Source organism: Xiphias gladius, chromosome 18 (genome assembly GCF_016859285.1).
Source record: "Xiphias gladius isolate SHS-SW01 ecotype Sanya breed wild chromosome 18, ASM1685928v1, whole genome shotgun sequence".
In the NCBI taxonomy this organism is placed as follows: domain Eukaryota; kingdom Metazoa; phylum Chordata; class Actinopteri; order Istiophoriformes; family Xiphiidae; genus Xiphias; species Xiphias gladius.
In genome coordinates, this window is record NC_053417.1 from 22,377,634 (window position 1) to 22,508,381 (window position 130,748).

The window sequence follows — 130,748 nt, forward strand, 5'->3', positions numbered from 1 at the left end:
TGCAAATAAAGATGTAACAGTGTGTTGACAGATACTGTAAAATAAATTCAACAGCGGGAGGAAAAATGTGAAAGTTAGGAAACCCTCTGGCTCTCTATGCAGCATCTCACAGAGAGAGAGAAGCTGATTTGTTCAAGTTTACCACACGGAAATTTGTTAGAGCACTTAACTGTATTACTTTTATCTACACAAATAACAACACCTGGCATCAGCTGCTGGGTGGAGAGTGAGTGCCGTTGAGTCGACGGTCTCCGGCACAATGAGTCATGCTGAAAGCCAACAACACTGCGTTGAAATCCGATGAGTTATGGACAGCAAGCCTGGATGAAGGCAAACGCTGTCAAATCATGCGTGACATGAACGTGTAGTGCCAGTTCTGAATTTCTGTGGATCTGCGGTTCTGCCTGCCTAATGAATGTGAGCCGAGTTCATGTGGGACCAGTAAATGGTTCTTCAAACGTGATGAAACAGCCATTGCATGGAGGGAAATGGTCAGTCTATCTCAATAGAAATGTCACTACGCAATAAGTATGCAATGACTCGCTGTCTACTGTAATGAGCCCAGACTCTGTGGTTGTCTCTGGAGACGCTGATAGCAAGTATAATGTCTGAAGGGCAACACTTCTCAGCCATCTGTTCCAGACGTTCAACACTGTGTGTGCATGGAAAAATGCTACATGTGCAATTTATAAAGGGTTTCTAAACACCATCTATCACTGGGGTAAAACCTAATAATATTTAATGAATACAGCATATTACTAAAAAGGATAGCACTGAGCGTAGTCACTGTTACCCTCCATATACAAACCAAACTGAAAGCCTAAGGGACTCCATCTTGCAGGTAACCCGTTTCCCTTCTGGTGGCGGCCGGCGGCATTATGTGTAGGCCCTGTACTGAATGTGCACACTTACACGCACATTTAAGTGCCATGTGACGACACATCGTGGTGACTGTACGACATCTGAATAACTTCCTATGGTCCATGTCACACGCAGGTCCCTGCAAACACAGAGTCTGTAACTGTGGTTAATTACTTTGTTGTTTAAAAGTAATTTACAAGAGACAGCAGGTGTTGATCTCCAAACCGCAGCAGTCCGTGTTTTAGAGCAGCATGCCTGTCACCTTTTAATGAGAAATGCATCCAAGGTGACCCATAATAAGCTCGACTTTCTCCCCGTGCATGCTCGCTGCAGACTTCCAACCCAGCAGGCTACAGCAATTCTGTCACTGACAGGACGCGCCAGATTAGAGAGTGTCAAATTAATGCAGACGGAAGGCAGTGCGGGGCACAAAACCAACACGTTCTCACTCTCAACTCGTCACATACGGACACTTGGTCAGGACTGAGAACGTGTTGACAAAACAAGTGACTGCATGGTGTCAAATTGAGTGACAATTTTTTTCCCTGCCTACCGTGAAAACATCTGAAGCCCCTGTAGTACTGTTGTTATTCTAGACATAAATGCTGAGGTGAAAGTGAGTGATATAACGCTCGATAAACTCGATACACATATTTGTGTCGAGGCCGGAGAAAATGCAGAGGACTGTGTGTGTTGGTGTAACCGATTAAAAACCGCTTGAGTAAACTTGAGAGTTTGAAATGTTTGGAGAATTTCCAGGGGAAAACAACAGGTTTTATATGTGTCAACACATGAGGATATTTTTTCTTATCAACCCAGATTTCTTTTTTAAGGCATGTGAGGGTTCCATGTTTACACTTGTGTGTGTTAAGAGAAAGTGCAGACGCTTGCCAGAGAGAGGAATCAAAACAATTTACAAGCAAAGAAAACTAGCAATTTCTACTCTGAAAAAAGCACTGTCCATGACACAGAAAATACATGAAATATGGCTGGCGGTTTTGACAGCGTGTCACACAAGGAGGCCGGAAGATTGGTCCTGTGCAGCGGGCCAAAGATGGTTGATACTTTATTGAAATGCAAAAAGACCACTCACAGAGCAGAGCTGGTGTTGTTTTAAGATGCATGAAAACTGCATGGAACAGAGGAAGCAGCGAGTGGTAGCGAATGGGTTTTTTCATTTGCATGTGAGCCTCGAAGCCTGTCCTGTCTGCAGTCACACACCACATAGGCCTAGGACACTGCCAGCCTGGTCCTGATCAATGGCATTAAATGGTATTCTGACTCTCAAGGACCTGCGCGTGAAAAACGCCTGTGGTTGTTTGGTTTTTATGGTGGAGGTGTGTGGCTCGTTCAGCAAGACAGCTATGTGCTGTACAACAGCAATCGCGCGGCAGCTTTCGTGTCCATTAAACACACAAAACAAAGGCTCTCCATTATCCTCTCCCAGCACACATTCACTTCAGAGTTTGTGAAAATGGTCAAACAGAAAAAATACAAATGTAATAGTATGTCTTCTCTTCAGTGCAAAGTCTTTCATTTTTAAATGTCAAGCTGATCCTGTCCTATCTGGCCCTTTTCCCAGACCGGTAAATGTCCAGTAGTGGTATTTCATATTTTTAGATCGCCCGTTCTGATGAAAGCGCTACATTCAGCGAGAAGAAAGGGAAACAGAGATAGAGCAGCGTCAGAGAGCCTTTACAGAACAGCTGCTCGCCTCTGATTTGACTGCTGACCCTCTCACTGCCGGCCAGACAATGTGCCTGCATCATGTAAACTGTGTAATAATGCATAATACAAAGGCTAAATGACCTTTCATGCTGCGTGACATGTACTTTGAAAGGTCGGCAGCGCTGCAAGACCTGCAAGCTGATAAGGGGAGAAATTCCAAGGGATGTTTCTTATTCAGTTTTCTTACTCAGCTTCTTATTCAGTATGACAGTACAATGCAGAATGTGTCACATGATCATTTTAATCACATCTTTCCGCAATTAAGGAAGGCATAGAACATATGTTGGTGTCTAGTGAAATGTTTCCAGCACCTATACAACATGTTTTAAATCAGACATTGTAGATATGTTGATTTTAATGACTGCCTCATTCAATTTTGTCAAATGAGAAGATACAGTATCAGGTCATAATAGAAACCTATACAAAGCAAATGACACGTTCTGTAATTTTATTGTCTATTTAATTTCTTCTTGTCATTTCATCTTGTCATTTCTTCTTTCATCGTGTTGTTCATATTTGATAAATGTATTTCCCCACTTTTGTCCCCCAATTTCACACGCGCACACTCCATTCTCTCCTGGAAAGGTACTTGGATCTGTAATGTAAATATGCCAGAAGACTTATGGCACACCAAGGAAATATTACAACATGAAATTAAAAAAAACCTGAAATCTGTAATAGAGCCTGATAAACCCAATATTAATGACTTTGCTTATTTCTCATACTACCCTCCCCCTTGGAACCAATTAGTAAGTTGATATGCTTCTTTTCAGTTTAATGAGGTCTAAGTAATGATAATGAGTTTCATATTCTTGCCAAGCATTTAAAACAGTCTACCACAAAGACAATGCCATATGAAATGATCTCTCAAGCATAACTCCCATTCTGCAGGAAGCATTTCTTTCCTTGAGAAAATCAAAAATGAGGAATCGATGTCCCACTGTCACCGAGAGGATGAATTAATGGAGGTAGTTTCTCTTGATGCTGATGCCGTATGGGGACGATGGAGTGTCAGTCACATGAAATAACTCTCCAGACTCAGTTGGAGCTAGATTTTAATAAACAATGTGTCTAACAAGTGGGTCACAAAATCTTGAAAATCAAATCTAAAATTCCACCACAAATGGCCAACAGTGAGGTGACAAAAACCCCGTTCATCGTCTAAAGAGCAGGGAGAGCCTGAGGACTCCAACACCTTGAAAATCCTCCACAAAAAAACAAAAAAAACAGAACAAAAAAAAAACAAAACAAAGAAAAAAAGACTGTGCAAACAGCTTGTGACAAACTAGTTACATCAATACACTTCCATATGATGTGGGTTAGTAGGAAAACTTGGCAGCAGACTAGTGATTTGGCAGGAAGCACATTTGCTGGAACAATTCACGATACACTCAAGACAAGAAGGTCTGAACTCCCTTATATAATATTTACACACGGCGGGGACACAAGCTATAATTAATTCCCCAGTAGTTTTTGTTTAATTGGGAAAATGTTCAATTAAACGTGAGCAGTGCTCACACATGTAACCACACGGGCCAGCGCAACCACTGACACCAGCAATTACTGTGAAGTGTGACAGTGGTGTGACCCTTTCCATTGTGAGGGCCTGCCTCTTGCAAGCCCTCCCTGGACACATCTGTGTCCAGGCCATTAATTTATCACACTTTATAAACACTGTAACTATTTTCAACGGCACAGTTTACGATTGCCAAGATCTAGGTCCTTAGATGGGAATCTTAAAACAGTTTTACTCAATTTACTGCCCCAAGTCTGGACCCCATTCAAATGTTTCTACACCCGCCCCTGGTCTAATGTAGATGCACAATTCACAGTAATGAAAGTTTAATACTAATTACACCTAACACCATCATCATATATTAATTAATATGAAAAATGAATGTTATCTGTAAACTCTGCTAAAGAAGCCCCACTAATTTATTTTTAGCTCCAGATAAATGTTCAGCAGGCTCAACAACTTCCCAGAACATTGTTTGATATGAGGAAAAGCACTTATTTGCTGTGCTGTTTGCAGACAACAAAAAGAACAGTATCTCTAATAGCCGAGCTTTGTTTTGGACTATTTCTGGATCAAAGTGAACTGAACCCTTTCACCAGGACTCCGGGTCTCAGAGTCAGAATATATTCAGAGAACTGCAGCTAACTACTGAACAAAACTAAGGATTAAAAAGCTTGCTAATCACCCCTAGAGGATGCATTGCTTTTTAAACCCAACCGGGGAAAAGTGTTTAGAGCGATCAACTAATAATGTTGTTCTGAGGCAAAATTTATTCCACTATTCTCGGCGGTTATTAAACAACAAATGCCACTTAATACAAGCCAAGGCCGCGTTTTATGGCGGCAATGCTCTAACATTAATGCACTTTGTGTGTGGTAACAGTGCATACTATATAATCCTCATGAACCTGTACAAGATGTTCGGTTCGGTGCACAAATTGTTTTAACTCACCACCCCATGTTCCAAATAATTACAGTCCCATTAGTAATAGACAGCCAACATACGGTTTACATCTGAGAAATAATAGCTCCACCAATAAACATTTAGCATTCTGGTGTGTCAGTTATCAACTGTTAGATGACTCATGTTTGACTGGTTAACTCTGCTCATCTAATACTGTTCGGTGTTGATGCTGTCTAACCCATAAAACACATACCGCGGGTCTTTAAGAGACCAGGGAGCACATTGCTTCGTCACTAATTCATTCATTTTGTTCACCTAAGTCCTGAAGTCCCTTCCATTTCTCCAGTATCTGTTTTTAACAATTTTCTGGTGTCAGAGTGTCAAAATTACAGATTAGTGGCATGGCTCTGTGGATGTCGGCCAGTCCACCAGTTTGATCCAGACTTGAATATCTCAACAACTACTGGATGGATTGCCATGGGATTTTTTTAGAGACGTTCAGTGTCTCCAGTGGAGTAGTCCTGATGAATGTGGTGATTCTCTGACTAGGTGATTTTCCTCTAGTGCCACCATGAAGTAGATGTTTGTTGTTTTTAGTTCAATATCTCTACAACGTTTGGATCGATTGCCATTAAATTTGATTTATGCATTCAAGTTCCCCTGATGATGAATTGTAATCGCTTTGTTGATCCCGAAACTTTTTGTCTAGCGCCACCAACAAGTCGAGATTTCAATTTGTCGAATAATCTGGTTTATGACCTGCAAAACTAACAACATTCCCATCAGCCTCAGCTGTACTTTGTGCTTAGTGCTACTTTGCAAATGTTAGCACGCAAACTAGCTAAACCAAGGTAAACATGGTAAACATTATACCTGCTAAACATCACCCTCTAACTCATAGCACTGGTGTGCATAAATACACAGAGTAGTACACTCAAGAGCTGCTCGGGCGGATGTAGTTGTTTTTCTGTAAAACGTTTTCAGGATCTTTAGAGGCTAAAGGTACTCAGTTCAATTAAATTAAATCCAATTCAATTCAATTAATTTAATTTAATTTATAAAGTGCCAAATCATAACCTGCATTATCTCAAGGCACTTCACAGAGTAAGTAAGTATTCAAGACAGTAGTTTTTATTGGGTTTTCTTGTTTTGCCTCATTTTTAGTCACTCATACTATGAATTAATGCAGGCACAAAGATGAAGTTTCTTTTTGTGAGCTTTTCATGTTACCTTGACAGTGCATCGGGGATGTGTGCATCGGAGACGTGAATTCAGCGCCTTTTTTTTTAAATTGTAGGGGTTTGATGACAGTAAATCTAAAAATGAAGATATCCCTGAAGCAACTCATGATGAGGAATATATTTTTGTGCCAGATGATCAGTCAGGTATTTCAGAAACAGAATTGGAGCAGGAGTTTGACAATTCACGCTCAGAGGTCATGAACTTGACAGCAGAACAGCGGACTGCTGCCAGCAGGGAGCACAACAGTGTTGTAATGACCACAAGAAAGAGACTGATTTTTGATTATCGTACTGACTAATTTGTGTTGAATATGTACTGTACATAAACATAGAATATAATAGACCATATTAATACCAAGATATCATTAAGTTCTAACAAGGAACAGATCTCTACAGATCGAATGTAGAGTATGTAGGGTTAAAATAAATGACAACCATGACACCACCGCTACGATATGCACGACACCATTAACTTTGTGTGTCTTCAACACCCCTTTTATTAATGCTTGGGGATTTTGGCTAAGACAAGAAACAGCTGGTGTAGTCACGGGAGAGAGAAGTCAGGCTAATTAATTAAGCTGTGGGCCACAGAAATTCATTTGGCATTTAAGCGTTGTGACCACAAACCATAGCCCCTGTACAGAATTGGCTGAAAGACTTCAATTAAACATGCTGTTTAAACAAATATCCACAAGCTTAGAGGAGCTCTCTCTTATGAATAATTCATTTAGTGAAAGAGGGAAATAAACGGGAAATACTGAAATATGTAAAACCTATTTGTAGCTGTGAGCATATAGTAATAATTAGGACACTGATTGTCTCGAGATTCATTTACTTGAGAATATATTTTTCTTTCAGTGCTAACTAAGGAAATGACACAAATAAGTGTATTCCTGGTAAAATATATGATACCACACCAGCTGAGCAAGCTTTGCCTCTTCTTACAACAGAGCCATTAAAGCAAAAGAAATCCACTTTTAAGGATATAGAAGAAGTTTATGGTGTCTTACAGAGTGGTCAGTGGTCCTTTGCTGTCACCGCAGCATGTGTAACAACAACAGGACAGAGTGGGTTTGCTGAGCTCCAGATGTGGAGAGGCCTCAGGCTGAGGCTGCACGCCACTTCCCATTGGCACTGCGGCGGAGCAGCAATGACACTAGTGAGAGCATGGTTGAGAGGAGGTCTAGGGGAGGGGTGGAGGAAGATGTATGTCAAAATAATGTGCCTCCAGGATACATTATATAAGGCTATTAAATTGTCAGTGTCTAAAACAGTGCATAGAGGATACAGCCTTTGTTTGTGACAGCTGAAAATCCATTTTTCATGTTTGTTTCACTGTGAGCTTTACCAGCAAGTGGTTTCTTTTGTTGGAGCACATGGGGGAAAAAAAAGTCCTGATCCTCTTCTCCTCACTAAAGCTACTGAAAGGCAGACATGAGGGATTTAAATGGTAGTTTATCTCTGGAAACAAATGGAACTACAGGCATACTCCATATATTAGAAGAAAACTGATATTAAAGTTGCTTGACATTCAAATTACATCCGTGTTGAAAAGGCCAGTCTTTAAGATGCACTGACAGGGCTTAGGAGGGAGGGTAATTATAGCTGCTATAAGGGACTATCATAGTAGGTAACAGCGTAAGGGGAGAGGAAGACAGTGAAATGGATACCACACAGAGTAAAGTATTTATTGCTTAAGTCTGAATAAATCATAATATACAGTGGATGCTTACGAGTGAATTACTTCTGCTTGTATTTCCATTTTTGCTTCTCTGCATATCTCGACTCATTATGAAATGCACTCGCAGCTTCACATTCTGCAGCGACCACAAGGCAAGACGTTATCTGCACAGCACTGAGAATCGATGACCTTTCAGTTATGAACAGTTTGACCCTGCAAAGCCGACTGTTGGTGGGAGTGAGTTCATGAGGGAGCAAGGCCACCTCAGGCGGCCGCTATGTACTCTTTGTCATACACTCCGCTAACACCTCCACATGATGCACTGCATCACCAATGGCACTGTTTCTTCCACTGGAAATAGACTGCTGTGCTACACATTCAACACACCTTTGTTCTTTCTGCTCTGAAGCACATATTTCAGTCTTTACCAGATTTGATACAAGAGCTGAATTGTCACTCCTGAAAAAGTGTCATTTGTCACACTTGAAAAAGGATATGTTCATATTTTCCGTTGCTGGATTAGTTTTTAAAATTGATAGCAGTAGGAGTTTATTTTTTCTTTAGCAAGTCAATATTTTTGATGAGGAAAATTTTCTCCCTCTGTGGTTTTCCTGTAAACATGTGCAGGGGTCGGGGAAAGCACAACCCCGTAAGCAACATCACTGCCCGGAACTTTACAGATGCACGACAAAAACAATCTGTTCCCTTTTGTGCACCGTTCACGCTCTTTGCACCAAATAAATACAGCACCTTATGAATCATACCGCAGAGAACAACACCGCCTGCACTGGGGAAGCAGAGAGCAGCCCTAAGAATATCTGAGACTGTGGCAGGCAGCAATCTGTAAGTAGAGCTGTAGGGTGGAAAGCATGTCCGAATCACTGAGCACACACAACCGTCTACTCAAGGGTCATCCAGCTAATGGACTTCTGGACACACAGTCTTTGCAATAAGGCTGCCAATATGTCTGTTCATGAGTGAAGCAGTTGCTTATACAAATTATTACTGAGAACATGTTTGGAGTCAGCAACACAATGCTGCTGATAAATCTGTAATCTTCCTTTCTTGTATGGCTTTTCACACTACAGGTGTTTTTATTTGCAACTAATAATTTATCTAGAGTGTGTGTGTGTGTGTGTGTGTGTGTGTGTCTGTGTTGAAAGGCTATGAAGATGGGGTCGCAATTTAGCTGTTCCAAAAGGCACTACTTGTGATCGACTTTGGCTTTCCTTAACAACATATCCCCATAGATCTAAATTTCTATTGGCAAGGACACAACTGATCTCTCACCCTCTGTAATCTCGATTTCCTCTGGTAATACCAGTCACCGTGAACTTGTGGCATTTCGCTGCCTTTAATGATTGGCCCAGTGGTCTGCAACCAATGGCCTTCTTGCCACCAATTCATGACCCGTCAACCCCAATCCTCCCACCAATCCAACAGGCACGCAACACACAGCACAGAACAAATGTCCCGGTGTCAGGATCAATCCAGACAGGCATCCCATCCTCCTCTCATAAAACTGGCATCTCATTTATCTAGGAGTGAGGACCAGCCATACTATGGTAAATGCAATGACAGGGCATTTACACTTTTAGTAGCAGAGGGTCCTGAAGGATTCAGATATTTCACTTTTAACTTGTTTTCCCCAAGGAGTTACCTGAATTCACATTTGAAATATTAATTCCATTTCCCTTTTGTTGACATGAGAACAGTCTCTAGAAGATATCCTATTTGTGAGTGTCCTTTTCCTTCTCTCTTTTTTCCCTCCGATACACATTTGCAGACGTCAGTAATGAAATGAATGTTTTGGAACAGGAAGTTCTCTGACTCACAATATTGAGAGTATTGAAAAGACCCCTTGCTGATATGCTTGAGGTGCACTGGCGCATAGAGGAAATAACAGACACCAAGGACCTGCACGCTCATGCAGCTACTTCTCCCTTTGAAGTTCTGACTACATTCGGCTTCCTCTCCTCCGCTGAATCCCGAGATCATAATTATTTACCATAAACCATGGCTCACATCCGCCTGATGAAAACAAAGGTTCGACCGTAATGTTTCGGTCATATTCTATTCAGTGCAATTTCACAGGGAGCACAATCGCACAGATCAAATTGAGGGGGAGCAGTGTAGCATGAATACCAACTGTAATAGCTCAAGAAGGAAAGTGCAAAAGCATTCCTTGTCTATCTATGTGATCTCCAAAACAGAAATTCACCTGCTATCAAGGCCAAATCATAATGAAAAACTGCCACAGCCTACAACGTGCTTGCTAAATAATTGGTTGTTAGTCTAAGCTGAAATGCTAATATATTAATGAATGTAATGACTAATGAAACATAAACCTAGAGAAAAATACTGTTTGCGACAGTCTAATTAAACACATGAGCAACTAAAACCCAGAATGCTACAGTACAAGCAATGGCAGCAATTGAGAAGACAACATTTCTTAGCTCAATTTGATGCTTTTCAGAAATCTGCAGTACCCGGAGCAGGAGAGAACGCACCAAAGGACTCACCGATCATGTGAATGGTGGTTCGTCCAGGCCTTGTCCCATGATGCTGTTGGATGGTGTCGTAGAAAGTGGCCTGACACAGCTGAATGGCAGCCACACTGACCCAGAGGCACAAGCAGAACAGCCAGGACATGACAGGACACATCGGCTAAAGAGCGGCAAAGGTGGAGTAAGGGCAAAATACATCATGTTCTCAAACTCTGACCTCAACCTCTCCAACACAAACACACGCACACACACACAGACACACAATTACAGAGTCATGTCCAAAATAAGTAGATAAATGCAAATGCATGAATTTCAACAATCTTGTAGAAGCACATCAGTTTATAATTGGCCTTAACGCTCTCAGTGGAGTCTTTTAGTCATCGGAATTTATCATAAGCATGATTATATAAGTATGACTTCTTCAGTGTTTCGTCTTCCTAGTTTGCCTTGTCTTGTCCCTGAGCCACAACGCTGCAAATGTGGAGTGATCCCTGGGGAGTTTTTCCCATGCAGCAGAGATTTCCCCTGACAGGCTGACTCCCCTCAACTCTGAGCTGTGCTCCTGCCTCAAAACCAAAATCAAACTTAAAAAAAGATAAGATTTCGCGAGCAGCTGGCTGCCGAGGCTTTTCTGTATCTGACAGAATAATGTGATGGTGACACAGCAGCGATAGGAATCAAAAGCCTTGTAATGTTTCACCATGGTGTTTAGATAAGAAAAAATGGAGAAAAAATAGAACAACAACAAGGAATGCTAATGGTCATAGGAGAAGGGTGGCTGTGAGGGAAATCTAAGAAGGAGAAAATACAAAATGTTTCAACGCTGAAATTGTTTCACAACTGTTTTTTTTTCACAGCAGCAAACTGCCAACAAGCATTGGATTACTAATCATCTTCTTTAAATGTATTAATCCGAAACATAGCCTATTTATAACATTTATGAGATGTATTTGGATTTGATTTTTTAAAAGATATGATTTCAACATTATATTGGTTCATTTAAACTGCATAAAAACTTTTTTCAAATCTTAGGAAGGAAAAAAAAGGTGCATTCCACATAGATTGGTGTCATTAAGGTCCATGCACAGATATAAATGAAGTACAATCTCCAGATTCTACTCATGCAAAATACTTTAAAGTTCTTTCACATGGCCACTGTGTCAGTGGCAATAAAATGATTCAGAAAATTGCCAAATAGCTAAATAAACATCTTAAATTAAACTAAAATTCTTAGTAGAATCAATACAAAATCATACCGTGGAATGAGATAAAATACAAATGGTTATCTCACCAATATGCCGCAGAGTGCAGTTATTCTTTTACGTGTGCAGATTTCACATTTTACATTTAAAACCAAAAGGTTTTTTTTTTTTCTGGTAAATTTATGATTTGCCAGTTTCATGCAAAAGGCTCATTCTCCTGACAATTGATCATTATTTTGCCCAGAGTAGAAAGAGTAAAATCTTACCTGAGCAACCCAACAAAGAGTATGTAAATATCTCAACAGAATGACATAAATCCATCCATAATGCTGCTCATGTTGATCCCATCCAATAACTCTGTATTTGGCTCGAGGAAGGAACTCCACTGACTCTGCCTCCCTGCTCCACACTTTGATAGCAACAGTCCAGTGATTCAGAAATGACTGCCAAGCCAGAGTCAGGAAATAGATTTACTGCTCTTTCAATTCCACCTTTGAAATATCACTGCTCCCACTGACACTGAATTCATTTGCCCCTTCGCATTTATAGGCTCGTGCAGAGTGCTCCTTAATTAACTGTAGTGGAATCTCTTCTTTCACCGTCGGCATCCTTCCAGTGAGAGGCAGCCTCTGAGCAGTGGCTCTCGCTGAGTCCCCCCTTAGCGAGCACTAAGACACAAATGTTCCCGTACAGCCTGGCAGAGTGTAAAGACTGTATCACATGTCTTAAAGCCAGACTGCCGCTGGATTAGATGGCATGGTGGCACTCCACCTGATAATATGCTTCTGAAAAATGCAAATCAGGGAAACTGGCACCACTCACGTTGCTATGACCACATGATACAATTGAACATTTATTTACATTTAGAATGGATTCCTTTTTCTCCTGAAGCAACACTTCCTTTAATTCCTTTCCTCTTTTTTTGTTGTCAGCTTGTACTCTGCCTTCCATTTAGAGAGCAAAGAACATGTCTAATGTTTTTAAGTGATTGAAAGTCAATCCAAGAAACGTTATATTATATTATATTATATTACCAGATACAAGCACATGAGAATGGAAAGAACTAAACCCTCAGCCCTTAGCTTACCATGCTGTGGTTACAGGAAGGTGTGTTGAAGAAGATTAGGAGAGAACATGTTTTCACATGCTGAGAAAAAAGTAAAATTGAAAACAGATTGTGTTGACAAATGATAATGTCCATTCAGCCAAAGGTAATCTTCACTTACAGTGGTGGAGTTCTTCAGTCTATGGTGAAGATGTAATAGTGATCGTGGCAAAGAAGGGCAGGTGAGTGCTGTTATTTGGAGTAAATCAGCACCGATCTGTACGTGTGGGAAATAGCTCGATCCTGCCCATACCCCGACACCTTCACTACATGGTGAGCTCTACCTTTGCATTGTGTCGGAATTTTTTTATTTTTATCACTGGCATGCAGAACAGACCCAAAGCCTGCAGCTCACGCCGCCATCTCTACGACATGAAGACATCACATTTTATTTTGATGCTTGATCAGGAAGACAGGGTGCATTCCCAGTTCAGGAAGCAGTGAAGAATACCCAGAGTGAGGAGAACAGAAAGAAACTGCTTGAGATGTAGGCACAGCACAACGCGGCATTAATGTCTGAGGCTTTTGGCTGAGTCAACTCTGAGCAGAAGGGATCTGGGACAAAATCCAGTAGCAAAAACTGCTATTGAGTCGTTCTGAGCAGAACATTCAATTTTCCAAGATGGGGCAGTTATAAATGGTTCATAGAGATTTTTCCCCTTTTGACGCTGCGCTTTGACACATAAGGACTGAGATTTATTCAAGCCATATGTTTCTTAGGGGCTTTGTTTAGAAATTTTCTGGAATCCTTGGAGCGCACAGTAGGCCTGGTATCTCAAACACATAATCCCGGAAATCAGTAATATCTTGCATCTTTATTCCTGCGACACCCACAGACCGTTATCCACAACACCTGGAGAGAAATATTCGTACAGTCAAATCTTAAAGAGTAACTGAACACAAGGCTGAAAAGTAGGGTTTCTCTGCCCTCTCTGGTTGAAAGTTTCGCCTCTGTCGGAAATGAGCTCTGCCTGTAACCACACCCACAACAGTGATGTCACAGGGTCCTGGAGTACACTGCGGCAAGGTGAGAAGTTAAACCACCGGAGGTCAGCAGACACAAGATTTATAGAACATATTAAGTTACGCTTTAAAGAAGTGAAATAGGGCCAGTTTTTATAGTTTTTTTTTAGTTTTTATCCAATACCACCTAACACCAGGGCCAGAATCACCAATATCTAGTGTGTGCCATTGCTTTTTGTAATTAAAAGCAGTATAATGTCTATCATGTAGGGGAGAGCCTTGTGTCATGATCTCTGAGGTGAATCCATCATTAATAATCTATTAGCCCACCACTGCACGATTTGCCAAATATAAAGCATTTCTTTTTTTGTTTTTCCCAGTCACTTAATCAGATGCATTGTAAAACATAAGAGAGCTCTTTACCATGAAAAGCGAATGTTTTTTGTGTGTTAATTCTCTGAACTAACAACCTACTATGCTTTCAGCAGCAGCACAGAAGCAGAGTGCATGCGCTAAAAAGAGTCTTCGTATATCAACAACATGATCTAACATCAGACTGACCTTTTTTTTGTTTTTTCTGTTTGGCATTGACGCTATTGAACCTAGCACTGACTCAGTGCAACAGTTTGGCAGACTGAAGTGATTTTAATAGTTTTTGGACACCAACAGAGGTCTATGGCACAGAGGAATAAGAAGTCAGGCATTTGATGCACAGGCATCATGTGTTAGGCAGGATCAACTGATTGTTGGTTTTGATCTTTATGTGGGATTTGTTCATAATAAGAACGGTGTTTTTTGTTAAGTGTTTTTGGCTCTTTACATAATTAGCATTTTCGTAAATTTCACGTTACAAAATCGACTCTGCCCTTTGCAAATATCAAAGTGCCTCGAACAACGTCAAGGTCAAGTGTGCTTTCCTGCGACAGCCCCTTACCTTCATGTCTAAAAATGTGTTTTTTTTCGAAAACGTAACTTTCAATGGCTCATGTTCACTCAGCTCACAAAAAGCAAACTTTATTGTGAAATTATATTCTCTTATTGTTATTTATTATTGTGTCTATTATATTTGGAGTACAACAAACCAATCAAAAAGATTTTTTTTCCGTCCTGCAGACCACCAGTTTCTGTCTGAAGAAGGTTCATGCACTGCTGATTCAATGGACTCCTCCCTGAATGTTTCTGACGGCTGCTTTTGGAAAAGTTGCCCTGAAAAAAGTACAATTTTTGTAAGAATGTTCACAAGAGTTGTCTCCTATATCTAAAATAGTCTGTACAGATATGGTCAGGAAGCAGACAGCCCATAAGCTCCCACAGGGCTTTGGCCTGAATGTTACATACCTTAGGGACATACCCAAGACAACATAAAATCATGTATTTTACAAATAATGGCAGAAACATGGGTCTACTGTTATTGCCTGTCCGACTCCATGTCAAATTTCTTTTCCAAATGGCATGCCTACAAGATAATGTGTTGGTTGCTACTTGTGCCGAGGGTAGTTAAGCAGAGTAAAAATGTCAATAAATCGTTGCGTTTTGCTCCGGGTGGGATGGCTGGAGATGTCTCAGGAAGAACTATAAAGCAGTTTTCTATTTAGCTTTGCCCTCAGCTGTGCCTAGTTTTGTCATAACAGGAATCACTAAAGGTTTAGCTGTGACATTTTAAGATGATATTACTGCTGATTACAATGACACCATGCCCAGGAGGCCGATTTCTATCAGACAGAGAACATGTCATACTGTATATCATGTCATGCATCACCACGCAAGTCCTTTTGAACAATAAGGAAGGAGGTTTTTTTAGTTGATAAAAGTCATATATTTCTACAGGCGTTCCTGTTATAATCTCACTAAAATCCTCACATGCACCTTCCATTCACGCAAACTGTTTGGTTGCAGTGCTGTGACAGAAGAGATACAAGTGGTGTGAAAGCAGTTTCAAAGATTCAATAAGAGAAGAAGATATTATCTTGCTGTTGGTTTAACAACTCAAATCTCTCTTCTCTGAGATCAATAAATCACTGCAAGCAAATTACTTACAGTGAAGTAGTGAAGGATGCCTTTCAAGTGATTCATTTGCATTTTCATTGAGTGTTTTTGTTTTCTGAAGCATTCTCTGCTCCTCTCTGGAAAGGTCAATGGGAAACGGTTGGGGTCTACTTTATCTGCATGAGCCAACTCTCAAGTTCAGCCAAGTAAGAAATAAGATTATCTTTATAGAAGCCAATGTGAGAATCTAGCCTTTGAATCTTATTCAGTGCAGTATTAATGTCTTAGTGGGTAGACTCAGCCCAAACTACTATTAAAATAACCAAAGTCTCGAGCGGGATGTTTTTCAATTCACTGAGCTCCTCATGTTTAATGGAAATTGAGTGTCTCACCTTTTACATCAGTTGATCTTAACATTTAATAGATTCTTTTAAGGATATTAATCTTTTCCATTATATCTTCGTCGTGGATAAGAGTGAGGCATATTTCTCTCAGGCGAAACAACTCATTAACTTCCAAGACACACCTGAGTGTGATATGAGAAAACTCAGGTGAGAAGCAGAATAAAAAGCTAACACTTTGCCAACAATATATGCCTTGCTCTGTTTTTTTTTTTAAAAGCTTACATTCATAACTTGAAATTCAAATGCATTTTTTCTCCATTTTTTCCCGAGTCTGACCGACATTTACTGAGAGCTACACTATTTGATCCCAACATTAAGTCAAATGTCATTGCATGAACATTATGAAATTTTGAAATTAGCAAAGAGAACCACAGAATTGCAGTGTCAGGCAGGAAAAATAGAGCTAGCACATAGATATTTCAACGTAAGAAGCCATTCTTTTGGCCCAAAATGCTGATGGCAGTCTCCAGAGAGAGCAGATGCTGTTGCCTTCTGGCTCTGGGTTTCGCCGTTCCAGTCCAGTGACTTCCTCTGTGCCTCCTGAGATTTGCTACTGTAAAAACTGCTCTCTCTCAAGGCATCCAGGTGAAGGAAAACCGTAATACAATAGGTGGCTTTTATTCCTGCCTTTAAAAATATTATCAACAGTCAGCAGTTATCTGGGTTAAGCACATGGGGCTGTGTTAATAATTGAGATTAAATGTATAGTGTATGCCAAGTGTGATTTGCGTTTCTTGCTTTTGCTGTCTTCAAGATTGTAGGATCAGATATGAAAACATTAAACAGGGAGATTATAGTTTCTTTGAAAGGACTTTGAAAAGGGAAGAAATCTGTCAAGAAGACAGTTTCTCCCCTGAGTCATAAAATCAATCATTTTCGTTGCCTTTACTGTGTTCCCGTCAGTTCATACAGTTGACAAGGCGCATTGAAGTCACGTTGGCTCCATCACAACACATGACAACGCAAAAACTGTGGTTGGTCATGTAATTGAACTTGCCATACCTCTTCTGATAGCTGAATTCATCTCCTGAGATGAAACCACATTTGCCCTTCAAATGTTTATATTAGCAGCTGTATGACATGAACACAATCATTTGTTCATGTTCCCATGACAGCCATATGTTATATGTCAGGGATGCGAACACCAGCTCGTAGTTGTAAAGGAGTTGTGTCTGTGCCTTTGCTTTGGTTGATGCTGGAATGTATAAATGTATCTTCTTTTCTTTTTCTGCTACTAGCAAATACCAAAAACCCGTCAGAAAACTGTTGTAATACAGAGCAGTTCCATCCTTCAAAAACTGACAGACATACATGGACAGAAAGTGTTTTTTTTGGTATTTTTGTCATGTCAGGTGGCTGTTGAAGATGCGTGATTCGGGAAGAAAAAACTGTGAGAATTATGTGAAATTTCTGCTGGTACTCTCTTCCAGCTGAAAGGGATTCAACAAAAATCTCAGTCTAGACTCTCTGACAAGGTCAGAGTGTCTCATGCAACCTTTTGTGGAAAGCACTCAGCACAACAAATGGAGCCTAAACTGTTTGATACCCGCTGTTTGCACTCTAAAGGCAGCTCACTAGAGTTGATTATAGAGACCCAACCCGGCACCATCCCCGAGTATTTGTTCTGGGACACTGCTGACCGAATATGACTTGAACACTTAGAGGTACCTGCCGAGGTCAGCTAAAAACCTTTCTGTATGTGATAATGCAATTCCGGTTACCTGATGGTTGGATAGTCGAATACTCTGCTATAGATGAGAACATCCCTTCTTGTGAAGACTGTAAGAATATGTTGTTTTCCTGACCATGAAAAACAAACAACAACCTGTATCTAATGTCAAAAATTAAATTAAAATGTATTTTTTGCTAGAAAAGTCGATATTTACTCTCAATGTTCATTGTGTACCTATTTGGTCAAAATTGTATATGAAATTACCTAGAAGAAATTTAAGTTTTATGCATTTTCCTGCAGTAATTGTACCCCTTATATTAGTGTTCTCAAGGAGGAGAGAAATTTTGATATGACTGACACTGTCTGTACTTTAATTTGATTGGTATAATATTTGTTAACCTCACATCTGATAACGTCAAACCAAAGATAACCTTATCAAATGTCACCCTGACATTTGTAATAATACAAATCACTAAAAACCAGCCTTGAAACATAACTGGACTCAATATGTCGTGTGGTTCAATCCATAGGCTATGTCTAGATAAGAATGGTATTTTTTTTAATGTTCTAATATCGTGTGTCTTCAACCCCATTTCCCAACATCACTCGTTCGACAGAAGCATGTCCATGGGCTAATTCAGACATGTCTGGAATGACAACAGGACAGAGAGGACCAAATAGCTAAAAAGGTGGAAAATTGATATTAGGAGCCCATGTTACAATGATGCAAGTACTTGTGTTGCTGCACTGGTAAATTTTCATAGGAGCTGTAGTTTTTCTGTGGGCCAACAAAATGAATTGTTTTTGAACTGTGTTAAAGTAATGAAGGTTTTAACTTACAAGTGCCGAAGTGGATGCCAATCGATCTTCGAATATGGATTGTAAGTTTTTTGCAGGAAGACCGATGAAGGAAATGCTTAATACATGAGAGAATGCACTGAGTTACATCAGCTTGTGGTAATTTTGCTGTCACCACGACTGGACCCATATTAGAGAGACAGCTAACACTGGCTAGACGCTCTGCATTTTTTTTCACAGCTGCCAGTAGGTGTGTCTCCATTCATGTGACAGTGCAATGGAAACGGACGCAGCAAATACATCTTTATGTACATTAAGCATGTGACTTAAAAATCAATTTGCTAATGCTCCCCTGAAAAGACAAAAAAAAAAAAAAATCGAGGCGGACAAAAACATGTTATCTGTGTGCAGCGATGAAGCTGTAATGTTTCTCAAATTCATGCATGTAACAAACATGTATTTCATATTTCCATCATATTTCTGTTCTACGTTGTTTTTCAATGTTGGAGATTTGTGTGGGGCTCTTTTCAGTTACGTAATCTCATTGCACCCTTTTCTGCAATGGGAGAATTAGCCACACAAGCTGTTTAGCTCGGCGCACCATCTCCTTATAGTCGCATAAAGGTACTGTATGGAAACACGCATTAATTTGTATTTTCTTTTGCAGATTATCTCAGAATTTGGTTAAAATTTGTGCTATATTGAGATGGAAACCTAGCTAGCGAGTCAACAGATGTTTAATTAACAGTACTGAATGAAAGGTAATGTCTAGGAATCAATGCTAATGTTAACAAAAGCTAGGCTAACTACTGTGTTAATGCCAACCTAGCTTGTTAGCTTCCAATACAAACTTAACAGCATGATGAGTCATCTCAAATGCTGAGTGTTGTGAGGGGACGTTTGTCTTAAAGGAATAGTTCAACATTTTGGGAAATACACTTATTTCCTTTTGTCCAGTCTTAGATGAAAAGATCCATACCTCATGTCTGCACAGTAACTGCTAGGGCCAGCAGCTGGTTAGCTTAGCTTAGCACAAAGAATGGTGACTGGGGGAAGCAGATAGAATGGCTCTCTCCAAAGATAGCACAATCCTTCCACCAGCACCCCAGACATTGTTCGTTTAATCCATACAAAAAACCTTGCTGTTGCACCCGGCCAAGAATTCGTCCAGCACATAACCTCCCATAAAACCACAACTTTTTGTTTTTAAACTAGAGTTTTCAGACAGATTAAACAAATATGACACTGTATAACATTTTATTACATATTGTTATTATTATTATTATTATTATTATTATTATATCTACTGAACTTTAGGGGTGCTGGTATAGGTGAGATTTGTTACCTTTGGACAGAGCCCGGCTAGCTGTTTTTCCCTGCCCCCAGTCTTTTCGATAAGCTATCCTAATTATCTATTGGCTATAGCGTGATATTTTAAAGAGAGATACGAGAGTGGTATCTTCTCATTAAACTCTTGGCAAGAAAGTGAATTAATGACATTTCCAAAAATATCGATTTATTCTTTTAGGATGACTTTGCTAAAGATGAGAGTGACACCCTGATCTTATGTTAGAGATACTGCAAAGACAATTACGCGTTTTCTCGCCCGAGAACAATAAAGAATAACGTGTACTTAAAGGAATTTAAAAAACAACATGTTGAAATCGAAAACTTCACTACCCAGCAGGTCTACACAATGGGCTGCGCAACAGGATTAGAAGATGGTCAAAGTAAAAGAATTACTTGAAATCTTTTTTTAAAAAATATTTTCTTGAGCTGTTCAAGTGAACTTCATTTCACCATTATCGTGCTCCCAATTTCCCCCCACCTCCACAGGCATAATAGGAAAATAGCTAATGCAAAAACTGAAATTGTATTCTTTCCTCTGTAAAGAGAGATGATTGCATATCAAGTTGGCTGGTTGAAGTACCTCCTGTGTATGACTCCTGTGTGGTGGGAGAGGAAGCATTTTTCTTCCAACCAATGGAAGACTGAGTCAGGTTTATGACTATGGGGAGCAGAGGGTGGCCTTTATTTCCCTGAGAAGAGTCATTATTATTGCCCTGCAAATTTATGGCGTGCTTCTGGAGAGAACCTACCAGCAGAGTGCCTGTCATTTCTCTTACTATCTTATGCATTATTGATAAGTCTATGGTCCTATCATCCATTGTGTGCTATTGCCATAACTCAACAGCAGAAAGCAACATATACAGTGCACTGTATATGTGTAGAGCGAGTCTCTCTTTTGTTCTCTCTACTGTATTTTACACCACTATTTTACAAGGACTTTCACCTGTTAAAGAGAAGTTATAACAATACCAAACATTGCACTTTGACCCCTCTTTAAGAAAATAAATGTGTTGTCTTAATACAAATAATGTCTAGAATTCATGGCTGGAAGCATCCAACAGAGAAAAGATATATTAAACACTCTTTAAATTCACCTACAGAAGTGTCATTTTCCAAAAATAATAATGATAATGATAACATTAATTGGCTAATGAAAATTAAACTCAGTGTTGTGAACCAGTTTACATGGGTTTGATGCTTAATTTCACCAAATGATGGCGTATGACAGATTAGATGTGGGCTGTAATGACCAAGAAGCTCTGGATCAGGCACAAGGGACAATAGTGATGTCTCTTTTAATGCAGGTGCACGCAGCTGGGAGAATGAAAAAAGAAAAGTTATATTCATTAAAATCCCCCATTCAAACTGAACGAATAGAAACTCTCTATTTAATTTTAATAACCACTGACTATCACGTGGCTACAGCTGCTTTATTGGGCTTTGTAAGAGTAATGCATCACATGACAAAAAGCCATGACAACTGATTAGCTGTGGGATTCTGCATTAGTTAATATGTCCTGATGAATGGCTGCTATTAGCTATATACTTAGCAGTCACATGTGGAGATAATTATTTCATCATGTTGTTAAAGGATAATAAGGAACAGCCTCTTGCAACAATGGACGCCCTCCTTTGACTCTGTCCTTCAGCTGGCCATGAACGTTGTTGCTGTTCAAAGAGAAGGCATCCAAGCCCAGACCTATTTCACTTTGCTTTAATAGAAATGCTAGTAAATCTGCCATCTTTAGACACGTGGATGCACACTAAATGTAGCCGTATGTACGGTGTACTGTAGGTTACAAGTGGAACCACACACACACACACACACACACACACACACACACACACGCACACACACACCAGAATCACTGCAAAGTACTAAACAAGTTAATCAGTGATGTTTTATTTGGCACCTCCCACATGTGCTGCCTCGTCTCTTTCCTCCAAAGCTCCTCTCACTGAAGGACCCTTCAGACCGGCAGCAATCATCCTATTTAGACAGCCGAGAGGGCTGCTTTTTGAAACATGGTATTGTGTAGTTCAGCCTGCGCCTGCAATCATGCTCTTCACTCTGCCATGATGAGGTTAATTTTGGTCTTTTGTGTATATTTTGCTTATGTGGTTGTTTATATGAACTGTTTAATTCAACTGCAAAACAAGCTGATTTTAATTTTGAACTGTATACTTTCAACACATTTTTTGAAAATAATGAATTGTTTGCATTGGCCTTGTTTTCTAATTAGGTTTTACGCCATTTTTTTTGTACAAGCTTGCTGTAAGAATCAACCGTTAAAGCATTTTTACGAGCCATAACACATTTTATTTGTTTTCTTCTTGATTAAAGATGTACAAGAGGTGATGCAACCACGAGGGTGCAAAAGTAAAGGAGGATAAAGACTCAACAAATTTGTTTATTAGCGCTGCACTTTCTGAGGCTCAGCCAATCCATCACCACTGAACAATCTTATGAATACATTACAATAAATCAAAGCTGACTGGCTGAACAGGAGTCACTTTGTGAGTATGTTGTTTTTCATTCTGTTGCACCAGCACCCTCAGTGACGATGCATGCTCTTCCTCTTTTAGAGAATAGATGCTAATGCAACTGCTGATTAAAATCTCTGAAATCGGTGTACAAATAATTTTCATAACGACAGTTTTCTACATGAGAGAAATGAAGGAAATTATTTCTAATTCTTACTTTAGGCTTCAGTGGAGCCCACACACATATTGCAGAACCAACAAATGCTTGATAACCAAACGCGCTTGCCAGCATTTTAAGGTTTATCATTGATTTGTTTCACCTGGCAGGAATAGGAATGCCTGAACTGGTTTTAAAGGGGACACCAAACAAAAGCAGCTGCAGCTGTATCTGGGTCTGGTCTGAAGACAGAAAATTACTAATATACTATCTTATGCTATACTATACTATCCTGCTCACATTGTGCAGTGTTATAAATCACATGCATAAATCGAGGAAGAAAGAGACTAAAGCAGCAATAATCACTAATCCTTACAGTTAGAAATGATTAGAAAACAATTGGTGGCTGCAGTTGAGCTGCCACTGGTTGCAGATTGTTACAGCAGAAGTCCAGGAACCAGCTGGTAAAGAAGACTCAGTGTCAAGAAAACACTCTGACACTTAACCCTTAGATGCAGCCAAACAAAATGTAGTATTTTGAAATTTTGACATCAGTTGCAGGGTCCAACAGACCCACCAAAATAACATAACGACTAAACTGCAATCATGAGGAGTGACTTCAGTTAAATGAGTATGTAGTGATGTAATTAAGTTTTCATAAAAATAAAAAGTGAATGTTTGCAAAAAGTACATGGAGATGTATCAGTTTGCAAAAGCAAACCAGTTCTGTTTTTTAGTGGGTTTTCTCAGGCAGTATGTTAAATCTGGCAGAGCTATTTGTAAGGAGTGCATTTTTGCAACAAAAAAACCCCACAAAAAATGTTAATTACAAACTACAGTGAAAGCCTTTAATAACATGTTTTTAGTTTCGATTAAAAATTAACTCCTCTTTTGCTTCTTTTTAAAAATGATTTCACTGAAGTATTGCTTGGCAGATATATTCAACTTTATGAATTCCACCAGGGTTGCGTGCTAAGTGCAGTCCTATACGCCCTCTCCACCACCGACTGCACGGCAACACACAGCTCCAACACCATCATAAAACTCACAGACGAAACCATCATCGTCGGCCTGACGGCCTGAATATCAACTCATATTGAGTCAGTGGCGAGGACAAATTAACCAGCGCCTTTTCTTCCTCAGGAGACGGAGGAGGTTTGGCATGGACAGGAGAATACTCTGCAACTTATACAGACGCACCATTGAAACTGTCCCCTCTGGCTGCATCCCAGCCGCGTATGTGAGCTGCTATAAGCTGGACTGTAGAGCCCTCCAGAGAGTGATCAAAGCTGCGCGACGCATCACTGGAACTGAACTGCCATCCATGCAGGAACTCTACATTATCCAGAAGATCACGAGGAAAGCTGGAAAAATCAACAAGGACCCCAAACATCCTAGCAACAGACTCCTTTCACTACTATCATCAGGTAAACGGTACAGAAGCAGCAGGGCCAGATGCGGCAGGCTCAGAGAAAAGCTTCTGTTGGCAAGCCATCAGACTGTTAGGACCTTGTGAACATATATAACACACATTCAAACATACACACTCTCTCTCCTTATTTCTTATCGTATAGGAAATATTTTTTTAACAGAATTATTTATTATTTATTGTCTAGTAACTTATGTGCAGAACTGCACTTGTATACCCAATGTGCGATAAATGTACTCTATGTTGGTATATGGTTTCATCATTCTGGACTTGTTTTTCTCTCTCTATCTTCCTCCTTTAACAGTTGTAAATAAATTGTATTTCAATTGGACTACAGCTGGAAAAACCTTCAGCGATGTGCTGTGCTTCTCATACTGCTAAACCAAAGTCTTCCTGCAGCTTTACACTTACTGTAAAATACAAAAAACAACAAAAAACATGTTGTTAAATGGGCACTTTTCAGGTGATGAAAGTGTGTTTGTTTTGAAAAAAGAACATATGAAGAAGATGTAACAAGTCTTTTTTTATTTTTAAATTGACCCCTGCATTTCAAGCTGAAGTATTCACCCTTATCCACTAAATAATTTCCAGTTTGATGTTTTCGCTTCTGTGAACAAGGCAGATTTTTTTTCAATTTATGTGTTCAATGTATGTGTTTTTCAATTTGTTCAATAAGCAACATTTACATGCAGTAGAAGATATTGTAACCTCATTTATTCAAACAAAATCTAAAGTTGAGGGTCGAGTAGCTTACCTGATTGGTAGAATGGAGAAGCCAAACCATCCTAGTATTGCTTATTGAAACAAATTGCTTGAAATGACCAAAACCAGCAATGGCTTAGTCCATTTCTCAAGACTCAGCAAAATCCCTATCCTCCCCTGTGGCACCTAGCTCCAGGCCCATTGGTTTGGGTCCAATGCTCAGTGCTCAGTAATTTCCCTAAACAGCTGCGCACTGTAGCGCTTAGCACAAGTTACCCAAATAGGAGTAAATAGTGTGTTTATTGGGCACTATTGTCAGCCGTTGATCAATAAACATTTGGTGCTCTAGTGAGTATTTACAACAGCAGGACTGAGTATTTGGAATGGGGTAAATAAAAACTACAGTGCCCATGTTCATTGTATTGAAGAAACATTTCACCCAGTGCGACGCCATGACTCACTACTGTGTTTTTAATAGTTTTACAACGACAATGCAAGTCAATGGCAAAGAGGAAAAATCTATATTATATCAGACCCATAAGCGATACTTGTTAGTAGGATCAGTTATTGGTTGGTATTAGTGTTTCCATTAGGTTCGCTGACATTAGTAAAAATATAGAATATCACCAGTTTTATTCTTTACGAGGTGTTTCATTTTAATGATTTCATGTTGTTCGTTGTATAAAATTGTTTTTCAAAATGATGTTATAGTACTTCTGAACCTTACTATGGGATACTGTGGCTCAGATGGTAGAGCAGGTTGGCTGCTGATCCCCTGGGTTGGTGGTTCGATCCCCGACTCCCTCAAACCCAGGATGGATCAGGAAGGGCATCCAGCGGAAAAACCTATGCCAAATCAAATATGCAGATGGTGGGCCGCTGTGGCGACCCCTGACGGGAGCAGCCAAAAGACAAAAACAGCAACTTCTGAAACGTACAACCCAGAAAAAATTACATTTTGAATTACTTTCTTTCCACCTGTGTAGCTGCTGACAACTCATCTAAAACTGTTGCTCAACTACATGAAATCTAAAAGAAAAAAAAAAACCCTTCCTGTTCATACATACTGTGTGCTGCACACAAAGGGACCCAGCTTCTACTGTCATTTCCTTCTGAGTAAACCTATAGGGTCTACTTTAAAGACAATCCATTGACTGGTCCATATGGTTTATAGGTTTCTGAATGGCTCCACTTGTCTTTAGGAAAGGAATGGGAATTTAATCACACACTTTTGGTGGGATTAGGAAGGCAGCTGTGACAGTCTACAACCTCATCATTTCAGCCTGAGACTCAGGAGAGATTGCCCTTGAAAGACAAAGAACCTCTGAGGACATTGATTCACTTAAGCCACTGTATCGCTTATTCGCGATTACAAAAGGCCAGTGTAATCAAAACCTTTTCAGCACAGACAGGCATCTTTAGAACGACATAGTGCACCCCGGGTATCAAAATATGTAAGTCATTAATGTTTTAATGCAGAGAGAGCCACCATCATCACTGCTCCCTGATCATCGACAATTTCGGTTCAGATTAATGATACACCTAATTATTCTGGGTCCTGGCCAGGAATGTGAGGATGACATAATTTGATAACAGAATCCCAATATTACAAGGCTCAGGTACTGTATATGGACTTACAGTTGATTTGTGCCATCATGTCTCATCCTGCTTTTCATTTTGGGCCAAGGACAAGCTGATACGCCTCAGTTGATCTAATAATTATTTCCTTTTTCCCCCTTTTCCATGCCCAGTTTCTCTGTCATGCTCTCAGCCTCAGCCTCGGCCTGGGTGTTGATCCCTGAGGACATGACGCTAGAGTGCCCATCTCAGGTGTCTGCAGATGGGGATTGGGAACTATCTTAGATTGAATACAATTTTCCAAATCAAGACTGAGGACTTAAATGAAATCTTACAATGTTATCTCTTGGGTCGAACTGGTCACTCAAGTGTGCTGCCCTGATAGACAGATAATACAGCCCACTTATTTTTTTTTATCATCCACATACCACAGATTAAATCTGACTGCATGTGTGCACGATGTGTCGATGCTACAGTGCTTGTGGGTAGTTTATGTCATCTGTCCAGTCTTCAGCTCTTCAATCATATTTGTTTATATAGGAGTGTAATTCAGTGTGGTATTCGGAGGATCGATTATTATCCACAGGACAATCCTTGTATTCTTCTTGTAATATGCACACAACAGTAGCACCGTCCCCAGACATGCAAGCTTTAGTGGTTGTCTGCGTTCACCAGATAAAGAGGAACAATGGTTCTAATAAGCAGCAGAGAGTCTCAACAACCAGTGTTTCAGTGCCGCACATTTACTCTCACAAAGGCTAAATGTATTTTGAGTGGCAGATTAAGGATATTGGTATGGGGCTCTGCATTGTCAACGCTGAAAAGTGGGGTAAATGTGTCTTTGGATGATAAATCACACATTCTTAGGCTCGACAGCGGACAAAAAAACCGTACTGTTCCTGGTTTTGGGAAATGTGTTTCACAGATTGTTAATTATGGGTAACATAATCTCATTAAGTCCTTTTGCTTTGCGACTCAATTTCTTTTACAAGCATTAGTCATGATTGAATAGTTTAGGGGTTTTAGTTCCTCTTTTGTCTGAGTTCAAAAAAATGGCCGTCTTCACAAGGGCTCTCTTTTGTCCCATTTGTATTCCACAAGGAAACCAGACGTCCCGCGGCAGCAACAGCACAGTTTGTCTGGTCAAGTGTTTGTAATACCAAACTGTCTCGGCAACAGACTGTCTTGGAAACACATAAACATCCAAAAATGGAATTCATCCAAAGATCGTTGAGATTCACTTTTCCTTGCTTTTCACTAACAAGCTGTTGTACAATATCAGTACAATACACCAAATGCTGGCAGAAGTATCCAGATCCTTTATTAAGCAGCTGTGATCAGTATTTTTTACAATAGCAGTGTATTAAATGACTATGTTTAAACATTGTGACAATGTAAAAAGGGGTTGCATGTAGTGATGAACCTACAGAGAATTATCACACAAATCTGAACTCTTCTCAGCTTTACAGAGCTTGATAGCAAGTTTGAGCTCATGGTTTAGCCGTCCGACCCGCAGCTTTATTGTTTTAGTTAACTCTCACCGCTCTCTGGTTGAGATGGATATAAAAATATAATATACTGTTAGGTTTTTTTCAAATCAATACAATTCAATCTTATTTATATAGCACCAAATAATAACAGAGGTTATCTCAGGGCAATTTTCATATAGAGCAGGTCTAGACCGTTCTCTTTATAGTTATATTTACAGAGACCCAACATTCCCCCATGAGCAAGCACTTGGCGGAGGAAAAACTCAGGTAGAAACCATCAACAGACCCTGGCTCATGGTTGGCGGCCGTCTACCTCGACGGGCTGGATGGGGGGGGGGGCATAGCACAGTACAGGTATAACATAAAGATGTATAACAATAATGAGACTAATAATAAAACTAACTATTGCAACTAATTATAATAATAAGGTGAATAATAATACCAATAACACTAAATATAATAATAGTAATGATAATCATAATAATTGAAGCAGTGGGTGTTGAGCAGGTTCATGGGGGCAGTAGGCGGTTTGCAATCACAGACCCAGAGTCTCTAGCACCAGGGGCAGAAATACCTGTTAATTTTGGGCAAATGAACTAGTTGATAAATCAACTGATTCACTGATTGAGAGGTAAACAACAATTTTATCAAAAACGTGAAGTTTTTTATTCCCCGGTTTCAGCTTCTACAATATCTTTAGGTTTTGGACTATCGGTCAGTCAAAATAAGATGTCTGAATATGACACCTTGGACTCTGGGGAACTGGGTGGACATTTTTCACTGTTTTCTCACATTTTCTTGACTAAACAGTCGATCAAAATAATAGTTGTAAAATAAATATTCACTAGTTTCAGCCCTAGTTTAATCTTTATCGATGGATTGAATCCTATAAATTTATTTTTTTCATTAAAAATCTTAATCTGCAAAGCAACTGGTAATTACAGCTGCAGTGAGGTGAAAAGTACAATATTATCCAATGAAATGTAGATTTTATAGAAGCAGCAAACAGAAATACGTAAGTAAAGCAAAAAATACCTCAAAACTGTAAAACCTCCTCTTAGTGCAGTATTTAAGTAAATATCCTCAGTACCACTGCAATTCACATCTTACTGTAGAAATATCTGTTGACAAATGTCCCCTTCGAGCTGAACATCAAGAATCCGCTATGTGAGTGGTTGGTCTTTCATCTGATTCAGGCTGCCCTCTAGGGATTTTGGAGGGTGAAGCAAAATCTCCACCTAATGTGCATCCCATATGCATATTCAGATGTTGACTGCTTATGTGAGCGAAAATCTAATTTCAAAAATATCTCAGAAACACAGATGATTATGCTCTACATAAACACCAAGGTGACCGTGATCGATGTTATGGTAGCTGTTTGCAAGTATTATTAATCTTGAGATCAGGGTGCTCTGTGCCTTGTTTTCACCGGATGATCTCAGTAAAATGTGGTGTTTCATCCGGGGCGACAGTCAGTGCAGGACAACAACACAATGCAGGACACGGTGTCTCTAGTCTGTGGAAGGTGTCACTGATTGCTTGAGAGCTTCTTGGATAGACTGACATGGCAAATGCTCCTCGGTCTGCTAGAACATGTCAGCCTGCCCTATGTGTCCATGTTAGCTGCACTGGCTAAAGACGTTTATTTTTAGGCTTGTGATGTGTCATTAATAGCTCCGTCCGTAGGACTGACTAATAAACTCTTAAGTCTCTGGTATTCACATGAGATTGCCCTCTCTCCGAGTGTAAACATTATGAAGACAGATTAGTTCTGCCTCTGTGGATAAAGAAGATTAGCAGAGATTGCTAACAACCATGTTGGGTTTAATAGACAGTATCACTTCCTTCTTTTGTAGACATTCCAACCGTGTGGTAAAAACAGAATTCGGGAGGCAACTGCTCAGACCGGCAGCGTTGTTAAAACATCATGCCTCGCCACAGTAGCAGTCTACACAGGGATTGGACGCAGAGCTGCCGGGATTAAATCTTCCTGGTCCCAGTTAAAGTCAGATTTACTGAAAACAGTCACAGTTCATCACAGCGATTATGCTCAAGCTGTTCAGTGAGGAAATGATACAGAGCTTATAGGAGCTGCCACTAATTGGAAGTCCTCGCTCTCTCACTTCGTGTCCACTCATTTACCTACGTATTACATCGCAATATCTGTCACATATCTACATAATCAAAACCACTGGGCCGGAACTGATCTAATTTGGGTAACTGCGTTATTAACCCACACCAACATAAGGTTTGGTTGCAAACTGCATTTACTTTAGCTAACTTACATTATTTGCTTCTGATTGTTAATAATGTTTACAGTTTTGAATGTCATATGCAAATTGGTGGAAATTAATTATGTACATTTACTTTACCATTCTATTCCCATATTATTCCCATATTATGATACTTTATATAAAGTTTTATATTTATATACTCCACGATGTTTCAAAGGGAAATAGTGTAATTTTTACTCCACTTCATTTATCTGCCTGCTACAGATTAAATGATAATTTATATAACATTATAAAATTAAGTTTTAACAAACAAAAATACATGAAGAACTTTTACAATATTATCCATTGTAAAAAAATATTTAAACAACCCAACAGTATATAAAATGAGCTAAAACAATTAGTCGGTTATTAATCGTTGAGTTGATTAGTCAATTATCAAAAAGTTACGAGCAACTGTTTTGAATACTGATTAAACATTTAAGTAATTTTTCATGCAAAAATGTGAATCATTTTATGGTATCAGTCTCACCAGCATGACAGTTTTCTGCTTTTCCTTGAATTAAATTAGAGTAAACTGAATAATTTAGAAATTTGAACTGATGGTTGGACAAAACAAAACATTTGAAGGACGCCACTTTGAGCTCGGGGCACTGGTCATTATTGTCTTACCGTTTAAAAACCACACAATAAATGAATTGATCAACAAAATAACCAGCAGACTAATGCATAATGACATTAATCATTAGTTGCATCCTAATGTAAAATACTTAAAGAATAAGTTTCATCACAACCAAGAGTAAAATTCACACATTACACATTGATGCACAAGTAATATTAATCAAATGATATACTGTATAATAGTATGTATACAGTATATCACTAGATATATACACTAGCCATGTCTCTATAATGAGTACTTTTAATGAGCAGGACCTTTGCTTGTAATTGAGTATTTTTACAATGTGTTACTGGTACTTTTACTTAAGTAAAGGATCAACATTGTTCTGTACAATTAAAAATACATTTGTGACAGTTTGAAGGTAAAACTTGAGCTTGTTGTGTCTAACACTGGGTCAGAAAAAACACACTTTAGTTTGGGCAAATAATGCAGCAGTAATATAAAAAATAACATTAAGTTTGGGTTAAAACAACCCAATGGCTCAAGTTAACCCAGTATTGCCTGGGTTACATTGACTCAAACTGGGCTGGTGGTTTTTAGCTGATTTAAATTAAAACCGGATTCAAAGAGAAGAAAAACCACCCCTGACTATGGACTTACACTGTTTATCTGATTTTCAGATAATGTTATCTAAGGTTTGAAAATAAACATATTGATTCACTCACACAAGCAATTTTCGCCCATTTTGAAAAGGGAGTCAATATGCACCTTGCAGGGACATGATAAGGAAGGATCATTTAAACATACATGTGTAATAATGGCATTGTTCTTTTCCTGAATGGCTCGCCCATGTATCTTGTATTGAACGTGCTCGAGACCTGGCACTAAGGGGCTGTAATCATGCAGTATGTTGGAAAATGCCCTTTGGTGGGACAACGTGACCTGGTATGAGAACACAAATTTAATCTGCTGTCAGGAATTTGGTCTGAGGTGTGTTAGATGAGTCATAATCTTTGATCGTGTATTATGATGTTAACATAATAGAAATATGTATTAGCTAAGAAAGTGTCAATTAAAAATGCAAAAACAAATAACTTTGCAACAGATATTTAATATTGTAATTTTTTTAATTGCTGCGCCTTTGGTGACCCTTTCAAAATTTCTGGTGGCCCATGGGAGGGTCATGACCCAAACTTTGGAAGGCAATGCTGTAAAGAACTAAACCCTAAATGAAAATGGCTTTAATTTGATTGCCGTTTCATAGGACAGATGTGTTGCACCTTGACCACTACTCACACAACAGTGTCCAATGCCATCTAGTGGTACAAAGATGACAATAAACGGTAGTGGTACGGCTCTGTGCTCTGGGATTTGACTCATTATTTTGTATCAGTCCCTCAGGAAAATTATTTTTTATTCAGCCACTGAATAAACAAACAAAGAGGTACCGTATTAGTTTATAGAGCCATTAGGATAACTGTACTGGAAAGAACAGGGGTAGTTTTGGATGATTGATAAACAAAAGGTCATGAGAGTAACAGCTGTCACATAATTTAATAATAATAATAATAATAATAATATATATATATATAATAACCATTAAAAAGAGTCCAATAACCTCATCCGAGGTAGAAAACAATTTTTATCAGTAATAGCCCGTATACTTTATGTCCTGCAGTAGAACCTATGCAGTACCATCTTTCTACACCCACTAAAATAAAAATCATAGTCAACAAGTTTAACCATCTGCATCATGTAACTGTTTTATCGTCCTGACTCATTTTAATTGCTACTGCCTCTTCAGAAGTCGTCATCTGCACAGCCACTCTCTGCCTCCGCTCCTTGTCCAATATCTTGTAGTTGTAGTGATTCATGATGAAGAAAAAGATGCCAGGCAGCAGCGTAAACACACCACACGCATAGTACATGTATTTGTATTCCCCGAAAATATCAACCAAGGCTCCTGAAAGAGAAGAAACACACTCCATTGGTCACTATTTAACCAGATCCTCATTTTTTTTTAATAGTGTATGTCAATGTCTCCATGTGGCTGCTAATTTACAAACCTGAAATTGGAGGTCCAAGAAGCACTGGTCCACACTCGATAATGGTGACAAGTCCAACTGCACTGGAGAAGCGATGAGCTCCAACAAGGTCCATCAGAACTTCAAAGAGCAACGCAGAAACCATCCCAAAAGCCAAACCAAAGAACACAGCATAAACAACCAGACCCACATATCCAGGTGCCAGTGGGCACAAAAGGTGACATACACCACTATATGAAACAGCAAAACTGAAGAAATACTGGATCCTTGGCCTTATCCACTTGGTGTTGCCAATGAGGCCAGTTGCTGGTCTGACAAACATGTCCGCCAAAGCAAAAATAGACAGCAAGAAAGCTGCTGAATATTCATCAATCCCTTGATGTTTGGCATATGGCGCGAGAAAAACCACAGGTGCGAAAAAGCCAAAAAACATGACCACATTACCAGTGAGATAAATGAGGAATCCCCGGTGTCTGAAAAGAGAGAGATCTATGAATTTGTGTACGCAGCCCTGGCTCCTGCTCTCACTTTGGGTTTCGTCAGTTAGGAGATTCGCCGACTGTGCACTGGCGTCCGCAGTAGCAGCTTCCTCAGCGGCTGCCCCATTACGCCGGGGTGGTTCAGTCTTTGGTTTCGGTTGGACATTTTTGTTGACTGGCCTCATCAGAGCACCAGCTACACAGCAGTTCAAAACAATGGATCCTAGGACGAGGAAGCTCCCTCTCCAGCCAAAAGAATCGAACAGAAACTGATTAAGAGGAGCCAGAGTGGACAGAAAAACTGGACTTCCTGTCATAGCGAGCCCGTTCGCCAGCGGCCTTTTGACCTGGAAGTAGGTACCTATGATTGTCAGAGCTGGCTGCAGGTTGAAGGCAAGGCCAAAACCTGGTGAAATAATAAAATGGTTTATTGCACACCATAAATAATTGATTTGGCTTGGATGAATGTACAGTAAAGTGAGGACACAAAACATGTCATGTTGTCGTCTTGTCAAGATGAATATGAATTAAGAAATAATATAAACAAAATTTAATTCCTGTGAGGAACACATACGGACACCTGATTTAACGTCTTCATCAGCAGCGGATTTAGTAAAATTATTTCTCAACTTTCAGTGTCACACATTGTCTCAAGAGGAATTCAGATTTTGGTTTTAATCACAAACTACATTGTGAAACTACACCATAACAAAACAGTATTCTTTTTTCTTCTTCCATAAAACCATCATAACCACATTGCTTTAAAAATTAAATTTGAATATTCAGTTTTATTTGCAATATGTTGTTTGTTGTTGTCAAATTCTGACAGAGATGCACTGTAGAGAGATAATATGAATAGCAAGATTATGAATTATTCCAAGACTGGTGCAAAACTACAAATTTGGCTACCAGTAAATTCAAACTATTATTAGAGTTGACAAAATTTGTCAATTTAGAAAAAATCCAGGGTTTAGGTCATTTTTGAAGAAATACTTTCTGTTAACAGCTTCTCAGATATAGGGAGTTGCCTTTCTTTGCTTTGTCATTTGTGATAATAAACTGAATATCTTTTGGTTTTGGACTGTCGGTCAGACGACATAAGCAATTTGAAGATGTCGTCTCGGCTTTTAGGAAATTGACATTTTATAAAGCAAATGGTTGATTAATTGAGGAAATAATCTACAGATTAATCAGTAATGAAAATAACTGTTAGTTTCACCCCTAATTATCATTCCTAACATCATATTTTATTTTATGTCTATGGTGGTCCAATACTTTTTATTTCAAGAGAAAGGTCCCGCAACTATGTCCATGTACAGGTAATTTCTGTGCCAGAGTGGGTGCTGCATCCCTACTAGATTAAAGATTAAGTTTAAAGTCTAAGACGTTTGTTTGCTCACTGTTAGTAACGCAATCACGTGGTCTGGCACACATGCATGCATGTTAGGATTTTCTAAATACATCTGATCAAGCAAGGAAATTTCAAAAACTACAGGGTCTGACCCAAGTCTACGAATTGCTTTAAAAGCACCCTTTTGACTGGACATGGGCATCTCATTGTAAATTAAAAATACATATGACATAACAATTACAAATATTTACACATTGCACTGAATGGCCAACATTAACCCCACACAGGGACACAAACAATCCTAGTGGACTGGCCCTGATTGAAAAAAAAACAACAACCCATGAATGCAACCCCACAACCATTGCGTTCTCCTGTGTCAACCAGTCACAACCAGGCAACATAAAATAAACAGTACAAAGAACAGCAGCAAACTCGGTAAAATTATTCAAAATTATGAGAGCGAATACATTCAGGGATATTTTACTGAATAATTAACAAGGAAAAGCATATATGAATATTAATGAAAAAAATAATTTACCTCCAATTATTCCAACACAAAGATACAGATGCATGATTGTAGTGCCAAAAGAAGCGAGCACCATGGCAGCACTAACCATCAGCCCACCGGCCATAACCACAGGTCTGCTGCCATAGCGGTTGACAAGTATGCTGCTCACCGGTCCTGCACAGAGGAGACAAATATCTCACTTTTTGGGTACTTTACAGCACTGAAGCTATATCTATTTTGGTTAAATAAAGGATAAAAAAATGGTTTTAGAATTATTTTGCTTAGTCAAACAGTTCATGACATATGTTGTGGGAATGTGCAAGTGTTTTTTTATAACGCCTTTGTCAAATTTTTTGAAAATATTTGATGTCACTGACCTCCTGCATACATTGAAGCAAGCATGACTGAGGACAACCAGGCAATCTCACTGTAGGAAACTGAAAAATATTCCTGAATCTCTTTAAAGTAGATGGTGAGGGACTTGGGAAAGGCATAGGAGAATCCTATGGAGATGAAAGCGCTGAAGACGACAGCCCAGCCCCAGCCTCCATCTGGTGGGGTGTAGCCTAGATCGGTTGCTGCTGCAGAGGGCATGATTGATTCACCGACTGGGTAGTGGGAACAGGGAAAAGAGGTGAACAGAGTACAAACAACTGCTCACTTTCAATGCAATGGTAATGATCACATAATGCAGGTCCTAATACATACAGTCTGCACAGCACAAGAGCTCACCTCTGCACAATCCTTGAAAACGTATTGCCCAGACTAGGAACTCTGCCGCTTTGGCAGGCTGTGGTTGTCCCACTCAGAAAGACCCCGCTGTAAGGCCTTTGATCTCATCACGTGTGCTTGCTTGATAAATACAAGTGACCATACACACAAAAAAGCAACAGCAATGCTGGAGGCAATGATCTCGGTGAATGTTTCTATGAGTAGAAGAGCGAAAGTCAGCACCAGACAAGGGTAAGTACTGAAATCTGTCTGGTAAAAATGCTATCTGTATCTTTTTGTGTGTGTGTGTGTGTGTGTGTGTGTGTGTGTGTGTGTGTGTGTGTGTGTGTGTGTGTGTGTGTGTGTGTGCGTGTGTGCGGTTAGTGTCTGTTTGTATGCGCAAGTACTGGGGGTGGGGTTGGGCAAAATCTTGTATTACAGCAATAACATACATGTCAATTCAGTTCAATTCAATTCAATTCAATTTTATTTACATAGGCCATATAATAACAGAGGTTATCTCAGGGCACTTTACTTCATGACGAATTCAACTGAGAAACTGTCCTTACATAAAACATCATCATTGCTAAAACAATTCTACAAATCCAGTACTGCCATAAAGTGCCCCCGCTGATCAATTTGCATCATCAGTCAACCAGGCCAAAGGAATAGCTACCAGGTTACAGTCTCTGACAGTTGACAATTCCAGTAGGGATGCACCAGTTCAATACAGCAGATTGGTGTTGACACCAGTAGTGACCTTATAAGGTGGACAGTTCATCTGCCATGATGTGACCGCTCTGCGATTATAAATACAGTTTCTTCATCAATGCCATTATGAAATTTTCAGCCTCCACTATATAGTTAGATTCATTCCGTCAGGACCGACAACCACAATTTTGATAACTTTTTAAGCAAAAATGCCAAAACTTCACCGGTACCAGCCTCTCAAAAGTGAGTTTTTGCTAGTTTCATAGTTTTCAACCACTGTAATCTCAACATTTTGGGGTTTATGATTGTTGGTCAGACAAAAAAAGAAATTTCAACATCGTTAATTTGGGCTTACAGGAATATTAATGTAAACTATTTTCTCTTTTCTGACATTTTATTGACTATGAATAAATTATTAAAGAAAATAGTTGTCAGATGCAGTGATAATGAAAATAATAATATACTGGGGTTTTCTGTCCATATTCTAAAATATCTAAGTACCTACAACTGACCCGTTCTGGTACCACTTCATCATTTTAAGATGAAAATAATTTTGTTGGTATTCTATTCAACAGCATATCCCTTAAGTTTTAGCCACAGATGTGCCGCCAGGGCGTCGTGGGAGCTGGGGTTATTGAAGGCAAGCAAAATAAGCCGTCTTTTATCTTAATTTAATCTTCATTAAAAATGATGAGGTTTTCAAATTTAATTAGCCATTAAAGTAGATGCCATTTATCTTAGAATATGAACAGACAACCAGTCGTGTAGAGTATATAAGCACATTTACTCAAGTAATGTACCTAAGTACAGTTTTGAGTTACTTGTATTTTACTTGATTATTTGCATTTTAGGCTACTTTACTTGTACTCCACTAGACTTCAGAGGGAAATTTTTACTCCATTGCATTTATCTGACAGCTGTAGGTACTGGTTATTTTTCAAATTAAAGTTTTACATTAAAAAAACATTTAATAAGATATATTATAAGCTACAATAAAAAAAAACCCCTCTTCGCCTCTACACTTCTCAGATGGTTTCAGTAACTCCATATTTCACAAAAAGCAAATATTAGACACAGACCCATTGTAGAGCTTTTTTCTTCCCACGCGAACCCTGTTACTCATCTCAGGACCCCTCAGCTTTACCTGGTGACCCCTTTGGAGGGGACCAACCCTTTGAATGGGGACCACCGGATTAAACCGGAGTATTTTTTTTTACATTGTTTACATTGTTGTGCTTACTTGAGTAAAAAGGATCCGACTACCTTCTCCACCACTGCAGAGAATCCCAGAATCATGTATTAGCTATTCAGAGAAAAAAAAAAAAAAAAAACATGTTTCAAAGCCTCTATGAGAAATAACAAAAAAACCCCCCAACTTTATCTTTGGTTATAAGGTAAAACATTTATAGAAACTCAATTATCTTAGAATATGGACCGAAAACCCCAGTATCATGTTCCAGTTTTGTTTGTTTGTTTGTTTTTAAAGACTTGTATAAAATACCAGCCATGGAAACAGGATGCCCTTTATAAAATGGGGTGGGACAGCTTTGTTCGGCTAAAATGCGACTGCTTTGGAAAAAGCAGCAGAGTGGCACCTCTCGCACCAGCCTCCGCTCTGTCGTTACACAAGTCCTCCGGCCGGCCGCTGTTACCAACCGGTAGATTTACAGCTTGAATTAAATTAACTTTCTCTCATTACAGCGCCGAATGTGAGGATGGTATCTGCTGCCGGAACTTTAGGGGTTTCTGTCGACCGTCTGTGGTGAGCGGCGCCTGCGGGCGACCCCTGTTTGTGTTACTCAACCGCTTGTGTAACGCTCGGACGCCGGCTGGTAACGTTAGCTAACGCTAACGTTTGCCAACCCAAGGTCGGGTACCACGAGAGCTCGGCGGGCGCACAGCGTCTATAGCTGGTCGGCGGCCTCGTTGTCTTTCCGGATGTTTTCCAAAGTCCGAACATGCCTGGCCTCGCGTTTGGCCAGAGCACCCGCTGCCGCGAGTTCGAGGGCAGCGTTGAGGGCGACGCCCGCCCTCTGCAGACACCGTCGGGGCTTCAGCTCCGGGTCCGCCGCCGTCAGGGTAAGCGCCCGCTGCGTTTCTGCTAGCCTACGACCAGCTTTCGGTACGCACGCCAACCGTGTCAGGGCTTTAAAACTGCAGCTGCGGTGGGAGAAGTGTTGAGATCGCGCACTGAAGTAAAAGTAGCAGTGCCACCGTGTAGAAATACTCCATCGGCAGCGAAAGTCCATAAGTATTAGCAACAAAAACTACCAAAGTATCAGAAGTACGGAAGAGGGAGAGGCACATTTAAGAGCGTTATAGAGCATTTTTCATACATATATTATTGGATGTTTGCTTGTGATGCATTAACATGTAAGCAGCATTTAAATTTTACTAAGTTGGTGCTAAATTTTAACAATTTTACATTCTCGCTGTATATAATTTATACATAAGTTGACAATGTATCATATTTTATAACAGATCTCATGTTTTGCATGTAAATTCTTGATTTCAAAAGTGCTATAACTGATGTCAGATAATTGTAGTGGAGTAAAACGTACAACACGCAGGTTAACATTACTGGAATATTTAATACATTAAATAGTGTTCAACCCAAAAAGCGTTCCGGCAGCTGGAAATCCGTCCTCTCCACTAGAAGTCATTTTGTGCACATGAATGAGTGAAACGTCTCGGGGGTGGAAGCAGAAAACTGAATAGTCAAGTGCTGTTATTATCTCTTCCCTGCTCTGTTTCAGGTGCTGTATGATGGGCATTGTCCCATATGTGTGACGGAGATCCGGTTCCTCCAGTTTCTGCAGAGAAACCGGCCTGGGGAAGTGGATTTTATTGATATCTCCCTGCCAGGCTATGATGGGGGGAAATATAAGGACGTCAGCTATGAGATGGCCATGGACGAAATGCATGTGATTGATGAGAAAGATGAGGTAAACTCACATTCCACTGACCGTACTAATACTGTAATATTCTGTATATCAGATTGCCATTTTGGAAGACTTTTGCAGATTAGTCTAAATGTAATATTATGGCAGGTGGCTAAATGTCTGTGTATTGACAGGTTCACCGTGGGATCCCAGCATTTGCAGTCATGTACGGTGCCGTGGGCCTCGGCTGGTTGGGTCGCTTCATGATGTGGCCACTTGTGAGGCCATTTATGGACAAATCCTATGCCATCTTCGCCAGGAATCGCCTGAAGTGGACTGGACGTGGGGGGGAGTGTACCACAGGACGCTGTGAAAAGAAAACACATTGACTCTTGACCACAGGAAAAAATTAAGTATGTTAATAAGTTTATTGATTGTGAAGAACAACTGGATAAATACCACATGGTTAGTCTTGTTTAACCATTGGTTTATAATGAATGTAACTGGAGTTTCAAAGGTGTTTTTTTTGGCTGATGGATTAAATGTGTATGGTGTGAAGCCGTTATTTAGAGCAGAATGGGTTTGCTTGGAAGACTTTTATTCTGATTTGATAATTTTCAGTTTGTTCAGTTAAAACGACGTAAACCTCTACTAAACAAAAGTTAAAATGATGACAATAAATGGTTGCAAGAAGAAAGTAAAAACACTCACTGTAAAAACAAGATTCTGCAATATGCTGAAAATGTCCTGGATATTAAAAATTGGTACATAATGTTAAGCTTGATATCAAACAGTCGAAGTAATGTAACTTAAAAGAGAGCTTTTTATCATAAGACAGAACAACAGAAAATAGAAAAAGAAAAATCTACCCATAAAAAACATGACAAAGAAGAGAGAGAGCCTTTCTGCAAAAGATCAAGAGTAATGGTGTACTTCATATGACATGGTCATACTATGGCAAATATACAGAGGTTAGACTGAAAATCACTGAAGTGAAATAAAGTCAGTTTCCTATCTTATGAAGTATCTCAAATTGAGGTTCATTCAAAAGCAGATAGATAAACCAAACTGTCAGAAATCTGCCACTAGATGTCATCGTAAGTCTAAAATAATATCACCTATGAAAGTGAGTGAAGGTTCAGATGATTCTCATAGAACTGAGTGGAATCAATATCCGTCGTTCCGACAATAAAGGAAACTCACTAACCCAAACTGACTGAATTGGCATGATATTTTAAATGTGAATTACTCTTTGTAAGTAATTACTGTGAGCTGACAAATTCAGACACTCGAGCGTCCACAATACATCGGAGCGCAGAGCAGTGTGTGCTTGTTAAAGGTTATGAGTCGTAGCCATGGGACAGTAATGTTTACCAAACACACAATGTAAAGCAGACACTTTTCGGTTTGAGCTACATACATTTTTAGATTACAGATTACAGCCTGCAGATTACCAGATAATTATTTAAATACAGGCATCAGTAATGTGCTTAATTGGGAATGTGTGTGTAAGTACAAGGGAAGAAGACAGACCGTTAGGGAATAAAGGGGTAAAAACTAAGTGTTTAAGATGGAGCTAAAAATAAATTATGCACAAGTGAGTACCTATTTAATAATTACAGAGTACGTTAAGTTTTTACTGGGTAACAAGGCAGGGACAACAAGGTGTTTATTTTAGAATTGTTATATATTAACGAAATATGAGACAGTCATAACTATAAAATACTTTATATTTTCTTAGGTTATGTTTATATTTTTTAGCTAAATATGCTGGTGCCCTGTTTGTACCTTGTAATTGTGCAATATGAACCTGGTAATTAAAAACGTACTTAATATGTAATTTAGTTCCTGTCCCCCCTAAAGGCAAGTTTGATACCCTCTTGTTTCCTGCACTTCTTCACTTGTACCAGCTGGTACTCAGTAAATATTTCCTTGGTACTCCTTATCTACAAAATATTTACACTGTAGTTTACAGGCTGTAATGTTAATCATTACTGCATTTTATTATATCTGTTGATCACCACAGTCTTGTAATTTGTTTTGTATCACATTTACCATGAGGTCAGTGCACAGTTTCTAAGAATTGAAGTACGTTTGTTTCGGAGGGAGGTGTGTGCCTGTGTGTGTGAATGTGACGTGCTGTCACGTTCTGTCACATAGAAGCAGCTGATATCAGCTCACTGAGACCCTCGAGTTATCACCCCCTCCCTAATTTTAGACCTGATCTTCCAGTCCTGAACCTTGGTCAATCACACACACACACACACACACACACACACACACACACACACACACGCATACACATACACCCGACCCCACCTCCTCCTGCTTAGCTCAACCAATAAGATTAAAGCTCTGCATGACAGAGGGATTGATTTAAGCAGCAAAACATATTAGAAGTCAGAGGTGGTTTACTAGTTTTCAAAGGACAGAAAAATTGTTTGAAGAGGAATTGTAAAGAAAGAAGAACTGGCTGTTGTGTTTCAGGTAAATCTTCGGTGTATTCTTTATCGGATATTTTCTGTCAAGGTTAGAGGAGCTATAAGCTACTTTGGTTCATGACCTTCCTCTGCTAATGTGCAAAACAACCATAGTAGATCTTTGACTATTGAACACCTAAGCACTTTGCCTTTCATCTGTTACGGCATTAAAGGAACAGTGTGTGCATCGATCAGTGTTTATAAATGCAGCTTATTTTAAAGAGGAATACAGTATATTCATATTTGTTTAGAGGATATGAGAGCAACCAAGGGCAGCACTTTCTATGTTCTCAAATTTCTATTTCATATTGCAGACATAGATCTATTGACAGAAGATAGAGAGTTATTTACAGGCCATTTAGAGTAATGTATTTGCCCTGAGGTTTCATGTTACATTACACAGTACAGGGGACAAAGTACTAGGAATCACTGTAAGTGGAGGGCTATTGTGGAACATGATGTTTGTACACAGTCTGATCAGCTCACCCTGAAAGCATGCACTTTGCTATAAGAGGGATCTGTTTATGGAAGTGACAATGTGCCTCTGCTCTGAACTGACATGCAGGGGACGTATTGATGCGCCAAACTTGCCTCATGCTTCGATGCTTTTTTATTTTTAACTGAACTTTGTCCTTACTGTTTTGCAAGGTAATTAATTTTTTTGATCCTTGTTTTGAATAAATTGATATATTTAAGATAATAAAACTGGCATGTGGTTTTGTAAACAGCAGACATTATTAATAGACATTTTTGGCCCAGCTAGCAGCATGGCTCTAGGGGACGGCATCGCACTCTGTTTATCAGTCCTCGCAACAACTGTTGGATGGATTGCCATGGAATTCTGTACAGACATTCATGGTCCCTAGAGGATGAATGCTATTGATTTTGGTGATCCCTTTACTTTTCCTCTAGCGCCACCATGCGGTTGACATTTGCTGTTTAGAGTGAAATAGCTCGACAACTATTGGATGGATTGTCATAAAACTTCGCTCCATATATTTAAGAGGATAAATTTTAATGAATTCGGTGATCCTGTGACTTTTTCTCTACCGCCACCAACCAACGTTTTCTTTCAGCTTTTTAACTTAATCGGTGAAATATGTCAACATCTATTTGGTGGATAGATTTTGTACAGACATTCATGTTCCCTAGAGAAGGAACTGTAATAACTTTTATCCCCTGACCTTCCATCTGGCGCCATCATCAGGTCAAAGTTTCCAATTGCCAAATAACATTCCCATAAACCTCAGCTTAGCACTAATTAGCAAATGTTAGCATGCTAACACACTAAGATGAAATACATTCTACCTGCTAGCGACAACAATCTACATGCTAGCATTGTCATTGTGAGCATGTTTGAATACTGACGTTTGCATTTAGCTCAAAGTACAGCCTACCAGAGCTGTTATCATGGCTGTACACGCATTTGCTTTTTTTGTTGTTTGTTTTTTCCTAGATCCTTGTTGAAAATGCTACGACGGCCTAAATCAGTGCAAGCTCAGGAGTGACATACGGACTTTGATTGATTGCCACTCACCGCATCAAGTCTAACATGGGTCGCTACCTCAAGTTCTGTTCTAGTTCTGTGAACAGGACTTTGAGATTACACTGCAAAATTAGGTACCTTGTGAGCCTTCTCAGAAGGCACCCTCGTCTGGCCAAAGCTCCGCTCTATTTGGACATCCACAGATATTCACTACTGTCACCCCCTCACCTTTCCAGATTTACAAGAAAAGCCACTTTTAAAAATTTAAACCACAGTGATCCAGTCTGTACCTCTTACCACTTCCTCAGAGATTTTACCCAAGAAGTGAAACACCTCCAGGTTGTGCGTTTTTACACATCCTCTAATAGGGATGTATTCAAAGCTGAAGCTCCCATTGGGATCTTTGAGGAGGCTCAGAACAGTTTTCATTGGACTTCACTGAGAAGACGTCTTGGTCAATCATTTACTCAACTGTCCAGACATATTAATATTTATTTCAAGAGAAAGGATGTCGTTCCTCTAGCTGAAAATGCCAGTCTCCTTGTCGCAACTCCAGAATATCTTGGCAGGTCACAGAGGCGTAGTCAAGCTCAGCAAGCAGCCAGAGAGCGAAATGTATCTGAGGGCAAAGACACACCCCTGGTCTCTAAATGCAAAGACAAACGGGAGAGCCCAGGAACAAGTCCTTCAACCCAGGAAATTTCTGGACTGCAATTATTTCACATCAGCTCTTTGGCGACAAGATTTGGTGAGAGCTACAGTTACGTTGCTAATCACATTAACTCAGTCTTTTCCCGCAGTTTTGCAAAAACTGAATTGCAGGAGAATCTGAAAACCATGTCTTCCACGAGAGAGACACACAGAAGGCAGAAGAGGAGAAAAATGCAAAACACTTGTATCATAAACTCTAAAGAAGCCGAAATGTCCCAAGTAAAATCGAGTGCTGAACAGAAAACAGAGGAATCTAACAATGTCTCCAGCAGCTGGGACGAGGGCTACAATCACTTTGCGAGACACATCAATAAATACTTTGGTGCCAGGGTTACTGATGAGGTTCCGAATAGAAGAGAGCAACTTGCTGTGGAAAAGAAAAGCACTTCCAAAAACTACTTTTCAACGCAACCTACCTCACAAACTCAAGGTGCCACGTCAAAACTGAAGCAAGAAGAACCTATCATCCCTCAACCTGGTTGCCTTTTCCACAACAGTCATATTACAACTAACTTTGGGGAGAACTATTTCCAAATGGCCAGTCACATCAATCAGTATTTCAAGGGTCAAAGTGGACTGGATGAGGACACTGATAGAAATCTTCTAATAACAATGGACCCTGGATCTGCTACCTCTGAGAGACTGAAGACTGTAACCTTTATGGACTGCCTTCGCCACCCCACAAGCGCCATCCCTGACCTGCTGGGAGCTTACCTAAAACTGGGGCTCTTGACCCAGACTAGTAAACCCAAATCTGCCATCACTTCCCCAGAGGCAATATTAAATAAAAAGGTGAGTTGAGGATACATGTAAAGTGATTTAACATTGATCAAGAATACAAGAAATTGAATATATAAAATGAAATGGTCTTTTAGTTGAGAAAGCTGTATAGTATGTGACTGTCATGTCTCATTTGCCTAATCTCATTCTGCAAATTGGTGCAGCAAAGCTTTGTAAAATTTAGATTTTAACTACTTTTCATGACACCTACAGGATGTAAAAAACTTGCTAGTCTTGTAAGAGAAGCTAAAAACATAAAACCAACACAAATTTTTATGCAAATGTTAAAAGTAATTTCTGTTTGTATGTTGTCAGCTTGTCTTGAGTCAGAGGCAGGCAGAGGAAATCACACATGGTTTGGTTGCCAGTCTGGGACTGGCTTCGTCTCCGGGAGCACTGATTGCCTGTGTGGAGGCACTCAATGATCACCTTATCCGTTACCCCTCATGCAAAGCTTTAATGTGGCAGGTATGTTGGAGGTGAAACAATCATATTTCTGAAAGTTTTACAAACAGATTTTACCCCAGTCAGTTCTTAAAGATGTTTCTGTTTCCAGGAGAAAACTGCAGTCACATTGTTGAGAAAGCGGCGAACCTACAGAGAAGACCAGGTGCTTCAGAGCGCCCTAAGAGAAACCTTGGCTCTAATTGGCTATGTGGAATCAGTCAAAGGATGCGGCATTAGAGTGCTCTCAATTGATGGCGGTGGCACAAGGTAACTGTAAGAAAATCAGTTATAAATGAATGCTGTTCCTTCCAGATTCATTACCAGTGAATCCGTCAATTATTTTCTCAATTAATCAATTAGTTCTTTTGTCTGTGAAACATCAGAAAATAGTGAAAACTGTTCACAAAACCCATGGTATCCGTTTCAAGTTGCTTGTTTAATTCGACCAGTAGTCCAAAACCCAAAGACATATAGTTTACTAACATATAAGACAAAGAGAAGTAGCAAACGCTCACATTTGAAAAGCTGAATAGAGTGCATCTTTGACATTTTTGCATGAAAAATTATTCAAATGCAGTGGCGGAAGAAGAACTCAGATCTTGTACTTAAGTAAAAGTACCAATACCACAGTGTAGAAATACTCTGTAAGTCATGCCTTCACAGTTTTTCTTAAGTACGAAAGTGTTGTCAACAAAATATACTTAGAGTACCAAAAGTAAAAGCACTCATCATGTAGAATGACCCATTAGAGTATAATGTATATTATATTATTGGGTTATAATTATTGATCTATTAATGTGTACATCACTTTAATGCTGATGCTGTTAAAAGTGGGGCTAATTTGAAATACTATATAAACTGCTGGAGCTTGTGAATTTCCTCCAGGAATAAATACAGTCTTTTCTTAACCTATAGGATTGCTTTGTTGATTTATAGATTGTATTATCAATCAAAAACTGCAAAAAAAAAAAAGGTAATAAGTTTACGATTAATTGATTATCAGAATAGCTGCCAATTAGTTTTCTGTTCAATTTATCAACTAATTGTGTCAGCTCATCCCAGAACCTTTTTTAAAATGTTCTCTGTCCTGTCTGCTGTTTACATTTAAATACATTTATAATCATGACCAAAACGCAATTTAACACAAAGATACAAGTAAATGTACCAACACATCATGATGTGTGTATTCTTCTTCATATTATCAATATTCTGTCTTTGCCTTTTCCAGAGGTGTTGTGCCTCTGCAGGTGCTAAAGCTACTGGAAGATGAGACAGGCCGAAAGATCCACCAGCTGTTTGACTACATCTGTGGCGTGAGCACAGGTGACAAAAAAAAACTAAAAATAACAATATAATGTATTCTCAGCAACATCTCAATGCTTCCCAGTCTGAATCTATAATTTTCTGCACATGTTTATTAAAGGTGCCGTTCTAGCGTTCATGCTGGGTCTAGCCCGTTTTTCTATAGAGGAGTGTGCTGACATGTATCGTCGATTTGGCTCTGAAGTGTTTCGTCAAAACCCGCTGGTTGGTACCGTGAAGATGGGCTGGAGTCACTCCTACTATAACACTGAGACATGGGAGACAATATTAAGGTATAGATTCTAACAACACTATGCATGTGCTCCAGTCAAAATAGTGAATTCTCTACATGTCAATCAGACCACAATACAGTCTGCTCTGGCTGAATTTTGTGCTTTTATCCTATTTAGAGAAAAGCTGGGAGATAGAGTGCTTATTAAAACAGCCAGAGATGAGTTGAGTCCTAAGGTAAGAGAAATGCAATCACCGTAGCAGTTGATTTTATGATCAAAATCACCATCAGACTCACAGCACTGATGAAAAACACAGCAGCTGTAATAGAGTGCCCCACTGTGGTCAAGCTACAATTAGCAGCAATTGTGGTTTTAACCATTAAAATCCGAGTTAGCACAGGTTTAATAGAGGGTATTGCTGGTATCTGCCCAGGTTTCAGCAGTGAGTACAGTGGTAAACTGGGGTACCAGTCCTAAGGCCTTCGTCTTCCGCAACTACAACCACAAACCAGGCTCTCTCAGCCGCTACGCAGGAGGCTCAGGCTACCAGATGTGGCAGGCAGTGAGAGCATCATCAGCTGCCCCAGGATACTTCCAGGAGTTCCCCTTACAAAACGATATTCACCAGGTAAGAAACTACACTTGTTTCTGAATCAGTTTCGTTTCGTTTCATTTCGTTTCATTTCTTTTCATTTCTTTTCTTTTCGTTTCTTTTCATATCGTTTCGTTTCATTTCATTTCGTTTTGTGATGAATATAAGGACCTTGCATAAAAATGCAAAGTCCTCGTCAGCGTTAATCCTTTTTTCTTTGGCCCTTCCACTTAGATAGGAGAAAAACTTCAAAACCCGCTCTTCCCATAACAGTAGTGAATTTGATATAACTGATAACTTAAATTAGCTGTACTCATTATTTTAATAATAACAATGTATCAAATGACAATGTGAAAACAATGTGACAGCGCAAAAGGGATCAATCGTAGTGATGAACCTGCAGACAATTTTCACCTGAATCTGCATCTCCCCTCGGCTTTATGAAGCTTTACAGTGAGTTTCAGCTCATTATTTAGCTGTCCAACCTGCAGCTTTAATGTTTTAGTTCACTCTCACTGCTCTCATAGCATCAAAATAATGTCCTGTGCTGCACACAAAAGCTATGTTTTTGATGTTACTTTAAAAAAAAACAACAATAAATTCTACAAGGAAAGAATTCAGTTCAAAGACCCCCCCCCCCCCAGACTACCCTCCTTTCAGCAAAAAGAAAAAATACATAAAAAAACATTCTGTTAACCCACCTAATAATTTTCGTACAGTCCCTCAAAGAAATTAAGACATAGGTGATTTTATATTACACTTATTAATAAAGGTGCTAAATTTTATTGTGTATATTAAAGCTTTAATGCCTGAAATCAAGAGGAAGAGCAAATTATCAGAAAATCTGAATCAGTTGAAAGGGCTCTTTGTTTTCTCAAATATACAATTCAGAGTAGATTATTACTGAATAAAATACTTGTCCTGTTCACTTGTAGATTTATTTCTGTGTCTCTTTGTAGGATGGAGGAATTATCCTGAACAATCCCTGTGCCTTGGCTGTCCATGAGAGCCGTCTGTTGTGGCCCAACCAGCCCTTCCAGTGCGTGTTGTCCCTTGGCACCGGTCGCTATGACAACGCAAAGAGGGGCCCAGCCACCTCCACCAGCCTGAGGGCCAAAATCAGCAACCTGATCAGCAGTGCCACTGACACTGAAGGCGTCCACACCCTTTTGGACGACCTGCTGGCCCCAGACGTTTACTTTCGCTTCAACCCCACGCTGAGTGCTGTGGTGTCTCTGGACGAGAGCCGACCAGGGGCCCTGGACCAGCTGCAGAGAGACACCCAGACCTACCTGGAGAGAAACCGGCCCAAACTGGCCAGGCTCTGTTTGGTGCTCGGGGCAGAGCGCTCAGCTTTGAGCAGAACTAAAGACTGGATGAGTGAGAGGGCCTGGGAGATGAAGCAGAGATGGATGTGAGTGGGTATAAGGCAAGTGTTCAAAGAGATGCATATCCCATGCACAGATGCACACTTACTGTATACAGGCTGTGGACAAAACAACAGAAACACCTTAAAGTACAACGACCCTAATGTAAAAACCAGTTTGGTGATATGTGGAATTTCTTTGTTGTTGAGAACTTAAATTGTTGCTTCAACTCAGTAGTCATTTTTAGCCATACTAGCAGCGTTGCTCTACAGATGACAATGTCAGTCTGTTGGTTGGTCCACCACTTCGGACCAGACTGATTATCAACCATAAATAACAACAAATGGATGGACCACCATGATACAGACATTCACGTTCCCCAAATGATGAATCCTTTCGTGATCCCCTTATTTTTCCATTGCGGTCTGGCTAAAATGGCTCAACAGCTAATGGATGGGTTGCCATGAACCTTGGTACAGACATTCATGTTCCACTTAGCATCAATTGTTACAAGCCTTGGGTTCCCTTAACTTTTCATCTAGCACCGTCATCAGGTCAAAATTAATTTGGCCAATACTACCTTCAAAACTGAGGCCTTTCCCTTCGGCCTCAGCTGTATTTTGTGGTGGCACAATCACCATCACCTATAACTGATTTTTTAAATTAAATATAAGACAACTTTGGGAGGGAAAAAGAAGCCAGACAGTTGCTCAATCTTCTAAACTTCACCAGATTGGTCAAGGCTATTATAAGATTGTATTGTAAGAGGTTTCTGTTATTTTTTTCAACTCCCTGCTGTCCTTGTACTGTATGCCAGATCAATACAATGTTGTCAGCAGGTCTCAATATATAGCATTTTGTTTGACCTCTTGACATAGATGCACAGAACAAATACGCACATTCATAAAGTAAGCAATCTCGTGCACTTTGTTTAAAAAGTTTTGCGCAACATGCATATGTGACGTAATTCACTTGATACAATTATTACTGTCTTTGAAAATGCACTTGTATTGTTCACTGTACTATAAGCTATAAATCATGCCATAGTATGTTTTCTTATAATATTGTATAATTTGGGCTTTTTATGATTATACTGTATGTCTAAAATAAATCAATAGTTACGAAGACTCGTTTCCTTGTCATATTGAAAAACCAGTTTCGCTTACTGAACATATATGTCTCCACTTTTCTTAACCCAATAAATGAATCACCCTAGTTTTGGCAAAGGATTTATCAATGACGGAGAAGCCATCCAGTCACTTGAATCTGATGGGTTAAACCCCCCCCCATGTGTCTGGAAGCTGTGCATTCCGTGTCCACAATAGATTGACTTTGTTCCAGACAGAAACAGCTTTGTGAGAAAGAGTGTGCGTTCGTGCCAGCCAGAGTGAAGATACAAGGTCAGTAACCCACCCCCCATCTAACACACTGAAAATCAAACAGCACACATGAAAAAATACAAAAAATATTTAATCTCTTAAACAAGCTGTAGTTGATTGTCGCTAGATAGTTGCCTGATGACACCTAAACGTAATCCACCAACTTGTGCATGACATTTCATCGCTCTTTCGCTTTACTCTCCCGTCACAGTGGAGATGACGTTATATTTATGTGTGGATTTCACAATGGATTTATTATAATAGGCTCTCGGGCCCTGTTTGCCAGGCGTGTGACCCAGGCTTCGGACAGCCATCCTTATGGGCCACATGAGATTCTGTTAACTCTTCTGTCACCTGCTTTAAGATGATGGAGTGACAAATGTCACTGAAAACAGATGCTGCTGGAAAGGTGAAGTTCAGTTTGAAGATGCTGCTGTGAATCCACCCTGACGTTGGATGAGACGAAAGTTTGGCTTTCACTGCAACAAGCGGGAAAAGCAACCAAGGAGCAGAGAAAACACTCAAAGGTAGGAATCCTAACATTCACCAATTGTACCTTGCTTAGCCAATTTTGAGTACTAGTTTTTGGATTAAAAGTACACATTAAAGCATGTTAAGACACTTTTGCAAAGTAGTAGAGTTGCAAAGGAGTGCTGTAGTCCTTGCAACTGTTGTTCAAGACGAGCATCGGTGGGAGTCAAGGTCTTAATGATGTCATAGTCTGAGTTGAGAAGTGGGATGGGTCTACAACTGCATCGTCAGATTTCTTTGAGAGTTAACACAATATTGTTCAGCTCTCACAACTGCCATTGAGATGACTGGCATGGTTTTGAGTAATTTTTATGTGGCGATGTTGTAGTGACAAATGTGATGTGCATGTAACGTTATATGAACTACTTACCTTACTATTTATAATATTAAGAAATTGAAAGTTTGCCATAATATTGCACATTTATAGCACTGAATACCCATGGGTCTTTGTATTTTTAGTCACACCAGAAGTACAACTGTAGGGGTGGCAATGTGAGTCTGTCAGTCGATCCACCACTTTGATTGAGACTGAAATACCTCAACAGGTTTTTTGATGTCTTGCCATGAAATTTTGCACAGATATGCATTTCCCCAGATGATAAATCCCAAAGACTTTGGTGATCCCCTCACTTTTCCTCTCAGTGCCAACATGAGATTGACATTTGTGTTTTGAGTGGAATGTTTTGACAACTATTAGACAGATGCCATGAAATTTGGTTCAGATGTTGATGTTCCCCTCAGGGTCAATTGCAATAAATTTGATGATCCCTTAACATTTCATCTAGCGTTACCAATAGGTCAGAATTTAAGTTTGTGCAATACTTTAGTTTATGATCAATGACATTCAAAAGTAATGGCATTCCCATCAGCCTCAGCTGTATTTTGAGCTTAGTGCTACTTAGCAAATGTTAGCATACTGACATGCTAAATGTTGAACATAGTAAACATTATAGCTACTAAACATCAGTATGCTAGCGTTATTATTGGAATTATGTTATGCTCAGTGGTGGAAAGTAACCAAGTACATTTACTCAAGTAGTATTTAAATTCAGTTTTGAGCTACTAGTACCTGAGTATTTCCATATTCTGCTGCTTTAGTCCTATACTTCAACTCCACTACAATTCGGAGGCAAATATTGTACTTTTTACTGAACTACTTTTATTTGATAAGTAACTTTGCCAATTCAGAGTAATAATACAAAATATAATCAACCAATAAATTAAGAGGTGTTATTATAGGTTAAGGTAAGATTTTGTTGATCCCCAGAGGGAATTCAAAAGCTCCACCTTTACCAGCTGCAACATCAAATTGATTTACACATTACTGCATCAGTTTGCAAAATGGGCCATCCTGCATAATTAGTAGTTTTATTTTTAGTTCTTTAAGTATATTTTTTCGCTAATACTTATTCACAAAGCAGCTTTGGCTTTAGACTATTAGTCTTATTACCTGATGTGTTTGAGAAAATGTTGTAGTTTACTGTCACCTCACCATAAAGTCAGAATCACAGTGCTTAAGCTTGTTAACAGTAATGTTTTGATTATACAGCGATGACTTTTTGTAGCACAGCGTCTTGCTCAACAGGAGTTTCTCTCCAGCCTCTCCTTGTAGTCTCCCTGATGCAGTGACGTCAAAGTGCAGATGATAGGTGCTCTGAGTCTGAACGGGCAGTTTGTGTGGTTGGACACTCCCTCCCACGCACCATCTGCTCTTACCCGGGCCCTGGGCACACGTGCCAGAGGAGACCCGCGAGCATAGAGACCTTCTTGTCGTCATTGAGCTGGCTCTATCCGCGCCTCTGCCTCTTCACTGTGCAATCTGGTGCATGGCACTGATCACTTCACACTGCCAGGCCTGCTTCGGACCAGTGTATGGGGAGAAAAGCCCATTCTGAGAGCCAAGAAGCTCAACATACCCCTTCTGCTTTTGTTCTCTGTGTGAGGCAAGTCAAGTTGTGTTTAAGACGTTCAGAGGGGATCAGGGCCAGAGGATACAGAGCATCAGCTACAGAGCTATGAGAGTCTTAATGGTTTATATCACAAGTGCGCTGATACTACTTGAAAATGTGACTAAAAAGATATCAGTAATGCATTTATACAAACTTTCCACCTTTAAGTAAGCTTTATTATTATACTTGTAAATACAAACCTAAATTACAAGTCTAATTTCATCTGTAGGTAGCGATGCCACCTCATTTTAAACATACCCACCCCCCCACCAAGCTATTGTTTAGCCAAGTCAGTGCTGGCCTGTATATGCAGCCCTCGGTAGATGCCTGAAAGCCTACACAGATCAGGACTCTGTCAACAGCAGTGAGATGGCTTTTTGTCTAACATAAATACAGCTTCTCGTGCCTCTTTGGCACTGTTTTTAGAAAGATAACTGTTCCTTCCCCTAGGAATTTCTCAGCTGAATGGCAATGACCTTTTCCTACTTTGAGGATATGCATGTGAATGGCTGAGTTCAAGCAAAAAATCTGTTTCATTAAAAAAGTTTTAATTGGTATTTTGGAAAAATGGAGGAAATTAAAAATACAGGGTGTGTGTGGAGGGAGTTTAAAATGTATTGCTTACATTTGAATGTAGGATATTTCCATCCTTTATCTGGACTCATGTGATTTGAGATCTGCCACATGTAAAATTCATATGAGAGAAACAAACACTGCTTTCATACTCTCTTCCCCGGTTCTCTCCAGTCAACAATAAAGCCCACATTTTGATGTCATCAAAACCAACAGGAATGCAAATTGTACAGAATATGGGTTGTTTTGTCCTTTCATGTGGCCCAACCCACCGAACTAAACTGATTTCTCAGCTCACACTGGACCAGGTCAAAGCAAACATTATTCAGCTATGAGAAAGAAAAATCAGGCACAAGAAAAATATGCCCTGTGTTTCTCAGTAAAAATCACATGAAATGCCCTGTGATTCTTGGAAGTTCAGTTTGTTTATTGTGTGGACGAACTTTGTCACCGTGTTTGATGGAGATGGATTGTTCAGAATCACGAGAGCCTGGTCAGAACAGTGAAGTGTGGTGGGTGAGGTGTAGGTGGTGTGTGGTGCTCATTCACTATTCATGAGATGGGTGGGGAGAGAGAAACTGGCAGTGCCAGAAAGAAACTCTTACTGAAGTGTATCAACTCCTCTAGGGTTCTTGACCTGATATTTGAAGGTCTGAAGCATTAATTAATATACAACACAAACAAGAATTATTTCCTGGAGAGAAGTCATTGGAACTATCGATGCACAGCGGAAACCACAGAGATGGGGAGGAGACAGCCCTGATTTGACTTTACATGACAGAGGTAATTACTTTTTGTTTTGATCACACTAATATGACTCATGGTTCATTGCATATGAACCGTGAGATAGCAGTGGCTTGATGAAAAGATTTTGAAGAGAGACATAGATCGAAATACTTTTCAGACTCTTTCTGTACATACACTTCGTGACAATTTGTGGTGAAAGGTAGCTGAGTACAACTATTCAAATGCTGTACTTAAGTACAATTTTGAGATTCTTCTACTTCAGCATACTCACTTTATAATTGTACTACAATACATTTCAGAGGGAAATATATTACATTTCAATTCCACTACATTTACTTGAGAGCTATAGTTACTTTTGAGATTACAGTTTTTCATTAAAAAAAAAAGACATTATAAAATGCAATGCATTGTTATATATTAAATAAGTGATTCCCAACCTTCTTGGGGCTTCTTATCAGATGTTCCAAATATTAGAGCTGTTAGCAGTTCCAACAAAGACTGAGTTCCACTCAACTTCTCACATGGTTTCATTTAAACATCTGACGGACACTCAAAGAGATCAAACTATCCAATATTTTGCCTTTAATTAAGCTTAAGCTATACCTAAGTTTTACGTAAGTAGAAGATCTGCATACTTTTGTCACCACGGTGAAATCTTTACTGCTGGAATACGGATGACTTGTGAACCCTCAGTAAAATCTAAGGTTTCTCAGTCAGTAATTTGTCCTAGATCTTAACTGCATGAAGTGAATGCCTTTTAGATGTCTTCTTTTTCTCTTCATTTATTTTAAGAGCAGGAGAACAGGTGACCAAAAGCATTACTGGATTAAATGAACTATAAAAATGGGGACACTGGTTAAACCAGCGCTGCTGCTACTCTTATGGCAGAGTGTTTGGGCTTTGGACATCCCTCTGGAAAGTGAGTCAGTAACTTCACTCTATGTTGCAAGTTGCGATATGTGTTGTTTAATCAAATATGTTTCTAATATGCTAACCCGATTTATTTCTCTGTCTGCAGTCAGACAACCCCCAACCATTATAAAGCAGTCAATGAAAGAGCATATTGTTGACCCTAAAGACACCATGGTCATAGAGTGTGAAGCCAAAGGAAACCCCCATCCCATGTAAGACCTGATGCAGTCCACCGAACAGTTTTGTTAAAGCTGACATCATTATCTGCAAACTACTTCACTGATTTTTCTGTCTTGCTTCACACTGTTTGCTCAATCATGAAGCTTCTCGTGGAGGCGTAATGGGAAGTATTTCAATGTGGCGCGTGACCCTCAGGCATCGATGCGCAGGCGCTCAGGGACGCTGGACATCTATGCCAGGAACAATCCAGAACAGTATGAGGCAGAGTATCAGTGCATTGCCTCCAATGAATATGGGTCTGCATATTCCAACAAGATCATACTACGACTCTACAGTAAGTTCAGTACAGGGACTATTCCAGAATCACCCATTTTTTTTATACACAACTGACAGCAGATTTACAGTGACCTCAGTGTGGCCAGTGACTGAGTCCATATGTGCATTACACTATGAAATGTTACTAACAAAATGTTTCTATCAGTATTTCCAACATTTAAGATCTCATTGAACAAAGCAGCAATAATTATATTCAAAATATTTTCTATATAATTGACTCGCAATGATCTGCAATGCATAGATATCAACATATGTGATTAATGATCATTTTTTGCTTCTTTCTTACAGTACTTTCATTTGACTTTCTATGGGAATCCAGCTTCATTAGTCTTTACTGTAAAGTGAATATTATCTTAAGATGCAAGTGTAACCATACCAATAACCCTGAAAGATGGGGACAGTAGATGATAGGTTATTCTGTAATTTTAGTACTGTCAACAATTCCCATGTAAAGACGAAAACTAACAATGTGTTAGTCCCAAACCCAAATCTGACCTGACGAAGATCTGACTGGCATCGAAATGTGCCTAATTAAATAAACAATTTTGTGGTTTTGAGTCAGGATGTAGGCATTACTCTTTTCATCAGTAGTGATTTCCAGTATAGCCTTGCAACTACATACATGTGATTTTTGTACAACTCAGTCCTACTGAAGAAAAAAATTATACTCATTGACTGCAATGTGGCTGATGGCCTTGCCGGGTGCAATGCCAATTACCTTAAAGTGGATCACCTGTGTGCTTGTTATTTAAGAGCCTTCTATACTTCCTGCTTGTGACACTGATGAAGGCTGGGTGGCTGAAAATAATTGTCTTCTGTAAATAAAGTGACTTCTGGTCTCTGTTACCATCTACTCCCATCTTTAATCTTTAAAAACAGGTCATAACTATAGACTTTCATTCAAAATAAAAAAGCTAAATAATTCCATAAAACAGCTAAGAACTGCAGTTTTTGGTAACATTACTCCAGTGAGTATTTACAGCAGCAGCACAATTCCGTGTTAATCGCTGTTTCAGTAATGTGGGGATCCTGAAATGCTTTGCACAGACAGAATCAGGAGACTTAGAGCTTTCAAACAATGTATTATATGTAAGTCCGGTGCAGACCAAAACACACTTAACAAAACTACCAAGGCCAAAGCCTCCCATGGCTGGGATGGTATATTTTAAAAGGTTAAGGTAATACACTTAGTTGATTAGCCTTTTTGCAACCAAAATAGTAAACAGAATGGGGATCTACATTAATCAGTTTTAGCTATACACAAAATTAACTAGCACTGTCATCAAACAGCAAACCTCAACATGGCTGCTCAGTGGAGACCTGTATTCCTCTGTGTTTGTGCAGGAGCTCCTGTGTGGCCGAGGGAGATCCTGGAGCCTGTGGTGGTCAGTGCTGGCTTGCCTCTGGTCTTGTCCTGTGACCCTCCGCCTGGCCCGCCTAAACCTGAAACCTACTGGATGTCCAGCTGTAAGTGTCTCTTCAGAGTTAAAGTTTCTGGTACACAAAGGTTAACTGGATCATTGAAGTCTAGGGTCAAAACACAGATAAGCTTCAACAGGAAGCCTTTTGTTGATCTACTAACCAAACAAGCTTTCAAGAATTCTAGCTGTTGAAATGTATCTCCTATGTACTGACTTTACTTTTAAAACCTTGTTTCACCTCAGGCTCATATGCGAGACCTTTCAACTGGCCCATTCAGACAGCTTTCCCCACCATGCAGCCTGTGCGGCAGGACCGTAGGGTTTCCATGGGAGTCGATGGAGATCTGTACTTCTCTAACGTCCTGTTTAACGACTCTTCTGCTGATTACTGCTGTAATGCCCGTTTCCCGTACAAGAACGTCATACAGCAGAAGATGCCCGTGGTTGTTAAAGTGCTTACAAGTGAGTATGATTGCGTATTCACAGTTCCTATAGTCTAGTTTTTTTTCCCATTATCTCATCTTTTTGGTTATGTTCTCTAGACACGTTTTCGAGTGTTTACACATATAACCTTAATGCTGTGTGGGTAAATTTCAGACATGGGTTTAACCTACAGGAACAGCACACTGCCAGATGCCCTCAGTGTAAAGGAACAACATAATTCAAGCCGGAGATTCAGATGAGGTTGGGACCATATAGTGAGGGTCTATGTTCAGAGAGTCAACCTCAGTTATAGAAGGGGTCTTTGGCCTGTGGTGGGTCAGGTGAAATTGCTTCTCTTCTTACTCTGTAGTAGTGAATGCCACATTAGAAGATATTCCATTCTTTTTAAAAATCCATACAGGAGTTTCATATGTAAATGTTGCCAAAAACAGACTGAAACTATTTAGTTCAATGTTTTTTCGCTGTTTACATTTTCATAATGCATATCTGATTTCTGCCAATAAAAATGTGATTGAAAACTCAATTGGAACTGTGTAAATGTAGCGTTGGATACATGCTATTGCATCACAAAAGCTTAATTTGGACTAACCATTATATAGATAGCAGGTTAGATAGCAGGTTACACAATGTATTGTCAATATGTACTTTTGCACATTTAAACTTTTAAACTAACATTAACAGTAACACATTTTTCTTGTCTTTCTTCCTACAACTACCTGAGGTTTTTGTGATGACTATACTAACAGACTGGACTTTTTGTTTTATTTCAGACCACAACCTAAATAACCAGACTTACCAATTGCGTCGAGTGTGTGCTCTGGGTCAGCTGCCCTCTGTTTTTCTGGGTTAAGTGGCACTGTTGTCAGCCAGGTTTTGTGAATGTTTGAGGTATGTGTGACTGGTGTGTGGTTGATTTCCTCCCCAGCTCGAACAGTGGCCGAGGCTGCCCCCACCTGGCTGTCTCCAAAAGGCTCATCCAGCTCCATACTGGTCCTGCAAGGGGAGGAACTGCTCCTGGAGTGTATCGCTGCAGGAATGTGAGTGTAAACATTGTAGACCTTTTTTATTATATATTTTACTGTATATTCAATGCTATTTTTAATATTCTCTCACAAAGAGTTTTGCATCTGTGTGTTTTTTGTTCAGTACAATTTTCACTTTGATTTCATTTAAGTCATCCTGTGTAAAGCCTTGTTTTTCATCATCAAGGCCAACTCCTCATATTACCTGGACCAAGGATGGTGAGGACCTGGCGGTGACGCCACGCATGAAAGTAAAAAACTTCAACAAGATGATTCAAATCCCTAAGGTGTCTTTTGATGATGCCGGTGAATACGTGTGCACTGCTACCAATAAGATCGGCTACACTGAGCACACAATAACCGTCAAGGTCAAAGGTGAGACACACCTTCAAAAGCATTCAGTACTTTATTTTCTCACTGCACAATAACGTTCAGACAACTAACATACTTGTATTTAAAAGCGGCTCCATTCTGGTTGGAGAAGCCCAAGGATTTGGTCTTGGCTCCTGAAGAAAATGGTCGTTTGGTATGTCGTTCTGATGGGGCTCCTCGTCCCACAGTGAGCTGGTTCATCAACGGGGAACCAATTGAAAGTAAGTTTTCGGATATTATGTCCACAAGCCGTAGAAATAATTCTGAATGGTATTAAAACTGCTGTATTTTCACTTCCTTGTGTGTTTTTCCAGGTGCTACACCACAGGCTAACAGGCAGGTGTCAGGAGAAACGCTGAGCTTCCGCAGTGTGACCGCTGCAAACAATGCCGTCTACCAGTGCAATGCTTCAAATCAGTATGGATACCTATTGGCCAATGCTTTTGTCAACGTGCTACGTAAGTTACCACTCTGTCATTCGTGACATTTACACTGTGTGCCATTTTTTTCAAGAACATGACCCAGCCAGAGTTGTAGAAGATTTTCAGTGGTTTGCCAAGAGGATCACCAATTTAAAGAAAGAAAAAAAAAAAAGCACTATGTATTATTTGGGTCTATTTTAAGCATTCTGCAAGTTTTATTCTACACTGAGATAAATTTTCAGTGTCATGGCATGTATCAAAGTTGCTTCACTGTTGTACAGTAATAACTAGAATTACTGCCTCGCGGTTGTAGGCCTCCACCAACCAGTTCAAGTTGCTTTTGTTCCTGAGTTATGGTGTTGAATCATTTTCGGAAAAGTGTTTTTGCAGAACATTATGATGTCACAGTGGAGTTCACCTTTTGGATATAAAATATCATCATTTAATCATTTTATCCTATTAGACATCTGTTTGAAATTTTGTCATAATTAGCGCATGAATTCTTTAGTTTTGGCCAAAAACATGTTTTGTGAGGTCACACCAACCTTGACCTTTCACCCTTGACCACCAAAATCTAGTATATATATATATGATATTAAATCATCTATAGAAACAGATTTTCTCCATGATGGAAAACAAGTGGAGACAATAAGAGTTATTAAAGTTATTTAGTATATCACATTTCCAGCAGTATATTACAATTATTAATGATATAATTCATTTTTAGAGTTCCAGGGATTAGTCAATTAATTGATTAGTCCAATGAAAGAAAATGTATTGGCAATTATTTTGACCGTTGATTAATCATTTCAGTCAATTTTTAAGCAAATATGCCAAACACGTGCTGGTTTTAGCTACAAAGTGTAAAGACTTTCGTCATTTACAGTACAAAAGTAAATCTTTAAGTTCTGGATGTATGGACAGCAAAACAAAACAAAACAAAAAAACAACAGATGAGAAAATAGTTAAGACTTTGAGAAATTAAATATGACTTTTTAATACATTCTTCTTTTTTGTAGTTAAAAAGTATAAAAACCACTTGTGTGAAAAATTAGATTACATATAAAATACATTAAACTATAGCTAATCCCCTGTTTAAAGCAGGTATTACCAATATTTTTATATCAACAATCAATCTAATGACTACGTGTAATGTGAAGGTGTAACTCGGCAGTAACAAACCCACAGATATTTATCCCCTGACTCTGCAGTTCCCCTCAGCTCAAGTGAGCTTTTTAGCATCTTTTAGCTAAGTTATTGAGGGTTCAAGGAAATTAAGAAAAAAAAAATCATTCCTCAATGATTTTTTCTCTCATACAAAACACAGAGGGAGAGGCTTTATAAATAAATTTCTGAATTAAAAGTACAGTAGTAAAGATAGGTTAATGGGAAGAGGGTATACCAAGAACTTCAATTTAAGGGTTCATAATAAAATTAATTATTCGTTGATGATGTTGCAGTTGTTATCTTTTCCTGTAGATGCAACACCACGTATTCTCGGGCCGAAGAATGAACTCATCAAGGTGATAGAGGGCAGTCGTACCTTCTTGGACTGCCGCTATTTTGGTTCTCCAGTGCCCGAATTGCGATGGTAAGAACAAGCTGTTTGACCCCTCAAACTATAGTGTGAGTTCAGACATCAGCTCACAGTATGTGTCTGTCTATGATTATGCGTCGGCTCACACAGGTCCAAATATGGACAGGGAAATCTGGAAGGAAATCGTTTTAAGACCCACAGTAATGGAACTCTGGAGATCAAACATATACGAATAGAGGACCAGGGAACTTACTCGTGTGTAGTCAGCAACATCGCAGGAAGAGATGAGAGTCAAGTACGAATAGAGGTCAAAGGTGAGGGTCTCACTGTTTCATACTGAAACTCTTTTTGAGTTTGCCGTGAAATTTCACACAAATGCGTTTCCATTCTTCTCAGAGCCCACGCTAATTGTCACAAGACCACAGAGTATAAAAGTCATCCGTGGAAGCGATGTGCGATTCGATTGTGGTGTAAAAGCAGATGCCACTACTTCTGTCACAACCACCTGGATGAAAGAAAAAAAGCTGGTCACTTTTGGCTGGAGGTAGGTAAATATGTATACATATATGTACATATATATATATATATATACATATTTGTTTCAGTGTAACCAAATCTCACCTGTGCTACCCACTTGTATGTGATACTTAGAATCTCTCTGGATGAATCAAATCTGGTCATCACCAATGTAAACAGAGGTGATGAGGGCAATTATACCTGTGTCATCAAGAGCGAACTGGACCAGAAATCTGCCTCAGCACGCCTAATGGTGATGGGTATGACACATTTTAAATAAATGATATTTCATCCACAATACTGTGTGTTAGGCTTTTCAATTGTTCATGTATTTTTGTGCGTAGACCGTCCGGATCCTCCCGCTAACTTGGAATTGTCGGATCCATATGAACGTAGTGTTAGACTCAGTTGGGTTCCAGGAGACAGCAACCACAACCCCATTACAGGTAAGAGAAATGTAAGTAAGTAAACTCACAGAAATAAAAACATTTTACGAGTAATATTGTTTTGGGTATTCAACAAGCCCCCATTTTGGGCTGTATCTTTTGAGAATCTATTTATTACTCTGTTACAGAGTACTTAGTGCAGTATGATGATGATGACTGGTTGCCAGGGAAGTGGAGAAACCTATCAACATACCCAGGGAACCTCAACTCTGTCATTCTGCATCTTTCACCTTTCACCTACTACGAGTTCAGGGTCATCGCTATAAATGAAATCGGACCAAGTCGCCCCAGTCGTCCATCGATGCGCTTCCAGACCAGCGGTGCACGTGAGTTTGATGCTCCTGAAATACACATCTGTTGTCAGAGACAACAAATTATAAGCTAGCAAATATAAATGAAGGAACAACTCAACATTTTGGGAAGTACGTTAAAGTTGTTTTCCTACCGTGAGTTAGATGAGAACATTGATACCACTCTCATCACTGGGTGTTACGAATCTACAGCCAGGAGATGGTTAGCTTAGCTTAGCACAAAGACTGGAAGCAGGGGGAAAACAGCTAACTTGGCTCTGTCCACAGGTAACAAAAATCCCCCTTACTGCACTTCTAAAGCTCACTAATTAAAACTTAAAACACTGTATCTCATTTGTTTAACCCATACTTAAAAAAAAAAAGTAAAAACAACATGTTGTGGTTGTACAAGAAAAAATAATCCCCTGTAAAAACCCTAACCCGTTTTTACATTTCCGCTTTTGTACGCAGTAAACGAACGATGATGTTGCGGTTGTTATCTTTCAACTGAAGGCGGCTGCAGTAAAGCCGTGATTCCTAAATGGTTTGTCATGAAATGATAAGGGAACAGGTCACCCCTGGCCATGAAACTGATTGTCAGTCAACTGTCCAACTGTTACTTTTAAGCCTCTGAAAATGAGGGACTGTGTATAAAAATGGCTGCAATTCCTAAACGGTTTATGCAATATTTTTGTTAAACCCCTGGAATTAAAGCTAAAAGTCTACACTACAATCACATCTTGATGGCTTTGTTTCAAATCCATCTTGGTGGTTTACAGAGGCAAAATTAGGAGCGCTGATGACACTCCCTGACCGTAAGACATAAGGGGCCACGCTCCTACACTGTCCGCTTCACGTCAGAACGTTTGTTTTGGAACTCTGTCAGTGGTATTGTGCAGGGAAATGACTCTGGTGTGCAGTCCAGAACAATGAGACATGTTTAGTGCAATGTTTGACAGAAGAAGCATTTTTGCACATGAAGGGTTTTTAGGATTATAACAGGCTTAGGCATATTTGCAGACCAGCCTCCCTCCTGCCAAAAGCAAAGTTTGCCATACCACACGAGACATGTGTGTGGTTTAACTGATGTCTCCACGTGCCAGTTACTCATTCTGAAATTTTAGCTGGTAGAGAGTAAACCTAATTTTAACCACATATTTAATGAGATTTTGAATGAAATATGGGTGATATGAAATCAACAATAGCTTCCAAATTGCTGCAGCCAAATGGGAATTAAATGTTTGAAATTATATAAAAAGCATGACTTGATGCTGTAGCCGTCTGATAACATAAATCATCTGCGTCTGCAAGGTGCTGGCAATGATATCATATAGTTTGCAGACACTGTAATTTACTGCTGCATGCTCGAGTGCAGGCTTGGAGAGAGCCTAAAACCATCTTTGTATCTCTAGTAGCCCTTTGCAGCCCCGCGTTGCCTATCAAATTCACCATCTTGCAGCCGGCCACTGGCGACGCCCCGCGGATGCTGTGGGCAAGCTGTTTAGAGGAGCACCACCCCCCCACCCCCCAACCCCATTACTTGCTCAATGCGTGTCACAGTCTCCGCAGCAGGTGGAGTGGTGAGAGCTCAGCAAGGAGCCATGCATAGAGCTCTTTCCACTCAAAAAATAAAATAATGGATTTGTTGGTCACACACTTTTGGCAGGGCAGGCGCAAACCGCAGGGAGATGGGGGAGTTAGGCACCATAATTAATTTTATCATTTCAAGCAATTATATATATGATCTTTTATTGCCTATAATGGTATAATGGTGCCTATTGTGCTTGTCCTTAAATTTAAATAATTCATCTTTATGATTATTAGGATTGATGATCATCAGGCTGATTTGGTGCCCCCTACGGCACTTGGTGCCCTACACACAGCACGTGATGCACGTGTACGTAGCGGCGGCACTGGTGATATATATATAATGTTGATTAGTGAGCTTTACAGGTGATGGTAGGTTCATTTGTTTACCTTATGACAGACAGGCTAGCTGTTTCTCCCCGTTTCTAGTCTTTATGCTATGTTACGCTAAGCGAAGGTCTCCTGGCCGAGTGTCATATTTATGATACAGACATGAGAGTGGTATTGATCTGTTCATCTAACTATTGGCAAGAATAAGCACATTTACCAAAATCACAAACTACTCCTCTCAGTCCATTGATCTTACCATTGCATTGTTTTTTGCTGCACAGCCCCAGATGTCATCCCAAAGAACATAAAGGGTGTGGGTACCTGGAGGAATAACATGGAGATCAGCTGGGAGGTAATAAGCGACTGAATCCATCAAAAAGCTTAATACTTTCATATTTATCTTGAATATTTTTTCTGTTGAATGTCTTGATTTCTACCACAGTAAAAGCAAACAGAGCTGGTTGCTGTGAACCATTCTTTCAGCCTCTGACCTACAGAGAGTGGAACGGGCCTCACCTGAAGTATCTGGTGTGGTGGAGGAGGAGAGATTCCCGAGAGGAGTGGAAGAATGCTACCACCAAATGGCTGAAGTACTACATCTATGACGCGGATACCTTCACTCCTTATGAGATCAAAGTCCAGGCTGTCAATGACTTTGGGCTGGGCCCGGAGTCTCCTGTTGTCATTGGTTACTCTGGGGAAAGCCGTAAGTACCTAAAGCCATTGCATTATAATATAAAATAGAAATGAGACACAAACATGAAGTGCATTAGTAAGGTCCACTTCCGCTTGCCTGCTCAAATCTTCAGGTGAGGTGTGCTCTACTGCTCACGACATTTTGATAAACTTAAGGTAGAAAACAAGTCTAATAAAGCAGGAGCACTAGAATCACAGGTACAGGAATGCCGGGTGGACTTCATTCCTTAAGTTGACATTTCAGCGACAATTTCTCCGGAGCTTGAAGGTAGAGCTTTTTCTGCACACCTAACTGCATATCCAGAGAGGGTTGTGTGACAGAGTTCCCTCTGGAGCCACAAAAGCCTTTAAACTACTTTGTTTCACATATGCAGTGGTACTCCCGAACACCTGAAAACAGAATTTGATGTGTAAAATTGGTGGCGTTCCCCTTTAATATCTAATTCAACTACTTTTCAGATTTTTACATTGTATTCTCAAACAGATTTCTGCTTCATTTTCCTATAATGTAGCTCAGGTGAACCCTGTTAATGTTTATCTCTTCATGTTTAGGTTAAAATTATCCCTCCCTCCTGTGATGGGTTTTTTTCCTATCATCGTGTGGCTTTTTCTGCATATCTAATTGCATATCCAAAAGGGGGGGTTGTTTACCTTAGAGAATTTTGAATGTATACTGTTGCAGAATTGAATGATTTTAAGAGGGGTTACTAAATATTTTGGTTGGATCGTTTTTATTGATTGAACTATAGTATATATTTTATACAGAAAATTTCAAACATACAGTTAACCTGGAGGATGTGTTTTCACGCTCTGGGTAAGGCACACTGTTGCCAAAACATCAGCTCATGGAATGAGGTATGAGCTGCATATTTTGCTTCCTGCCTTGCATAGAAGTATCTTATGTTATGTTTCTCCATCAATTTTTTGGGGTCTTTTTTCTGCAATTTGTCACCCATCTCTGTGTTATTCTCTAATTTTAAATAAGAGGCTGTTCTGTCACCTTGAGTAGGTTATTGCTTCTTCAGTTGGTTCTTTGTTATAAGTCAGTCAGTTGGTCAGCAGCAAACGCGTGTCGACACTGTACTGTTTACAGTTCTGATGTAATCTGAATCTTAATCCACAGGGAATCACGAATGGTTTCAGTTGACTAAACCAGTCAGTGTGTTCTGAACACACGTCCTCTTGTTTTTGGTGTATTTTTCTGCAGCTTGAGGACGAGTTTTCCTTGTCATCACCTCTCCTTGTGTTCACTGATAGCAAACTCCTGTGTGATCTCTGTTTTCCTGCAGGTCCCTTAACTGCACCCCTGAACCTGAGAGTGTCCGACATCGAGAGCACTCAGGTGACTTTGCACTGGGATCCGGTGACACGCAGCTCTATTATGGGAGCACTGAAGGAATACAAGGTGTGTCTGTTGTGAATTCAATATGGGATCATGCTCTAAAGTTATAGCTTACATGTATGTTGATAGACAACAATAGAAACAGGACATACTGTACTTCATGGGGAGATTCCACTCCTGATCCCGAACTGACAATCAAAGGAATTTAGCGAGCGAGAGTTTTGCTTCCTGCAATAGTGTAGAAAGTAGTAATAAGTGTTCAGTGTCTTGGTGTATGGTGGCAGTATGGTTCGGGTAAGTTCACATTTTTTGAAAATGTTACCAGACTAAGTGTTAATGTACACCTGGTAGACGGGTGCATTGGAAACCATTATAGATACATTTCAATCATGGGCCTTCATCAGGCATCAAGTTCACAATGAGAAACACATTCATACTAAAGCTACAGGCTGCAACGACCAATTAAAAGTCTAGCAAAATCTCAAACACCCGAGACAATTATCACACCAGCAACCGATAAAAACATCCTTAAAAAGAGACCCACAACAAACACATTAATAAACTGTGTGACAAATCTGTTGTAACGAATGAAAATATAAAAATGGCCTTATACAGTATATTGTTTTTTTAGGCTTTTTACTTGATATTTTCTTTAACACTTGTTTCTACTATTTTACATTTGTCTTCATTACTAGTGCATTAAATTACTGGCCAGATGTGTAGCATTTGACTATTACGACTTATATACAGTATTCCCTTGTACTATCAGACTGTTTATTTCATATTTCCTTAATGGCAATTGATTCTACTGTCCTTGTCTATATTCTTAGACTTCTTAATATGATTGTTTTTCTTTAGGGTTAGGGAGATATTCACAGTTTGAATGTGAATCTTGCAGTAGTTGCCCTCCACTAATCCCTATTTAAACTTTTCTTGTTTATACAAACACTTATTTTGCCCTTTTTATTTCTTTCTCGTTTGAATTGTGTGGAGTTTTACATATGTCATTTGTCTAATTTTAGGGCTATTTTATCAGTTATTGATAAAATTATTTGATATTTGGCTCAGGGGTTTGAGATTTAGCTGCCCTTTTGACTGGTTGTTACAGACAGTGGTTTTAGTATAAAGATAGCATTGGGAATTTGATGCCTGACAAAGGTCCAACGATCCAAATACTTGTTGGGACTGCAGCAGAATTAAAAATACTGGATGTGATGCTTCTCATCTCTCAGGTGTACTACTGGAGGGACAGCAGCCAGCTGAGGTGGTTGAGAGTCAACAGAGCAATGCAGTCTAAAGCATTTACAGACAATGTTCCAGAGCCATCTGGGGTCCTCACTGGGCTCTTCCCTTACAGCAACTACAAGATGTATTTAGTGGTGGCAAACAATCGATACGAAGGGCCGCCCAGTAATAATGTACAGTTCTCAACAACTGAAGGAGGTAAGAAAAGTTGGTATTTTACCACCTAAGGAACAAGAACTTCAGAGAATATCAGTTTCCTCTTCCAAGCACAAGCAAATCATAAATAATGTTTTTTTCCTAAGCTTATGTTTATCATCTTTTGCTGTGTTTTTTATGTAGTACCATCTTCTCCCAGATCCTTCAGGATCCAACAGCGCCATCTGGACAGTATTTATGTCGACTGGGACCTGCCAGCAGAACCCAACGGTATCATCACTGGGTATTCCCTCAAGTACCAGACAGGTGAACCAACCCAAAACCTGAAACACTCTCAAATACCCCCGAGATTTTTGTCTTGATATACTTCAGTTTCAAAAGTCTAATACAGCCTTCTGCAGTTGTCCTCAGAGACGCAGCAAAGCATTAATAACCGAGAAGGAAATCGTTTATTTTCGCTGAAGCTGGCAAAGATTTTAACATGACACTGAAGTCCACATCCCCCTAGTGCATAATATCTTACTTCAATATGCACTCAAAGACCAGAGTACCAAAGAACTATGTTCTCCAGAGGGTAATGAACACTTGTGTAGGCACTTTCTGAGCAGGCGAGGTACTTAATAGCTCAGCTGTGTGCACTCTAGCGGCATTAAGAGTTCTCCTAACTCACTTAAATTTCTACTCCTGACACAGTGAATGCCACCAGGGGAGAGGAGTTGCGAGTCGAGGATTTTCCTCCAAATGTAACCAGCTTCTCCGTCCGCCGATTCGACCGCTACACTCGATACAGATTCTCCGTGGCGGCGCGAACTCAGGCCGGGATAGGAGAATGGCATACGGAGGAGTCACCCCACTACACCACTGAAAGTAATTTACAAAACGTTCAATGCATCAACACATTTTGTGGTCTACCTAATAAATACTTTGAAGTGTTGAATGATTTTGACTCTGATGATGTGTGTATTTATATGTGTGCGCACATGCTTGTGTGTACCTCAGCGTATGCTCAGGACCAGGTGGACATCTCCACTCAGGGCTGGTTCATTGGGATAATGTGTGCTGTGGCTCTCATCGTGGTCATTCTTCTTATAGTCTGCTTCATCAAGAGGAGCCGAGGGGGTAAATACCCAGGTACAGTGGTGATTCCTGGCTAGAGCTGCATTAGATTAGTCGACCAATAGATTAGTCAATTGACAGAAAATTAATCTGCAACTATTTTTATAATAGATTAATTGTTTAAGTCCATTTTTTTAATGGTTCCAGCTTCTGAAATGTGAAAATGCACTGCTTTTCCATGTCTTACTTTATAGTAGGACTTTGGGTTTTTCGACTGTTGGTCAGACAAAACAAGGTTTGAATCTTGGGTTCTACACCAAGCGATTAATTGAGAAAATAGGAGGAATATTAATCAGCAATGAAACTAATCACCAATATCACCACATTGTTTCTCTTATAACAAGGTAGCTTTTTTAAATTTCAGTACGGGAAAAGAAGGACATTTCATTGGAGCCGGTGGATGACAAAGACCAAGAGGGATCATTTGATTATCGGTAAGCAGTAGAGCAGGCACCTCGTGGAAAATAAACAAAAGAAAGAACACACAAAACACACACAACAAATATTACTGATTCTATCTGAAACAATTATTTACATCTTCGTATCATCAGTTTTTACTTTGTCTACCTATCGAACTGCTTCACAAAATCCTATTTGACGTTTCCAAAGTCTGTTAAATGATGTACTCGTGATGATATAATGGTATGGTAATAATACTCAACACTGAGTAAGACATTACAGTTCCCTTAACACCAGACAGTAGCCATGTGTTTACATCCATTTTATTTTGAAGCTGTGCATTAGAATTCTTTTTTGGTGAATTAAAGCTGCTCTGTGGAGTTAAAAAAAACAAACAGTATGTTTATATTTATTGTTGCTCATCAAAACATTTTGAGTTATTCTTGAGGCCTTACAAACATGTCCTCATAAAACATTGCAAACATTTTTAGTTTTTGTTTTTTTGGAATATTTTAAATTGTGCATTGTTAATATTCATGTTTGGCTTTGCCTTTATCACGTCACACGCCCGCATGTGCACAATACAAACAAAATGGGGATCCACTTGGTCCATAGCGCTACTAATGGTCAAAAGTTCCACAGGGTACCTTTAATGTTGATAGAAATTTAGCACGATGCTGAACAGGTACAAATAAATCCAATTGAGTATTTATGGCCTTATTCATGATAACTCAATGATCATACTTACATTAATTTCTGATTTTTTTTTGTGTGTGTATTTACTCTACCTTTTCTATTTAAACTCCCACTCCAAATCCCAACCCTGTTCTTTTCGCACTGAACCACTCAAGGTCTCTTGAAAGGTATGAAAAGACTAAATGTTGAAACATTGACACTACTGACATTTCAACTGTAGAATTCTGAACAGATGCTACAGATTGTTGGAGCTGTAAACAGCATATTTAGCAGATTAATGGTACTGCTAGAAGTATATTGTGAATGTATGATGAATGAAATGTGATCCATCCTCTCATGCAATGATCTCAAACAAAATGCTTTTGTATTTTAGGATAGCACGTATCTCCACTCTGCCCTACCCCCGGAGGTATGTACATGTATATTGTGAATGTATCGCTGCCAACTAACACTGATTGATAAGAAGGAATTAAATCATCATTGTACTTTTACACTTCTCTTCATAGTTCAACGGCTGAGTTTTAAACATCTTTTCTGTTTTATAGCGCTGACAAAATGTTTTTTGCATTATTTTGCAGGGAGGAGGAAAGAGGGCTTCAAAGAGGTCAGCCGTCTATGGAGGCAATGATGAAGCCGTCAGACAGTGACGACAGTCTGGTGGACTATGGAGAAGGAGGAGAGATACCATTCAACGAGGACGGGTCCTTCATTGGCCAGTACACAGGAACCAGGATAGATGTCAGGGAGTTGGACTTTGGTGGAAGTGTTGAGCTTCACTCTCCAATGAACACCATCTACTCCATGGCATAAAAGTCAAAATTGAAACGTCTTTTCTCACTTCAACTCAACTACTTGTCACGTAACTTTGCAGTGCTTGTACCCTGCACCTGGAGGAGCTTGTGGTGCTGGTGGTTGGTCTGCAGGAGGGGGACAGTTGGAGCTGTTATACCCTCTGTGTCCTTGCAGCCAACACAGCTTTCATGCATTTGAAGAAGAAAATGTTGGATAGTTGGGACACTGTTTGGAGGGATGATTCTTAATCATCTGATGAAAAGGAAGCGTTACATTTGGTTTTGTAAATAAAATTACTGTGTACACATTATGTACATGCCTACGCATTGGTTCAGTTATGGAGAGACACTGGCTGCACATCAGAAGAGACAGAAGTGGATCAGTTTATCATGTTGATAAAAGCAGTTGCAAGGACCCACTTAACTACTGTTATTACAGCTTTGAATTTACTCTGCTAATTTAAATAATGAGATTTATGTAACTTTTGTACGTTGATTGATTGAAATAAGAGTCATACTTTCAGCCTTGGGTGAGCCACAGTGTAATCTCAGAAGTTTGATTGTCTCCCTTTGGCAACATGTACCTTTTGATGTGTAAAAGTGTTTTCGGTGACAGATGAAGGACAATAAAATATTTTCAGGGACTGATGATTTATCGGCATGGATAGTTTGCAAAATATGTCCTGATGAGAGGCAATAGGTAAACAATTAGGGGAGTTATTGGCATAGACCAGTTGTAAAATCTGAAGTTGCTCATATTTCTCTTTGAACAAGTCTCCCCATTTCAGTTACAATGGAGATAGATTATTAATCTTTATGTAACAGTTTTTGTTTATTTGACTCCTAACATCAAATATCTATTACAGTCAAAGTAAATACAGTAAATAAAGAAGAAATATTTATTTCTACCATATTTGATATGATTGTGGATGTTGAATTTTTCTGCTCTGTTTCCTTATTTTAAGGGGGTAACCAGAAATGGTTTATTATTCTTTGAATATAAATCTTAGTTTGTTTTGAAACATTTACAAGTGTCTGGATTTAAGCCACCAGGGCAATTTAAACAACAGAAACAGGGGAAAGCAGCTGGCCGGGCTCTGTCCAAAGTGACAATTTGCCATTTTGTTTGTTCCTTTAACTGTTCCATGTTTGCATCAGTTGGTCTCTCCTATCTGCTGCCATACAAGATATCTCATAGTTACATCATCAGGGATCATACAGCTTAATGGAAAAGGATATCTTACCTAATAACCTTTCTGGTTTATCAGGCCTCTGTTATGGCAAATGCTAATTCTGCGGGAAGTCAAGACAAAACATGCAAGAAAATGGTGTTTGTCCAAATATATATTTGTTATATATCAAAATTCATGAGATTTGCAATCCATTTTTCAACATTCATTCAGGTATCCAGAAAATAATCCGTAACACTGCAACGCATGTCAGTGTTTCATCACTTAACCTAAATATTCCTTTCATAATCTACATTTAATATATTTGCATCTTGCTAGATTTTTCCACCACACATCCACCAGTGATCACTATGAGCCGGCCCGGCCCAGCCTGCACTACCACAACCACCGTTTCTGGAAGTGATTTCTGTGTTGGGAAGACCGACGCCCTCTACGTAAATGACAAAGACGGCAACTCCCTCTAACAGTGCGTCCACTGACACACATACCTCCAGAGATGTCAAGCTTATCTTGTTTTCAGTGAAAAATGCAAGTGCTGTGACTGGCCTTAAATAAACTTCTTCTTTATCAAACAAACTGTTATATTTTTTAAAATGTTTCATATAATGTAAATGATTACATATGAGGGATCCTTTTTTTGAAAGGAATGCTCCCAGTCTCGTAAAAAATAATTTGTTGACAAGGTTTTGTTATCATATTAGTCTACTTCCTACTAAACTGCGCTTTACGTATTCAGACACACCTTAGGCTTTTATGTGCCTGTCAGGCTGGTCTGTCTGAAGAAGTTCAGTCATCTGACCTCAATGCCACTGAACATCTCTGGGAACATTAGAAAATGGAAAAGGGAAAAAAATGCCATGGTATCAAAAGGCAATGTACAGAGCACTGTACATGTGATATCACACATTCACAAACTGTGAAGCGCTTGTATCATCGCTGTCAGACAGAAGCAAGCCATGATTAGAGCAAATACTGATTATAGGCCGACCAGTACTGTTTTTCTGAGGCAAATACTATTATTAAAATTTGAGAGTTTAAAATATCCATTAAGTACATATCAGCCAATAGTATATTTTTTTCTTTAACATAAATGTGTGACATAAACAGCCTTGATATGGATCCCATAAATGCCTGGTTTTCAAAGAATTGCGACCAAGATTCATACGATGCTGGACATTTTACAGTGGAAAAATCAACCTGTCAGAGCTCTGTGGTGGACAAACTACATCACGGTGATACTGTTTCTAAATGACCTCATATCTTGACTGGCATTTCTGGAGTGCAAGTTCTTATGGACATGTAAACCGACACAAACATATCTGCAATAAACTGATATTGGATGATATATCAGCTGATTTATCATTCTAGTTCTAATATTGATACATTTTGACATTTAATACATTTTAAACTGTTGCTGGTGAAAACCGATTATGACTACACAGTGTTTGCTCTTGATAACTGACACTAAAGTGTTATTGTTGAAGGACTGAATATATTTTAGAGCAGGATGATTGCCACACTGCATCCTACGGTTTCTGCACCTGTTTAGGAAAATGAATACATCTTGATTAAGCCATAAATAATTTGTGCCACCCAACATTTTAAGTTGCTAGGTTTTTTTTTGTAAGGGCAAAGGTCTACCGGCTTCTGTTATTTGACCTACGTAGATGAAGCAACACCTTTGTTTCTTAAACCTTGCTTGCTTTGTGTAATACAGCTTGTTCCTGGTTAATGATTATTATGGTGTGTGTTTTAACCATCAGCAAAAGAAAGCTATTCCGCACTGTATTTTGGACATTGCAAGAGCTCATCCAGGCAAAGTCACCATGAGCAAACTAATTCTAATTGCAGGTAAGGCACAATGAAAAGCTACAGAATTTTATCTTGAATCGTTGTCTTCTCTTTTTACCTAATATTTACTGTTTAATCTGCAACTTTTAAAAAGGTCTCTGCGTTTCCCTCTGCAGTTTGGGTGAGTTCATAAATTATACATTGTCGACCACTGACACTGAACAGTCTTAGTATCGACTAGTTTGAGTATCTAGTCATTAATTATTCTTTAGAAGAAGAATGATGATGAAATCAATTTCTATCTTAAATTTTTAGTCTCATCCTCCAGACTGGTGTGTTATTACACAAACTGGTCCCAATACAGACCTGGCCGAGGAAAGTTTATGCCTTCAAATATTGATCCATACCTCTGCACCCACCTGATCTATGCCTTTTCTGGTATCAACGAGGCAAATGAGTTGGTCACAACAGAGTGGAATGATGTGGAACTCTATAGATCATTCAATGGACTGAAACAGAGGTCAGTCCAAAATCTTCTGACAATATCTTCTGTATTATGTTGAAAAATAATCCTTGCTGCTAACTAAATGTGTGTATTCCCACAGGAATCCAATTCTTAAAACACTATTAGCAGTTGGAGGCTGGAAATTTGGAACGCAGAAGTGAGATATTTACCATAAAACAGTCAATAACGATCAATGTACTGCATATATGTCTTCTTGAGAGCACCTTTCTTTCCCCAAAATTCTAGCCAGATTTAAAACAATGGCGTCAACACAAGCCAACAGAAATACATTTATCCAGTCTTCTATCAGACTACTCAGAAATCACAGTTTTGATGGATTAGACCTGGACTGGGAGTACCCTACTGCAGAGGACAGGCAGAGGTTCACGGCGTTATGCAAGGTCAAGTCCAGAATTATTGTTGTGATGCTAAGCTGATGTTTAACATGAACCATTAAGTGACTTTGATTCTGTGGTGTACAGGAACTCCTAAGGGCCTACGAGGCTGAGGCATATGCAACTGGCAAGCCCAGATTAATTATCTCTGCTGCTGTTCCCGCAGGGAAAGTAACCATTGATGCTGGTTATGAAATTGCTGAGATTGCAAGGTACACCGAAATGTTACCCCCTGCATTACCCCCATGATTAGCTGTCATCCTGTTTTGGTGAACTTGATCTCACGTGCATTTTATCAGGTACCTGGATTTTATAAATGTGATGACATATGACTTTCATGGCGCCTGGAAAAGTGTGACAGGACATCATAGTCCCTTATACAAGGGATCCAATGACATTGGTAACAATGTTTACCTAAATACTGTGAGTACTAGGATGAATTTTTTAGCTGCATCATGAATGTAGACACATACTTTTCTCTCCTCTAATCCCTTCTCTTTCTGTTTGTGCATTTCAATTTGTTCATTAAGAAAACCCTAGGGGAAACACTGGAAAATTAAAAAAAAAAAAAAAAAAAATTAAATATTGCAAAAAGTTTTTACACTTGACTTAGATGGAAAAGTCGGTGTATCGATAAATGCAAAATGGAAACAGACTTAGCGATGCACATTAATTTGCGCTTTCAGTTGCAGATTGTCTAGAAATACGGTTTAAATTCGTACTAAATTTTGATGGAAACTTGACTTTGGTCTATGTCACTTAATTTACCTTTCAGGACTTTGCCATGAAGTACTGGCAGGACAGGGGAACACCTTTAGAAAAGCTAAATATGGGCTTTGCTACATACGGACGAACATTTCAACTGTCTCCTCAGTCCAGTCAGGCTGGAGCACCAGCCAGTGGGCCCGGAGCTGCTGGTGTTTTTACAAGGGAGGCTGGCTTCCGGTCCTATTTTGAGGTGAAACCAGCAGCTATTTAGTGAATTTAACTCTCAGTCTATGTTTTATTAGTAATAGTAAGTATTTTGAATTTAAAACTCTTTTTAGATTTGCACTTTTCTTCAAGGGGCCAGTGTCCATGAGATTGAGGGCCAGAAAGTTCCCTATGCCATTAAACAAAATGAGTGGGTCGGATATGACAACGAAAAAAGTTTTGAGGTTAAGGTATTCAGTCGTTTCTATAAAAATGTTGCTCACGGTCAAGTTAAAAATACAAACTTTGTCATTGACCTGTTTCTATCGTTATTCAATCAGGTTCATTACCTGAAAGACAACAACTTTGGAGGAGCCTTTGTCTGGGCCTTGGATCTGGATGACTTCAATGGAGAGTTCTGTGGACAAGGAAACTATGTCCTCATCAGAAAAATTCACGGTATTTTGGCTTCAGGTAAATAGAAAAGAAAATTGCTAGCCAAAAGATTTTCTTTCAGAGGCACCAAGCATTAATTCATTGACCTTTGTTCATTTTGATTGGACTGACTACTAATAACTTACTGTTATTTCTCCAGATCTTCCTCCCCTTCCCACTGCAGCCCCCCCTCATTCTAAAGTGACTCCATCTACACCCGAAGACATTTCTACCACCACATTTTCTCCAATCCCAGACAACTTCTGTGCTGACAAGCTTGATGGTCTTTATGCCAAATCTGATGACCCAAAGTCTTTTTACAATTGTTCCAACCATGTGACCTGGGTCCAACACTGCCCATCTATTTTAGTCTTTTCTGATAGCTGCAAATGCTGTGACTGGCCCTAAAAGCTCGCACATCATTATACATTCCACAAGCCGTGGTTGTTAACAGTAAGGAAAAATCCAATCATGATTTACAATTTCATACAGGGGCGCAAACTCATCGGGGCTGAAAAGGGTGACAAAGTTTTAAATGGGAGGGAGGAATTAGCTACTAAAAATTAATGTGGTGTTTGCTCTTTACAGCTATTACAACTGCTATTTGATCAAATAAGAGACAGGGCTTAGATATCACATTTATAAATTGATTTCACAACCAGTACAACTGATAGAAAAACTGTCACACGGTAATTTCAATTCATCTTCTGTCGTTTCCAGTAAGCTTCGCACTTGCTCTTCTCAACCGACATAATTAGGCTACTGCAGCAAGCATTCCGTTTAACTACATCGAAAGTAATAGAGGTCCATTTTGGCTAAATGTCTACACCATTGTCTCATGAATAAGTCTCTTGTTCCGAAAAACATCCAAAAGCAAATTGTTTAATTACATCGCGGTTATGACAATGGAACCATCAAGGGGATGACGTTAATGTTAAGTTGGCACTGCGGAGATCAACCTATGTTGTATTCATCAGCAAAATGGTAATGTTAATAACGTTAAATGAGTAGGCCCAGGGCCCTAACGTTAGTAATGTTATACAAGTGGAATTTGGAATAACAGGTATGCTAGCTAACATTAGACTCCATGGAAATAACGTTAAAACGTAACGTTACATATCCAGATTGTGATGGCTAGCATTTGCTAAATCAAGACAACTCAACCTTATCAGGCTAATTAACAGTTCCAAGTTTGACATATTGTCATATACAATTAAGATTATCGTAATGCTACTGTAAGAGATTCTCACTTTAAGCCATGCAGGCAGTCAAAAACTGACCTCCCAGAGACGGCCCTCTTCACTCTTTGCCCCCCGAACAGACTACACGAATCACAGAAAAAGGCCAGTTTTGGATTCAAAACGGCGATTTTAGCCTCAATGTGATGAATTTGCACCCTGTTCGTCAGTGTATGTGGTGTTGATTTAAAAATGTGTACACACTACTCATAAGAAGGCAGATTTTTGCTTTTCCTAAAACGAGCTGATTAAACGTTCTCTTCCTTGCATTAAACAGGGAATGGTAATCCTTACAAAAGCACTGGCTTCTGGGCTTCTTTCCATTGTCCTGCAACATTAAATATATACTACAATATACAGTATACTATAATAATAATTTTCTATATGCATACATGTCTAAACACAGACAAGGGTGACACTATGAACTTCTTCAGAAGCCTGAACTGTCACGTCTCACATCTTCTGAGATGATCTCCCACGTTGAAATAACACTGTGCCCAAAACACCATAAACAACCTTTAGTTTCATTGTAAAGATTTAGTTTTACGTTTTGATGCAAAGCACCGCATGAACCTGCCTAAAAGTAGTCGCGCTGACCTCCAGTGGATAGTAAAAATCAAAACAGAAATACAAATGAGCCTGTGTCTGTAAAAACACCAAATGTTCACATCTGAAGATTTTGTAAATGATATATCATCTATTCTCCTCAACACCCATGACCCTATTGAACATTTAGCTTTGTCAGGCAATTGACAAATAGTTGACAAATGGTTCAATGCAATGTACTTATTGGTTTACAGTAGTAATTAAAAACCAATTAATAGGGGGACACTGGACATCTGACTTAATGGATGATTTAAAACTCCAAACCACTAGCAATCCTCTCTAACTAAACTGATGTATGTAATGTAACTCCCCGACCTTAATAACAACTTAAGTAATTGTATCTCTACAGCACCTCAACACCATTAATTTGAGGGGATGGGTTAATTTGAGAGCATAATTTTAATAACGAAATGGTACAAATTATTAATGTGGGAAACGACTTTGTGCACACAACCTACTAATTCATCAGTATCTATTACTAATTTCTGCACACAAATTCTGCCATTATTCAATCTAGGCAGGGCCATGTCTGGGTATTTTCGTCCCATAGGTGAGACATCCACTGGTGCGCCTTGAGAGGATGGATTTTTATAAATTATATTAATTCAATTTTTTTATTTATTTAACTTTTTTAACTTCATTCAACTTCTGTCCTGTGTCACGACTCAATTAGTGTCTTTAAATGCATCCTGGTCCCTGTTATGGGTTATCTTAGTTTTAATTGTCTTCAGGGTATGATATGGAACATAAACTAGTTATGAATATCCCTGTATCTCTTTAACATTATCCAGATTTTTGATGGCCTGTGCAGGAGTGTCTTTGATTCCTCCACATCAAAGACAACTGCCTACACTGGGGAACAGGTATTACCAGTATCTGACATGACCGTGAGGACATTTTATGATCCAATATTTATTTTAATTCGACTTTTGACTATTTGTTTCTTTATTATACAGTTAAAAGTGCACATTTAAGGCCTGAATTAAACAGGATTTAGACAGACTCTCTTTATCGCATCGTGAACAAAATACATTTGTTTTCAGAAAAACAGTAGCACTTTAGAGGTTCAAAATATCACAGAAATAGGTGAAGAACAACTGCTCTGTTCAAATCTTTCACTGCAGTTCAATGTTGAGCAATTTTATTTCTGTGAAAGGTACCAAATAATTTTATTATTATTGAGCAATTAACTAAAATTCTGACCTATGTTTTTATATATTTTGTGGCTCAGCCACTTGTTTGAAATAGTTGCTGCCACTGGTTTGATATATGAGAGTATACACTTCAATTAATACCTATTAATTCAGTCATCTTGTCATCTTCACATAAATTCACATACAAGACAGGCACAACAGCTTCTGTGTCATGCACTTTGCTCTGAAATCCTCGGTACTACAATTTAATGACAAGGCAGGGTGTTGAGAGCTTACACAAATAGCATCATAATTAGAAAAAAGAATGACATAAATTATACCTCAGCAAAGGTATGTCCTAAATCACACCCAGTAAGCAAAATTACCTGTATTACTACTTCTGAGGACGGCATGTTTTTCTTTGTATCACACCTGTTGCACTGTTGATCTATTTTTCTCTAAACCACACATGTGCTGAACATTCACACACACTTTTAGGTGTGGCAACATCGGAAGCTGGCAAGGAAAAAAGTGAGAGATATAAAGGGAAGAAGAGAAAAAAAAAGCACAATATCCTTAATGACCACACACTACTGTCCCCGAAAGCTGAGCCCCAGCTACAATCTGTTGCAGTGTCAGGAAAACAGAAATTAGTATGGTTAAACAGTTTAATACGACTCCAACTGTTTGATACAGTACGCTACGTATACTGAAGGCAATGAGCAGAATATCTAGTCTACAAACCTTAGAGGTATAGAATATACTGTATTTGTGATGTTTGTGATTGGTTCTGGGCCAATAATGTGGTTTCTAAATCAGAAAAACAACTTCCCTACTTAAAAGTTATTTTTCATGTAAGAATACACCAAAAATTTAAGTCATCCCTTCATTAGGTCCATGTTTGCTTATTGTTTGTCTTTTGAATTTGATTTTAAATGTTGTTTTTGCAAACTAGGTTTTCAGGGGCCTACACGAAACCCTGTACTGTGGTAGCGATGCTGACACTGGCAAACCATTAATGTTATGCAATTAATTTCCCACCGCTTCCCAACACTTGTTCATATGTACACACAGTTAAAAAGCAGTGCTTACACAACAATAATGAAGTTTATTTAAGATTCAAGATTCTTTCTTTTCACTGCGTGTGTGTCTGTCAGCTACCGACTGTGAAGTAGGAGGAAGAGGGAGGACTTCTGAGGAAAGGAGAGTTGAGTCACGATGTTCTTTGTAATCGCGGATGTATCCGTACCCTCAGCTGCTAAACTACAGCCTTAACAAACAGCAGTATCTCTCCTGAATGAACCATTCTTTAAAACAATACCTTAAAGCCCATGAAAACATGGTTTGAGAGCATAAATATTTCTCTATAACATGAAATATTCATCTAAGCAACAAAACCAAAAGCTCTGTACTTAAGCAGAGCGGTGCTCTGAGCCAAAGCTAATGACAATGTTAACGTACAGATATTTATTTTATTCTTAGTGTTTTTTAAATTATTATTTAATGGCAAATCCATCACATACCTGTTGGGATATTTAAGTCTGGACCAATGTGGTAGGACCAACCAACAGACTGACTGACATTGCCATCTAGTTAGACTGCTAGTGTAGCAAGTGTTGCTGAATGGAATGAACCACTTTTTTCTGTTGTTCACTTGAATGTGTCAGAAACCTCTTTTCCCGTACTTCTCGTATTTACAAGCTGCAGTAGAAAGAATGGAATCATGATAGATGCAAATCTGACCATCAAAGACAGTACATCAAACTTAACCTGCTTAACTTAACCTATCAAGTTGGTTACATAGCTCAATCCTAAAACCTCTTCAATCTCTATATAAAAAGAGGCAAAAAAAAAAAAAAATCAAGCGGCTTTAATAATTGAAATATAAAAGAAACAAGACCATTTACTGTCACAAATTACCTTCAGGGGCCCACCACAATTTCTCAATCTAGCCAGAAGACCAAAAATTCAAACGAGCCTCACCCCAGATCATTTCTTTTGCATGAAGTGCAGCTAATTAAGATCAATACAGTTCAATAGCACCAAAAACTGCAGCCTCCAAAATTATCATAAAGTTGAATCAACACCTCTCCAAAACATTTTCAACAAAAACTGAACATTATAACCTTTTAATAATAAAAGGGCCATTAATCCTTAGCAAATATCCAATTTTTTTGATTTGCTTTGGAAAGAGCTATACACTTTAGACTTGGACTTGGACAGAGACAAGGCCATATTCATGATGGCGCAACCACCAGTGCAAGAATCAACACCCCTCTGAAACATTTTAGACAATAACTGAACATTATAACCTTCATGAAGGCAGGATTTATTGCAGGACGGTTGAATTAGACTGCACTAGTTTTAGCTAGGTGTTCCTAATAAGCTGACAACTGAGTGACTGTGGGAAGAGCTATAGACTTTGGACGTGGACTTGGGCTGAGAAAGACTTAGGGCTCTTTTAATGATGGCACAACCACCAGTCAGAGAAGTGCTCTGACATTTTGAAAATTTCCTGACCTTGAAATTCACTTTGTGTGGTATTTTGATACCAAGGGCAGAGCGCACAGGTGGGAGAAAAGACACAAACAGGTTGGAGGATCATTCAGATGAGGCACCACAAAGCAAGTTGTTGGTATTTTGGTAGAAAATGTTTCTGAGATTTTGCATTAAGAACAGATGTCTCAGAACCGCATCTGTTTCTGACGCAACGTCCCTTTGAAGCCAGACATAGACATCCTTGCCCAGGAAGTATTGCCCTTGATTCATTCATGGCTCTTCGACAGTTTTTTTTTCTCAAACTATATTTGATTTTGGATTTGGACCTTGGATTGTTTGCAATGTTTATTTATTTGTTTTGAACCTCACCTGGACTGCGACTCTGATTTTTGGGCCATGGACCTAGGATCGATAGCTTGTAAGCCTGCTAGCTTGCCTGGCCTACTAGCCTGCCTAGTTATGCTTAACTCTTGAACACAGACCGCAAAACAGTTATCCCCTGAGGCTGGGGCATGAACTTGTCCTGGGCTGTTGGCTGCTTATACAAAATTCTGATGCTTGTTGTTGATTACATTCACCCTGTAACCTGTCCCACTTTGGATAAAAGCATCTGCCAGATGAATAAAATGTAATGTAAAGGTAAAGCCACACTCCAACTATGACACCCAAACCAAAAGGAGAGGACTGCATTAGTCTATCACAGGTGCGAGATCTTTTAAAGCAACAACAAAAGGTCTACATGCAGTTGCTAAAGCAGCAAGAAAACAACTTAAAGGGTTTCATCCAAATCTTCGCCTCGTTTCTACTAACAAAAGAATTGATGATAGAGAAGTCCAAGACCTAAAGATCAGCTTGCAGTTTTCTGAAAAAGAAGCGGAATACCTAAATGTGACTTGCAAGGAGTTGACTGAAAAGTGCAAAGAAACACGCATAGACATTAATACTGTGTTTCAATCAGTTTTATCAATAACTACTTCGAGGGTTAATCAAGACGGAATAATATAATTGTAGAAGGAATTCCTGAGTCCCCACAGGAGTGCTGGAACAAATCCAAGGACAAGGTCCGTGAAATGCTCACCTACAGATGGATAACAAAAGCGTTGAGGTGGAACGTGTCCACAGGATGGGAATGAACGAAGGTGACAAACCCAGGCCAACAGTGGGGAAATACCTACAATTCAAGGACAAGATGGCCATTCTGGAAAGAGGCCATAAATCAAAGGGAAGTAACATCTTTGGTATGACAGACTCATTGTCCACCCTCCCTCTCAAAAGACTGGGAGAGTTTAAAGAGCCAAGCCTATGGGCTCTTAACTTGGCACACACACACATATACCTGACTGAATGTTGAAGACTTATTTTGCTTTGTTTGTTCTTTTCTACAGCGTGACTGTATTTGATAAACTGCCCAGGAAAGGGCTAAAAAAAAAAAAAAACAATGTTAATATACAATATATAGCTATAGAAATAAGGGGCAGGATACTGATAACTTGCCAACATCAAACAACATTCATATTCTGGCTACCTTTGAGGCCCTCTTAGATGACTCATTTGATCAGGTCTATCGGGTGTTTATGCGAAAAAGATGCAATATACTGTGGAAACAAGCTGCCTAACTGCCACTCAAAGAAAAGCCATTCAAATTAGAGGGCAGAGGAGCAAAACTAATTTTCAAAACATTTCTTGACATTAGAGCTACCTACTGCATTGGAAGATGAACTACTCTGCGATGTAAAAGGCATTTAGGGTGGTAAGAGATTTTACATGTCAGACAGAGTGGAACGGCCTGTTCACTGTGCTCAATAAGGCTTTATGTCTACCATTTGTTTTGTCTACTTACATCGGTAGGGCACATTAACAGATAGTTTAACAAAATTGTGAGAGACTAAATAGCCCAATACAGTACTTTTTTACTATGAACAATGAGGAAAATGGCTGCCTATGATGTGAAAAAGCTGCTAATGCTGAAATTCTTAGATAATTAACACCCCGATCAGCAGGACTACTAGAAAATATTATATTATATATATATATATATATATTATTTATTATTTTATATTTCAATGAACATCTTACAAATATGTTCAGTATCAACATATCTGCAGTTTGCAATATTCGTAAATGAACAACATTTCCACATTACGTTACTAGAAAACATGGTAAATTGACTACACTTATATGGCGCTTTTCTAGTCTTATTGACCAATAAAAGTGCTTTACACTACAAGCCACATTCCCTTATTTACACAAACATTCATAGTGTGCTTTTTTATACATACTTCGGGGGCAGTTTAGGGGCTTAAGTATCTTGCCCATGGACACTTCGACATGCGGACTGGTGGAGCCGGGGAAAGAACCACCGACCTTCCGGATAGCGGATGACCCGCTCTACCTCCTGAGCCGCCCTTGGGACCAAACGTAATTCGTTCCCAATTATATTTCCTTCAAAATGCATTTGCTGTTCCAAATTAGTTGTCTTCATATCTTTTCTTAATGCCTTGTTGTCTTATGTACGGCACTTTGAAATGCCTTGTTGTTGAAAGGTGCTCTACAAATAAACTTGCCTTGCTTTACTGTTGCTTTGTGAGCCACTGTAAACACAAGCCAAAAGGAACATATTCAAATTTTATGTCACTTTAATGGTCAGCACCCGAATGACTTCAAGCTTGTCCCTAAATCCCTTGAAACTTGAACTTGTCTCAAATCAACTGGCCTCAACAGTTTGTAAAAACTCATAAAAACAGCTTTGGCTGTAAGATTTCTTTTGATTATCTTGGTCTCACATTGCTGCTTATTATGTCTACATGATATCATATTTTATACCATATTTTAGCGACTTGAGAGACATAAGATAAATTTGTTGATAGAAATGTACGATTAAAGTACTATTGTATTCCTTTGTACAAGTATTTCCATTTTTTTCCCTCAGTATACATATCCAGTTTTTAAGCTACTTGCTACTGAAAGCTTAGAATGTGAAATGATAGTATGATTAAAAATTAAAAATGGACCATTGTGTTGTTTGCCACTGCCCTTCTGTTGTATTTAAAATCAAAATAGCATGAAATGAGGTTACTTTGTCCTTTTGTCCCAGATTCTATCGTTGTCTAAATGCTTTGGAAATTGCAATACTGTGCTAATTATCCCCACCCTATTTAACTACCACACCCTAAGAGCTATCTACCCAATTTAACAGCCAGAAACCCATCATTCATCCATCAGTCACAGTGGAGAGACAGTATATGCTTCTTTCACTTTTACCTTGGTAAGTATCTCTTTTGCTCTTATTCTATTGAGACACATTTACACAGATTTAGTTGTTGCTGTGTATACTGCTATACTAACTAATACTAAGTAACTCACTCGCTAAACTAGACACAATTCAGGGGGGCCTGAAGCAACAGAGACTGTACAGGCCTTTTCGGTTTTATTTTTTCATATCTAATGTTGTGATAACTGTGTGTTATACCTATTATGAGCTTGTTGGAATTATTATCAAGCTTAAAGCAGTGTTGCTGCACGGCGCAGGCAATTAAATTGATCCGACTTGATTGATTACAGTAACCAGCCTATTTAGTTCAGATCAGACCAGGTAATTTATGATCAGATCTTTCGGGATTGAAACAATTAAAAAAAAAGAGTAATCTGAGATCTAATCACCAAATTCATCTTTTTAATTACAACAATGTGTTTTAAAGTTTTGATTCTGTGTTGTTATAAAACAAACTGCTTTATTTTTCAAAATTTTCAGATGCTCTTTGTTCACTGATTGAATATTCAACTATTATCCTGATAAAGGTAAGTGAAAATATCATTTATTTAAAAAAAAAAAAAAAAAAAAGAGGAAACATTATTTTTGAAGCATGTATTTGGTTTCGACTATGTGGTGGTTCAGTTGCATTTTTCCTGCCAGTATTCTCATTCTACTTTAAAACTGGCTTTGCAGAAGGAGATCGTTAAACAATGCTGAGTAGTAACTCTGCTGAGTAATAACCACCCTGCTATGCAACATTTTTTTCACAAGAAAAATGATCTGCCCAAACTTGTATGGTATGCGGAGAGTTACAATCAACTAACTCAATCAAATTAACTCCCCCAATTGGTACTTGACTGGTACTACACCTTGACTGCTTCTCTGTCTTATTCTGAAGTGTTTCAGCTGTCACAGTAGATGAAGAGAAGCTTATTGTTGAAGCACTATAACATAATATTCAAAAGAGGGGTTCCCTGTTAAGCCATAGCTGACTTTTTGGGTAAGACACCGTGAAATAAAAAGAATCCTGAATGTTGTATCAAACTTGTTGTGTTGTCTCGTTGAAGTGACATGTTGCGTCACGTCTGATTTGTAATATGGCAGTGGCTGGTGTCTTTAGACTGCTGTAATACTCATTTTATGCAAATATCTAAAAACGACACTATACAAAATACATAGTCACGATCGACATTAATCAGACTGACAGGCTAAAACCGTCTTTAAATTGTAGTTTATAATCTTTAGTCAAATACTGTAATTTTATTGGACCAATTAATTGCAACAAATAATTATTTCTCAGAACTTTCTTTGAACATAGTTTATAACATTTCTGACTGAACTCTGACTGCTGGTAACAGTTCTCAGTTTTCAATCTTGACATCTAAAATCCACAAATGTGATTTTTAAATTCTAAAGAAACCGAATACAGAATTCTCCCCAACCTCATGGAACCTAACTACACAGGTTCCCTGTACGGGCATCACTCTCATATGTTAAAGTCAATGGAGAGCTATATTATATTAAAGAAAAGGCTTGACCATGAAAACTATTAAAAAAAAAATGCTGAAATGTCATTGAAGTTTTAAATAGTATGGGTATTGAACTAGAGCTTTTTGAGCTTTTCTCGGAGTGAAGAGTTGTGTGAAAATTATATTTATATTTCAAATTACAATATTTTCAATTTCTTTTATTTCTTTTTTTATCCATATAGTAACAACATGTCCAAGCTCATTTTGAATGCAGGTAAGGCACTCTGATCAAGTAAATGCTTTCTCAAACAACCCACATCATCATAAAAACACATATTTTCATACTTCATACTTATAGTGGTAAGAAAAAGCAAGTGAACCCTTTGGAATGACCTGAATTTAGGTATAAATATGTCTTAAAATATGGACTGAAAGTTATAATTATGAAGAACTAAATCTATAACTAATATAGAACTAATAACACACAAATCATTGGATTGTTCTTGTCCATATTGAATACATCATTCTAACATTTACAGTGTAGGCTGGAAAAACAATGTGAACCCCTCGGCCAATGACATTAACAAAAGCTAATTGAAGCCAGAACTTAGCAAATGTAGAGTCCAATCAGTTAAACAAGATTGGTGGTGTGGGTTAGAGCTACTTTGATCTCAGAAGACTAACGAACTGGAATTGTTGATTTGGATTAAGCTGGAAAGGGTCACAAGGTAATCTCAAAGAGTCTAGATATTCATCAATCCACAGTTAGACAAACTGCCTATAAATGGAGAAAATTTAGTGCTGTGGCTACTCTCCCTAGAAGTGGGCACCAGCTAGTATGACTCCAAAGGCACAATGCAGAATGCTCAGTAAGTTAAAAAAAAGAACCTAAAATGGAATTATTGGAGCTGGGTAACTTCTCTGTTCATGAGTCTACCATACGCAAATCATGGTGCGTGGTTGCATGGAGCATGGTGTCGATGGCAGGACAGATGAAACCACTGTTCTCCAAAAGAAACATCACTGCTAGCCTGACACGTAGCACAACGTATGGCATAAAAGGGGCACTCCATACCAACATGAAAACATCATCCCAACGGTGAAAAAAAGTGGAGGGAACATCATGATTTGGGGCTGCTTTGCTGCCTCCAGGGCCTGGACAGATAACCATCAAAGAGCAGAAAACAAATTCCCAGTTTTATCAAGGTATCTTAAAGGATAATGTCAGGGTGGCTGTCTACCAGCTGAAGCTCAGTAGAAATTGGGTGATACAGCAGGACAATGACCCAAAACATCAAAGTAAATCCCCTATAGAACGGTTGGAACAAAGCAAATTTGACTTTCGGAGTGGCCCAGTAAGAGCCCCGACCTTAACTGAACAGAAGTGCTGAGGAATGACCTCAAGAGAGCCGTTCACACCAGACATCCTAAGAATATGGCTCAGTTGAAGCAGTTCTGTAAGGAAGCATGGTCCAAAATTCCTCCTGAACGTTGTGCAGATCTCAGCTACTGAAAGCACTGGTTTGAGGTTATTGGTGCCACAGGAGGTTCGACCACTTATTAAATCGAAGGGTTGAATTATTTTTTCCACCAGCACTGTGAATGTTTTATGGGTGTGTTCAATAAAGACACGAAATAATGTAATTGTTTGTGTTATCAGCTTAGGCACTTTGTGTTTGGCTAAGATTGTGACTTAGATGATCCGATCACATTTTACTACCAAGTAATCCAGGAAACAACTGTACCTCTGGTTGATATCAATCCATAAAGATAGTTGTGGTTTCATTTATCCAGGTTTTGGTCTTTCTGAGATATCTGCCACCACCCCAATATAATAAAGTTGAGTGGAATTTTGTTTGTGTTGTTTACAACTTTGAAAAACACACTTAAAAATTCAACAGCAACCAAATATAATCCCCACAAAATGCACAGTGAGGTCTAGGGATGGTTAAGAATATTGGGAATATTATTTGTGGTTTGACAAGTTGCTATTGCTGAATTTTTAATGTGTAAGACAAAATTCCATTCACCTCCATCATATTGGAGTGGCTGGAGAAATCCTATAACCTATATTAGAGGTGAATTGTAATTTGGGGTAACTGACCTGTTAAGCTTTGTTTTCAACATCATACTGACAAACTGTAACTTTGAAGGTCTCTGTTTGATCATCGCCAGCTTGGGTAAGTTTATAACATGCATTACTTAATCATTATCAGCAGTCTTACTAGCAAATAAGTAATGTCTCTAAGTCAACAATTGTTGGTAAACAAGGGATTTGATACACCTGCTGTCTTCAAAAACTAATTAAATCAATTTAGAACTCTTTTTTCCATGTCTCAGCCTCAACCTCAAGGCTGGTATGTTACTATAACAGCTTGGCAGGAAATAGAGCAGAGGATGGAAAGTTCACAATTTCAGATATCGATCCGCACCAATGTACCCATCTGATCTACGCCTTTTCTGACATTAACAATATCAATGAGCTGGCGCCCAGCAGAGCAACTGACTTGCAACAATATCAGTCCTTTAACGGACTTAAAACCAGGTCAGACCTTTAGCCTATAAATATTTTTAAAATTATGTTCAATTTTTTGTTTTTTTTAAATAATCATTCCTCAACTTTTATTCTCCCACAGAAACCCCAAACTCAAAACCCTGTTGGCAGTTGGTGGCATAACCTTTAACACAAATAAGTAAGTTACATACAAGAAGAATTTTATTTATTTATTTATTTATTTAGTCAGTGCAAAGACAAGTGAAAACAGCACTTACACATGTTGGTAATTTCCTAAACATGATGCTTTGTCCATTCATGCTGTATTTTAGTTATTTGCACAGCATGCATAATGCATTTTAAAAAGTAGGAGAAAAAAAAGCTGAGGTGAGGAGTTGGTATTTGATTACATAAATAAGTTTTATTCAATCTGCAGATGCAGACAAAATGCTTGATCTAAATTTGAAGCAACTACATAATAATGCAATAAACACTTAAAACAGTCGAACAAGTAGAAATATTTCTATTCATTAAATTAAATTAAATTATGTTTAACCAACAGTGGTTTGCTGCAAAATAATCACACAAATATGTGCATAAAAAAAGAGGTCAGTATTTTTGATATGTGCAAACACCAGATGGCTTTGTGTTTGCTTTATGGGTTTTAACTGGAGAGATTTAATAATATGTAATATATGCAATATATGTGGATCTCGAGAACACTGTTTTGTATACATTTTTACCAGATTCAGTATGATGGTGTCAGAACAACAAAACAGAACAATATTCATCCAGTCTGCTATCACGCTACTGAGAGAATATAGTTTTGATGGGCTCAACCTGGACTGGAGGTACCCCGGAGCAGCAGGAAGCCAATCAGACAACAAGCAGAAATTTTCACTGCTGTGCAAGGTCAGATCCTCTCTTCATCGGGGTCCCAGAAATATGCCATTCTGTATACAGTTTGTATATGTAAGTTATTACATTTGACTGAGACTGAACCATGCCTCTTTGTCGTGTAGGAGCTTAAAGATGCCTTTGTGGCTGAGGGAAAAAAAACTAACCGTGACAGTTTAATCGTCACTGCTAGTGTCTCTGCTGAGAAGGCAGTCATCGATGCCAGTTATGAAGTTGCACAGATTGCCATGTAAACTAATTTAATGTAATTCTTGACATTTTACCAATGACTGGCTGTCGTCATGTTTTGGTGAATGTGATCTTCTCTGCATTTTATCAGGAACCTGGATTTCATTAATGTGATGACATTTGACTTTCACGGCCCCTGGGAAAATGTCACAGGACATCACAGCCCCTTATTCCACGGAGCCCAAGACACCGGAGACAAAATCTACTCTAATACTGTAAATACCAGGATTTGTAATTAAACTGCCCGAACACCTTTCCATTTAGAGATGTCATCCTAATTTTTTTTGCTCCATATGTTAGGACTATGCTATGCAGTACTGGCGGGACCAGGGAGCACCTGCACAGTTGCTAAATTTGGGACTAGCGGTATATGGGCGAGCTTTTACCCTCTCCTCTCCATCCGGTGATGTTGGAGCACCAGCCAGCGGTACTGGTGAAGAAGGATGCTACACTGGTGAAGAAGGATTCTGGGCCTATTATGAGGTATTATTATATTATTATGAGCTGTGGATGTAAGTGATTTACGTCAATAGCTGTATTTTATGCTAATGGCTTTTACCGTGTTTGGTGTGACAAATCTCATTAGATTTAACTGTTTTATTTGACCCCTCTTTTCAGACTTGCCTTTACATTGAAGGGGGTCAAATCCAGCTGATTCCTGATCAGAAAGTTCCATATGCCACCACAGAAAATCAGTGGGTTGGATTTGATGACAAAGACAGTCGTGCTACAAAGGTAATTATCTGTTTAATTCAGTATTAACTGTGCAAATGACTGATTGCACACACATCTGGTTAAATAGATCATGTATTTTGTCAGCATGAGTTCTGCAGTAGAAATGTTTTCTTCCTCATCCTCTCAGGTCAGTTACCTAAAAACAAACAACTTTGGAGGAGCTTTTGTCTGGTCTCTGGACCTGGATGACTTTAGTGGGCAGTTTTGTAAACAGGGCAACAATTCCTTCATCAGCCACCTGCATACTCTCCTGAATCCAGGTAATAAAAATGCAATAAGTGTCTTTTGCGTCCTGTAGTGAGGTGGTGTTTTTTTATTTGATTTAATGCCATCAGCATTAATGTTATCACCTTTTAATTGACTTGACTTTTTATAATGCATAGTGCAGATGTGTGCTAATTCCGTTTAGAAATCTAAATATTCATGCTCAGTGATATTAACATATAATGTGATAATCAAGCAGGGTTAAAAGAGCAATTAACCCTTTTTTTTACTGTCATTCTTTTTCATGTTTTTCAGACCTTAACACATGGACAACTCCCCCTACTACAACCAAAACAATTCCCACTACTGCATCTACAACTTCCAATACCACACCTCCTACTAAAACTCCCACTACTACAACCACAACTCCCACTACCAGAATTACAACAACCCCCACTACTGCAACCACAACACCCACTACCACAACTCCCACGACTACAACCAAAACTCCCACTACCACAACAACTCCACAACTACAACCACAACTCCCACTACCACAAATCCCAGTACAACAACTCCCACTACCACAACTTCACCTAATACAACCACAAATCCCACTACCACAACAGCAACCACAACAGCTCCCACTACTACAACCACATCCACTCCCACAACTACAACCACAACAACTCCCACTACTGCAACCACAACACCCACTACCACAACTCCCACGACTACAACCACAACTCCCACTACCACAAATCCCAGTACAACAACTCCCACTACGACAACTCCACCTAATACAACCACAACTCCCACTACCACAATCACAACCACAACAGCTCCCACTACTACAACCACAACCACTCCCACAACTACAACCACAACTCCCCCTACCACAACCACAACGACTCCCACTACTGCAACCACAACACCCACTACCACAACTCCCACGACTACAACCACAACTCCCACTACCACAACCACAATTCCCACTTCCACAACCACAACAACTCCAACTACCACAACCAAAAATCCCACTACCACAATCACAACCACAACAGCTCCCACTACTACAACCACATCAACTCCCACTACTACAACCACAACTCCCACTACAACTCCCACTACTACAACCACAAATCCCACTACCACTACCACAATCACAACCACAACAGCTCCCACTACTACAACCACAACAACTCCCACTACTACAACCACAACTCCCACTACAACTCCCACTACTACAACCACAACTTCCACTACAACTACTCCCCTTACTACAACCACCATAACTCCCACTCCCACAACCTCACCTGGAGAACTTTATCAACGTTCCTGTGGTGGAAGGCCCGATGGGGTTCACACCAACCCGACTGACCCACATTCGTTTTACAACTGTGCCGATGGCAGATTGTACATCCAAGAGTGCCAACCAGAATTGATCTTCAAAGAAACCTGCAAATGCTGTGACTGGCCCTAAGGATGAGAAAGTTATATGTTAATATTTCACTATTTCATTCATTTCTTATCAACAAAAGGGGCACACTGTCAGATGTTATATGTATAATTTCTCATGATTCTTCACTGTTGTTATGTGCGAAAAAAATACTTATTAATGATTATGCTTGCTCTTTTCAGGCCTCACCAATCTACACATAAATTAAGCATTAAGATTTTCAGATGAATCCATTAAGATTTTCAGATAAGCTCCCAGTAACGAATGAAATGTCCTCCCATCCTTGTCTGTAAATATACAATATTATTTATTGTTTTATTTATTAATATGTAATACGAACAATATGTACTATGTATTTAAAATTGTCATCCTGTTGCTGTCTGTTCATTGTTATTGTATCTAAACCAGCTGTGTGTGTATGTTCTTGTTCTCTTTTCAGCCATTATTTAATCTGGCATGCCTCACATAATTGTATGGTTGCTGCATACATATGTTATGGTTGGTGTATGTAACCCTATTGTATGGATGTGTTCTTGTTTGTTTATGTTTAGCCCTCACATGATTGGATTTGTCCTACATGATGACGCAGCTGCAGCATATAGCATATGTTTACATACTGTAACTTGATCAATTCTAACAAATATTAATAAAGTTAATAAATCAATAATAATAAAATGATCATTTTACTACCTTTTTTTCCTGTGTTTTCATGTTTCATCTTTGTCTATCAGATGCCTGTGAGAAAAAAGACGCAATATACTCTGGAAACAAGCTACCTAATTGGGTATCTTTAAACTATCACCATATCCCAACCTTTTTTTCTAGTTTCACAACTAATTTATTTCCTAATTAATTTTTCACTGAGTTGAAAAATCGCTACGGGAAGGTGTTTCCTACAATTATGATGGTCAAAAGTCTTGTTTTTGTGGCCGATATAAAAGAGAAGCCTATTTCACCAAGGTGTCTGATCTGGAAGGGCTGTAAAGTCTTCACTGCGTGCTGAGTGACTGAATACTCAGCTTTAGTGCACGGCAGAAATGATGACAGAGAGACAGAAATGATACACTGTCAGAGGCGCACTACGGTAGCCAGTTGTAGAGGCTCGCTAATCTCACATCAAATCTATGCACAAAAAATGCATAGCCATACAAAAACAACACATGTAGGCAGCCCAAGAGCCATGCTGAATAACTAACACCCTGCACGTCACAGTCAGTCATGCTACGGCAATTACTGACAGCAGATAGAGTCAGGTACACTGACCACAGCAGAGCTGCATACATACGGAAAGAATGTACGCAGCGGAAAGTAAGGGGTGTGAAGGAATTCAAACCCCTTCATTCTTTTCACATTTTCTTAGTTTCAGTCTTACTAAAATTGGTTAAATTTGTTCTTTTCCAAATCAATCTACATTCAGAAATGACAAAGTGAAAACTGAATTTTAGAAATTTTTGCAAATGTATTAAAAAGGAAACACAGAAATATCACATTAACAAAAGTATTGAGACCCTTTGCTGTGAAACTTGAAATTTAGCAACCGCTGCCTCCCATTTCTATTGATCATCTTTGAGATGTTTCTGCACCTTGATTGGAGTCCACCTAAGGTACATTGTCAGCTGTGAGGTCTTAAATAGTCAGGTGTTTGCCTTTCCAAATCATGTACACTCAATTGAATGTTCCACAGTTGGACCGCCTGGGAGACCCACTGACTGAAGGACATTGCCAAAAATACAAATGCCCTAGAAACAAGCATACATCTTCTTTTTAAAGGATAAGGCTGGTGGTTTTTTCTATATATTTCTATATATTTGTTATTGTCCACAAATCCCAAGAAAAGACCAAAACAACAAATAATGTAACCTACTAAACAAGTATCGTCTGTGTATCCAGAACCTGATTTTGCTTATTTGTCTGTACCATAGAGCTCCATTATTTTTATAAACACATCAGTGAGCCACGCTGTTGCACTGGTTGACATGTTTCTTCATTATGAGATATATAACCACAGTAGATTACTTAAAAACAGCTCCAAAGACTAAAACCGGCAATAACTTTCACAATCACAGAGGCCACTGAGCATGCTCAGACATGCAATTCTGTTCTTATTCTACCGTTTAATTTGCCTTACTGTATTTGAGCTTGTTTTTATCTTTTATTTTATTTTGTATTCATCTTATTAAAATCCTGTTTATGTGTGTGTTTTTATATTTTAATGTTTCTTTAAAATCTTTTTATAATCCCTTTTTGACTTGCGTAGGGCACTTTGAAATGCCTTGTTGTTGAAAGGTGCTCTGCCAGGCAAGTTGTGTTTAAAGTGAGTCACTTTAAACACAAGCCAGTTTATCAGAGGAATCGCACGAGGGGACAACGTTAGCTCATTAACCAGTGTTATTGGTCAGTTTGTCCAGTCAGTTAAAGCGGTACACAAAACAATGCTGTGCTGGTCGACATAGGAAGGTAATAACTGCATTTCATTCCAGCCAGTGCTTGTTAAATACCTAGTACTGTTCAGTACTGTTTGTCAATACAGAGTGATAACAACAAGTTGGTAGGTAGGTGTTTCTTACCCAATTGGGTGTGTGTGCTGTTTGTGTGGTTGTTTATAATAGCGTTTAGGACATGCCTTATGAGGTGATAATGTCTGTTCAGTCAATAATTGCTCCCTTTGTCACTTTAGCTAACCTTCTGTGTGGAAGTGTCTTGTTGGTTTATTTTTACACTGTGTAATTAGACATTCTTCACATGATGTTGCTGCTATTGACCATTTCCACCAATTCTAGCCTTGTTTTGTCCATTCATTGTTACTTTGTCTTTAACAATTTTTGTAATTTGACAAACCTTACATCATATCATTACGGTATATTAAACGTATATGTTCATTTCAGGGAAGTCTGTCTGGCAAAGAAAACTAGCTTTTTGACTGATTATACCAGAGAGAAAACTCGGTTGTCAATGATAGTATCTTGAGATGTGTTTTTTTCCCCCTGTAAAGTTAAATAAATGTAGACTTGGCTGGATGAATGGCTGTAACTAACAGTTTATGTTCATTATTTTTCTGTGGGTAGCGCTGCAAACTTTAGACTTGGACTGGAGTCATACTAAGCCTCAAAAAGACTTGGACTTGTCTCAAATGAACTTGCCTCAACAGTTTGTAAAAACTCTTAAAAAGCAGCTTTGGCTGTGAGATTTCTTTTTATTATCGTGGTCTCACATTGCTGCGTATTATGTCTGTATGATATTCTTTTTTCATACCACTACAATATTATTGTAGCAGCCTGAGAGACACAAGATTGATTTGTTGATAGAAATGTGGACTGTGCTATTGTATTCTTTTGGATGAGTATTTCCATTTTTCTTGTTCCCCAGTACACATATCCAGTTTTTAAAAAACTTGCTACTGAGCTTAGAATGTGAAATGATAGTATGATTAAAAAAAAACAAACTAAATTGGACCACTGTTTTTTTTGTGCCACTGTCCTTTTGTTGTACTTCGACTCCATAATTAGCTTAGTCTGTCAAAATCAACCGTGATGGAGGAGTCTGATTCAAGTTCTAGCGCAAATTCAATTGACATACACCCTGTAAGAGTGAAAGAACCTCCTTAAGAAACAGAAATTTCAACATGGTGGTATCATGCTATTTCAGTGAATACAATTTTAAATCAAAGTCAAAAGTTGTCAGTGTCTAATCGTCATTGTAATGCATTTCAACACTGCATTAATTGTCCCCACCCTATTTAATTGCCACACCCTCTCAGCTGTCCACCTAATTTAACAGCCAGAAATCCACCAGTCACATTAGAGAGACAGTATATGCTTCTTTCATCATTGTCTTTATAGGTATCCCTTTTACTCTGATTTTATTAAACCACAGTTTTTTTTAGTTGTATACTAAATACTTTTTTAGTTGTGTATTATAGCAGTACTTACTCACGCTCTCTAACTAACTCACACGCTGAACTAGACACGTATTGCGGGGGTGAAACCAGCAGATACTCTACAGGCCTTTTTGTCTTTTTAAGATTAGTAGTATTAAGTTTATTCTAATTATTCTAATTCATACCTACATTTATACATCTGTGATTAGATTAATACTGTATGTGTGGGTGGCTTCTGAGCAACATGTCCTTTCCACTCCTTATACTTTTGACATTTGACAGCTGTAATGTTACATTTTTCTCTAAATTCTGATCAACTGTTTTACTCTTTTAAGTTTTGATTCAGTGCTGTTATAAAACAATCTGCTTTATTCTTCAAAATATCCAGATGTTCTTTGGTCACGGACTGAATCTTGACCTATTGTCCTGATAAAGGTAAGTGAAAATATAGTGTTCTTAAAAAAAGAGGAAATAGAATATTTTTAAATCGTGTTTGGTTTTGATTATGTGATGGTACCGTTGCATTTTCCTGCCATTCTCACTCTACTTTAAAACTGGCCTTGCAATAGGAGATCGTTAAACAATGCTGAGTAGTAACTCTGCTGAGTATGAACCATCCTGCTATGCAACATTTTTTTCACAACACAAATTATCTGCCCAAACTTTTGGCATGAGGACAGCTATAATCAAGCAGCAGGAGCGTTTATCTAGGTTAACTAGATACAATGTTCTGTAAATGCTTGGTGTAGGTGCTGACAACATCAGTGGCTGCGGCCTGTAGGTTAAGTGCAAAAACACGCCAGCTGTGTACAACATGAGAAACATCAAAATAATTCTGCCCATACTTTCCAAGGTAAACCAAGAAACTATGTACGTAGAGGCATCGATGAAACTTACCTACTTTCCAAAGATGCTGAATTGACAATCAAGAAAAGCACCAATTTTTTTCAAATAAGTCCCTCAGTGGATACTTGACTGGTACTACACATTGACCGTCTTACCTGCCTTATTTTGGCTTGTTTTAGCTGTCACTGGTGTCTTTAAACCGCTATAATACTCATGCTACGTATATATCTTAAAATGACACTATACAAATACATGCACAAACGGGATTTCTACATTAAAAAGAAACCAAATAAACACCCTTTTTATTCCACATTTTAGGACTATGCCATTCAGGACTGGAGGGACCAGGGAGCCCTTTCACAAAAGCCAAACTTGGGCATAGCAGCATATGGGCGAGCTTTTACCCTCTCATCTGCATCCAGTGATGGCGTAGCACCAGCCAACAGCACTGGTGAAGAAGGATTCTGGGCCTATTATGGGGTAAAACTGTGAATAAAAAGCTGTGAATATAAGTAATTTATGTCAATAGCTTAATTATCCAAACAGTTTTTACTGTATTTAGTGTGAAAATAGTCCGTTTATGTTTATACATTAGATCTAAATGTGTTATTTTTCCCTTCTTTTCAGACTTGCCACTATCCTTATTCACTAGCCTTGATACAAAGTTAATCACGTGTTTAATTCAGTAATAACTTTGCAAATTAATGATTTTACACACATCTGGTTAAAAAGATGACTTCAGCTGTAGAAGTGTTTTCTTCCTCATCCTCTCAGGTCAGTTATACAAAAACGTCAATAGCTGTATTGTATGCCAATAGCTTTTACTGTGTTTGGTGTGACAAATCTCATTAGATTTAACTGTTTTATTTGACCCCTCTTTTCAGACTTGCCTTTACATTGAAGGGGGTCAAATCCAGCTGATTCCTGATCAGAAAGTTCCATATGCCACCACAGAAAATCAGTGGGTTGGATTTGATGACAAAGACAGTCGTGCTACAAAGGTAATTATCTGTTTAATTCAGTATTAACTGTGCAAATGACTGATTGCACACACATCTGGTTAAATAGATCATGTATTTTGTCAGCATGAGTTCTGCAGTAGAAATGTTTTCTTCCTCATCCTCTCAGGTCAGTTACCTAAAAACAAACAACTTTGGAGGAGCTTTTGTCTGGTCTCTGGACCTGGATGACTTTAGTGGGCAGTTTTGTAAACAGGGCAACAATTCCTTCATCAGCCACCTGCATACTCTCCTGGCTCCAGGTAATAAAAATGCAATAAGTGTCTTTTGCGTCCTGTAGGGAGGTGGTGTTTTTTTATTTGATTTAATGCCATCAGCATTAATGTTATCACCTTTTAATTGACTTTTATACTTTTTATTATGCATAGTGCAGTTGTGTGCTCCTTCTGTTTAGAAATCTGAGTATTCATGCTCAGTGATATTAACATATGATGTGAGGATCAAGCAGGGTTAGAGAGTTGCCATGAGTGAAAAATGCTTATGCTTGCTCCTTTTAGGCCTCACTAATATACATGTAAATTTTAAAAACACTGTTTACACATGTCAGCGCTAACATTTTCAGATGAATCCATCAAGATTTTCAGATGGATTTTTTGTGAGCAATTTTTATTGGTTTACCTTTTCCCCTGTTTACATTCGTTATTGAGGAGACATTACATATGAAAATCAAATAACTGAAATACTGTGCTGACATTACATAACACATCTACATCTATTAACTAAGGTAATTATATATACATCATAAATGTATGTAAATTTATGTTTGCATAAAAAAATGGAATGACATGCTATAAAAAATTACCTTTGGGAGTAAATTCATTTTTACAATAGAGATTCAGGATGCTAATGATATTGACAACTTTGACCATCTATTCAAATCCTCTTTTCAAGAGGATTTGAATAGATGTAATTTTCAAGTATCTAAAGTTTGAAACTGATGGTATACCTGAATAAAGATTTGTGTTAGTGTTATTGCCGCCTTTAGGGGAAGTAAGGAAGATTTTCCTAAATTGATCTTATAACCAGATTATGATCCAAATTCTTTAAGAATGTTTAAAACGATTGGAAGAGAAGTCATGGTATATGGTCAGGATATATTAACTGATCATCTGTGTACAAGTGTGTCTTATGAATAGTGCCCTTCACTGCTATCTCTTTCATTTCTTGGGAGTTCTGTACTTTTTGAGTTAAGGATTGGGCGAATAGCAGTGCCGAGGCTGGGCACCCCTGACGGCTACCTTGTGCTATAGCAAACTGTGGAGAACACTGATTTCCTGTAAAGACCACAGCCATTGGATTAGAATAAAATTTTAAGCATATTTATGACATTTTTCCCAAAACCAATGTTCTGCATTGGTTACCATAGATATGACCACTGAAGGCGGTTCAGGTGGATTTCCATAAGCTCTCCATTGCGAATGAAATGTTTTTCCATCGAAGTCTGTAAATATACAAACGTTACTTCTATTATTTTAGTTATCCATATATAATATGAACAGTTTGTACTGTGTGTTTACAATTGTTGTCCTTTTGCTGTCTGTTAATTGTAACTGTATCTATATAAATTGGATGCATATGTTCCTGTTCTTTTTTCTGTCATTATCTACTCTGGCATGCCTTACTTAATTATATTGTTGCACACACCTTACTGAATGGGTGTGGTCTTGTTGGTTTATATCTAGCTATCAGATGACTGGATTTGCCTTGAGGACGCAGCTGTTCCATATTGTACTTATTTATATACTGTAGGTCTAACTTTAATTAATACTAATTAATATTACTAAATTATTATATCAGTAATAATAAAGTGATACATTAGAAATACCACAAACGTCCCACAGTTTGTTTAGTTTCTTCAGAGGGAGTGGGTGAAGTTGTGCTAGAAATCCCAACTCTATTCATCACATAGAGACAAATGTACTGAGGTTGTCACTTGTGTAAATTCATTGCAGATCCAGTTTTTCAATCAAGGAGGATTAACAGAATAAAGAATGCAAGCATCCCCCAATAATAACAGTAAGGGTCATTCATATGTTTTTAATAGTTTCTTCACAACAATGGGGCTTTATGGCTACACAGATAGTACTTGTTAATAGCATAAATTCATTGCTGGTGAAGTCAGTCAGGAAATTATTAATAGTACACAGAAGAAATAATGCTGGCCTTTATTAGTTCATTAGTTTGATTTCTTTCTAAATTCATTGCTTTCTCCAGTTGTAACCATGTAACTGGTGAAATAGTCCAATAGATCATAGCATATTGGAAGAAAAAAAAGAAAGTGCACGTTTTGTAAGACATACATTTGTAACCCTTAAAAACATTTTGCGTGTGCTGGCAAGCAACATGACTTCTGATTTGCATAATAAAATTAATTGCCCTAGCTTAAACTGACATTATCAAGGGTGCAGTTGCTTGCCTTACAAGTTAAGCCATCCAATGCTTGCACTACACCCAAGCTATGTCATTCAGTAGAACATAATTCACATTGTATACAGTTAGGTGAATAGGTATTTGGACAATAACATAACTTTTGTAATTTTGCCTCTATACACCACCGCCATTTTTATATATGGTCCCTCATTTTCAGAGGCTCAAAAGTAATTGGACTGTACACAAATGATCAGCTTCATGGCCAGGTGTGGCCTTTTCCTTCGTTATTTCATGACAAATTAAGCAGATAAAAAGTCTGGAGTTGAGTCCCAGTGCATTTGGTAGCTGTTCATGGGAACTCTCAATATGCGGTCCAAAGAGGTGTTGATGCAAATGAGGAAGGCCATCATTAGGCTGAAAAAACAAAACAAACCTATCAGAAAGATGGCAGAAACTTTTGGAGTTGCCAAATCAACAATTTGGTCCATTGTTAAAAAGAAGGAATGCACTGGCGACCTCAGCAACACCAAAAGGCCTGGAAGACCACTGAAGACAACTAAAGTCAATATTCGCAGAATTCTCTCCTGGTAGAAAAACCCCTCACAACATCTAGCCAGGTCAAGAACACTCTCAGGGAGGTAGGCGCATCATTGTCAATGTCTGCAATCAAGAGACACCGTCACTAATGTAAATACAGAGGGTTTACCACAAGATGAAAACCACTGGTAACACTGACGAACAGAAAGGTCAGATTGGACTTTGATGAACAGACAGACAGATGAAACCAAGATTAACTTGTACCAGAGTGATGGGAAGAGAAAAGTATGGAGAAGGAAAGGAACAGCCCATGATCCAAAGCAAACCGCATCATGTCAAACATGGAGGATCCAGTGTTATGGCATGGGCATGTATGGCTGCCAATGGAACTGGATCACTGGTGTTTATTGATGATGTGACTGCTGATAAAAGTAGCAGGATGAATTCTGAAGTGTATAGGGCTACACTCTCTGCTCCGATTCAGCCAAATGCTGCAAAACCGATAGGATGGTTCTTCACAATACAGATGGATAATTACCCAAAACATACTGTGAAAGAAACCCAAGAGCTTCTCAAGGCAAAGAAAAGGAAAATTCTTCAATGACCGAGTCACGCACCTGACCTCAGCCCAATTGAGCCTGCTTTTCCCTTGCTGAAGATAAACCTGAGGGCAGAGAGACCCACAAACAAGCAGCAACTGAAGGCAGCTACGGTAAAGGCCTGGCAAAGCATCTCAAGGGAGCAAACTCAGCATTTGGTGATGTCCATGGGTTCCAGACATCATTAGCTGCAAAGGATTTTCATCCTAGTATTAAAAATAATCCTTATATTTACGATTATGTTTGTTTGTCCAATTACTTTTGAGCCTCAGATACGAGGGACTATGTATGAAAATGTCTGTAACAGTTAATGTGATATTTTTATTGAAACCCCTTGAATTAAAGCTGATAGTTCACACTTCAATCACATCTTGATTCATTCGTTTCAAATCCATTGTGGTGCTGTACAGAGGCAGAATTACAAAAATTCTGTCACCGTCCAAATACTCATGTACCTGACTGTAATGGTTTGTCAAAGTTTGGTGATCAATCACAATTAATAGTTTATAATTTCGTCTTTGCTTTGCATGTCAATGGTAAAGTAAACATAAAGTACGACAAGACCGTCATATGGCTCACAGACAACAGCTTTCAAAATATTTTAATTACAGTATATTCATTAAAAACATATGAATTAGGAATATATCTCAATTTGGAAAATTAATGCAGTCTGGAGGTTATTAATGGATACTACAGATATGTATAACTAGAAGATAATCTTTAACTTTTTAATCTCAAAATACATTATAACAATAAAATCATGTAAACGTAATTCAGAAAAAATCTACAAAATGTCAAGTGTCACTTTGTCTCTCTTAAGCATCACAGCGCAAAACCTTTATGAAGTAAAAAAGAAATTGTTGCTATAAGCCAGACAGGAGGAAGAATAAACATATTAACTCGAGAGACACAGAAGCAGAACCTGTTTGTCAAACATTCCGAGAGATGGGAGCCAACAACGACTGCATCGTGCATTAACTTCCCTTGATTATAGCCTTGGACTGGGAGTTTCGGCTCATGCAGTTTTGTCCTTCTTTTATCTGATTGACCTGAGATTGACCTGTTAACTATACTACTGACAACACACTTCCATAGTTTAGAGCGCAATCAGCTCATGGGACTGGGAGCAATATTTAAAGCACAATCTATTATTCAGATATAAATGTAGATTTTATATATATATATATATATATATATATATATATATATATGTGTGTGTGTGTGTAGATATAATGTAACCCTTGAACAAAAACCCAAAACAAAAGGTTGAACTTTGTAGTGATTCGTAAACTTATTGGCAGGTCCTTTAATAAAACAACAAAAACTAATTAAGTTATTAATGTTACCTGTTTTCAAGGTATGTTATATAAGTCTTAAAAAATACCGGGGTAAATAGACTTACATTTGAAATTTGAACTGATTCTGAAACCAAAAATGATTCTGTATCTATTATGTGAGCCGCTGTACTTCAAAATTATAATTCAAACACGTTTATTCATTTAAAAATGAAGTTCAAAATATTCCCCATCTAACTTGAAAAGTCAAAGAAAAACAATTAACTTACATCGTATGTAATTATGCATTCATTTTCTGCATCCTCTAAATCTGCCCCACCTCCTTTACCTTTCTATATAAAAGCCTCATTGCCACACATCCTCAGCCACAGTAAAGAGGGGATTGTAGCCTCCATCTCCAACATACGTGTGAGTATTAAACCTACTCTAAAATAATTATATTAATTTTTTAATTATTACAATTGAGAAAATGTTACAGTCACCAAGCTAAACAAATAGACACATTTTGATAGGCACTTTGAACTAACAAGGTTCATTTTCATGTTGTACCTCCTGTTATTTTTATTGTCAGAAATGTTGCAATTAAGTGGCCAACCTTAAAAGGTTGGTTAAATGCATACAGTAACAATCGTGTTAAATTAGATCAAATCTGACAAGACTTGAGACGTGACATCCTGTGGGATTGAAATAGTATAAAATATTACAATCTGTTTATCTCTGTCAAGCAAGTGCTTGATTGATGAGGCAAAGCATTAAAAAATAATCATAATTAAATAATTAATAACAATGAAGTGGTTGACTCACGTTTGTCAAAGTAGCTTTCCTGTCCCCTCCACTTCATACCTATTTTTAAATTTCTGTGGCTACACTTGCAAGTTTGCGGTGAGCTGCTGAGTTTGTCCCTTTCAGTCCTTACACTTGTGATTTATCACAGCAGTGCTCTTGTTACGTTGTTGTTACACTGTGGTTACATGATTTCTTTCTTTTCTTTTTTTATTAGATATTTCCTATTAAATGTTGTTGTAGTAATTGCATATGTTAGTTATGCTACGTGTTTGCCATAGCACGGCAAACACATAGCCAACAACTGAACTGACAACTACATTCTCAAGCGTCAGTGACTGACTTGACATCCCATGACATTCATGGCAGCTGGGAGAGTCTCATCAAATGATGTTCATCCCATAAGCACTTAGGCAAAACATATTTTTGTTTTATTTGTTTCTTTTTTGTTTGTTTTTTTGAGATTACATAGTTTGGGAACTGAACTCAAAGCTGTGTCGTTTCTATGACTTCTTATTTGTGCCTGAATAATTATTATTTTTCATTAATAATATAGTTAAATTATGTTTTCTTTTTTTGTCAATTGTTGCTTTTCCCCACAGTATAAACATGAGCAAGCTAATTCTAATTGCAGGTAAGGCACTTTTTAAAACTGATCAAATTAACATTCACAAAAGCTCTGTTTTAACCGAATACTGACTGAGTCTGTCCCTTTGAAGGTCTCTGTGTGATCATCTCAACCTTGGGTGAGTTTATCTTTTGCATTAAAAAATCTTAAATTAAATCCCTAAATAATTAGTGTTGTCAACTCTGATCTTTATCTCAAATTAACCAACTGATTTCTTACATGTTTCAGCTTCGTCTTCCAAACTGGTGTGTTACTACAACAGCTGGTCCGAAAATAGAATAGGGGAAGGGAAGTTCACGCTATTAGATGTTGATCCAAACCTGTGTACCCATCTGATCTTTGCCTTTTCTGGCATTAATGATGCCCATGAGCTGGTCCCCAATAACAGAAGTGACCTGCAAAGCTACATAACTTTTAATGAACTGAAACTTAGGTCAGTGCTTAATCCTTTATATACTGTAGAAATTGCCTTTTTATTTTAAAGTATAAAATAATTATTGCTTAACTTCTATTCCTCACATAGAAATCCGAATCTCAAAACCCTTTTGGCAGTTGGTGGCTGGACCTTTGGCACACAAAAGTAGGATACGTAAATACAACATAACAAATTACATCTAATTTAATATCTGGCATGTCTCCTTCAGCGCAATTTCTGTTTAAATGTGCAGATTCAGCGCCATGGTGGCAACAGCGGCCAACAGACAAAAGTTCATCCTGTCATCTATCACACTACTGAGAACATTCGGCTTTGACGGGATAAACTTGGACTGGCAATTCCCTGGAACACAAGGAGGCCATCCACTGGACAAAGAGAGGTTCACTCTGTTGTGCGAGGTCAGATCTATAATTTCTCCTCTGAGACAAACATAATCACAAATACACAATAAAAGATGGATATTGTTATGATTAATTATTATTATTAATGCTACGTTATTTGACATCTAATCAAGCCAGACTGACCCATGCCTATGTATTGTACAGGAACTCCTATGTGCCTATGAGGATGAGGGAATAGAAACTGGCCGCCCCAGATTACTAGTCACCGCTGCCGTGGCTGCTGACAAAGAAATCATCGATGCCAGTTATGAAGTTGCAAAGATTTCCAAGTAAACAGAACTTTTTTCTTTCTCCATTATTATTTTCATTTCAGTGATTAGATGTCATCATGTGTTGGTGAACTCGATCACAATTGCATTTTTTTGTTTTTGTTTAGGTACCTGGATTTCATTAATGTGATGACATATGACTTTCATGGCAATTGGGACTGGTTCACAGGACATCATAGCCCTTTATACAGTAGACCCCAAGACACTGGAAGTTTCGTTTACTTAAATACTGTGAGTGGAGGATCTCATACTGTCATTTGTCAATTAGTTATTAGGTATATAGAGATAAAATTGATGACAGGTTAAGAGGGTATTTTAAGAATACACATTTAATTTAAGTTGAATTTATATGTTTTTCAATGTATCTATTTTCAGATCGTATTTGTCACTAAGATTTATAGCCAATTGGTTATGAATACCTTTTAAGTATCATATTCCTTTATGAAACAATAATACATGCTGATAGAAGCACTGATATCAGGGAATGATATTTGCCAGCACAAATAGTGATATAAACTGCCTCGAAATGCCAGTGGGAGGTGGTCCCTCTTAGTGAATGCCATTTATTTGTAGAATATTCTTTTAAATTTGCATAATGCTGTAACTTTCCCAACTCAGGTGTGGATCGTGAATATTATTATTATTAACCATTACAGGTAATAAATATTTATTACACAGGATGCTTAACATAAAGCTGGGTATCTTCTAATCTATTTATAAATGAATGGTGTATCTCAACAGAGCAACAGTGTAGTACCAATAATCAACAGTGACACTTTTTCATCTTTCTGCCCGTCTGCAAAAGAATCGACAGTCTATGGAGAGAACAAACATTTTTGAGATCAGTAAAGCACGGACATTTGCCCCACGCTGACTGCAAACGGGTTCACTGCGTCAGTCCAAAAAGGGGTGTATGTAATGACAGAACACTTCTTACCTTTTTGTTAGCACACTTTTCGGATTTACAACAAGGTACCACAGACTGAGCGACAAAATCCAGTGACTTGAGACTTTTATTTTACACTATACACTATGGAGTTGTTGCTCACATGAACTATATAGCTGTTTTGTGTCTTCTTTCTAAATTTCAGGACTTTGCACTGCGGTACTGGCAGGACCAGGGGGTAGCTGCTGAAAAGCTAATTTTGGGATTTGCTGCATATGGACGAACCTTTACCCTATCCTCTTTATCCAGTGAGGTTGGAGCACCAATCAGTAATGTTGGTCATGCAGGCCTTTACACCGAGGAGGCAGGCCTCTGGTCCTATTACGAGGTGAAACTGAAAGATCCAATCAGACCTAATAATTGGGCTAATCCAGTGGTTCTCAAACTTTTTCTGGCATGACCCCCCTCTTCAGAAGCCGAAACAAGTTCAAAAGTTCACCCCCGGCCCCACGCCTCCACAACTTGACTTTTAGTAAAATAAAGGTTAGCACCATAGCATCAGCAAACTCTTGTTTATTTTCCCTACATAAATGATATTCATTCATCTTAGTTTCACTCCATATTTTTCCCCTTGCCATCCATGTCCCCTCTGTAGTGGCTGTATGCCCCCCAAGGGAGGCCTGCTCCCCAGTTTGAGAACCACTGGGCTAATCATGCATATAGATTTTATTGTGTATGATGTGTAAAGTCTCTGATTAGGCGAATATGTTGTTTTAAAATTTGACCCTTCTTTTCAGGTTTGTCTTTATCTTGAAGGAAAAACAGTCCAGTGGATTGAACACCAGAATGTTCCATGTGGCAGCACAGGAAATCAGTGGGTTGGATTTGACAATAAAGAGAGCATTTACGCTAAGGTAGCCATGTGTTTTAATAAAACTACTACAGTAATTCTTTAGACAATGACTAGTTGTACGCAAATCCAATCATACAGTTACTGTATTATCCTGACTTTAAATTTTTTTCTTTTGTATACTCACAGGTCAACTACCTAACACAAAACAACTTTGGAGGAGTCTTTGTCTGGTCTCTCGACCTGGATGATTTTAAAGGGCAGTTCTGTAAACAGGGCAAATATCCCCTTATCAGCTATCTGCATAGTCTTCTGGTGTCAGGTAAACCCAAAAGGTTTTAAAAAGTATCTATCCTATCCTGTAGAATGGTATGGGCATTTTGATGAAATTTTGGATGAAATCTCAGCAGTTAAACTCAGTCACAGTCATACAATTTATTGATCAGATAAAACTACATTACAATATGTGACCAATTTCTTCCACACCTTCCACAAACCTCTCTAAATATAGGAGTTGGACCTGGACATGTAAATATTCATCATATTCCACATCCAGAGATTCCACCTGTGGACTACAGCGACGAGCCTGACTATGAAATTCCAATCCCTGCCACCACCGCCCGCCCCGCCCGCCCCGCCCCGCCCCGCCCCGCCCCGCCCCGCCCCGCCCCGCCCCGCCCCGCCCCGCCCCGCCCCCGCCGCCGCCGCCCCCACGACCAATGCTGGAAAACTGGATAAAACATTCTGCGTAGGAAAGCCCAATGATCTTTTTCCCAACCCCAATGACCCAGGCTCTTTTTTCCAATGTTTCAATGGCAAAACCTATTTCCAAGTATGTCAGCCTAATTTAGTCTTCCAAGAAAGCTGCAAATGCTGTAAGTTTCCCAACTCAGGTGTGGATCGTGAATATTATTATTATTAACCATTACAGGTAATAAATATTTATTACACAGGATGCTTAACATAAAGCTGGGTATCTTTGCTTCTTATACTTCACTACTACTTTACTGAATTCAATGCAAGGTTCTTCCTATGTAATGAAATCCAGTTTGAATGCCTCCTATTTAGATAGTCAAGTGTGAGAGAAAAATTTTAATCTTTCATTTTCTTTTTCAACTCAACAAATATATAATTTACGGGGAAATTGTGATGTCATTCATTACATCACAATTGGTAAATATGGTAAAATAAATCATATGACAACAAGCACATCATTGCAGTTATTTGTTATGTTTGTTGTATTTTTGTATACGTTTTATTTTTAAACAGTGCCCGTGTCAAGCTTGTGTCCAAATTCTAAATAGCCTTTACAAATAAGGATTCATTTTAAGGAGTCAGACATTAAAATTCAAAAAATAAATCACTGAACATGACTCAAGAAGAAGTACAAAAAATACACTTTTGAATATCACAATTCAACAATATTTATTTATTCAGTCATTTACTAAAATCATACCATCATAATTTTAAGTTAAAAAAATCATCAGAGCAGTCCATCACAAAATCTTATTCACTTACACAAAGAAGCGTCATAACATTGGCCTGTGATTATTCCATTTCAGCAAGGTCAATATTGTATCTGATCACACAAGATTGAAATGAGTCATGAGTTGTTTTACTGTACAGCTCAAACTATAGGCCACTGGAAAAAATTACCTTCTGGCTCTAAAATACAGATCCCACCATTTTTTGAAATTCCGTGACAAAAGAGTGAGTCAGGCCATGGTCCACTTGAGACCTGTTGAAATTATTCTGACTAACAATAACACAGCAGTAGCCTGTGTTATTGCATTTGTTTGACTTGTTACCAATGCTGTCAATTCCTCAGAGTTCATGGATAGAGCTGTGAGGCTCAGGGAGGTTCTGAATGTCACAGTTTTGAATCAGACTGAAGTAAAATACTACAAACTCCTCGTAGTTCTTTTTGGAAATCCTTTCATTGATGCCATGGAATCTAACAAAGAGAAAAAAAATGTTTTCTCACTAATAACTTTCCTTCATGGTATCTAAGAAAAGGAAAAGACTTTTCCCTTATTCGATTGCCTGTTGCTGTTCTTGCAGGGAGAATGACTTTTTATTACCAAAACTGAGAGGTAAACTGGAGCATCACAAGTTTGTGATGTAAACGTGTGACCAGCAGCAGAAAGCTCTCTTTTGTTCAAGAAGTTGCTTCATAGTTTGGCAGTTATCACACTGCACAAGCAGTTTATTATAGTGATTGACAGCAGGTTTTGTTGAGACCTCTCTTTAGACTTTTTATATTCAGTGTTAGACATACTAGACTCTTACCTCTGAGCATCACCTGGTTTAAACCAGGCAGGGATGAAGCGATAAATATCACGGGTCAGGTCTTTGAAGTGTCGACTGTCTGTGTTCCCAATACAGATACCTGCACATTCAAACATTATATCAAAACACTTATGGAATACTTAAATAACTAAATAATCACATTTTTATACAATTAAGTCTACCTGGAGCGATTGTAACTGTTGGTAACACGTCCAACACAGTTTTCTTAATGATCTGGAAGCCAAAGGACTTTTCATCAGCAGAGCTGACCGGCAGAGGGTCAAACCCATCGACGAGCTCAATCTTCACTCGCTGGTCCCCCACTGTTGAATGGATGAGGTCCAGGACCTAGAAGAGACAGCTCGCATTTTATTCAACTCAGAATATTAATTTTTACATCGGGAAATCTTGAAAAGGAGAATCACATTTCGGACTCTACCTCTTGTAATGACTGCGCTGAGTGGATTCGCAAATTTACGTAAGCTTCAGCGAGGGAAGGGATGACATTCACCTACAAGGTGGGAAAGAATTTAGGAATTTTTCTATGGCAAACTGTATTGCCTACAATCTAATTTCATGTGAATTACCTTTTATTTTATAATTATTAACTGTACCTTAACGCCTGCATTAAATATGGTGACTGCTGTGGTTGTCCTTACAAAAGCATTAGTGTCTGGTTTTCTTTCCAGTACCCTGTAATACAAAATTTACTAAGATTTATTCCAAAGGACAGAGTCAGAAGAAAAACATGCTGAATGAATTTTAGGATGTATTTACCTGCCAAGGAGTGGAGAGAACAGCCACAAATTCGACATGATGAACTTCGTTGGAAGCCTAAACTGAAGTCAAAGAACAAGTAACAACAGGGAAAGATCTAAAATGCTTCACGTTGTGATGAGTAGTAGACAAGTAGTTGGTTCTCCCTACCTTGTGGGCCAGGTGTTCAAATGTTCCACGTTCAGGCCCATGACCAAATAACCTCGGCATAGGGTTCTCCTCTAGTCTGAGGAAACAGCATTACACAGTCACAGTCTTAGTTTTTGACTTTTTGTACACTGAGTGGTAAAAATGCACTATGTAGTCAAACATATGGTACAGCCTGAACACAGCGACCAAACAGCACACATTGTACGTTCCTCTCACCTTTTGACTGCTGCCGCCAAGATCCCAATGCTGGTCTCACTGGGAGGCATCGAGGAGTGACCAGGGACCATAGACACACTAAGCTTTACAGTGGCTGCGCCTTTTTCACTTATCCCAATTCTGCAAAAAAACGCAGAATGTTTATCAGTCACTCGCACCATTTAATGGAGACATGCAATTTTATACTATCCTTGTAAATTTTTTTGTGACGCCGGGTCTGGACTTTTTACCCAAGAAAAACCTGCAAAGTAAATATCATTCTGTGTTGTTACATCAGAGTATGGCAGGTTCTCACAGAGCAGCAGGTCCTTCAAGACCACTGATGACTCCATCCAGTATAGCCAGGCCCTCGTCTAGGACAAACGACAGCTGCACACCACGCTGCTTCAGCAAACGCACTATGTTCACTGCCCCCTTGTAACCACTGACCTTTAAAAAAAAATACGGAAGGACTCAGACATTCAAATATAATATTTTGAATCTTATTTAAGTTCACCGTTTCAAGAGAGTTGTATGAAAAGTTAAAGTACTTCCTCATCATGACCAAGAGCAATGTAAAATCCTCTGCGTGGAGCATAACCTTTTATGAGCAAGTATTCCAGTGCCTGAAGTATTCCCTATAAGAAATATAGCACATTAGTTTAGACTTGCAGGCATATGAAAGGTAAGTAAGTATGTAATTAAATTCTGTGTAATACCAAGATCACACAAAATATCACTTGTTCTCTCACCATTACAGAGCTCTTGTCGTCTATGGTCCCTCTACCATATATAAAGCCATCTATCTCCTTGGCAGAAAATGGCGGGGCCTCCCAGCCATCTGACTCTGAGGCAGGTACCACATCAATGTGGGCCAGCAGCAGGTATGGCAAAAGGTCAGGCTTTGATCCTGGCACCCAAAACAGGTGGCTGTAGTTGGCCACCAACTCATGATGAACCAATCTTGAAGAGAAAACTGTTGGGAAGGCTGTTACAAGAAGAAGAGCACAACGTTTACAGTGAAACTCTCTACCAATTTTTTACATATTAATGTCAGTTCATTACTATAAAAGTTGTATAACATCGGATGTGGCTCTAGTGGAGCTCCAGAGTCTGTGAAAATAAACCTGAAGATGTCATCAGCGTTATCTTTAAGGCCTTGTTAGAAAATAGGGGCGTAAAGGTTGAAACATGCCTCTGTTGTAATCCCTCTGAATTCAATGATAAAACAATACTAACTTGCTTTCCTACCCATTTAATTCCTTCTAATAGCAGTATTACAAATATGACACTGTTGCCATGTCTGACTCTGATATCCTACAGAGAGCTGAAAGATATTTTCATATTCTATGAATTGACTAGTCAATTAATAGACTATTCACTAATCACAAAAATTAATCAGCAACTACTTTGATAATTAATCTATTGTTTGAGTCCTTTTTCAAGCAAAAATGCCAAATATTTGCTGTTTCCAGCTTCTCAAATTTGAGGATTTGCTGATATTATTTGTCTTATATGATAGTAAAGTGATTATCTTTGGGTTCTGGACTGTTGGTCAGATAAAACAAGCAAAGAGAGTATAATTGTGATGGGCATTTTTCACTTTTTTGTCTGGTATTTTAGAGTTAAAATGAATAATTTATTAATCACAAAAATTGGCAGATTAATCAATATTGAAAAAAAATGTCAGTTACACCCCTATTGTATATTTTAGCAGTGAAGTAGAGATTATTAAATATATAGTTTCGAATAAACCACATCATAACTTACTTAAAGAGTAAGAAGAAACCTTTATTAAAATGTCACATGAAAGACTGTAAGATATCTAAGGCTGGGTCACCAACCAGGCAAAGCGGGCAACTTGCCAGGCGTCCCAAACCCCCATATTTACTCCTTATCATTTGGGTCTACTTAATTTGATTAACAGCGTTAGACGTGTGTTAGACATTTACAACACTGAAGTACAACATCAGCCTTCATGCTGTGGTCCTGTTCTTGTAAAGGGGCTCTGTGTAAAAGTCTAGTTTTAGGACTTAAATTGTTTTAGTTCATATTGTGCTCATTTGTTGTGAAGTGTTTTATTAGATTGCTTTAACTTTTTCTGTGTGTCCAGTTATTAAATTCACAGAAAACCTCGGGCAAGGTAGATGATCTTACGCACTGCACTTGCTGCTGATAATTGCATTAATAAGCAGGTTTGCAGGTGTTTTAATAAAGCGCTCAGTGAGTGTATAAGGTTGTTACACTATCTGGGAGAATCCCATGTTTCTGTGTTAAGGAATGTTAAAGATATCATTTATAGAAATATCGAAATGGAAATACAGAATAAGGGGGGGGGGGGATGTCTGGAACCATCCAATCACCCTCCCACTTCACAACTCTAGGGGGGCCCAACAACGAATGTTTGCCCAAGGGGCCCCTTACGAGGTTAGTGCGGCCATGAAGCTACCCGTTGCTCTTGGTAGAAGACGTCTGCTGCGACCTGTTGAGTCATTTTGATTAACAGTTGCGCCTCCGTAGCTAGCTAACCTTAGCTCAAGTGTAGCTTAGTAGCAATCTCTGGCACCGGGTTAACAGTTAATCGTTAGCTGTCGGTCGGCGTTAGCTTGAACAGCTCGGCTAAATCCCCGTCGTGCTCGCGGGTGTGTGAGGCCACCGCAAACCACCAAACACACTTGTGACTACATGAGACGGGTCAGCGTGTCGCATTATTTTAGGGCCATGTTTACCTCTTCGGAGGAGCCTGTCAAATTCAAGCAGCGCGGTGGTGTTGCTCTCAGTCCTGGAGAAAGACACTGTGGGGATCAGGATAGCCTCTGCGTGGGTTGAAGGAAGAGACACACTGTCTGTTACAAGCGGCTCCACCTAATAAACACATTTAGCTGGGTCAGGTACTTGCCTAAAACACGACTCGAATTACCTTTAAAATTTGCTAGGAGTTCCTCTCTCTGATGGTGGTCAATGACAAGCGAGATGTTTCTCGTCTTTTCCCAATTGGCGAGTTGAAGTCCGACATTTACGTCCAGTGTGAGAGTCTTGATGGATGCTATGGTAAACAGCAGCAAGACTGCAATCAGTAAGCTACTAATAACAATCTTTAAAAACTTTAATGTCTTGAACTTTGGCCCTGATTCTGACATTATTTATCTGCTGTGACAGCGGAACTCGTTCACTGCGACTGTGTGAAGCCGGTTGTTGAAGAGCGCCACCTGCTGGCCCGAAAGCGAGCAGTCACACTTAACTGTATATTCAAAATAATGTTATCGAAGTTTCTTTACCCTGTCACCTAGTTCACTCATTCATTTCCAGTGCTTCCATTATGTTAGAAAGCACCCATATAACTTGCACTTGTAATATTTCTCATGACATGCCGTAGAAGTGGATTTCACTCTATGAAAGATGGTTACTGATTTCTATGTCTGCATGGATTGTTTTTTCACTTTGATGCCATCAGTTGGACGGAAAAAAAAAGAATAAAAAGTATGAAGCAAAACATCCTTTAATGAAATATGATTCAAATGCTTAAAAAAAAATAAGGCACATCAATGACATACAGTGACAATTCCTTGAAAAGGTGCAGTCAGGTTACACAACTTGCGTTGGGAAATAGACAAAAATGAGAAAATTCTCATTATTTTTACATTTGACAAAACATCCAGGTCTTTAATGTTTTGACGGCATCTATATGCTTACAGAATTATTTTAACTATAGGGACAAGATTGCTAACACATCCATAAGCAAAACATATGTATGAGTAAAAATGTAAAATGTAAAAGTGGACTTTGAGGTATGCTCCCATAAAGGCACAAACACAGTGTTTAAATTAAAATGTGCTCCCCGGAGACAAAGTACAAAGTCATTAAGGCTTGCATAAACAAAAAAGTAACAACATCTGTAAGTCAATGTAGACAGTTAAAAAACACATAATTACTCCTGTCCAGAAAGTGCTGGTGCGTTCTGTGCCTCAGTCTGAATCAAAAGCCCCTCTTAAAATATCTGACCCCTGGTTTAGACTGTCCAGTAAGGCCGCAAACGGACTGAATGAGTTGTCATCAACACAAACATAAATGAGGTACAAGAGGCATGCCACAATGAGGAAGACCAAAATCTGTATCTGGATGGGCACGAGGCGACGCTCCACCTCTCGTCTCTCCAGGGTCGTGGGACTGACGGGAGTGTCTGGGTACGCGTACTGGACAGGTCTCCCTGCTGCCCCCTTGATGGGTCTCCGACGAGTGGCACTGAAATAGAAGGATATATGGTGCTGATAATCCAATCACAAAACTCCTACCTGTATGTGCTACTATGCAAGTTGTCCATGTGTCACCAACCACCAATTAAAATTCCTCTTAAATTTCTTGTACTTTGGTGAAATCTACTTCTCATTCAACAACTTAGAAACCTGCTAAGAGGAGTAAGAGCACTTACTAGATCCCCGTGGGTGTGGTCTCAGCATCGGGAAACATTTCCTTGAAAGTATTCTTCACAGGCTCCTGAGGAAGCTAGAAGGGAAAGCAAAAAAATGACTCAGAACAGAAAAAAAAAAAACAGAAAAACAGAAAATTGTCCCAGACAGCAGTGTCCCACAGAGACAGAGGCCCAGCCAGTCAGGTAGAAATGAAGGAAAAGGGTGATTGGTAATGTAATAACCAGATATCCGACACATACTGACAAAGTATTAAAACTGAGCAACTGTTATTGGTTATTGGGTTTAATTTTCTAGTTGAGGCTAAGGCATAACAACACAGACATATGAAAGGAGTTACACCAGACGTAGTGTGTTCTTGTGGGCAATGCACACACCCCCATCCAGTCATATGGAATAAAAAAAAAAAAAAAAAAAGGAAAAAGAAAAGCCAGCAAGAAGATGCATGTGCCTTCATTCCCCATTCATGAGGGGAAGTCTTGGGGGTGTAGTACAGGGACTGGTTCTTCATGGTGCCGTTGTCCACAACTGGCATGTCCAGCTAAGGAAGGGAGATGTAACAGATTGTAATACAATGGATTTCAGTAAACTTAATTTCACCCTCCCTCCAGTGAACCTCTCCCACACTTGTACCACCACCAAAGTTTGAGCTCAAAGTGTGGTTGAACAATGTGGGCACTACTGACCCTGTTGGACCGCGACCAATTTTCCTTCACATTGCTCTCGTTCAACTCTCTCTCAGTGTTTTTACTAGTAGAGAGTGACCTCCGACTCTCCATCTGTTGTTTGGAGTGAGAATGTACATTACTAAGTGATTACTCACACCAATAAAGTGAAAGTGAAATAACGGGGGATTTTTAAAGATGTGGAGTGTGGGTTTAAAAACAACTTTCCTCTTCGATCATTTGAGTGATGCTGAAGGCTTCCGAGGAAAATGATGAGCAACCATTGGCCATAGCTAATTGTGATCCAGATGGAACCTGCAAGGATTCGCATTATCATCATGTCGACAGCTACACAAACATGTATCAGTCATCACCCAATCCATACACCAATGAGATACCTATGCCCATCACTTTATGACCAAAAACATAGTATTAGGGGCTTGAGAAGGACGAACAATAAAGTTAGACAGCCTAAGCAGGTAATGCAGAGAATTTCAAATCCAAAAGAGACGTGAAATAAAACCCGCCTACCCCTGATCCTAATCGTTGATCTACACAGGATGCTCCACTAATTCCTGAGGGAATCTGTGAGCAGCGAGACAAACTCCGCTCTGATGATTTTGACGCACTTCCCAAATTCCATTTGGGACTAGGTTCCCTGTTTCTAGAAGCACGAGCACGCTAGAAGAGGCCAACCCAATCAAACACAGAAATAAGAAAAACACACGGGGAAACCCCTGAGAATTCAGGTTGACAGAAATTTGTTCAAATACTAATACTCTAAACACTCTGTAATATCTGTGATATTTACCAGTCTCGATGAGGGTAAAAAGCACTGTGGGTAAGCAAAACCACCATTCTGAAAATACATCTCTACCTGTGAAAAGTGAAAAAAAAAACAAAAAACACACACTAACACTCAAAATGCAAATGCATGGACATTTAAAACCCTATTTTATAGGTGCAGTCTGCAACCACTAAGTGGCACTGTAGGGAGGACTTATTTCAATATAGCGTGTGATGGCAAAAATACTTTAAGGAGATCTATTAACCCAAAGTGTCGTAAGTATATAGATAGTGTAAGCTCCCAGATCTCAGGTAAGTCAAGAGATACAATTCATTTACACAGAAACTACAAATCGTTTCACCAAGGAACTGCAACCTACAATTTTCTCACCTGGCTGCTCTCTTGCTGTGCCTGGTCCGACTGTTCAACTGTTTCTTGTTTTCCTTCTTCAGTACCTGTACATGTCAAAAAAAAATACATAAAAATGTAATTATGTGATACCAACTATAAAGATAAAACATGTAGACAAAAAAAATCTGAAACATTTTAAGTCATACCTGACTCCGCATCCTCCTCTTCCCCATTTTCCTCCTCTTCTTCACTGTCAGAGTACAATATACCTTTCTCTGCTCCATTAAGTTTGTCATGTCCTTCAGACTGAAGCAGTCTGCTGAGCCTCTTCTCATACAAGGCCCTGGTGGAGGCTAGCATAGGCAAACAATACTATAGTCATTTGTTTTTTTAAAGACAGGGGAAAACAGAAGGTGAACGTGCATGGGGAATCCTATTTCTACGATGAAAACCAATTTCAAGATAGAATAAAGTGCAACCTCACCAACAATGGGCCCAGCTTTTTCCCCGTATTCTAGCAGCGCAGCCTTGAGGTCATCATCAGTCAGTCCACTTGGGTCGGGCATCTCCGCGTCCTCTGGATTCTCCCCCTTGTCCTCACAAAAACAAAATTTGTTGAATTTACCGAATTCTGCTCAAGACGTGACAAAACGCAAACAGCTGGAGGCTTGCAGCTCAGAAATGTTTCCAATATTGTGTCAAAAATATTATGATGCCAAATCAACAACCACAGAAAAACAGGTTAAGAAAGTGAAAGACAGGTTTGTGGTAAAGCCCAAAAAAAAGATATGACAGTGCTTGTTTTATCAGCAGATAACAGTTTATCAGATATTATTATTGGCATACTGTATAGCTGTGATAAGTGATATGTAGGGATGCTACACTCCTGACCTAATGAAACGGATCTCGTATCAGACGTGATGTGACCGATCCAGACAAAATTCAGTTTCTTCATCAGTGTCATAAAATTAAGTGTTTCACAGTCAGCTGCCAAGTCGGTTTTTAATGCCGCATCAATCCCTGACTGCATGTTACCTTAAATAACAATGGTTCCGTGACTTCCGCACAGCGAGGTGTACAGGTTGAGGACGTAGTTGAAAACTGGTGGAACCGCTGTAAACAGCTACTTTCAATGGAAAGTATCTAAACTCTGCTCAAAAAGTCACACTTGTCAGACAAAGGAACAAGGATGATATAGTGACTGAAAAACGGTCCATTAAGACTAAATGTTAACCAGTAGTCACTTCAAAGCCATTGCCAAGCTGCTGCTCTGCACTGCTAAAAATCCCGATTTTACAACAATCGTCTGTCAAAATCAATCACACACAAAACTTAAGGACAACGGCCGTGCTGTGATTTCAGCAGTATTTACTTGTAAAAATGATCACTAGGGAGAAAAGTTAGAAGCTCATTTGTGTCCATGTCAGCAGCCGTGCCATCGATTGATTTTAACGCGTAGGGAGGTGTGCCTGCAGAGGGAAAGCCAGACGTCGCGCTCGCGGGGCAATACTGGCGACTCTCTTCCACGGAAAGTAGCTGAGGTTTGTCCAAAATGTTGCTACATTTGTCGCCAGGTGCTAGCGTGAAAAAAAAGTGGCTGACGGGGTCTGAACAGTTTGGAAATGGAGCGACGAAGGCGGCGAGTTGGCCACACTGCCTGTGAATGCCACTCTCAGAACGTAATAGAAACTGTTTGCACCAGTTCATTTTGACAGAGAAACTGGCCAATGGGGAAACTCAAACACTCGGCTGGCCAACCAATGGTTTAACTTCATCACTCAGTCAGTCAGTCAGTCAACGACAGACTTACGCGTTTATAGCGCCAGCCCCGCTGTTGCAGTCCACTCAAAAGGACACAGAATGACACAAAATTTAGGAAGAGGACTTGCAGCCATTTATAAACCACGTCAACATTATGTTTTGTCCATCAGACCCCACTGTATACTGTTTCCTACAACACAAACTGACAGAGCGGCATCTTACAGCTAAACCAGTATCGGCCCTGTCGAGAGTACTAATGTTATTATTCTTGAACTGTGAAGTACAATATAGACACGTTTATCACAGCTCCAGCTCCCCATATAAAAACATGAACGATCCCGTCGTAAAAAACACTCAAGTATCAGTACAGCTGCAACTAATAATTATTTTTAACTGATTAATCTGACAATTGGTTTCTGATTTCCTTGATTAATCGTTCGCTCTGTGGAAAAACCAAGTGAAAAAATTACCATCAAAGTTTCCTAGTAACGTCTAAATATTGCTTGTCTTGCCTGACCAACAGTCTAAGACCCAAATATATTAAATTTACAATTATATAAAAACAGAAAAAAAAAAAATCTGAAAATTATCGTATTTGAAAAGCTGGAGCCGGTGAACATTTTGCTTGAGAAATGACTGAAAGTATAAATTGATTATCAATATAGTTGCAGATTAATTTTCTGTTAGTCCACTAATAGAATCACTGACTAATCATTTCAGCACTAAATAGCAGTGTCGGATCTAAATTTTTCTAAATTTGAAACTCCACCGTGACTTAACAGTACAGTTGTTTTACGCAGTCCACTTAAACGGGCTTTCTACCCCAGGTCACAGCACAGAAAACAAATTCGAGACTTCAAGTGCCGTGCTCTCTCCTCTGCACATAAATGAGTGTGACAGGTGTGGCGAGCATATTCACACGATTGCAACGGCGGCCCGCCAAGTACAGAAATGTCTCATGTAAATCTATACCAACTATACAGCTGGCGGCTGAGCGGTCAAGGACCTGCAGTGTGCAGCGGCAATCTGAGAGGTGTGTTCAGTAGCAGTGACCCAGATCTCCCCCTCCTCCCCTCCACAGCCGCTGACCTTGCACAGCCTCGTTTTGAATCAGTTCAAATCAAGTGCCTTTGTGCACAACAGCCCCCTAATTGTCACATTGCGACTGCTGAAGTCCTTGGAGACAACATCGTTGGCATGTCTTTTACCGGGAAACAATGGCAGTGGGGAGAAAGTAACTAAGTACATTTACTAAAGCACTGTACTTCGGTACAGTTCTGAGGTACTTGTACTTGAGCATCATAATTTAATGCTTCTTGACACTTTCTGATCTGATCCATTTATCTTCACAGCTTTATTCACCAGTTATTTTTCAGACTAAGAAAAACAAAAAGCTTATATAAAACAAACAAAAAAAAAAAAAACGACAAGTTGTTTAAGATTAAACCAGCGACTCACAACTTTTTTGGTTTGCGGCCCCATACAAAAAAAAAAAAAAAATGGTGTGTCAACTTGGGGCCCTTTGTCGCATTCCAGATGTTCCACCAAAGAGACATTTCCTCTCTAAACTTTTCACATGTTCTAATTTTAATATCTCCAAACTATCCAATATTTTCACATAAAATTGAAAACAGATTTGTGTATCAGCCCCCCCCCCCTTGTGACCCTTTGGAGGGGTGCAATCCCTAAATTGGAGACCACTGGTTTAAACTACCTATTTGTGTATAAAGTAGTTAAAACTAGGTTTAACTCAAGAGGACTCAAGACTCAAGTGCAGGACTTTCCCTTGTTATGGAGTGTTTTTAGATGGTCGTATTGGTACTTTTACTTAAGTTAACGATCTGAGTACTTCTTCCACCACGTGCACAGGCGACAACTGAAAGGTTTGGGTCTTTTTCTCAGTCGACTAAGTTGGAAAACACTGTTCTGTAACTACTGGTCTTCCAAACTGATAATACAATATTATACTTAAGTTTGGCAGAGCGCGTTTTTCTCTGCAAAAGGTCAATTGTGGAAAAAAAAAAAAATACATAAATTGTGGCGACAAATCAGCAAAAGGTTGATCAACTCACAGTTACATCTTGTACCTGATCCTCCTCGTCGCTAGAAAAATCCGCTGCCCTTTTCCGATCGACGTGCTTCAAGTGCAACTCCACATAGACCTCCTTTTTGCTCCTGGCCGGTGGCAGCTCGACATTGTGGGCGACTAGCTCTGATCTCAGTTTAGATTTCGAGAGACGAGCGGGGTCCTCCACGAACACCGGCATGTCACAGGGACGACGCGGAGCGCAGAAAACCAAGTTTAACTGCGGTGCTTAGCCGCGCTTTATATTCGGAGGAAAAAAAAAACAACGTCTTTAAGGTCGGGTGTGCCCGGCGGAGCTGCTTGGAGAAGCCCTCTGGCTGGGGTCCGGGAAGAACGCTGACTGGTCTGAGAACAGCTGCGACTGACGATTTGATTGACAGATTGACGGAGGTGGCTTTACGTGGCGCCAGCACGTAAACAAACAGACTAACACCGCGGGCTAACAGCCCGCTAGCTAGCTTTGAGCTTCATCACAACCGGATGAAACTTCGGACATTTCTTTTTTTTTTTTTTTTTTTTTTTTATTTTATTAAATGACGATAAACTTCAGAATAATAATTAAAAAAAAAAAAAACTGAAAATATTCAACGAATGTTTAAGTTCAGAGTGGCCAATATTAAAAAAGAAATAATTTAATCAACTACTTCATTTGAATGGTCTAATTTTAATATAGGCCAGTGTTTTGACTTGTCATAGCAGGATAACAGGGTATCAACAGATTAAGTTATTAAAAAATCTTTAATTTACAAAGGGTTTTTTTTTTCCTAGCCTGCTATAAGGAATAATGTTATTAAATATTTGAGTATCTAATTTACCTTTTTACATTACCTATTTTTTGATTAATTAATCCATCCATTCTACTGTCCATTTCTGCTGCTTATGCAGATCCAGGTGTGATTAAGTAACGAGATTATTAGGAATTATTGCGTCCTGCTTGGAAGTATATTTTTTGGCCAAAAATGTGATATAAATGTTAATGAATTCATGGACGTAGTAAATAATGCTAGGCTTTATCATCCATACTGGTTTACATTGATATCATTCATACTTTGCCCCCCCCCAAGCACCCAAAATAATCAGTTATTTCAGGTTTAAGAGCTAATTCCTCTGGCCAAGCCACTGGCAGTTGACTGTATACCTTTGACCTCCAGGTTTGACCCGGGCTTGGGTCGCTGTTGGAGTTGTGGTGTCTCTGGTGGATTATGCTGCCGCATTTTTACTGGAGTGATGGGTCCACCTAGTGCAGCAGGTAGAAGAAGCGCTGAGTAGTTCCTTTTGTAACACCTGTTAACAAATTAAAAAAAAAAAAAAAAGTTGTTCAGGTTATTGTCTGTAAAGCAGGGAGTGCCAAATGTGCCACAGAGAACTTTTTTTTCCAACCAAACACCTACAGTAGACACCTGTTGCAACAAACACGTTGATTATCTGAGTAAGCTGCTATGAAAATCATCAGTGGGTGGTACAAGATACAACTCATTAAACCCTCTTCTTGGAACAGCCTGGTGGGCTTTGGTTAGAATGAAAAAATGGGTCGTGGTTACCTACACCAGGGGTCTTCCTCAAAAAAAACATGATTATTGGAACCCAGGTGTCACCCCCAAACATGTGGTACTGAAGTGACGAGAGCTGTTCCCAGCAGTTATCCTGCCTCGTGAAACAGGTCCCTGTTTTAGGGAAAACAGTCTGCACTACAAATAATAATGATTACAATGGGGGAGCCTTTATAAAAAATTGGTCCCTTCCTGAAGTCCAGAATTTAAATAAAACAAAAAGACACAGGATAAGATAAGTTCCATCAGGATTGTATTACATGGATAGCACTTTATACACGTCATAACATCAACGGATAAAGCAAAATGGATCTTCTGAACAATAAATTGCTTGTTTTATTCGTCTTTGCTGCAAATCGTCCAAAGCTAAAACATATTTAACTAGAATGGCACTCAGACCTCTGCCAAGGCCAGTGTCAAACAACATGCACAGGACTTAAGATAAAAAAGAATTGAAAATTCATAGTAAAATATCCAGATCTGTCCCAAAATTTAATGGGGTCTTCCCTGGCCCATGCCCCATCGCTCCACCTAGTTCGGTGCAAATCGGTTCAGTGCTTTTTGCGTAATCCTGCTGACAAATAAAGAAACCAGCAAACAGACACGGCCGAGAACATAACCTCCTTGGCGAAGGTAATTAGATGACAATTTTTCTATCTCGCTGCTCTTCGAATGCAAATATGAAATGAAAAGATAGCAGGTATTTAGATCGCATTACAGTGATATTGGAGTTTTTGATCTGAACAGACTTGATCACCTGCTGTGCCGTTTACCGTTGTGGACTTTGTGAACTGTACCATTTTCAGATTGGATCAACACATTTGTGATGTGAGAAAAACAACGTTTGTTTTCAGTGGGAATTTCCAGGGGGGTGAGGGGATTGAAATTGCCTGATCCAGATCCATCGGTTGTGTACATGTATGCTGCTTTATTATAAGATACAAATATTATCACAACTAGATTTTGCATCCTTTTTTTTGTCACATTTTACCACTGAACTGTGAAGGGCCACCATTTGATATCGATTCACAGTGTTGTATGTATCGGCCAGTAATTTAACAATGATTCGGAGCAGGCAGGTCAGAAAACTGTATGTTAAACTCACACAGTAAATACATCACTGTTCAAATGAGTGAGATATTGTGGTGTCCTTTGTTGTTCTTTAGCAATGTTTTACTGCTGTGGTTTTAAACATACTCTATCAAAGCATAACACATGCACAGTAGATTTCTAGTTAAGATTGTGGCATTAAAAATTAACACACAGATTGAATCTGAAATGCATACTGAAAGGTTTATGGTTAACATAAAATGTCTCATATCAAAAGCACTTGAGTCATCTGAGACCTGACCTGCTTATACAGTATTTGCTTTGCACTGAGAAATAAAATTTGATTCAACAAGCCTGGTACAGATACTTTCAAGTTCTAGTCATGAGATATTCAACAGAGTTATTCCGGGTCGAAGGCTGAATGCTCTCTGAATCCTTTTGAAAAATCTACTTGACAGGGAGGGTGGATGGAGCATGAGAGGCCACATTCGAAGGGCTTTATACAAGTGCTGTGATGGCTCAGTTGGCTATGGGAGCTTTATTACACGGTATCCTCTGACTTCGATCCAAAATGAGTAATAATTATTCTAAAATCAAAATTAACATTGAATGGTCAGCTGTATCACTAAATCAAGCCAAAACAGGGGATTCATAAATGCCACTTTTTCGTTCAACAAATGTTGTAATTGTGACTGCGGTTTAGTACTGCCACAGGTCGGCACATAATCTTTGCTTGAATCTGGATCCCAGTTCACTTTAAGTTAACGAGAAGAACGATGAATGCCGAACGACCAATAATTCTTATTTTCAGGTCACTGTCAGACAAATTAACATAGTAAACGAGATGAATTAAATTGCTTATTTTTGAAACTGAGTCCAAAAGAAAGGTCAAAAGCTGGACCGTCACAACATGGCAACTAAGTTTTTAGTTAAGATCAATTTGCCTCCAGGAATTTTCCTTTGACGTAAACATCTTTTTTCACCTCCGAGAATGAAAATATTTTTCTATAGATATTACGCTGTGGTATGATATGCTCCTCATGTTTCTAGTCATTTCATCACTGTAAAATAATAATCTTCTCTAATAACACTTGTCTTTTAACCGCTGAATAGTTACAAGACTAATAGGCAACAAGACAAACATAGCTTTGCAGTTGGTCCATATCTTAATTTGTGATTAACTCTAACTGTCCTACAGAAAGTAACTAATGTATCACTGGAGTGAATAATCTTACCCCATATTTTTATTACTAGGAAAATATGGAAGCATTGCATATAAAAAATGGAAAAACACAAAAGAACAATACCATTATATCAGCGGCTGTGACGTAGGTCTATTTCTTTCAGGATCAGTTTCAATGCATAACTGCTGTTTGTGGTAGAGTTGGGATTTTTAGAGCTTTATCTTTGTAGAGCTCTTAGATCTGTAAAGTCACAACTTTAATGAAAACCAACCAGTCGTTTCCCAGAAAACATCTCCAGGAAAATAACTAACGTTAGCTCCAACTCAAAATATCTGTATCTGTCCCACATCTGCAAAAGTTGGATGCGAGGAAAGGCTCCAACTTTTGTCGGTGTCATTACATACAGTTTTAAAGGCTACAAATAACTGGGCTGAACACCAGAGAAGCTAAACTTACATGCCAAATGATGAGTATACCTTTAAGTTTGGATTCTGTTCATTGACTTTGTTTGAGTGACCTTAAATAACATTTCCAAATAAAAGAAAAGCATAGTAAAGACATCTTAAAAATAAAATTGTCGAAAAGTCAAACACAACTCCCCATGTTGACAGTCCACGGTGTATCCAATGGCTTTAAACCCTACATGACATGTTAGAAAGAACTCACATAGGAATAGAAAGCCATAAGACACAGTTGCGGTTTGATTTGGAAGACAGTGACACAAAATCTGTAAGTCAGAGGCAGTTTGAGAAATCCTGCAGTTAGAGCTGAAAGCTTAAAAACAAAGGGGGAAAAAATAGGGGCAGGTTGCAGACAGCATTCAGGATTTAAAACTCACATCCGCATGAATAATTAACCAAAGAAACTGAAAGTATTCATCTGAGGCCCAGGGGAGTAGAATGAAACTGTCTTGTGAGTCTTTAGACAGTAGTATTGTATTTCTCACAGCACAATCCCAAATAAATCGACCTCTATCCGATGCTTAAATCTAACGGCAATATCCTGCAAGCTGTTCAGTTCCTTAAGGGGTATGTAGAATAATCTTTGATTAAAAATGCAGTTTTAAATCAGTGTCTACAGGGAAAAGGTACAATGTTAATCAAAAGGATTTTGTTTCTGAATTTAAAACAGATTACGTAAAACTCTTTCTATATTCTGTAGCAACCCCCTACTTGACTTCCTCAAGCACAAAGGAGATCATTACCTCAGCATTTTTATTCAACCACTGAGCACAGAAAGCTTAGCAGTTTTTATTAATAATATCAAAAATATTTTTGTAGATATACAGTTAACATTTTCCTGCAGTAGCCGATATGCCTCTTAAATCGAAGCCCTCATGCTGATGAGTTGTGCATCATTAATGCAAAGAAACACTACTATTATGCTCGATTGATTTCGTTATAGGTTTATTCACGCTCCCATGACTCTTTAACCTTAAAGAAGTCAAAAAAAAAAAAAAAAAATTGTAACTTCAATTTATTCAGAGTCTTTTCCATCAATTGAACTCAAATAGCCAACTATTTACAGCAATGTTAAGCACCAAACTGTTGGAAGTCCTTTGGACCATTTTCAACCCCTCAGTGAGTAGAGACTCAGCACTCGAGCTGTGCAGGCCAAATCTGCTCACCCAGATGTCTGCTCAGAAAACAGTAGCCTTTATAAAAACATGAAAAAATCTTGTGGACAGAGAGGAAACGGGCTACTATAGAGGACAGAGGAGGCATTTGTTGACATTGTATCAAGTGCAACGCTGAGGTATTTGAGGCACAGAGGGGCCAGGTATTTGTCAGTCAGTGTTCCTTGTGCTTTCACTGTCTCCAACTCAAACAACAAAAGCCCCATTGAGACAGCCTCTTTTTTTTTCTCTGAACAAGCACACAAAGCTTCCTGTACTAGGCTGCAACTGTCCAGTACTGAGAAAACCAATTCTAGCCATCTTTTTATGCACCTGTTTCAAGTAATTCTGGCAGTGCAAGGGAGTAAAGCACTTTGTTAGGTAGTTTCCCATCTTTTCTCATAGCTTACATTTCACCTCGATTTTTTTTTTTTTTTTTTAATTCAGTCACTTAGTTCCAACATGTCTTGACTTCTATCATAAGACATCCTAACTTTATTCTAAAGAGACAGACACACGAAGCCGGGCAGGATTTTTTGGGGTAGTCAGACTAACCAAAAATCAAACTGTTTACACGGTTAGATTAATATCTCATTGGCCTCATATATGCTGGATATTCACGACCTCTGACAGAGAATATTTCCAAATGATTGAGGGAAAGTGTTTACTCAATCAGCCTTTTCGAGGTTTGAAAAAAGACCACTGGCACTGAGCTATGGGGAGCCTGTGCTCATGCATGTCTCAGCATAAATTAGTAAAGCCCATGTGTCAGACTCTGTCCAGACAAGAAGGTGAATCTGAGCCACAGGGAGGATTAGCTTTAATCCCTAAACATTGTCCATGGTCCCTCTCTGCTGGGAGCCAACTCAGGCAATCGTCAGTGGCCAGATGTTTTTAATGGCTTTAGATTACAGCCATGTTTAATATATTTGAATACATTCATCTTTTCTTTTGGCAGAAAGATATGAGCAGTGTGGAAATTTTCCCTAAGAAATTGTAGATACAAAGCTGTAAGCTTCAATATTGCAAAGGACTAATATCCCCCTGTATGATAATTAGACACTGGTTTTGAATATAAAGATAAAGATGAAGATAAAGGGTTGGCACCTGATTTCTTATCCTATCCAGTACTCTTTATTCATATATTAAAACACAGCTAAGCACCTTCCACTGGCACTCTAGACAAACACAACACATTAAAACACTGCATACAACACTCCAGAGCACCATTGAAGTTGCTTCTTATCCTCATTGTCAGTCTTGATGAAAACAAAAAGCTATTTTGAGCAGGACACTCTACACTTCTGAAAGTAACAGTGACGTGCATTTAGGGCCGGATGCATTCTTATGCTATAAATCTGACTCTTACCTCCTTCTTCCTCTCCTGCGTCCCTCTCTGGAACCAGTATAGCATCCCCTCAGCCTAATACTGTATGAGGAGACAATGGGTAGTGGGGGGGAGGAGTTACTATGTGAGCTGGAGCTAGAGTGGGGAGACAGAGGGAGTAAAAGCAGAATGAAAACTGGGAGAGAGAGAGAGAGAGAGGGAGAGAGAAAGAGCGTGAGAGGGAGAAAGGGGGGCTCAGAATGGAGATCACTTGCTTACAATACTCTCAAACCACAAATCTGATGAAACGTTACGTGAATGGCAATTCTAGGAGACCCCCAGCACCCCCACCCCCCCATCTCTCTCTCTGTCCACTCTCCCGTCCTCAGATGCAATGTCAGAGAAAACAGCAACGAGAAATCCCTCTTCACATGGGAAATGTAAGGAAAAACAAGAGACTGTGAAAGAATGGGTCCTGATTTTAAACAAGTCCCTTTCTTTGGCTTTCTTTGAATGAGTTCTTAAGATTTCCAAGTTGGCAGAGTGCCCATGGGTCCTGGATGGGAAAGGATAAAAGAGGGGCTGAGGTAGGGGGGTAGTCTATTGTGTTTGTTCCCTTCCTTTCAGCCCTGGCACTCTAGTTGATCTTTGCAGCCAGTTGCTGAATATTCCAGTCACTTATCCCTCAGCTGTATACAGAAAACTCACATTTTTATCATTTTAATCTCCATTCGTGCACATTTTTTCTCCCGACGATGACACATATCTTTGTCTTTGTCAAACTGCACATACAGTACTGACGGATTGGGCGTAAGGTTTAAAACTGAAACCCGCGACCAATAACAATTTACTGAATGAGCCGCGGCTTCATGTCAGCACTGATCTGAAGATTTTGGCGTCTTTAGAGTCTCTTACTCTTTGTTTAGGCCTCTTTGTCCACCTAACAATCCATCACTAGCAGAGGGAGAATACTGTTTTGCCTGGTGAATCTGGGATGAAGACAGCAGGTGCTGTTGCCCCTCTCTGAGTCACATTCACTTACAGCTTTCTCCCCCCTCCATCCGTTTCCTCTACTAATACACCCTCCTCCCCCTGTGTGTGCAAGGGGGGGGGGGTTGGTAAGATAGGGAGAATGAAGCATTGAATAATGAAGCACAAGCAGCAAACCCAGAGAAAAGATACAGTTTGCTGAAGGTTTTTAATGAGTGACGTCACATTGTTCTGGTCAGAATGGCTAATGAACTGTGTGACACGGTGCAAATGCGATCATGTAAAGGATTAATGCAACTGCATCTCTTGTCAGTCAGCGCTGTGCTTCTCACCGCTGCTTGTGCTGCATCAGTGCCGCAAGAGAAGCCCTGTTTTCACTCACAGTCTACCCCCCTCCTCCTCCCTCCTCTCCCTTCACACCCTTCCCTACCCTCTTCCTCTTGCTTTCCCTCAAATAGACACACAGACTCGGTTCATTACTATTCACCAGGTTCCACTAAGACACGCATCATTGCTCTGCTCTCTACAACTGTGTCAGGAGAGGCGGGTGGGGGGGAGGAGGACAGGGGCAAGGAGAAGAAGGGAAAAGCAAAAGACATCTTAGGAAGGAAAAAGAATATATCACCATTGTGTTTTCTGTGTCCGAATGTGTGTACAAACATATATTACCAGACAGCTGCATGCATGAGTTGTTCTCCTTTCAGGCTCTGACAGAAAAAATCTTCAGGGGAACAAAGCGGGATCAGTCCTCAATACAGATATGTGTTATCCTTTGTGGGGTTTTAAATTCATCACTTGCCTTTCATCACATCTACTGAGGTCGTACACTCTATCACAGCATTCAAATTATTATCTGCGCTGATATACTGACAAAGCACTTCATCCATGAAAATGGGCACAGTGCTTGATTTCTATTCCTGTGTTGGCTCGGTGTAAGCCTTCTATACTCTAGAACAATCTGTCACATCCACTTCAAGAAAACCATACTTCACTGTGAAACTAATCCTTTTGTTATGCTACTTTTGATTTTACTCTTTAGTCAGACGTTCTCAATAGATTACACTGATGCCTACAAATACAGCAAAGTCCCAAGTAAGGATGCTGCAGTGGTAACCTAACCATAAAATCATACGAAAATTAGATAGTTTGGATAAGGTAGGCTCCGACAGTAGATGACATCAGTGGCAGTGGCTGTGTCATTCACCCTGATCTGCTGTTAAAACATACGAGATGAGCAGTAATATTGGAAGACCTTCGATGCTACTACATTTATAGCATCTAGCATAAAACGATGAAAAAAAGAGGGTGTATATATTCTTTACATATATATATTTATAACCTTTCTTTTTTTCTTAGTTCAGATCAATTTATTTGGGTTCAAGAGCAGATTTCACTCTGTAGCGGGGTTTGTTGCACTTGAACTCCACTCTCTCTTTCTCAAGGTTTAAAACAAAAAATGAATAATCTCCGTAAGGATCGGATTTTTTCACAAAATGTGATGTGGCGGTGGTTTACTCTCAACTAGAGCTGCAACGTTTAGTCAATTGACAAAAAATTAACTGGCAACTATTTTGACAATCGATTAATCATTTAAATATTTTTTCTTTTGCCAAAATGACAACAACTGGTCGATTCCAGTTTCTCCAATGTTTGACATTTGAATAATTTTCCTAATCTTCTATGATATTAAACGTTTTAGGTTAGGCTTAGGCTTTTGGAAATTGTGATGGGCATTTTTTTTTTTTTTTACTATTTTCTAGCAGCCTTTAGACCAATCGAAGAAATAATCAACATATTAATTGATAATGATAATCGTCGTAGTTGTAGCCCTGCTGTAACTCCTGTGAGCTGACCTTGAGTTGCATCTGATGAGTAATACTGTATATTCCCTGGATTTGTTTTAAAGTAGAGCCCACCCTACACACTGAAATCCAACTGAGAGGTATTAGTGTCAGCTTTACAGCATCCAAAGAGCAAATTAGAACAGTTTCCCACCAAGAATCTGAAGGTGATGTCTGAGTACAATTTGCTATGAAATTCAGAGACTTTGGAAATTATGTACTGTAGATTAATATCAGTTACAAATGTTCTTGTATATTTTCTTGATGTTTAACATGATGGCAGGCAATCATAAAGACATAGGTCACTGTGCAAGACAAAGTGTAGATTAGGCAACAACTGGCCACTAATACACCAGTCATAGTGAGGTCAGTAATAACCATCACTAACAGCACTGAGCATTGGAGTATAGTTAGCCAGTATAACAAGGATCAACACGTACAGCATCGCTCCATTCATCTGGAGTACAATGTGGGGGCTGGCTGACAGAAGCCATTATCTTCAGAGAGCTCCAGATGTGATCGGCTGCTGCGCTTTTAGAAATCCTAGGTGGGAATTCCTGATTGAAGTCTTTGGATAAGCATCGTCGCTTCACTGAACTTAAACTTGTATTCACGTAATATTAAAACCTGGACTGTCGGAGAGAAAGGCTCCGTACCCAGTCCAATACACTACAAAACTCATATGATATTCTGAAGGACTAAATGTGGACACATTACAATAAAAGAACAGCATTCTTTTAAGTTTAACAATAACCCTAGAGACGTATTAAAAGATCTCTTCTGCAAGATCAGGTTTTTTTTTTTTTTTTTTACTGCTTTCAAACCCTGTCTTGTAGTTACATTTATATATTACCATTGTGCAACAGCAAATATATTCTGTTAGAGACATAATGCCATTTTTAGCAGTACAAAAACATAGCAATTCCTCCACTGGGAAAAAACTTATATAATCCATTGTGTTTCCCATCAACATGTAACTGGCAAAGCAAATTAGTAGGCTAACCAACCTTCTAGACAGGTTTTGTGCTGTCCTTTTAAATAATGTATCTTTAGTGCATCTCAAAACAGGTTAAGATGTTAGTCAGTGCTTAAACTTAGATCACTTTCATTTCTGTTTTAGCATATTTGGAATGGTTTCCTCTTATCTCTAAAATGAATTCACATGAAAGTGACTCTCCAGATTTCTCTGAATAATTATACTCGCATAACATTTTTGATCCACCCATATACTTACTTTCACTAATGCTTAATGTATTAATTTCTAGCAGCTCGTTTGAAGGCACACAACTTTGTCTGCCCTGCAGACATATCTG

General features: G+C 39.0%; 10 protein-coding genes across 20 annotated transcripts in view; 6 read left to right on the forward strand and 4 right to left on the reverse strand.

The window, feature by feature from the left end:
• The window catches only part of LOC120804096 (chemokine-like protein TAFA-1), a 21,411-nt gene extending 9,334 nt beyond the window's left edge, over positions 1-12,077 (reverse strand). Inside the window, exons 1-2 of the mRNA XM_040153307.1 lie at positions 11,906-12,077; positions 10,453-10,597 (exon numbers count right to left, since the gene is read on the reverse strand). Of these exons, the coding sequence (XP_040009241.1) occupies positions 10,453-10,594 (142 nt within the window). The 5' untranslated portion in view covers positions 10,595-10,597; positions 11,906-12,077. The remainder of the gene's footprint in view (positions 1-10,452; positions 10,598-11,905) is intronic.
• A 16,712-nt stretch (positions 12,078-28,789) lies between these two features.
• On the reverse strand, positions 28,790-35,981 carry LOC120804531 (monocarboxylate transporter 2-like). 2 transcript variants are annotated; one of them, XM_040154031.1, is made up of 5 exons: positions 35,726-35,981; positions 35,371-35,601; positions 35,024-35,167; positions 32,677-33,540; positions 28,790-32,573 (listed from the first exon to the last, which is right to left on the reverse strand). In XM_040154031.1, the coding sequence occupies exons 2-5, from the start codon at positions 35,585-35,587 to the stop codon at positions 32,362-32,364; spliced, it is 1,437 nt and encodes a 478-aa protein (XP_040009965.1). In that variant the 5' UTR covers positions 35,588-35,601; positions 35,726-35,981; the 3' UTR covers positions 28,790-32,361. The 2 variants fall into 2 exon arrangements, with proteins under 2 accessions (XP_040009965.1, XP_040009966.1); XM_040154032.1 differs by having other exon boundaries at positions 35,702-35,981.
• A 1,861-nt stretch (positions 35,982-37,842) lies between these two features.
• Positions 37,843-41,054, forward strand: LOC120803289 (uncharacterized protein At5g50100, chloroplastic-like). 2 transcript variants are annotated; one of them, XM_040151623.1, is made up of 3 exons: positions 37,945-38,494; positions 39,172-39,360; positions 39,492-41,054. In XM_040151623.1, exons 1-3 carry the CDS (start codon positions 38,354-38,356, stop codon positions 39,684-39,686), a joined length of 525 nt encoding a protein of 174 aa, XP_040007557.1. In that variant the 5' UTR covers positions 37,945-38,353; the 3' UTR covers positions 39,687-41,054. The 2 variants fall into 2 exon arrangements, 1 of the variants encoding a protein (XP_040007557.1); XR_005709318.1 differs by lacking the exon at positions 39,492-41,054 and having other exon boundaries at positions 37,843-38,073; positions 39,172-39,284.
• Positions 41,055-41,606: 552 nt separating this feature from the next.
• Positions 41,607-49,801, forward strand: LOC120804235 (calcium-independent phospholipase A2-gamma-like). Its single transcript, XM_040153562.1, has 9 exons — positions 41,607-41,784; positions 43,234-44,766; positions 45,070-45,222; positions 45,311-45,468; positions 46,430-46,524; positions 46,625-46,796; positions 46,914-46,971; positions 47,170-47,364; positions 48,288-49,801. Exons 2-9 carry the CDS (start codon positions 43,330-43,332, stop codon positions 48,744-48,746), a joined length of 2,727 nt encoding a protein of 908 aa, XP_040009496.1. The 5' UTR covers positions 41,607-41,784; positions 43,234-43,329; the 3' UTR covers positions 48,747-49,801.
• Positions 49,802-55,755: 5,954 nt separating this feature from the next.
• Positions 55,756-70,774, forward strand: nfascb (neurofascin homolog (chicken) b). Its single transcript, XM_040151882.1, has 24 exons — positions 55,756-56,270; positions 56,647-56,769; positions 56,967-57,185; positions 58,093-58,204; positions 58,377-58,564; positions 58,651-58,782; positions 58,876-59,019; positions 60,463-60,574; positions 60,671-60,834; positions 60,917-61,064; positions 61,172-61,296; positions 61,381-61,482; positions 61,611-61,808; positions 63,971-64,041; positions 64,173-64,395; positions 65,675-65,790; positions 66,960-67,170; positions 67,312-67,434; positions 67,822-67,995; positions 68,128-68,259; positions 68,609-68,678; positions 69,495-69,506; positions 69,713-69,748; positions 69,918-70,774. The coding sequence occupies exons 2-24, from the start codon at positions 56,760-56,762 to the stop codon at positions 70,147-70,149; spliced, it is 3,054 nt and encodes a 1,017-aa protein (XP_040007816.1). The 5' UTR covers positions 55,756-56,270; positions 56,647-56,759; the 3' UTR covers positions 70,150-70,774.
• Positions 70,775-73,127: 2,353 nt separating this feature from the next.
• On the forward strand, positions 73,128-78,322 carry LOC120803438 (acidic mammalian chitinase-like). 3 transcript variants are annotated; one of them, XM_040151884.1, is made up of 11 exons: positions 73,128-73,171; positions 73,266-73,292; positions 73,427-73,631; positions 73,717-73,773; positions 73,867-74,017; positions 74,099-74,223; positions 74,311-74,434; positions 74,787-74,969; positions 75,058-75,174; positions 75,265-75,397; positions 75,519-78,322. In XM_040151884.1, exons 1-11 carry the CDS (start codon positions 73,147-73,149, stop codon positions 75,764-75,766), a joined length of 1,395 nt encoding a protein of 464 aa, XP_040007818.1. In that variant the 5' UTR covers positions 73,128-73,146; the 3' UTR covers positions 75,767-78,322. The 3 variants fall into 3 exon arrangements, with proteins under 3 accessions (XP_040007818.1, XP_040007817.1, XP_040007819.1); XM_040151883.1 differs by having other exon boundaries at positions 75,058-75,397; XM_040151885.1 differs by lacking the exons at positions 73,128-73,171; positions 73,266-73,292 and having other exon boundaries at positions 73,614-73,631; positions 73,863-74,017; positions 75,058-75,397.
• A 7,483-nt stretch (positions 78,323-85,805) lies between these two features.
• LOC120803332 (chitotriosidase-1-like) lies at positions 85,806-91,618 on the forward strand. Its single transcript, XM_040151695.1, has 11 exons — positions 85,806-85,830; positions 87,710-87,736; positions 87,897-88,101; positions 88,193-88,249; positions 88,797-88,962; positions 89,073-89,197; positions 89,288-89,411; positions 89,497-89,679; positions 89,815-89,931; positions 90,059-90,202; positions 90,575-91,618. Exons 1-11 carry the CDS (start codon positions 85,806-85,808, stop codon positions 91,616-91,618), a joined length of 2,217 nt encoding a protein of 738 aa, XP_040007629.1.
• An 11,911-nt stretch (positions 91,619-103,529) lies between these two features.
• LOC120803334 (acidic mammalian chitinase-like) lies at positions 103,530-107,312 on the forward strand. The gene is made up of 11 exons (XM_040151700.1): positions 103,530-103,554; positions 103,640-103,666; positions 103,777-103,981; positions 104,072-104,128; positions 104,217-104,382; positions 104,530-104,654; positions 104,762-104,885; positions 105,746-105,928; positions 106,338-106,454; positions 106,580-106,713; positions 107,120-107,312. Exons 1-11 carry the CDS (start codon positions 103,530-103,532, stop codon positions 107,310-107,312), a joined length of 1,356 nt encoding a protein of 451 aa, XP_040007634.1.
• Positions 107,313-107,803: 491 nt separating this feature from the next.
• Positions 107,804-113,014, reverse strand: pm20d1.2 (peptidase M20 domain containing 1, tandem duplicate 2). Its single transcript, XM_040153679.1, has 13 exons — positions 112,722-113,014; positions 112,531-112,617; positions 110,554-110,789; positions 110,353-110,439; positions 110,118-110,251; positions 109,823-109,942; positions 109,607-109,682; positions 109,457-109,518; positions 109,294-109,372; positions 109,119-109,190; positions 108,862-109,027; positions 108,680-108,779; positions 107,804-108,344 (listed from the first exon to the last, which is right to left on the reverse strand). Exons 1-13 carry the CDS (start codon positions 112,939-112,941, stop codon positions 108,215-108,217), a joined length of 1,569 nt encoding a protein of 522 aa, XP_040009613.1. The 5' UTR covers positions 112,942-113,014; the 3' UTR covers positions 107,804-108,214.
• Positions 113,015-113,282: 268 nt separating this feature from the next.
• Positions 113,283-120,301, reverse strand: lemd1 (LEM domain containing 1). 7 transcript variants are annotated; one of them, XM_040153683.1, is made up of 11 exons: positions 119,880-120,300; positions 116,516-116,621; positions 116,238-116,384; positions 116,071-116,135; positions 115,705-115,770; positions 115,425-115,574; positions 115,122-115,208; positions 114,915-115,007; positions 114,680-114,769; positions 114,231-114,304; positions 113,283-114,043 (listed from the first exon to the last, which is right to left on the reverse strand). In XM_040153683.1, the coding sequence occupies exons 1-11, from the start codon at positions 120,057-120,059 to the stop codon at positions 113,767-113,769; spliced, it is 1,335 nt and encodes a 444-aa protein (XP_040009617.1). In that variant the 5' UTR covers positions 120,060-120,300; the 3' UTR covers positions 113,283-113,766. The 7 variants fall into 7 exon arrangements, with proteins under 7 accessions (XP_040009617.1, XP_040009616.1, XP_040009618.1 ...); XM_040153682.1 differs by having other exon boundaries at positions 116,516-116,627; XM_040153684.1 differs by having other exon boundaries at positions 115,705-115,728; positions 116,516-116,627; positions 119,865-120,300.
• Between the last annotated feature and the right edge of the window lie 10,447 nt (positions 120,302-130,748).

Excerpts from the sequence above, each read along its gene's own strand:
- LOC120804531 (XM_040154031.1), bottom strand. The coding sequence starts at position 35,587 with ATGCCCTCTGCAGCAGCAACCGATCTAGGCTACACCCCACCAGATGGA. Across the intron at positions 35,168-35,370 it reads TGCTTCAATGTATGCAGGAG|GACCGGTGAGCAGCATACTT; the intron begins GTCAGTGACATC and ends TCCTCTGTGCAG. Across the intron at positions 33,541-35,023 it reads TTGTGTTGGAATAATTGGAG|GTTTTGGCCTTGCCTTCAAC; the intron begins GTAAATTATTTT and ends TTATTTCACCAG.
- LOC120803289 (XM_040151623.1), top strand. The coding sequence starts at position 38,354 with ATGTTTTCCAAAGTCCGAACATGCCTGGCCTCGCGTTTGGCCAGAGCA. Across the intron at positions 38,495-39,171 it reads CCGGGTCCGCCGCCGTCAGG|GTGCTGTATGATGGGCATTG; the intron begins GTAAGCGCCCGC and ends GCTCTGTTTCAG. Across the intron at positions 39,361-39,491 it reads TGATTGATGAGAAAGATGAG|GTTCACCGTGGGATCCCAGC; the intron begins GTAAACTCACAT and ends GTGTATTGACAG.
- LOC120804235 (XM_040153562.1), top strand. The coding sequence starts at position 43,330 with ATGGGTCGCTACCTCAAGTTCTGTTCTAGTTCTGTGAACAGGACTTTG. Across the intron at positions 45,469-46,429 it reads ATTGATGGCGGTGGCACAAG|AGGTGTTGTGCCTCTGCAGG; the intron begins GTAACTGTAAGA and ends TGCCTTTTCCAG. Across the intron at positions 46,797-46,913 it reads ACATGGGAGACAATATTAAG|AGAAAAGCTGGGAGATAGAG; the intron begins GTATAGATTCTA and ends TATCCTATTTAG.
- nfascb (XM_040151882.1), top strand. Across the intron at positions 58,205-58,376 it reads GAGTGTATCGCTGCAGGAAT|GCCAACTCCTCATATTACCT; the intron begins GTGAGTGTAAAC and ends TTCATCATCAAG. Across the intron at positions 61,809-63,970 it reads CTTCCAGACCAGCGGTGCAC|CCCCAGATGTCATCCCAAAG; the intron begins GTGAGTTTGATG and ends TTTGCTGCACAG.
- LOC120803438 (XM_040151883.1), top strand. The coding sequence starts at position 73,147 with ATGAGCAAACTAATTCTAATTGCAG. Across the intron at positions 73,293-73,426 it reads CGTTTCCCTCTGCAGTTTGG|TCTCATCCTCCAGACTGGTG; the intron begins GTGAGTTCATAA and ends TTAAATTTTTAG. Across the intron at positions 73,632-73,716 it reads TTCAATGGACTGAAACAGAG|GAATCCAATTCTTAAAACAC; the intron begins GTCAGTCCAAAA and ends GTATTCCCACAG.
- LOC120803332 (XM_040151695.1), top strand. The coding sequence starts at position 85,806 with ATGTCCAAGCTCATTTTGAATGCAG. Across the intron at positions 88,963-89,072 it reads AATTTTCACTGCTGTGCAAG|GAGCTTAAAGATGCCTTTGT; the intron begins GTCAGATCCTCT and ends TTTGTCGTGTAG. Across the intron at positions 89,412-89,496 it reads ACAAAATCTACTCTAATACT|GACTATGCTATGCAGTACTG; the intron begins GTAAATACCAGG and ends TCCATATGTTAG.
- LOC120803334 (XM_040151700.1), top strand. The coding sequence starts at position 103,530 with ATGAGCAAGCTAATTCTAATTGCAG. Across the intron at positions 104,129-104,216 it reads TGGACCTTTGGCACACAAAA|ATTCAGCGCCATGGTGGCAA; the intron begins GTAGGATACGTA and ends TTAAATGTGCAG. Across the intron at positions 104,886-105,745 it reads GTTTCGTTTACTTAAATACT|GACTTTGCACTGCGGTACTG; the intron begins GTGAGTGGAGGA and ends TCTAAATTTCAG.
- pm20d1.2 (XM_040153679.1), bottom strand. The coding sequence starts at position 112,941 with ATGTCAGAATCAGGGCCAAAGTTCAAGACATTAAAGTTTTTAAAGATT. Across the intron at positions 109,519-109,606 it reads TTGAACACCTGGCCCACAAG|TTTAGGCTTCCAACGAAGTT; the intron begins GTAGGGAGAACC and ends CTTTGACTTCAG. Across the intron at positions 109,373-109,456 it reads TTCTCTCCACTCCTTGGCAG|GGTACTGGAAAGAAAACCAG; the intron begins GTAAATACATCC and ends TTTGTATTACAG.
- lemd1 (XM_040153680.1), bottom strand. The coding sequence starts at position 120,059 with ATGCCGGTGTTCGTGGAGGACCCCGCTCGTCTCTCGAAATCTAAACTG. Across the intron at positions 115,008-115,121 it reads TCACTCAAATGATCGAAGAG|ATGGAGAGTCGGAGGTCACT; the intron begins GAAAGTTGTTTT and ends TCCAAACAACAG. Across the intron at positions 114,044-114,230 it reads ACCACACCCACGGGGATCTA|TGCCACTCGTCGGAGACCCA; the intron begins GTAAGTGCTCTT and ends CTTCTATTTCAG.